This window comes from Pavona decussata, unplaced genomic scaffold (genome assembly GCF_977016875.1).
Source record: "Pavona decussata unplaced genomic scaffold, jaPavDecu1.1 SCAFFOLD_21, whole genome shotgun sequence".
Classification (NCBI taxonomy): domain Eukaryota; kingdom Metazoa; phylum Cnidaria; class Anthozoa; order Scleractinia; family Agariciidae; genus Pavona; species Pavona decussata.
Window position 1 is genome coordinate 6,057,188 of NW_028145444.1, and position 122,316 is coordinate 6,179,503.

Here is a 122,316-nt window from a genome sequence, read left to right on the forward strand (position 1 = left end):
ACTTTTTGGAAACATATGGAACACCTTTTTCCCACATCTGAAATTATTCAGTTAAATTTATGTATGGATTTAGCCGGCAGTTTTTTAAACAATCGCACAATCATTTGAAGGAGATAATTAAAAAAGAATTTCATGGGACAAATTTGTTTTACACCGCGTTCTGCGCTCAGACTATGACAACAATAATTTGAAAAATCTCCCGCACGTGACTTGCTAAAAAGGTTTAAAGTAAGCGCAAAAATATGCCGGAACCCACTGCTGCGTCCGAGTTTTTATTAACATTTTATTTACTTTTTCACCCTACAAAAGGCATCAGGAGGTTACCGAAAATTTTGTCAAACAGTTTTGCGTCTTTTAAGAACTGTTTTTTATTAGGTCAGATTTACAAGTTTTTCCCACAGATTCTTAACAAATGTTTTGTTTGATGCTATTTGTTCTTCATACAAAAACCAAATAAATAAGGTGGTTTAAAATCAAGCCGGTGCACCTAGTGGTTCGTTTAGGTTAATATCTGTTCAGATGGCCTCAAGCACTCAACTGAATTGGAAACTAGTGTTTTGGTTTTGTTGAAATGCGACCTAAAGATTCTTTTCCTTTAGTTTTAGAAGTTAAAGAAATGGCGTTAAAGGTGCGAGTAAAGGCGAGCTAAGAGGAGCACGCAAATTCGGAAGACAAGATTTTGTTCCCTTAAACTTTCCACGGCTTCACTATATCCGAACAGATCAAACTGTGTTAACTGGTCCACGTTAAATCAAGACATCAAAACAATCTAGGAGACCAGAAAACGACTTTTTAGGTGTATTGCTTAAATTTCTCGGTTGGATGCTTCTGAAAAATGATGCAGCCGTCATTGTAATGGTACCAATGTTTGGTTTATTAGTTTTTATAGCAAGATGTATTTGGGCTGATAAATTAAATACGTTTTCTTTTAACTTGCTCACGAAGCTCATGTCCAGTTTCATCTTTTCTTGATTCATAAGTATTGTGACTCCATCTTGACAGTGTGAAGCAGCGCTGACATGTTTCATAAGGTGGTACTTTACAGTGAGAGAAAAAGAGAGAGAGAACTTAACAGCTAGCTTGAATTGCAGTTACTTATTCTCATTTATTCTTAATTTTCTGTTACACTTCCCCGTTAATAAGCTTACGGTATTTACGATATTTTAATCATGCTTTGTTCCGATCGTGTTTGGTTCCGAAAAGACCGTCATTCATCCATAAGTTCCCTGTCGCAGTCCAAAGTACGGGCAAATTCACAAATGTTCCTTCGCATCTCCTCTCGCTTCTGTTAAAGATAAATTAATAAATATACAACATTACTCACTGCATTGCAACTAATTTCAGTTTTCAGTGAGAATAGCTTGGAAGGATACCTTAAAGTTCTCGGTTTTCTTTTGGAAAGAAATAATGAATCCTGATATATAATCACGCGATATCATTTGCAATGCATTACACAAATTCAGTTTAGAGAGAAAGAGTTTTTACGACCATTTGCATTTTTTCCATTGTTATGAGAAGAATTTTGATTACTTCATCATTCTGTAAGTGTGAGATGGAGCCAAATTGAATAGCTGAAACCACAAAATGAAATGAAAGGCTTTTAAATTCACTGGGAAGATTAGGTAATGGCAAATATTGAACTATCGTTTGTGGTATATTTACGTTTTGTAGACACCTCGAAAATGATTGCTCACGGACTTAGAGCAACGCCTACCTCCATTATTTCTTTGGTGCTCTCGTCCTCAAAGTATCCATCGTTGACACGCTTCCGGCGACCCTGGAAACAAACAAACAAGCAAACAAACAGAAAAAGTCTGAAGTTTTTCTTTCGTATTAATACCTTTGATGGCCGTTGCATGGGAAATTATAAAAAAAATAACAAATACAAAAAATGTTTCAGGCAAACAACCAAAATTGTAATACAAGATATCGCTTGTAGATGTTAAGGATGGTGGCGCCTAATACAGAAATATTTTTGGGTATTGTATTCTCCTTTTCTGCCGTAGTGATAAACCGCGCAAAAGTACCGTTTGTATTTTGAGGCATCCTCCTTAAGTAACTCGAGTTTTTCGGACGAATTGGGGATGAACAGAACGTAAGTAAAATAAGTAAAGGATGCACATTTATTTGCCTGCTTCAGCCTTGACAGACTAAACTTAAACACACCATGGAATAAACACTTCACAAAAAAAAAATCCGAAAGTGTGGTTGAGATTTATACGTGGTGATCGAGTTAGATGGATTTAGGGATTATTGTATGAAACAAAAAGAAATAGTGATCAGACTTTTGAAGACACAGCTATAGCCCGCTATCGCACACAGCTATAGCAGCTAAAAGAGATTTTAAAGGTGATTCCGCTGAAAAAGAAGGAGTATTTAAAATGGTCTAAAACTTGGTCCAGTTCATGACTATGTTATGAGCATTACAAAAATGCAATAAAAAGTGGGGGTCACCGTGCTCGTTTTTGTGCAACCTGGGTGGCTATTATAGTAAATACATGACCCACGAGGTTTCTATTAGGAACGCTAGTAATCAGAAAAGGGAACTATCATTTCTGGAAAAATAAATTTCTTGCATTAAAATATCGAAGCAGTTCAACAAAATTTACTTTAATCTTATACAACAAACTATTCTAATTGAACTGGAATAAAGATTATGAAAGAAAGTGAAGATTTTGCTGCGTGTGCACGTAAGCAGCACTACCTAAATACGTGCTTTTTAAAGCATTCAAATAAAAATATCTCAAAGCAGAGTATTAAACTTTTCTTTAAATCGCGATATATAGTGGTCAACCGTATGACATTTAAATTGATGCAATAAAAAATGGGGGTCACCGTGCTCGTTTAGAAGAAAAGGACCATTTATTAAACCTGCCGAGCTTAACCTCAAGGAAATCCCGTAATGTTGTGTGCGCGCGCGCTCGTACGCGCGCTAAATGACACGAAAAATTATGCGCAGCAAGGATGCGCAATGCAATTCGATGGAATCACCTTAAGTAGACACCTATTTACTTACTGGGTGTGAAATTGATCCTGGATGAGGCATAAGACCTTCAACGTTCATCAGCGTAGTTAGGAATAAGAGAATCATAACGCAACATACTGCTGTAGCTTTCTTCATTTTGACGCTTCCAAACGCTTTAAGGTATTTCTCGCGATCAAAATTTGGCATTCCCTCAAATTGCCACTGGACAAGATTTTATATTTCAGGTTTTGGCACCTTTTTCGCAAAGACGCTATAAACGACGCTGTTCTGACCAATAAAAATGGAAGAACTATTTGGTCCATCACTTAAAAGCAGTTGTCAGTTTATCGCCTCAAATCGTGAGCTCTGATTGGCTAGTTGAAAACCAAATAATTTTGGAAATATGGAACAAATAACAAACACCAATTAAGACCCGACTGTATAAACTCCAGCATTCATATTATTCAGTGTGGCTTATCCTAATCGATGAGACTAATTTAGTTTGTTTTTCTCTGCATCATGTTAAATTTTTCTTAACATTACTTGTAGCTTTATTTCCACTTTTAAATCGGTTACGCATTCATTGGTGTGGTATGCAATTGATCATTTCGCCACTAAATTAAAATTGCGCAATATGAAATAAATTATGAAGGACGTGTTAACGGTATTTAACACAGGGAAACTATGCAGATGGAATTGGAAGTCGGAAATGTTGGTTTCTTAGGTGTGGGAAAACCGGAGTAACCGGAGAAGAACCGCTCAGGGCAATGACAAGAACCAACAAAGAACTCAACCCAAATATGAGGACGAGTTAGGGGATCACACCTGGGCCACATTAGTGGGAGGGGAGTGCCTTCACAACTGCGCCATTCCTGCTCCAAGTTTGGTTTCATTAGTAGTAAACGTAGTTTAACTGAACTTCCATTGCACGCAGTTTATGAAATTGAACTATACATTTGAGAATTATCTGAAATAAAGACGTCTTGAGGAAAAAAATGCTTTTTGAATGACTGTATTTAAACTAAACTCTTTACTCCTTACAATACTATTTACTTGGCTCTTTCGCAAACATATAGGACGAAATGTGCTTCTTAGGAATAACATCAGTGTACCTTTTTTTTTTTCAAATCTTAAATTTAATTATAATACTTATTGCAATTTTTCAAAGCAAGGGGTTAACTTAGCTTTTTATTTTATGAATAAATTTTGTGCTATGTACAGATGCTCTGGCCCAGCCGGAAGAACCTGTTTCATCCTGATCCAGTTTGTGTGTAGGAAATTTATTTGTTTTTGCAAACAGATGGAACACTTTTTTTCAGCAGCTGACAGTTCAGTTCAGTTAAATTTATGTGTGGATTTAGCGGGCAGTTTCTTATGCTATTGCACAGTTTTGTGGCACAGTATTTGCTTTATACCGTTTCTGCGCTCGAAGGTCATGACAATATTTTCGGATAAATCTTCTTCATGTGACCTGCTAAAAGTTTTAAAGTAAGCGAAAAAATATGATTGAATTTCATTGACTTGTCGTAACTTTTCACCTTACAGAAGGCATAAGGATGTCAGTTACCGAAAATTCAGTCAAAGATTTAATTTGTGCGTTTTTCAAGAACTTTTTATATTAGGTCAGATTTAGATGTGTTTTCCAACAAATTTTTAATACATTTTTTCTTTGATGGTTCGTTTCGGTAGCCTCAAATACTCAGACCTGTTGAAAACTAGTGTTTTCTTTGGTGAAAAGCGATGTTAATATTTCCCTTCCTTCAGTTTTCCTAGTTAAAGGTGTAAAAAGTGCTAGTAAAGGCAAGCTAAGAGATGCACGGAAATTCGGAAGACAAGATTTGGCTTTCTTTAACTTTCTACGGTTTCAATACCCAGATAAAAAAGAACTAAGAGAAGTAAGCAGGACCTGTTTCGTAAGGTGATTGATTAGAGTGAGACAGAAAGAAACAAAGACAGAGAGGTTGATCGAGTTAGATGGCTTTAGGGATTTTGTTTGAAAGCCAAGAAAAAAATGATCAGACTTTTGATGACACAGCTATAACAGCTAAAAGGGATTAAGCAGACACTCATAGACTCACGTTTGAAATTGATCCCGCCATGGCTCCTAAGACTTCAACGTTCATCAACGTGGTTAGGAATAAGAGAATCAGAACGCAGCTGACTGCTGTTGCTTTCTTCATTGTAACGCTTCTAAACTTTGCGAGGTATTTCTTGCGTTCACAGTTTGGTATTCCCTTCCGTTGGCGCTCGACAAGATTTTATATTTCAGGTTTTGGCATCTTTTGCGTATATAAGCGACACTATACTGGTCAATAAAAATGCAAGAAACGTTTGGCACGGACTATCACTAAAAAGCAGTTGTCAGTTTATCGCCTCAAATCTTGAATTCTGATTAGCCAGTTGAAATTAAAGCCAGTGAATGTTACCGTTTGGTAGCAATAGAAAGTCGTCATAGCTGCCAACATCTTTTATAACAAGGGTCTGTTTTGTCCTTGGCAGATTATTGTTCAGAACAGTTGTTAATATCTGTTTGTAAAATTTAAATAAAATCATGATGAATAATGAAGTTTAATAGGAAAACAAAAAAGAGGAAATAATGGAAAATACTGATACTGCCGTCTTTATCTTGTTTAGTCTTTTTTAATCTGTTTAACACATATGGCTTTTATTTTCTGTATAGGCTTTCTGTATAAAATTGTAGGAACATGTTTCCAGCGTTGTCTAATTAGTTTTCGTTGGTAATTTCTCGCATGTAGTAGCCTGCGGCGATGCTCGTTTGGAAAGTTAATGCTGTATGGTAATTTTGGCATTTAACCTAAACCTATCTGTGTTTTGGGAGAAAAAAAGGGCATCAGAAAGAAAAATTCGAAATGAGGAATAAAATAACCGCATTCTTACTGGTGATATCTGTTCCTCGATAGAAAAACAAATTACTTTGGAAATATGGAACGAGTTGCCAGCACAAATAAGAAACGCTAAGAATCTCTAGTTAGGTTCATCCTAATCGGCAAAGCTATTTTAGTTTGCTTTTCTTTGCATCATGTTAAATCGATTATTTTATTTTATTTTAACAAATGTTGAAGCGCTATTTCTACTTTTTAATCGTTAGGGGCGGACCATTAGAAATCACGGGAAGGGGGGGGGGGGGGGAACAATTCCCCCCCAAAAAAATTCCTGCAAAGGAAAATTGCAAAAAAAAAAAAAAAAAAAAATTCCTGCAAGCAGTTCACCCTGCAAGTAAACTGAGCCAAAGTATGAAATCAAAACACAACGTCAAGTAGTTTTACTGTGCATATCAAGAATATAACCTGCTCTTCTATCATTTGAACCAATTTTGCATGTATTGATGTTTTTAGAAGTGACAATGCAACAGATTACATCTTATCTCCGGCTCATTTATGGAGAACCATATTTCAAACGTAGAAGAAATACTATAACAAACCTTCAACAATATTTCTTTTGAAACCATGACAATATCAAACAAGTTAGGAACCAAAGTCACTCACAAACCATTTATATCTTGTTTGAATGTTGCTCAAAAAAATCACTAGATTATCCCAACAACCATTTCAAATATTAAAATTCAAGTAATATGTTAACTATATATTCAATAATAATTAATCAAATCAAATAATCTTACTATATGTATTCAGCTGTACTTTAAACTTTCAACAATTTGGGTAATATAAAAGTATTGAAGGACTGGACAATACTTGCTGTGGTTCAAATTCTAAAAAATTGACTTTTCATTGGCCAGATTTGTTCAGATTTGCTGTGTTTTGTAAGAAAATCTCTCTCTTTAATGGCACAATGCATCCCTTAAAAATGTGCTGGAAATCAGACAACCAAATCAGACAAAAAAAGGAGCATTGCTTCAATAACAACCAAATCCAAGGCTACATACCAGAAAAGGAAAAAAGCCTGTCCAATCTGAGAACCTGTCCCACTGTGTATACTTTGCTGTTTGATGTGGCCTTGCAAGTTGGGATTTAGGATTTATAGTTAATGTTGCTTTGTCTATGTCATTTCAAGTGCCGGTGGACAACGGCTCTTTCAAGAGCCCCCACCCTGTATTGCACACCGCGGGGAAAAATCCTGGGCCCACGCCCTGCATTCAAAGACCAACACAACCTGTGCTTTTTGGAAGTAAATCTGGCAGTGACCTCTTTGAAGCGCGATCTATTTGTCGATTGGACAGGACGTATTTATCTTCGACCGAGAAAACAACACCGAGTATACGTACTATATTGCCTTCGAATTTCTCACGCTTTTCGCCTTTGCGTTCAACTGTAAAGAATAGTATCGACCAACACGACGAAGCCGAGTTTCCTTGACAAGTGAAAAAACATCCCTCGAGGCATGAGGTGCGATACCTTTTATAGCAGCTCATTTCTTTCTCGATAATCGCGATACTCGAATTTCGCCATAATCAAGACTCCAAAGAGACTGTCACCTTGAGCGGTACTGTAATTAAACTGTGTGGAGCTTTGTATGCCTTTAATATTAAAAGAAGTTCTGTCGAAAAAAAAAAAAACGTGCAGAGCTTTCACGTCGAAAAAAAATACATGCAGACAAACTGGACTAATTGCGCAATATAAAATTATAAATTATGAAGTGTTAACGGTATTTAGCACACAGAGCGCACATAACTGAGGACACAGATGGCATTGGAAGTTGAAAATATGGTTTCCTAGGTGTGGGGAAAACCGTTGTTACCGAAGAAGGACCGCACAGGGCAGCGAACCAATAAAAAACTCAACCCAATTATGACGGCGAGTTAGGGGATCGCACCTGGGCCATATTTGTGGGAGGGGGGTAACTTCACAACTGCGCCAATCCTGCTCCAAATTTAGTTGCACTGGTAGTAAACGTAGTTTAACTGAGCTTCCGTTGCACGCAATTTATTGAATTATATCTTCGAGAATCACCTGACATAAAGACGTGATGACGAACAATTTCTTTTTGAATAACTGTGTTGAAACTAAACTCTTTCATATTGTGCCCCCTTCAATATTATTCACTTGGCCCTACCGCAAATATATGGGACGAAATGTGTTTCTTATAAGAACTCTTTGTGCTAACAATAGTCAGTGTTTCTTATCTTTTTCAAATCTTAAATTTAATTATAATGTTTATTGCAAAGAGTTGAGCGTTTTTCAATAACTTGTTATATTGGCTAAGATTTACAAGTGTTTTCCCACAGACTTTTATTACATGTGATTCCTTGATGTTTCCTTTCGGTGGCCTCAAGTACTCAAACGTGTTGGCTATTGCTTTCTTTGGTAAAATGCGACGTTTATATTTCTTTTCCATTAGTTTTCGGAGTTCTAAAAGGCGTTAACAGTGCGAGTAAAGGCGATCTAAGAGGAGGACGGAAAATTTGGAAGACAAGATTAGGCTCCCTAAAAATTTCTACGACTTCAATACCCAGCTAAAAAATCCGAACAGATCAAAACTGTGTTAATTCAACCAATTATCCAGCTTCTACGACGACGGTAACAAGAACATAACAAAACAATAAGATTTAATGAGAAACACAAAGGCCCTGCACGTACGATATAAATTTTGGCAAAAATGGTCGGCAAAACAACAACCGGTGTTTCAAGGTTTTGTCGAGGGAGAGTAAATTTTTCATTCTCTGTCTCAACTTGAAGTTCATTCAAACCTGTTCTGTTGCTGGATTGTTCGGCCACATTCTACTAGTCGAACGAATTCGAAAAATCGTGAAGTAGTGCAAGTAACGCGAACTTTTAATTTATTTTCAAGTGACGTTTTCGTTGCCGTTGCCGTTGCCGTCGTGGTTTCTTGAAGTCCCTACTATCTAGGAAACCAGAGAACAACTTTTTAGGTGTTTTGCTTAAATTTGTCGGTTGGATGCTCCTGAAAAATGACGCAGCAGTTAGTATAATGGTATCGATTGCTCGTTTGTTTGTTTTTGGCTGATAAATTAAATACGATTTTTTTTATAACTCGCTTACGAAACTCATGTCCAGTTTCATCTGTTCCCTTGATTCGTCAGTCTTGTGACTCCATCTTGATAGTATTCTAACTGTGGCTACTACTCTTTGAGAGTAGCCACTATGTCATGGAGTGTGTAAGAGTGAATGTAAGTAGTCCTAATCTTCGGATAGTGTTAGGAATTGCACGATCGGGGTTTGATCGACACCGACGCTTGATGTTTGTCAGTTTTCGTGAGTTTCGTTTGTGACTTATAGTCGACTATCGTGCTTATTGGCGGCAAATGGCGACAAGTTCTTAAATTCCGTCATTTCTCGTCTTATTTTCCATAAATTGCATATTGCAACGTTCATAGCCGTATTTTTACTTCCATGGGCTTCACGTTGGTTGCAATTGATGAGCTTCGCATTGGTTGACAAGTTGATCCCCATATTTTATACAGGTTGCTTGAAATCTAGTAACGCGGGAAGACCAATTCTTTCCAATTGTCATTTACAGTAGTAGCCATATATAGTCCTCGACTTCCTAGCTTTTTTTAAAGTGAGAAGTAGCGCGAACATATTTCATAAGGTGATTCATTCGAGTGAGACAGAAAGAGAGGAAGACAGAGAGAACTAAACAGCTTGAATTGCAGTAGTTTATTCTCGTTTATTCGTAATTTTCTGTTACTTAAGTTAATAAGCCAATAACATTTGTTATGTTTTAATCATCTACTGTTCCGATCGGTTCTGGCTTCGAAACGATCATCATTTATCCTTAAGTTCCCTGTGGCAGTCCAAAGTACGGGCAAATCCGCAAATATTCCTTCGCATCTCTCGCTTCTGTTTAAAATAAAGACAAATATAGAATATGACTCATTGCATTGCATTGAATGCAGTTTCGAGTGAGAATAGATATGATGGATACCTTTTTTCCCAGTTTTTTAAACGAATTATGGATTCTGATATATAATCATTCAAATTCATTACGCACATTTATTTTAGACAGGGAGAGTTTTACGACCGTTTGCATTTTTCCCATGTTATGAAATAAATTGTGAGTACTTCATCATTCTGCAAGTGTGCGAGATGGAGCCAAATTGAATAGCTGAAACCACAAAATGAAATAATAGGCCTTTAAACTTGCAGGAAAAATTAGGTATAAATGGCAAATATTGCAGTCTTTCGTTTGTCGTATGTTTGCGTTTTGTAAACACCTCGAAGTTGATCGCTCACGCACTTAGAGCAAGTGCAACATTCTCTTTGCCGTGGCCGGTCATGCATGCCTTAAGGCCAAAGTAGATAAACCTGAAACAGCCGAGAGCTTCCCTAAGCCTACCTCCGTTATCCTTTGCTGCTCTCGAAACGCTTCCTTCCATACTGAAAACAAACAAACAAACAGAAAGAGTTTGAAGTCTTCTTTGGTATTAATTCCTTTAACGGGTCTTTGATGGCCGTAGAAAAATGACAAAACAAAATAATAAAAAATAATAACAAAGGATTGAGAGTGACAAAGCTCATCTAAATTGTATAGCAAGACATCGTTGAAGATGTTGAGAACGGTGATCGTGGAAAAGGCTGTAATAGAAAAAAGGGGGTTGCAGCAAAAATTCTAAAAAGCTCTAAGATATAGAACAATGTATGAAATTTTCTGTTCAAACTGAAGCTCAATTATCCCTGAAAACTGGGCGGTTACCCCCAGTGTTCGTTTTTGATTTCAAGAGACCCTGCTAAGATCTGCTTTACTCCCGTATTTATAAACCGCACAAAAATACCTTTGTATTAGTAGGCATCGTCTTTAAGAAACTCGAGTTTCTCATACCAATTCGAGATGGACAGAACTTAAGCGCAGTAAGAAAAGCAGGCACCGTCCTTAAGAGGGTTCGTTTATTGGCCTTCAGTCTTCACAGACCATACGTTCATGCATACACACATGATGGAAAATACAGTTCATAACATGAAGAAGCCCGTTTAGTTATTTTTGTATCTTCTTTAAGCCATAAAGTTGTGGTTTAGATACGTGGTAATTCAGATAGATAGATTTAGGGCTTACTGTTTGAATAGCACAGAAAAAATGATCAGAATTTTGAAGAGACAGCTATAGCAGCTTAAAGGGAAATTGACCACCCATCAACGCTCGTCAGCGTGGCTAGGAATAAGAAAATCATAACGCAACACAACGCTGTAGGTTTTTTCATTTTGTCGCTTCTAAACATTTTAAGGTATTTCTCACGATCACTATTTGGTATTCCCTCCCGTTGCCGCTCGACAAGACTTTCTAGTTCAGGTTTTGGCCTCTTTTCCGCAAAGTTATGATAAATGACATTTTAACTGGCCAATAAAATGCAAGAACTGTTTGGCGCTGTCAATCGCCGAAAAGCAAACTTTGAAGTTGTCAGTTTATCGCCCAAATGTTGACCTGATTGGTCAGTTAAAATTAAAGCCAGCGAATGGTACCGTTTGGTAACAATAAATCTAGAAAGTCAACATGTTTTTATAAGAAAAGTCTGTTTCGTCATAGGAAGGTTATTGTTTAGGGCAGTCGTTAATATCTGTTTGTAAAGTTGAGATAACATTAATTTCATTTTCTGAACTCAAATCTTTATGCTGTGGCCGCGATGAATAGGAAACTAAAAAAGAAAAGATAATTGACGATACCGCTGTTGCCGTCTTTATCTTGTTTATTCCAAGGACAATATCCGTTTAAGACATATCTTTGTGCATAAAATTGTAGGGACACGTTTCCAGCTTTGCCTTAATTAGTTTTCGTTCATTATCTGCTTCTCGTATGTAATAGCAGCCGGCAATGGCTGTTTGTGAAGTTAATGTTGTATGCTCCTTTTGGCATTCAATCTAAAGCATATAGGTGTTTTGGGAGAAAGAACGACATGTTGCAAATAACTTAATGACTGTGTAGTTAATGCGTGAAGAATAAGTTGCTAACTAAGATGGCTAAGTTGTTTCAAGATGTCGTTAGTCTGTTAGAAGGTGATAAGGAGAGCTCATAAAAAAAATCTCTCCTCTCGAAAGAGATTGGAATGACTCGAACGTTTTTCGGGAAACTTCGGATGATACTCGACTCTGTTCGGCTAATGAGAGGGACACCATTGATACGATAAAAAACCGCAAAAAACTTTGGCAGAATCAATTTCCATCCCCCTTATGCGTGGAAAATTCTTAATATCCACGGAAAACTAATTTACAAACAATGACACTTTTCGACATGATAAAAACTTGAAGCTATTGTAGATTATACTTGTTCTTGTTTTATTCCAGCTTTAAAGGTTGCTTTAAAATATTTGCTGCACTTTCACTAAATAGACTCTATACGAGATGGCACGTCAGTTTTTATTCGAGATCGCAAAAACACAAACAGGAAATTAACTTTAAAAAGCGAGCATTTTCCACTGCCTTTTATCACGATTTACAACCCAATTATTATCGAAAAGGCACTAAAAAAAAAAGGTAAACTAAAAAACAAAAAAACAAAAAAAAATTATATATTAAACCTAATAACACAAAGTCCGAAAAATTTTGTTGTGAACGTTGTAAAACTGAAAGGGCGTAGGTTTTATTTTAGGCCAAATGTTTTTCGTTTGCTTTATTCGTCACTGTCCATTAGCACGAAAATGATTTTTAAAATTTTTGTGACAACGGAAAACAAAATTGCAACCGTTGATAACGTTCAATTGCCGACTCTACAAAATAGTGCGCTGTATGGAACAGTAACACTCAAGCATTATTTCATGTCAATTAAAAACGAAGCTTATCTCGCCGAACTACACATGTACGGTTTAATACAAGTGCATATCAGGGAGTTCATAATATTACTCTCATTTGGTTCTCTTTACAGGAGAAGCGAAAGCTGTTTTTGTGCACTGGACTGCGACTATCTATTGTAACCGATGAGAAGGTCCCGAGAGGAAAACAAGTTAATGCCTAAAATATTTGTATTTCCTAAAACTGAACAAAAATGCAAATAAGAGAAAATGTCTCTCTAAGCGTCACGTGTGAACTGGTAGAACCAACAACACTGTGAATATGAACAACATCAGATAACATTGGTCGTTACTTTTCACGTAAATTGAATCAAATAAAATAAACTAGACCAATTGGATTTTTATGTAACAATCATTAGATTTCAGCAGAGAATTCGTCATTCCTTCGCCACCGTGAAATCGATACTATTTGAACTTCAGTGGCATGTTAAGGAAAATTGTAAAAATGAATGTTTGATGTTAGATGTCGCTTCCAGAGAATTTTTTTAGTCCGTTTTAGAATTTGTGAGAGATTATGATAAACGCAATGATAATCGTCAAACCCTTGACACTACAATTTTAGAGTACTAGAAAGCACTTTTTTGGCCGTGACATTTGGACCATTTTCACCCACTTAAAAGAAATATTTAAAAAGAGCCAGTTTTATCGCCGCATTAAGATATTACGTTGCAAATTGTCTTATTTTTCCCTGCGGTTTGCTTTTGCTGAACCTCAAATTGCCATTCAGCTTCGAGCCTTTTGCAACTGCCATTCAAGCAAAAACGACATTGCACCTTTTATGCAAACATTTGGTATTTTAAGGAGCTTCTAAAATTATGAGGTGTTGTTTATGGAGGTAGGAGATTGAAGAAAATAGAGTAGTTGATATTTTAAAATAGAGGGTGCAAAGGCCGAGAAAACCTGGGAGATGAACTCGAGCTAAAGAACCGGAAGGCATGTGAAAACGTTTTTTAGCCAAGAGCCTTCCTAGAAGAAGGCGTGTCCAAAGTATCTTTTGAATACAAAAGCCTATTTTTCCTTACAAACAATGACTTAGGATTTATGTCATTCCGAAGAACTTCATTAGTCCAATCATGAATCAACAGTACAATTATTGACGACAGTTATCAGGCCTGCAACTCATTTCAGACTGGATACACATTCCATATTCTCAACAAGGTACTTTTATTCGCATTTAATAACGAAGAGTTTACAGAAATTACAATTCCTGAGCAGCTGGCTATCTAATAGCCAGCATTACTTGACCTTTTCTTCAAGGCCAAAATTACAACACTAAACATGGTCAGAGCTGTCATGGCGGCCATAGCCGCAACAAGTGGGACGTTCACTTCAACTGAAAAAAAAAAAAAAAAAAAGAAACGATGTAAGAAGTAAAATAGTGTGATAAACTATCGTATACAATATGATTTAATATGTGCTATGATGTGTATTTTTGTGGTACCTCTATTTGGTAACAGTAATCAAAAGGGGAACCTGGAAACACAAGCCTAACCAATTTTAAATGATTGCCAAGGTGAAATCTGAACGTTGATTAATATTTCTTACAGATTTGAGTGATACAATATAACCTCGGGTGACTGCATAATGGAAGATTGGATTTTGAAATAAAAAATATGTATATATAATATAACGCCAAAAAAGAAAAAAAATTATGGGAAGTCAATGCAACACGACTCTAATTCACTAAGAGGTTTGTACAGTTACAAATTCAAAAATACACCTGATTTTGGAATTTATTTCCAACTTGGAGATACGGTTCAAACTAGAGCCTCTAGTTTTCCTATCGGAAAAGCGAACGGACATAAAAGGAAAAGTTGAAACGAATGGACAGGCCTTAGGATTAAACTCGCTCACCTTCGGTGTCAGTTTTCTTAGCATCAGGATATTCATGTCCCTCCTGGTAGTCTACAGCATAATCCAGAGTGATTGGTCCTTGCGCCAGGGCATACATGCTGTGATCTTCGACATCACGTCTAACTCGAGCATTCTTTTGACATCCCTGAGCGCACCTGGATTGAGCATCGGATACATTGCAAATGACTATGCGGCAGTGAATGAAGACGAACGGCTGATCAACAAACTCGAAGGCTTCCAAACCAAATCGATAGTAGCCCTTGGGGGAGGGGTAGATTACTACTGTGTCATCAACGGCGCAGCTGGTGAACAAATGAAAAAAAGGTATCTTGGAATAACCAGAATTAGTTGCTGAGAGAATGTAAATGAATATAGTACAGTTTATACAAAAATATGATTTCCAGAGTTTCTAAATACAGTGGTTCGAAAAAAAACACCCGCGAATTGACCCAAAAATATACGGAATTAAGGGATATTTGCTTTATTCACGTTAAACGCGCTTTCAAAAGAATTTTTGAACCACGAATAAAATTGATTGACCCTTTAAATTGCCTAGAAAGTGCTTTGGACAAAGACACGATTCTGTCTAAAGAAAAGAGTAGAAAGCTTATATAATTATGTATGTCAACAAAGAATATTGGTAGAGTGAGCTAGCAATCAAGTCGTTACGGCCTTAAAAGAGAATTTCCACATTGACTACACGCACGTGAATATGCCTACAGAATGAACATATTTATAACTGGGCTGCGCGGGCACAAATTTGTACTTGTATCGTTTAAATTTCCTGCTTGCTGTCATTTTCGTTTCTTTGGCGTTATGCGATCGCTATTGCTTGAATCAATAAAAACATTTTCACTTCTGCGATGTAGTTTGACAACCGCATGGGGTAGTATAATCTAAGTGTAATCTTATTTAGGCCGTTTGACTGGGCGGTAAGATGGCAATTTTAGTCGTAATTTGTTTCACGTTAAGAGTAGATGATCCGTTTAAAAATAATCAACAATATCTTGAACATAGCAATTACTATTACTATCTTCAACAACCCAAAAAACTACACTTTTGGTTTCACACCTACGAAAGGTTCAATCGTAGGGTTTGCTGCGAATTTCAACAGTAAGATGGAAAATCTTACAGCATCTTACCCATTTTTCAATATTACCAGCCTTTTAGGATCATTCTCGTTGGGGGTTGGCGTGGCAAAGCATCTTTCAGCTATTGTTGTCAGCCTTTTATCTTTGCTCTCAACTTTTGCCTGTAAGTAAACTTGTTGACGAAGCTTTAATGCCAGGGGAAAGTCAGCTTGCCCATATGCCTTGATATACCTAAGAAAAAAAAAAAAGTAATGCAGATAAGCTACAGCTATCAATTCTCAGTTTCCTGAAGTTTTAAAAATGGATTGGTCACAAAACTACTTAGTTTTAACCTCTTTGAGATTTCGAGTCTGGTTAAAAGAATAGTTGAAGTTTCCTCATTGAATCCCGAATATTTTCAAGTTACTTATGACAGACTGTACACAATGAAATTACAGAACTATATTAAATATTGCCATTTAAATATATCTGGCTTTATGGTCCGTTTGTTAAAGATGGTCAGTGTATGAATCAATGCAAATTTATTTCGCGTTTACGACGATGAAATATAGTAGATTGTCGTAGTTATGCTTACAATCAAGACGCACATTCACAGCAGGCAACTTTAAATCCATACCTTTTGCTGTGGAATAATTCGAGGACGACAGTAAAGTTTCCTTTTCCTTTTTCAGAGAAGACAAGTTTTCTATTTTCTGGTTTCACCCCAACCGCTGTTGCCTTCCTGGAGTTGGAATAAAAGCAACTGAATGGGATTTCGATCTCCCTGACGCGTGTTACGATGTCAGATTTATTCAGTGGAATCTCCAGAACTTTGTTGCTGTATACGATGGCGGATTTGGTTTGCCTTCGTTTGCTGTTGCATCCAGTCAGTGGTGTTTTGAGATTAAAGTGCGTGGCAGTTTCAGTTGCTCCACATTTCGGGTCCTTGAGTCGAAGGTGTTCGCGGTCCATTCCTTTGAGGATGGGCTTAGGGATTGTGATAGACATCTCATTTTGAAGGCAGTTGACGATGACCCCTTTTGCTGGATAATTAAAAGGAAGTTCATTAATTAATTAATATAGATGAATTGAAACAGGAGTGTGCTGCACCCATACGTTTTGTCATTGATGGTTTATTTAAACACAGCGGGGTTATCCTTAACTAAAGTTTGTGGGTTATATTAGGGAACGATCATTTTATGCCACGGCTATTGTGCCACTGATTTTGTTCCTATCGTCTGTGACCCATGTCTGAATGAACTACCAAATAGAATCTAGTTGCTAAATATTACTGGCGTTTCGTTCTTTTTTAATTCTGTTTCAACTGAAGATTCTTCTTTTTATGTGTTGGTAAGCTCAGTTGTATTCTAATGAACTGTATGAATTCTCCATGGTTTTTTTTTTTTAAATAACTTTCGACCGCTTACAGCTAATGTTGAAAACTCTTGAAACAAAGTCTTAAGAACACTAACAATGACAAGTCTTTTCCCCGCCTTTTTCTTGTGCGAGCAGAGGGTTGAGGTATTTATTGCTTGAACAGGCTACCTTTTCAAATTGTTTATTGCCACATGCCCATAAAACAACCAATGAAAACGTGCATTTTATTTACGCAAATTACACAGCTAAGTAATAAACTATTAGAGGATAGGAAACCGCCATTGTCTACTCCGCATCGCACCAAGGATTTGGAACGATTTACCAAGCACCATTAAACAATGTTCCACTGTGGACTGTTTTAAATCAATATTAAAATCTATTCTTTTTAAGAGAGCGTTCTTAGACTAGGGCTTTTATATAAAAGGACTGTAAAAGCATTGAGACTTCGTTTTGATGTAAAGGGCTTTTTTAAGAACCTATTTATTACAATTATTAAAGTTATATTCAGTAAATTTACTGGGTTCATCTTACCTTCACAAGTATGTTTGTCGTCAGCCAATGACAGTTCTGCGTCTGGACATTCGCACATATAACTTCCAATTGTGTTACTACAGTCGTGAGAACATCCGCCATTGTCTACCGCGCATTCGTCGATATCTATAAAAGAAAGTGTTTTCGTCGGTTATGATTTCCACTAAAATTATTTCACAGTTTTTCAAAAGCCAACATAAAGGTTTTCAACGGTATAAATCTGTGAAAATTACTCACACAGAAGTTTATACTATTCTCTTTTCGTTAATTATTTGTTTGTTTGTCATAAACTACTTTAACGTGGGTATCAGCGTGGTTCTTTGATAAGATTAGAAGAATATTTTAAAACCGATTGTTCAAGAGAAATACCCATTTGGTATCTATTTACCTTGTTCGCAAGTCTGTCCTTTAAATCCTCTTGCACACTGGCAATTGTAGATATTGCCTGCAGTTACTGAACAATTCCCTCCGTTCTTACATGGGTCGCTGGCACATGGATTAACTGCGAAACGAAACAGAAGAAGAAAAGCGTTACTTTGTGTTGATTTATGTGGTGGTTGGCGTCCGATAGTCAAATCTCGGGCCGGTGTTTTTTTTTTATGATAATAAGTGCTGGTCATTAGTTCAAAATAGACAGCAGCCACGACTACAGCTTGATCCCGCTCAAATATGCTGATTAAAATATTGAGCAGTTCGGAAATATTGCCAAAATGTAAACAAGCTAGTGTTTCAATGAATCACTTCTACAAATCTTAACATCTTTTGTAGGCTGTTAGCAAAATGAAACGTAAAAAGAATCTCTGTTGACAGGCATACGTTTTGGGTCAGAATCCTTTTGACGTGCACATTAAAATTTTTTTTGCTGTTGTTGCAAAAATCGTGTAAATAAGTCTTACTAAACCCATGAAATAAAAGCAAAATAGCTATGGCCAAATAATGCAGTAAATAAACAAACGAAAACAATGGAGTGTGTTCAATGGTGCTAACTGTCCAATTTCTGTTTAACAGTTGTGAAAAACCACTCAGTTTTTACATTTTTGTCCTTATCTTAATTGTTACAATAGGGAGCTAACTGTTTCGAAAACATTGAATTGTCATACCATGTAACTTCAGACTCGTTTTAGCCGCCCGAAACAAATAGATCTGGTACACAACCGACGCCAGGAAAGCGTCAGGAAGGATTCTAGAAAGCACGTATTTTACAAATTGCCGTCAGTAAGGATGGCGCCTTCTTTTGCTATGGCCCATGCGTTCTGCGGTGAACGGTGTCTTCCAAAACAAAGATCTTTTTGTGCGTCTTATGACTATGCTGTAAAGGCAGATCTAAGCAACCGCTGCTAGAATCCAAAACGAAAATTAGGGAGTAACCACGCATAAAGGTTCAATTTGGGAAAAAATACCATACATTAAACCTGGATTTCAGAGCGCAAAAATCCTTGCTCAATTTATACGAAGAGTTCTGTTGTTTTGAATGTATTTCAGACCCATGAAAAACTAGGAATACTGTTGAAAATCGGCCCAATAACGAGACAAGCACGAGTAGTAAAGTTTACTTTGAAATGCGACTGTGTAAATAATGTCTGAATCATATCAGTATTTGCACAAAAATAACTGAGTTAGTCAGAGTTTCAAACCTAATCGGAGACGGCTTTGTTATTCAGCGACGAATTTACACCTTAATCTTCTTCAAATACTTGTACTTATCTTGGTAAATTATAGATTTATTTTGAAACTACGAAAAGGACTGAATTAAAGAGTGCAACGCATTTTAACGAAAGCAATGCCGACAGCTAACCTTGCATGGGCGTAGCAACTGAATTTGATTTCAATATTCCAAAGGCTAAAATTATTATAACAGTTTTGATAATCTTACCACCGGAAGAATCCTCAATGAACTTTCCATCAGGCAAAATTTCGTCAAGTTGGTTTGTAAGCTTCTTAGAAACTGGCTTCATTTTAGAAATTCCTCCCTTTCCGTTTGCAGTAAGGCTGCAACAAAGCACCAACATTGTCACTACAACAGCGAGACTCATGGCGATAGCAGACGTCGTCAGTTCCTTCTTCCTTCACAAAAATGGCAACTAATGTGACTTCAGCAAAATAAATCGGTGCTTTTATAAGCCTCAGCAAGTTACGTTTTGATCACAATTAACGGCTGCCTTCCTTGAAAGGGACCGTCCTTTTGTGTTTTGATAACAACTTATGAATAACATTGATAACAACTTATGTGATGCAATTTTCACGATTACTTCAGATTTCTGAAACTATTTTTAAGAATTTAGCGCGCTCAGAAGGTAATTAGTATATAGATATTGTTTTCGTTTCTCAACTTGCAGTTCAAAAACAGCTTTCTTTCATGTGTTTTTCAAAACCGATGATGTAATTTGTCGTCCATATTCATGATAGTCAAGAAGTTTTTTTTATTCTTGAAAGGTCCAGGGTGTTCAGCTTACATAACTAATTGCGGACACCGGAATTCTTTAAACGTGTACTTCGCTGACAGTTCATCCTTTAAACTGGTTTTCATACTGATCTCGGTTCGATATCTTTATTATTATATTTCAAATTACCCCTAAAAAATGTGATTTATATTCTGCTCTCACGTTGTTTACTAAAAGATTGTGCAGACGAATGGCGTAACAGCGTCCCACTTTTCAATGGTTTTGGGGACAGTGCTAATTGCATTCATGTGGTATATATTCAGTTTTTCATCAATCTGTAACTTGTAACAACTAGCTGGAATTTTTAACAGCTGACAATTTTCAACTTATGTTGTTGAATTGAGTTACAAAATTCCCAAAGCTCTGCTCCGAAGCTTTAAAGGCGATCAAAATATTTTTAAAAGTCCTTGACAGTCGTTCTCTCAGTTTTTCTCGGTTAGCGCTGCTTTGTTTGGAATTCCGTACAGTTATGTCGGTTTTAGCAGGTGCTTTTCTAATGCTTTACACTTTAGCCGGGTCGGGATCAACTACGGCATCTGAAGGGAAAGGTAAGTAATGTAATTATTTAGTTAAAACTAGCAATTCCGAACACACCTTAACCTTAAGCTTTTTCAGCATGGATTTACTAATGTTGTACTGGTGTCTGGCGTTTATCTTAGCTTGATAAAGAGCAAACTACTGTTACATTCAAACAGGTGTGTTTCTCTAATGAAGAAATATTGGCTGTGGCTTCGTCGATCGTTAGTCTGATACGAATTCCAGCTCCGCACATGAATAAGAAAACAACAAAGACGAAGACAGTCAATTTTTACAGACTTTAAAGTTGAAACTGTAGTGTTCATCTTAATGAAAAAGACTCCAGAACCTTCCTAGGAGGTTCATTTGAATCGTCTCTTCTTAAACTTTTATCCACAGACTCACAAGTTAAAACACCTTCCTGCTAGATAGAGATAATAAACAGTATCACATAAAATAACTAATCGTGAGATTTTGAAAGAATCTCTCACTTAGTATGATTCATGACAGAATTGGCTATGCAAACCACTTTGTACAGAATAATTAACACTAAGACAGAAAAAAGGCTTTAATTTGAACGCTGCGATTCTTGAGATTTTATGTTATTGAGTAAAATTTGTATTGTCGCATGATTCCGATCCTTGACTACATAGCGTGCTTTGGAAAGGACATCGCCTAAACTTTTCCCAAGGGCACCCAACGACAGTTTTCTCTCAAATCCTTTGAAACGCTATTTTAGGCTATCTGGAGTGTCTTTAAAGCTCTATAGGTTCATTTCAGGCCGTGCTATAATATTTTTATCTTTTCGGTCGTTCTAGGGGAACTTGAGTATTTTCGAAATTACTAGGTCATTTTTGTCCATTTCCCGAAAACCTTAGGTCTTATTTCCTTTCCGAAAATCTTAGCTGACCTTTTTTCGGCCCTCGAAACGATATTTTTGTCAATCCTAAAACACTAGGCCTAAAGTTTTCCATATCACGAAAGTTCGAAGTGAAAATTCCGTTCAGAAAATTGTAGGGGATTTAGGGCCTTCCGAACAGATAATTTACCGAAACGATCCGTTGGGTGCCCTTGTTTTCTTAATCTGAATAAAGGACTTAGTCTCACAAACACACCGGCAAGATGTCCGCACAGCCCCATACATTAATTTTGTATAATACCTTTTGCAACTCACACTCTATTCACAGGCGCCGTTTTCGGCAGAAGGTTAGTATAAAAGTGGTGAATGTATATTTAATGTATGGGTCTGTGCGTAAATCTTTCCAACGCACATTTTTAGTTGAAGACGAGTGGATGGACTTTTCTCCATTCTGGTGCACAAAACATGGTCGAGTGAAATTGACACAAGAGCAAGTGCCAAAGTCCAAGGAGTGCAAAGAGCTGTGTATCAAGTTAAATCCCAAGTGCAAAGCCGTGGAGTGGTGGACAAAAGCGGGCGGATTGTGCTTTGAATGCAACAAGCCTTCTTTGAAAAGACCATACCGAGATCCCTCCGACCTGGCGCATCCTCCTCACGTGTTCATCAAGCAACAATCGCGCGGTAAGATGAAAATAAAAAATTTGACTGTAGACACGGAATAAGATGGTCGACCTGAAAACCAAATGCCCAATGTAAAAAGTTGTTTCACTATTACGTAATTCTACCATCTAAGTTGAATAAAATATGCAAAATTCAAAAATGTCATGTATTAAACGCTGGTTGAACCACGTATTGTACTTTATTATACCACTCCACCAAGTTATGTTTCGAGAAATAAATGAAACAAGAGCGAATATCCTGCGAAATTCGTACGGTAAGTTATGAAAATTTGTGCGTGAAGAATAGGCAGGTATGTGGGGGTAGTAATCATTTCATTTTGAATCGACATGATGACTTACACATCGCAATATTTAAAATACTCATTTAAGATTCTCTTCAAATCGTAAGTGTTAATTTAACGGTCTAATGTAATCGAAGATCAGATGCTATTCAATTTTGAGAGCGTCGAACTTCCGCCCATCCCAAAGCCATAAAAGCCACCTCCAAATGCTACTTAATTCAAACTCTGGTTAACACATGGTTGTGAAGACTTAGATCAAAGGTTTCACATTTAAATATGGATAAGTGTACTTACGAATTAAAATGCACTCCCCGTTGGGTTGTAGGAATGTATCTTGTGGTCATCGGGTAAAACAAATAACAGTTACATTTGCAAGTAAACTCGGTTATCAATCGCGTCCATAAAACGACTAATTGTTGAAAAAATTCTTAAAATTTGGCATGCTTTAATCTCTTACATTATAATCTTATTCGTGGATCGTTTTACTCCTAACACGTGTTCGTTTAAGAAGTTTTCATTTTATTTGACTCGAAATGTCAACGTTTCATTCTTGCGTGGCCAGCCCTTGAATGATGACTGCTCACCTTGTATAGAAAGGAGGTGCAAACTTAAATCCTGCACAAAGGAAACAAGTTGCAATAAAATAAAAAGTTACCGATTGTAGAGCAGTGTATCAACTGTGTCCGGAAACTAAATTATTAGATGAATGCGGATATTCACCACTGTCTTGCGGTGGTGCGTATTTTCAGCGGAAAATTCCTGAACCGCGTTCAAATAACTCCACCATTTGGCCAGTTTATTTGAACTTGAACTGTTGGGGAGTAAAGCTGTTGTAAATTTATAAATCTGAATTAATTAAGTGTTAGTTATTTAACTGCTATTAAAGAAAATTATATCTTGTTAGGAATTTCTATTCACTGTTTTTTTGTAACACAGGTTAACAAAATGTCTTATCTTTTGTAGATCTGAACGAGTGCTTAAAGCAAAATGGCGGATGCTCACACGAATGCAAGAACACAGTCGGTAGCTATATCTGCTCTTGTCCAGATCCTGAACTGAATTTGGCACCAGATGGTCATACTTGTGTTGGTGAGAATAACTGCGGTTTCAAGGAGATTTATTGAAATAAACAGACTCTGCTTCTCTATTTAACCTTTCCTTCGCAACATCGCACCCATGTGACAGTAAATACTGCTTCCTTGTCTATAACCCTCGTATCGGGTTGTTTTTTTTTTGGGCCCTTAAGCCCTGAAACAAGGCTGCCCAGTTTTCTCTATCAATGAAACGCCTGGCAAATAATTTTACATCGGCTTAGAACGATTTACACCTTTTGCTGTTCATTACGAGAAAATACGCATCCATTTGCGTAAAATGGCGACCAATTGCGCGAAGACACATTCATTAGCGCCAAACAACGAACATTTGCGCTTAACTCAGATTCAATAACGATTTTTGCATTTTTATCAACATTCAAAAACACTTTTGGGCATTCTTATGCGTCATTCGACATACAAAAGAGAAAAATATACTTTCATTTGCGCCAATATTCAAGTCATTAACACCATCTTGAAAGTCAATAGAGGTAATAGACAAACATTAACGTGTATAAACCATTTATTAACATTTTTATCACACTGTTTGAAATTCAATAGCATTCCTGGACGGCATTAGTGTGGATAAGACAAATATTAATGCGCTTGTACAAATAATTGAGCGTTCTTTAGATTCAATATACAAAAATCGATTTTCAATTGAACAATACCTAATTTACAAGACTTTTGCATTGACAGTGGGATGTACACGAAATTTTCTGATGCTTTTATCCCATTCTGCACTTGACGAAGGTTACGTAACCTGTTTGTCAAGTGCAGAATGGGATAAAAGCATCAGAAAATTTTGTACAGTTCATTCACTTCTTAAGGGTTTCCTGACCTCTGGCAAAATGCCACGAAGCTAAAAGTGCGCAATGGTACCGCTTCGTGCAGACCTATCTGCCAAGATGTTTGAATAGAGAGCTTATTAAAGGGTAAACTAAAATTGAGAACAAAATAATGTTTTGAAATTGTACTGTTCAATTGAAAATCGATTTTTGTATATTGAATCTAAAGAACGCTCAATTGTTTGTACAAGCGCATTAATATTTGTCTTATCCACACTAATGCCGTCCAGGAATGCTATTGAATTTCAAACAGTGTGATAAAAATGTTAATAAATGGTTTATACACGTTAATGTTTGTCTATTACCTCTATTGACTTTCAAGATGGTGTTAATGACTTGAATATTGGCGCAAATGAAAGTATATTTTTCTCTTTTGTATGTCGAATGACGCATAAGAATGCCCAAAAGTGTTTTTGAATGTTGATAAAAATGCAAAAATCGTTATTGAATCTGAGTTAAGCGCAAATGTTCGTTGTTTGGCGCTAATGAATGTGTCTTCGCGCAATTGGTCGCCATTTTACGCAAATGGATGCGTATTTTCTCGTAATGAACAGCAAAAGGTGTAGTATCGCTTGAAAGTAAAGATTATTGGGCATGATTTTACTTCACAAAGAGCTGATTTGCAATGCGAAGGTTTTCCTCTTTAAAAGAGGGCGCACACATTCCCGAAAACCGTCCGGCCCGATGGGTATGGTAACGATGAAAACGTGTTATTGTTACGATTTGCATGGAACAAAGTTCACCTTTTGGTGGATAAATGATAAGTAGGTGGATTAATTTGTTTTCTCTTGAACTCGTATAGCTTCGGGTGTTTCTGTGGAATGCCGCCAAAACGACATGTCAATCACTCTGCCCAAATCTCTCCTCCTTGGTTTGAACCGTGAATACGTCACTCTTCGAGATGTCAACTGCGTTGCCACGGAAACAGAAACCCATTACACTCTGACGACTGCATTGACTGGCTGTGGTACGACCGCCAGACACAAGAAAGGCGCTGTAGTCTATAGTAACACAGTCTTAGAAATCCCAGTGGCAGATGATGCTATTATTACGAGAGTTCGTGAGATCAAGATACCCTTCAAATGTTACTACAAGAACTCGGGTGAAGCGACTGCTGTTGGAATCAAACCTGATACCAGGAAACTAGTATTTGATGAAGATGGAAAAGGGAACTTTACAGTTGCTTTAGACATGTTCCCCGACGACAAGTAAGCACAACCAAAATTTATTTTCTAGCATTATTGTTCGATTTAGTAATTTCCGTTTGAACTTGCAATTTTTACCGACTTTCTCTCCTTCAATAGATTGTTAGATTTGGTACTCCCACATGTTGCTAATAGGATGCAACATCAAAAGGAGAAACCAAACAATTAGAACGCCTAAGGGAATCAAAGTAAGATTACAGAGGTGACTCTTTATTTTCTTTTTAATTTTAAGTCAACTGAAATAAAACGGAATAATTCCTCATGTACCGCATTTGTAATAATTATGCTATAGAAATGAGGAAACCGCTGTTAAAAGTACAACATTGACTCGACAATCTTGTGCTTTGTCCTTTTGCGAATAATTTCCTACTTCTGTTTACAAATCTTTCCGAAAACTTTGAAATTGAACGTATCCATTCTTACAAGTAGCTATGCCCATAAAGAGTCAGTCTAAGCCTCATGACTAGCCAACTGAGGTTCGTTAGGTGGCCTTCAACAGATTTGCATAGTGGCCACTTACGCGGTAACGTATCGTGTGAACATCAAATCACGTTGTGAAAAGTTGGGGTTGAGAGATAAACTTATTCATTCTGCAAATTTGACATAATCATTGAGTTATTTTGTGTTGTCAGGTTTACTTTACCTTATACGTCAAGTGACTACCCTGTGGAAGTCAAATTAAGGCAGTACCTGAATTTCCAAGCGTCCGTGAAATCCAAGGACAAGACTCTGTCCGTGTTAGCAGAGAATTGTTACGCTACACCCACCCAAGACAGAAAGGATGCTACTAAATATCACCTCATCGCGGACGGGTAGGTCACTGTTTCTAAAATTTTGGTAGAAGATGTTGGCGCACAAATTTAAAGATTAAGAAGTCTGACATCTTTAAAAGAAATTAATTCCCACAGTAAGGTGATTTTACGCATTGTTGACTTTGTCATTCAAGAGGTTTTGCGATTTCATCAAACAGTGTCTTCAACCATTTAACGGTGGATTAATGACACGCTTTATACCTATTAAATTAAATTGCATTCAAGTATAAAGGTTGAAAGGTTTCTTTCTGCTTCAATAACCCATTCCTCTACGTCCGTCCTTCTATTGCATTCACGTGCACTGAAATTTGAATTTTTGTAATTTTGAGTTTATGTTCCACTAAATTTTTCTATTTTTCTGTAGTCCCTTGTTAGTGAAAAAGTCAACTCGGTTTCCTTACTGCACGCCCGAGCTTAAACATTATCCTTTCTCTTTATAAAATAAATTTAAGTAGAATACAGGCAAGGTTGCTACTTGCGAGACAAGTTACCACTTTTTGTCATGAGCAAGTAACAACCTTTAATTAGCGGGGCCTCATATCAGGGCTATCATTAATAAAACCCAAGTCATAAATACTCAGTACAAACATAGTACCGTTAGATATCGTAAAAAACTGTGATATAAAGAGAGCTTAATGGCCTTATAATTATAGCTCCCACGAGTCCCGGGTAGCTTAGTTGTAGAGCATCTAAACTAGTAACCGGAGGTTTGACCCCTGTTGGGAGAACTCGGATTTTTTTCTGAGTATGCCTGTGTCACGTTACTAAATAATGCACCACTCATTTTCTTTTTGGTCAGTAAGAGCTCTTTTGAGGTGCTTACAAAATATTATCTTTTGAAGGATGACAAACCACAACATTATGTTTTCTCTCGTGTAGATGCTCCGTGGATGAAACCACTATCATCCTCAAATCTCCAAAAGTGGGCGCGTCCCAATTCAAGACAGAAGGCTTCAAGTTCATCGCCGATCACCCATTCGTGTTTGTACACTGCCAAATAAGGATTTGTGACGCAGAAAACCCAAAATCAAGATGCACACATGGCTGTGTTAAGGGGCTCAGAAAGAAACGTGACGTCAGCATTGACGATTCATTGTACCCACTGGCACAGGGACCTCTCACACTTGTTAGTGACGGAACGGAAATGGCCGCACCTCGAAAATCAACTTTAAGCGGTAAATAAAACCTCCACTTTTGACTAGTTTACACACTCAGCTGAAACACCCTGCAAAATTGACGGTGAATCCATTTGCCATGACCATTAGCAAATTTCTGTTGAGGCCACCATACACAGTTGCGGAACAATTATGAACTGACGTACATTTATCAAAATTCGCGAAAACAAGTCTTGTCAAAAAAATATTTAGTGTGCATACTGACGTTCGTCAACAGAAATTCATATATTTTGAAAGATTTCATTGTAATTATAATAGTATAATAGAAGACACACCAAAAATCGATAAAGATTGAAAACGGATTTGAAAAAATCTGTCTCTGGCAGCATGAGAAACTGAGACCTGGGGTGCTTACCATTTACGCAAACCACCCGAATGGAAATTTTCGGCATAAATACGAAATGGTTTAGCTTGTCTTAACAAAAAATGGAAAACATACAAAGTGTATGAACATCAGCTGTAAATCCCGAAAGGAGTCTGAATAAAAATGTATCACTTTGACCAGAAGCCCATAATTTTAGAAATACTCCAAATGGAATGATGCGTACCATTTGATTGTCCAACTGGAATTTGCGGGTTTTTGCATGCAAATAGTAAGCACCCCTAGAGATGACTTGGCTTAAGGTGGCCGAACACAGTTTTTCCAGTACACCGGTGTTAGTAAACATTATTTGAAAACTACGTACTTCTGAGTACCCAAAATTAGCATGGTGCAAGATTAACTAAGAAGGAATAAATTTTGATACTTCTTGTGGAACAAGGTGCCGTTGCCATGGCAACGCAGCAAGCTATTAACCGTCCACAAATAATGGTTTTTCTTAATTTTTAGAAAATGCACTCGTTAGATTTTTTCCATATTTTGTATCCAGAAAAACCCACAAAATACTGACATAGTGACGCTGCTTTCATGTAATTTTAACAGACAGATCTCCTGTAAATGTTGGTTTTGCACTTTAATGTTTTTTGAAGATACCCTCTGTTAGATTTTGTTTTTGGTTTGTAGGCAAGTTACGCTTTTAGAAAACTACTGTTTTGTCAAATTTCACGCAATTCTAACGAGCGGTTCCTTAGAAAACAGTTTATTTCCATTAAAATAACCAGTCACAATTTTTTGCTCAAATGCGCATGCGTGGCTTTTAATTAGGGTTTCTCGGAAAGATGAAAAGCGTACAAAAAGGCTTAGCTCATTGTGAACTCAATTTCTTTGTTCGGCGATAAATGAAGAAGGATTCACAAACGAGAAACTAAGTTATTTTAAGAGCAAAACTTACCTTTTGGTATAAAATCGAGTGGTCGATAGTATTTGCTTACCACAACCCTAGCGCGCGCTTAATAGCATCACTAACAGAATCTGTTAAGCGCGCGCAAACTGTGTTCGGCCACCTTAAAACATTGATTTTCTGTAAAACGTGATTTGAACTCCTCACTACAACCTTCTAAAAAATCTCACAGAAGGGTGTCAATGAACTTGACACGGAGTTGAATCGGAATCGAATTGAGAAACTTGTTCTTAAACTCGTGTTTCTTGTTTAAAAGGGATGTTTTAACATGTACATCTTTTTCCCTTTTCAAGGAGCTACTCTACCCGCCGTTCTTGCCATGTCAGTAGTATCCGCACTTTGCTTTTTGGGAATAGTCTGGATTTCACGCAAGAAAAGCAGCCGCTTAACTGACTATACTCCGTTGATGTGAGTGGGCTGATAATGAACCCGGTGTAAGATAAAAAAAGACGAAAATAAAAGCAGAGGAAAATGAGCTTTTCCTAATAAAATACAACAAAATGTAAAGACTTGATGATTATAAGTCAATAGCTGCGAAATAAAGTATAAGCTGTACATTCTTGTTTGTGGTCTGAATTCTTAGTGAGTTCGCCTTTTAATAGCCGCTCGAGCTCGAAGAAAAAATCAGAGTGGATGAAAAACCCATCTAGGTTGTTACAAAATCAATAATTGCTAAAACTAGAAATAGTTTTCACTACAAATGCACCCGCTGTGTAAGACATATCTGTTCTAAATCACTCATCTGCGAACAGCCCGCGAACAATTCTTCTCGATATGGAGTTGTTTTGAGGAATATTAATTTACCCAAATTGTGCAGGTTTTACAAAACTTTCGCTGTTACGGTGAAAAGCAGTTAGAAACTGAGTTGTTGGGAGAAATTTTATGAAAACGAAGAACCATTCACTGTTGCTAAACGTTCGTGACCGAGCGAAAGACTGTCTGCTCGCTAGGTCACGTGACGCTTGTCAGACTGCAAGGCAAGGTGAGTTGAAAATCAAAGATGGTGTTAGTTAATGTTTGTAAAGCACATAACTGCTACTTCGTGCTTCGTTATAAAAAGACAGCAAATAATCTAATTTGACAAACAGTATGTAAAATGAGCAGTGCCAAGGATTTTGTAAAAATATGACAGGCAAGTGGACGTTCCAAGAAAAGTTTGAAAACAGAACACACACCCTGTAGAATATCGGGCGCTTTTAAATGTTGTCATGGATATAACATGCTGGATCAGTTTTGTTTTCCTTATCAATGACGCCAAAATAAAAACCGGTGAGGGTAAAAGGAGGAATGAGTTTGCGGAAGGGCATGTGGCATGACGTGCGGAATGGCATAATTATGCGAAATACGAGAGATGCGGAATGACTTAAAGGGACAGTATCACGCTATTTTTAGTAACACATCGAAAATCGGAAAGACGCTATTCGGTTGATAGCAGCCAAGATATAATGACGAAATTCCATTAAAAGACTATCAGAATACAAAGAAACTATCCAAGGATATTTTCGCCGGCAGATGACCAAGATAGAGAGGGCTTCAAATTTGAAAACGTCTGGCGGACGTTTTCAAATTTCGCTGTAGTAACGCACTAAAAATCGCCGGTTGCACTATATTTGGGTTCAACCTTTCGTCTTAGAATCCCTATTAATATTTCTTTAAAGTAGCGATTGAGAAATTAATTAACACAGTGTTCAAAGTTTAAATTTATTGAATTTTGGCCAAAAATCATGATATCTCCCATGATACTGCCCCTTTAAAGAAATAAATTAACTGAAGAGCGCGCCCTGTTGTCGTGCCAATTTTATAAGAGCAGAAGTTTTTTTTCCATGTTGCAGACTCTAACCGAATATTAAACAACTAAACAACAGATCGTAGATTAGAAAATAAAGGCGTTATCGAACTAAACGTGTCCGTCTTTAAGGTTTTTCAGTGCCAGACTTCCCACACTAACTTCAGATTTATTAGCGAAAAAGCCTTAGAACAATAAAGCAGATGACAATTATTGTGTCTATTTATCGACAGGGTGTGTGAAAGGCCGTGAAACTATTTTTATCGCTAATGCATTTTGGTCAAATTATTGTTCAGACTCTTCAGATTTCAATCACTTTAGTCAGTGTCAATTTTCCTGCTCATGATAAATGAATCATCGAGTATACAGGGTAAGAGAATTGATCCTTCACTGAGGGTTTTAAAGAAGATAAAAGAAGACAAATGTTTACTATTTGCGCACGGTAAAAGATCAATCTTTTTTCCTGATAAGACTACACGCTGCCACGTTTTTTTTTTCAACCAAAGTCGCATGGACCACAAGGGGAAAAGTGAAAGTTTACTACTGATTTACTCATGGTTCCTTGAATGCGAAAACTATAAACAGTTTCCATCGATTTCTTCACCGTCACTGCTTCCTATAACCAGCAATCAGACGATCTTATGTTCGATTTGTTGGCTAGATGTTTTATATTCGGCTACAGTCCGCAGCATAAAAAAGCTGCTACTTTTACAAAATTGGCGCGGAAACATGACACGCTCTTCAATTAATTTATTCCCAGCATGAATCGTATTCTCATAATTTTGCAATTCCGCACGTGATGCCACATGCCATCCCGCAAACTCATTCCACCTTGTACCCTCATCGAATAAAAGCAGGAGATTGTATGCTACGGATGCTAAAAAAGTCCCAATCGCTAATTTCAAACTTATAAAATGTGTTCACAACTTGCCGTCGCTAATGTACCTGACTTGGCCATGTTCAGTTTACAAATGGACGTAGTGGAACCGCTCTAGTGACTTGGGGATGACGATGAGTGTGCGTTTTAGGATCAAACAATTGGTCACAGGCAGGTCATCACGACAGTTCTATGAACTGAGCATGGAGATAAGCATGGCAATAAAATGTTGGGCTACTAGAATGACCACCGCAGGATGGAAAGCGATACTTCTAAGCGATACCACGACAGTAACTAAAATAATCGAGATGGAAACATGAAGCAAAGCGCCCTATATAATAAGCCATTTCTGAGTTGCTTTGAACTTCCTTATGAAAGCGATGCAAAGTTTTTGCTATGAAAATGAGCTTTCATTCAAATGCAAACAAAACCAATTTTCATATGAAAAGTTTTGCACTTAGCCTCGCCTTTATAGTGAGGTTCACAGCAACACGGAGATGGCCTATTTCACTCGTATTCCAAAATCAAAATGAAAAAGTTTTGGCATTGTCATAGGTGGATTGCATAATTACAATGTTGATGGACAAAACAAAAGAAAATTTGCTCAAGTAGTTTGCCGCAATGACGGCACATGTAATCAACCTACGGAGATGAAATTCTGCTTGCGAATGCAATACATCCTCGTTCCCAGAGCCTACGAACTTTTGGTCAGCGGTTGGATCGTAGGCCCTGGTAACAGCCGTTACCGGATGTCGTGAATTTCACAACATCCGGTAGCGCACGCTCAGTGTGATAAATTACCATCGCGCTTTCTCAGTATTATTATTGCTCAGTACTGTTCAGTATTAGGAAGTAAAGACAAATGCGCAGAAGCGTAGCATTTTTAACCTTATAGCGCATCAGGTTTTCGACAGCCAATGAAAAAAAAGATATTTTTGGATGGACCCAGAGCCACTCGTTCATTAATTAAAAAAAAAAAACGTTGGGGCTCTGGGGACGAGAATGAATGCAATACGGCCAAAAAAAAAAAATTTTGTTATAACATAGTGCGCGTGCTTCCCTATCTAATTCTTATTGGCGTCATCATGGTACATTGTGGCGTGTTTGTAAAACGAAAATAAAACCAGACGATTACATACAAGCGTTTATTTTTATTTATTTATTTATTTTTTTAATGACACTTATTTTTATTTGCCTTACATGACAGCACATTTACAATACTGAACGCTACTAACATTTCTTACAATGCTCACAATACTAAACACAATAACTATATCTACATCGTTAGCAATACTTACTATACTTACAATACTAAAATAACTTACATCCTGTCCATCAAAAAAAAAAAGGAAAGAAAAATACACTTATTTGAGTCTCGGCAGGAAATAGATTGTAAATAGGTAGAGACTAGACTCAAATGTTTTGACGGGCCGGAAAGCAATTTCAATGTAGGGCTTCGGGTATTAATTCATTACTTACATTGTTTACCCTTTAGTGAATTAATTTGGCTGAACGCCGTTATTACCTTGAATAATTGCTTATGGTATATTTTATGCACTGACAGCAATTTGACTTCAAATAAAATGTTGAACACTAATTGAGAAAACTAAAAGAAATAATGTTTTTAAAGTTTCTAAAACAGCACACAATGTCATGCTACCAAACTAACAATTAATAATTAAGTATGTGCACGCTTGAAATGAAATTGGTTTTACGTTGTCATAATTTTTAAGTGAAATGAACTCAAAGGAACCCCGTGGTTGAATAATAAAGTAAACGATTACCATTTACAAAAGAGCGGAACAGGATAAACAACGCCTGTTTGATAAAACTACCAAGTTAAAGGAAAAAATAGTTATCGCGACAATATTTAATTAAAAAAGAAACACCTGCTTATACAAAGTGTACTGAGTAATTGACTGCTGCCGACTTAACGAGTGGCAGATCCCAGGTACACAATTAAAGAAGCGCGTCTTGTGTGGCTACGGAAATTTTCACACGCAAGACAAACTTATGAGGGGTTGTTCTCATATTGGCTACGTTTGAACACACACAATGCCTTTCAGAGCAAGAGTATTTGATGGTGAGTGTGAACCCAGACAAGATGTTGAGAGGAACACAAATGAATTGAGCGATGTTAACAGAGCGGCGCCGAATGTTGACGATGGGACACCCGAAACATTAGAATCCTTTCTGAGCAACACAACTTTGCATGGCGCCCAATACCTCTTTGCTAGGAGCACCGTGAGGCGCCTTATTTGGAGCTTGGCACTTTTCGTATCACTTGCATTTTGTTCTTATCAAGTATATCAATCTTTGAGTGAGTATTTTCAGAGGCCATTTAACACGAAGATTTCCTCCAAAAGTGCCCATGAAGAATTCGTGATTTTCCCTGCTGTCTCCTTGTGTAATTTCAACCCATCTAACATGAATAAGATCAGAAATTTACTTTCACTTTCGAACCCAGATTTAAGCGAGGAGGAAGTTCAGGAACTTGTTGACGAGTTTTCCAAGATACTAATTCAATCAAATGATGTAATAACTGACGACTTTCAAGAGAGATTTCGCATCTTCTTCAACCGAGACAATTTCGAAGCTATCTTCAAAGCCATCAGCAACCAAATAGAAGAGATGCTTCTTCCCAATGTTTCACCAACGTTTATTTCTTGTTCGTACGCTGGCTTGTTCTGTGGAGCTCAGAACTTCAGCTCGTTCATGAGCACCATTTACGGCCAGTGTTTCACTTTTAATTCTAAAAGGAATGGTAACGCACTCTTGAAAGCTACTATGGCTGGTAAAAGTCACGGTTTAAAACTTCGCCTGAATATACAACGAGACAGTTACATAAAAAACGGTGTAGGTCCACTCGCGGGAATTACAGTTCTGGTCCACGATCAAGAGAATTATCCATTTATGGCTGATTACGGCTTCAGTGTTCAGCCTGGAAGTCACACCTTTTGCTCCATTAAAATGAAAAAGGTATGAATCAATATTTTTTTCTGAATATTATTAACTGTTCTAGTGACTCCCAAAATCCAATACGGTTATTCAAAGGTTTGGGCTTAATGAATAGAGAGCTATTAAACGGTTACCAGAAAACATGACACAATACAACACGGTACAAGACAGCAACTTAATAGCCCCTCTAAAGAAAATGCTCAAGCTTAACCACACTCTGAAAGAGGAAATCATGAAACTATCGGTATATATACTTAAAGCAATTTGAGACCTGAAATAATCATAGATTAGTTAACCTTTTCTCTATCTTTCATCAATTTTCAAAATACGATATCTTCCAGCCTCTCCGAAATTTCAAGCTAATAGCGCTAAAAACGCTGTAGAGCTCGCCTGGTTAAACAGGATGGCGACGAAATCACAGGAACCGGACTAGAGTAGAAACTGCACTCCTTCGTCGAGCACCAGTATTTTCCCAAAACTAAAAGGAAAAGAAAAAAAAACAATAAAGGACCCGACATTTAGTTGATTGTTCCAAATATTGACCTAGAAGGATTGCTGAAGTGGAAGATGATCTTGACCAAAAATATCTTATAACAATGAACAAAGGATAAAAATTATTTCTATCACTTCAAAGTATTGCAACAGTGTTTCTCTCTATTTTTGTATTGAAGCTAACCGTGAGCCTCTTCTCAGACCTTTGAGTTTAAATCCGCTGTTTCCCTTTATATGGTATCTATTTATCATGTCTGTTTTGAGTTTCTTTTAAACTGAACTGTGGGCGTGTGAATAGAACTGAAATTTGCCTCTATTTCATCTTCATCTTCTGGGCTACTTTGTATGTATCCCAAACATATTAATTCTAGATGTTAGGTTTTGGTTAGGGAATATAGCCTACAAATATGTGTGCTGTGTCCGAAGAATTTCTTATAGACAGGTGTTATAGCAAAACCAGGTTGAATATTTAACACACAATACTTCCATGACTTCAAACTCTCAGAGTCAAGTTGTTTGTAACAAAATCCAACATGAGTGTTTTGAGACAATTATACTATTGCCTTTTTCAGATAACCAATTTACCGGAGCCATATGAAACCAACTGCACTGAAAGGAGATTAAGCATGTTTAACGGAGAAGCTTCCTATGCTTACTCTCAGCCCGGCTGTATCATGCAGTGCATGAACGAGGTAGTTATCAACAAATGCGGATGTCGCCTCTTGGAATTTAGAGGTAAGAACTTTAATTAGCCTACACACACAGCCACTTCCACTCCCCCCAAAATTGTATGCGTCAACGAGAAGTTGTGGCTTTTATTCTGATCAACTGATAATGCACGCAACCACCTTTCCATTCAGAGATTTCTTCCCATAGCTGGGATAAAACTAAGACAAGAGAAACAACCGTGATTTACTTTACCTTTTTTCTGTTGAATTACAACTTTTATAAAGAATCTTATCATTGCATGTAAAAGCAATGACTCTCAGACCTCCTTCATTTTCACTAATGACTCTCAGACCTCCTTCATTTTCACTAAGCCTTAAATTCACTAAAATAATTCCTTCTGTTATACTTAATTTCGTCTGATAGTTTATGTTCGAAAACAGTCGCGATCCAAAGTTCAATTTTTAGGTAATGAACAACGACCAAAAAACTGAAGCATACCAACATTTAAATGCCCAACCTTCTCCCATGAACCGACAACGACGCAAGACCATCATTTTTTTAGTCTTTCTGTAATAGAATGCTTGAAGGCCTGACATTTAGAGAGGGTCTGAAATAATGAATTTTTCAGGTTCTAAATCACGATAAAGGAATTCAGAAGGTCGCGCTCTGCCGTTTCAAAAGCACAAACCTCACACCTTACTTTAGTTTTTACATATAGTGACTAGAATATTATTAAAGTCAATAATTCTTACACTTTAATTTTGTTCTATTGACTGACTGATCCCATGACTTATATAGGTATATGAACTTCAGAGTTTGCCGAGAAAGCAACAGATATTTTTTTTATCCGAAGTTTAATGTCTGAACGTGATTTGAAGTTAAATAGAGTGTCAGTGAAGCCATAGATTGTTTTAGTTATCACATTATTATTCTACTTTAATTTTTAAAATGGATCTGTAACCAGGTGAATTCATAATTACAAATAATAAGTTAGTGTGGTTAAAAATATAAAATATATTATATTAAGTTGTTAAATACTCCAACCTTTTTGGCTAAAACTTCAACCTTCATAAAGGGAAGTGATAAGAATTTTTAGGAAGAGCACGATGTATAATTATAAAGAAAAATGCAAATTTTTAGCTTAGTAAGTCTTGTCCTTAAGCACTAGATTACTTTAGAGTCATTGGAGATTAATATTTGCAAGAATCCGCACAATTATTTGCCGCATGATTATTTGAATTTCTAGCTCTAAAAATTTTCCTTTTTCTTTATATACATTGTGCTCTCTGTAAACATTTTTTAACGTCTCATTCGTACCAATTTTCTCCTTTTTAGCTAAAGCTCAGGTTTGTACTCCAAACGATACACTGCTTTGTGCGCTACCTATTCTCAGTAAGTGCAGCTTTTAGCTTTTTATGCTCATCTCAGATAATATACATGTAAGACTTTCAGCATGCTCATTGGATGAGAACACGTCAATTAATCCCAAACAGTGCTGAACGTTGAAATGGAGTGCAAAAATTTGAAATTCAGTGCAGAAAGTTGAAATTAAAATGATTGACAGGAAAGTCGCGAGAGCGCAACAAAACAAAATGGCGGACAGGTTTTAATTCAGAGTTTGAAGGAGAATGCTAAGAACAAAAACACCCAACAAAGCATAAATAATTGGCTCAAAGTCTGGAAGTCTTGAAAAGTACGAACCGGAGTTTCTGAACAAAATTCTGGAGGCGTTTTACGTAACATTTGGTAAGAAAGATGGGGAAGATTACGAGCCTGATAGCGTTCGTGTAATGGTCACTGCAATCGACCGATATCTAACAGAGAAAGATAGCAAACACTCAATTATTCGCGACAGAGAATTTAAAAGCTCGAAGAATGTTCTTGAAGGAAAATCCCGCCTACTGCGGCAACAAGGCAAAAACAAGCCGAAATAGGCGAGAAGTCTGGCAACGACTGAGGAAAATGAGCTGTGGGAAAAAAAGCTTGTTCATGTTTAGAAAAGCTACAATTTTTGAAAATGGTGATCGATTTCGCCTCAATTAGAACTTGACAACAAACATCAACAAGTTCCCTTTTTTAAATAAACGAATTTTTACGTCTTTTCACACATCTTTTCTTCTTAATAAATGCTTCCAGAACTTGATCTCTGTCAATAGAGAGGAAACGTTTGGTCTGTAAGTTTCCACAAGTGCTTTCCACAAGTGTTTCCACAAGTGCTAGCAATCAAGGCTGTCATTTTTCAACCAATAACGTTAATGTAGGTGGGACCAGTGAGCCATGACACGAAATAAACACAGATTTTTGCATGTATATTATTAACAAGTAATCACATGATTTGTCTCGTGCAATTTAGGATAAATCAGCACTCGTAAATTTTTCAAAGACTACAAATTGCAATTTGGTAAGCCTTTGAAAATTTACACGTGCTGATTTATCCAAAATTGCACTCGAAATCATGTGATTACCTATACAAATCATCAAATACAAATAAGTAGTAAGCCCAATTTTGAAGCCCCTCCCCCACCAAAAACCTCGACAAAATCGCAGTAAATAAACCCAATCACCACAAAAAACAAAAAAAAAAAAACAAAAACAAAACAAAACAAAAAAACCCCCCAAAAAACCAAAAAACAAACAAAAAAAAAGTAATTCCATTTACTTTTATGGGTGAATGGTGTAAAAGTGAAACATGGCGCGGATAAGAGTCTTAAAAGAAACTTGAATTGCGTTTGAAATGAGTTTCAATTATCTTCACCCCCTTTGCAGAGTTATTAAGTTTATCCAAAGAAGGGCGCAGATGCAAAGAAGATTGTCCCAAGGCATGCCATCATGTGGAGTACCAGACAGCTTTGTCATATGCAAAGCTCCAAAGAGATGTATTTGTGGAACATTTCTTATCATTCCTGAATACAACTCTGGAGTCATCAGCTTCTCTGTCATTGTACAATGAATATCAACCATTTTTTAATATGACCAAACCAGAGAGGCATGAGTACATAGAGTAAGTACATATTGTAAATTGCTTGGAGGAGGCCGAGCTTTATCTGTCCTCTTGTGTTAGTCCCTATAATCCATATTCTTATTATTTATCGCTACGGTTTTTGTTCTCTTTATTCTAAAATTTGAGGGCGGTAGATTTATTAGCCGAGCTTTGCGCCGGACATAAAAAGGGTGCTTGCAACAACTCAGTGATCATTAAGTACGTTTTCAATATTTTGCTGGCAAAACATCTTGCTTATAGTGGTTTTGAAGTAGAATTCCATGTAATGGATCAGTCAATTCCAGCAATGCTCATCTCCCCGACATTAGTGGGAAATTTTTCCACTTTGTCTGTCCCGGTGGTGAGACATAAGTCTACCCCCACAGCACTGCCGATTTCTTTCAATGACAAGTTTATTTATCGGCAAAGACGACGAATTGATAATTAATTCTGTCTAACGAGTACAAAAATGAGATGGTAGATCCAGAGAACGAAAGGTCACTAGAGTAATACTGAGAAATTACTTATCTTTGATTTAGCTTGACCTAAATTAGCTTTGATTTGAAAGAAGGTAAGGCTAGTGGCCACATTCATGAATCCCTCCTAGGTATTGTTCCTTAGCAGAAGTCTATCGTTAAGAAACAATATTTATGATACATCTTAGGAGGGCCTCGTGAATCTGACCCCAGGTCTTCTTAACACGAATCCCTCCTAAGTTAAGATGTATCCTAAGTACTGTTTCTTAACAATAGCCTATTGTCATTATAACAACAGATTATTGCTTAGAAACATTAATAAGGATACATCTTAACCGGGAGGGCTTCGTGAAACTAGTCCCTGATTGAGAAATCAGATAATTCAATTTGCAGTGTAAATGGGATTGCTGGGATGGAACCATTTAATTTCCTAGCGAGCATTGCCCTGGAGAGGAAAGGAAATTCATACGATGTATATAAAAAAAAATATTTCTCGACATCTGTGTTGCGTTCTGTTGGTTACAAATTGTTGAGTCCCTCACAATTGAGAGAGCTTATGTTGAGAGCTCGAGAAGGCTCAAGTTTGTGGTATACATTATTTAAACCATTATTTAAACATCTCTCTGTATATTCGAAGTTGATTCAGTGGTAATGTTAAATTTCCTTGGGTGGTTCTGCCACTATGTCTTTAAGTTGAAAACAGGAATGCTCTTTGTTCGCCATAATCATTGGGATTTTATGGAGGCCTATTGTGCGGTCATTAATTATGTTTTTGCATATTCTTTTTTTCTTCACTTAGCGAGAATGTTGTTTCTCTCGACATTTATTTTAATGATTTGCACTATGATGAAATTGAACAAATTCCAAGCTTCGAGTTATGGAGTTTATTTGGTAAGTGCTGTATTAGAAATCCAAAACTTTTAAAATCGTGCTAGTCCAGTTTAGATCCGTAAGGAACTTGTATAATTGTACCGTACAGGCCGGGCCTTACACTTTCCCTGAAATCCAGCAAGGTATTGACAACGAATAGGTGTGTGTAAGAGCAGTATCAGCTGGCAGTATAGATCGTACCCTGCATCTGGTTCTTAAGCACGTAAAAGACTCAAATGGATAAGTGTCCTGATGGAGCCTACAGTAAACCTAACACAAACAGACAGGCAACATGTAGAGCCCAATTCAACAGTCTCTCTTCGGTCGTCACTCCGCTGTCATTGCCCTACTGTGTCAGAGAATTCCCAGACATAATTGGCTTCATTAGTCACATCCACGCTCATGTTACTGACGAATATTGTCGTCTCTATTCATGAAATGGGACGAACTCCACATAGTGTGAAAAAGGGCTATCTATTGAAATTTGCATCGTTTATGTTTTGAAATGGGTGCTGTACAATGTGCTTCACATCGCACCAGTATGATGTGATTACTTTTTTACTGGTCACTTTTTGGCTCGCTTATATATTTATGTAACTTATTTATTCTGCATTTTTTGTAGCGATCCTTGGCGGAAATTTTGGTCTTTTTGTGGGCATGAGCTATCTGACTGTATGCGAATTCCTGGACTATGGTGTCAGAAAAGTATACCACAAGATGTTTTCTAGCAAGAAGAACAAAAAATAAGGAAACTTATTTTCATAAGGAAACTTATTTTCAATTTCTTCAGGGATAAAGTCATCCTGTTGAAGGAATAAATATTATGACTATGACATTATTATCGTTGGACCCAATTTACCATATAATGACGTCACCTTACTTGATGGAGTGTTGTGTTTTGGTTACAAATTAGTTCAAAGGACCTTTGTTCGCTTAATATTGAAGATGTTTTCGACTTTTTTTTCGAAAGACTGAGTCTTTCGAAAGTTCTTGCGAAGAAGAACAAACAAAGAAGTAGGTCGTTGTGGGTCGAATCAAACCTGAAAAGGCTAGACTAAATGACGAACACTTGCCGCATCTCATTTTTGTCAACTATTGAGTTAAATTTTGTTAATACAGTGTTCAAAGGGGTCTTTGATTCTTATCATCTATTGGCAGTAACGGTAATAATTGCCATCTAATAATCAACATTGATTTGCAACTTTACTGCAACTGGTCAGATTTATTTTCGCTTTTCTTTGACCAAGCTACTTAACTTCAACTTCTAAATTATAAAAATAATGCATTTTTAATGTTCATGCTGTTGGAGAAGCAAATCACATATATTAGGTTATGCACCAACTAGAGCAGGGCTTAGGAGGGAAAGTACATGCATTGTATTTTTAAGACATCTGACTTTGCTTTTTAGTGACTGGAAATAGGAGTAAACACTTGAGTGACAAAAGAGGATTTCACATTTATATGCAGTTGTGTTTATTGTACCAATTTGAAACCTGGCAAGTATCAACCAGAAAGTTTATTAATGCTAAGTTGTTAATGTATAAAGTTGGAGTGGTGGTGAACATAAGGAAGATATAGTCATTTGACTTTGTATTGGAAATAACGTAATTCAAAATTTGCTTTCTAGTGCCGAAAATGGGTTAAATAATAAGGCCACACGTCACTCTGGATGAACTTTTCCTGTGGTTATTCAGTAGATACTAAATCCATACTGGTTATATGCGGAACAGTCAAAGGTGTAAGGGTGTGGGTAGGAAATTAGTTCAATGCCCCACATCTGCTTGGCGTCTCGTTCCATACTAATACAGGCTCAATACTAATAGGCACATGAAGTGTTTAAAAATTATACTGAGTAACCACGATTTTTTTTATTTGTTAAAAAAAAAAAAAAATAAATAAATAAATAAATAAATAAATAAATAAATAAATAAATAAATAAATAAATAAATATAAATATTTGAGTGTAAATTACCATAATAATAAAAAACAACTTAAAAAGCACAACAGTTCAGTGCAAAAGTTGAGGTCTTCTTACAGCTAAGGAAGAACGAAAGTATTCACAAAATTACCATTTTTGCTTTCCAATTCATAGAGTGGCTCTGGTCACCAACTGTTTCCACTCAAATTGATCGGGAGTAGCCCTTGTCAGTTAAATACAGAGGCAATACAAATGGATCGGATACCATTTAGTCACTCAATTTTCATATTGAAATCCGTATGATAATTAAAAAAGTAGGACCTACTAAATAATTGTTCCATTTACTCTTATTACTTTAATCTGTGAACTGGTGTAAAATACTTTAAATCTGTTACTACGTTAAGTTTTTGCATGTCTGTATTTGTAAGTTCTTGTTACTTTTCCTAGTGTTCATGTATTCGTCTTGTCGCGCCTCGGTTAGCTTTGTGACTATTTGCCGGACAAGCCGTTCATTCTGTTATTTTTCAAATAAATTGTTGTTGTTGTTGTTGTTGTAATACCTTTTTAACAAAACCACAAACTTCATTTCAAACAAGTAACTGATGACACCATTGACAGATAGCTAAAGGTATTCCATACTGCTTACTAACGCCACCCATCTTGTCGGAAAGTCAGCATTACTGATTTGCCAAAACAATTTTATGACTGATTTTTAAACTGATTTCAAAAAAAGTACCATAAGTGAAGAGATTTGCCTTTGATACTATCCCAATAAAATGATCACGCATATGGTAGGGTGATGTCAAAGAAAAATTGTACACGACCGCATAAAGTTGAAACATAAATTTCCAGGAAATATTCTGCTGGAGTAAAACTACTAAAATCTTAAAAATCTGTAAATTAGCGACAAAAGGCAGCGTATAGGGTACAAACAATCCACAAAAAGGATTGAGCAATAATCACAAGATTATCTGGTCACTTCAATAACAATAGATAGTTCACTGGGTAATATTCACGAGTTGGTCGAAAAACTACTTAGTCTCGATTTCATTTGGGAGTACAAGAAGTGGCATGTTCCTCGTGTTTGTCCCATTTGCCTCCAGTCCTTTCCAAAACAAACCACTCGGAAATATCACGTTCGATACCACAACAAGTCCACACAAATGAATAATGGGGTCCCAAGGCTTTTTGGGAAAATTTTCTGCCTTGGAAGAAACTTGCTCATGCATCAGTGATTCAAAGCGAGTAGAATGGTCAGTTGAAAGCTCCTTAATTTGGTTGTAACCTTTTCTTTCCTAGAAATATTTAGAGCGGTATTAAAGGGGAAGTATCATGGAGTTTTTTTTATATCTTTCGTTAAAAATGACGAAATAAGGCCTTCAATCACCTGCCAAATAATTCTAGAACGACGAGAAGAACGAAATCAACTCAATTCTTGAAAGAAACAACTCTTGATCTGTTCTAGCGCATTTTGGAAACAAAAATGCGAGAACTTGAAAAAAATTAGCCTAATATTTTTCAAGTTTCAATCCAAACCGGCCTACTCTGTCTCTGGCCAGAGGCACTAATCGACATTTTTATTGCACTGGGGTGATAAGTTTTGAACAGACTTGACAATTATTTCGTTGTTTCTGCTGACAGTCAAACATTTTTGGGTTTTGAAATGACAGCAAATTGTCGTGATACTTCCCCTTTAAGGATGAGAGTAGCGCCCTTTTCAAGAAGTTTCGTATATGTGCGTTTTAAATTAGATCCAAAGATGAAAGCATCATCTGGATTCGAAAAATGGCGGTCTCCCCAGAATCTTGTCTCAAGGTTGTGAACTTGTATCTTAGCAGTTGCTGTTTGGCGATAGGTAGTTTCAAAGCGTGTCCAGAACTTATTGAGCAGGTACTTCTTCTCCTTAGCACTCAGACCAGGACCACGTGGAAACCAATTCGATGCCATACTTTCTATGTCGCCGATTTATCTTTCAATGGGCCAGTCAACTGGTAAAGTATATATCGAGTTTTACACTTCTTGAATACTCGTGAAGCGTTCGGTCAATGCTAGCCATTGGTTGGCATAGATAAACCCACGAGTTCCGCCACCTTATATCGCATTGTTATATAGATGGAATGCCGCATGTGAATATTTAACAATTATTCGCCGAAGTGGAGGTGAATAGTGGTGGATATTAAGGACTTTGAGACTATGTTTACACGGGACCGGTTCCAAATGGTTCCGATCTAAAAATCATGACGGATAGGCCTTTTGTTGACACGGGACCTACTCACCGTACCTTCAATCCGTTCCCGGTCAGGGGGCCGTTTCTCGAAAGTTCCGGTAACTTACCAGGCGCGATAAGTGTCTTTGGTGATAAATGTTTCTTAACGGAAGTCAATTTTTGTTAGCTTTGAAGACTAAATTTTAAAATCTTACACTTCTATGAAAACATTGGCCAAGTACCATGTCTGTAATCACTGTGTAAGCGGCGAAAAAACAATACAAATATACTTATAGGGGCCCGTTAAGTTACCGGGACTTTCGAGAAACGGGCCCCATGTCCGATAACTGGAACTCCAAAAAAGCAGGTCCAGGTTTGGAACCGTTTCGGTCCCAAATGGATGTGTCACCGTGTAAAAACCTGGACCGGTTCCTTTTGGTTCTAGTAGCGCAATTAAGCTTGGGTACTAGTTGAATTTATCGTACTTCGATCTAGAAGAACATTAGCAGGCAAATAGTTGTTTGTTTTACGGTCGGTATACTTCTTGGTTTAACTGCCTTAAGGCACCTGACCGTCCTCTAAATGGCTGTTTATACAATTGCCCATCGGAAGGAATCGCGGAAGGATATGTTCCTTTTAGCAGTTTCCCAATCTTTTCCGTTTAAATCGGCCTGGTAGGCTTTGTAATCTATTGTTATTAAATAACTTTTCAAGGAAGGGATAATTCATCATCCGTCGATTTAGCCTTCTTCGGCGCCATTTTGAATACTTCGACGTGTGCTCTGCGCATGCTTAACTGGTAGAAACAGCTGCTTTTCCTATTTCGATTCAATATCGAACCATAACAGACCGGTCCCGTGTGGCCAGACGTTGATAAGCGGAACGGTGCCGTGTGAACAGAAATGGTCCGTTCCAGGATAGGGCCGGCGTCATTTGGGACTGGTCCTGTGTGAACATTGCCTAAGACAGGACGACTACGGACTACGGCTACGGTTTGACTTGGAGTCAGACTGCGCATGATCATTAGCATGCGAGTTTCCCGCGTTGTACGTAGTCCTTCTGCTACGGGGAGTAGTCGTTGTGTTTCACGTAGTGGCGATTACGTAAGTATTTTCTTGCTGTTTCTTGCTAGTTTTTTTTTCCCATGTTACAATGTTAGGTGAAAGAAAGCGAAGCCTTCTTCTTTTGAGTTAAAGTAGTGGAACAGATGTGTTTTTGTTCATTTATCGCCGCGAATTAACTGACACAATGTGACGACCATGTAAACAGAGAACACTAAGCTGTCATAAGCTAACTGTCATTTCTTGTTTTTCCTTTTTTAACTCAGAATTCTTAATGTCTAAGAAAGGAGATACTACCACGTAAGTTATGTTTAGAGGTGAAATTCACACTTTTAAACTCGATATTGCTACCATAAGCGTAGTGGAAATCTTATTGTCAAAATGCACTTCGATTTTCGTGCCCTTTCAGCATGCTCGCACCAGTCCACAATTTGTATGGCCTGGCGCGTTCCACCGTAGTCAATAGTCCGTAGTCGGCCTATCTTAAGTTATTATTTACCGAGGCGCGAAGCGGCGAGGTAAATATCCACCACTTTCACCGACATTGAGGTAAATAATTGTTTTAGCATATACCACACAAGCTTAATAACGAGCGGGCCAAAAAATTCCTTTATTTTTGACAGTATACCGACAAATAGTGGGAGATTTTAAAATCTCGCGCGCCGCATGGTAAGCTATTTCTTGTAATAGAAAGTTCGTTCTCGCTTTCGTGCGAACAATGAAATCTTATTGAGGCACTTCTTTAGTTGCTAAGGTGTCATTTCTTCAATTGTTGTGTGAAATTCGTCTTGGTTTTGCAACCATGCTGCAAAACATTAGATGTTTCATTGTCTAAATTGTAATTATAGTGCTCGGCAGTTTTCTTAAACAAAGCATTGTAATATGGTTTTTTTGAGGAATATTAATTTACCCAAATTGTGCAGGTTTTACAAACATTTTGCTGTTACGGTGAAAAGCTGTTAGGAACTGAGTTGTTGCGAGAAGTTTTAGGAAAACGAAGAACCATTTACTGTTAACAGCGAAGCTGTTATTTGTTAAACATTCCGCGTGACCCAGCGAAGGACTGTCTGTTTGCTAGGTCACGTGACGCTTGTCTGAATGTAAATCAAGGTGAGATCAAAATCAAAGGTGGTGTCAGTTAATGTTTGTAAAGCACATAACTGCTACTTCGTGCTTCAAAACCGTTATAAAAAGACAGCAACTGATCTAATTTGACAAATAATATGTAAAATGAACAGTGCCAAGGATTTTGTAAATATATGACAGGCAAGTGGACGTTCCGAGAAACTCGAAAGACGCAACTTAAACGATCGAGTTTGAAAACAGAACACACGCCCTATAGAATATCGCTGCCACATAAAAATTGCTCTTGTAGACGGGGTGTTAAAGAATAAATTAACTGAGTGCGCCCTGTTGTCGTGTCAATTTTATAAGAGCAGAAGTTTTTTTTCAAGTTGCAGGCTCTAACCGAATATTAAACAACTAAACTTCCAATACACTCGACCTGAGTCGGGTTGTCTTCACTCGCAGGCGGATTGAGTCCGATCGCGACCGGAACCGGAAATGGGTGCAAGGCGCTTGATCATTGGTACGGAAGTAAGGGGTTAACAGGAGCGAGGGGGGTTGAAAAGTTGGCAAACAGACTCGATCGGATCCGATGGAGGCAGTTCGTCCTGGCAAGAGTCAATGGGACTCCCCGGAAGTCAGTTCGCGCGAGACATAGAAAATATCTCTGAGCTATGAGGCCAAACAAGCGCGCTACACATGAAATACAGCTGTTTCGACAATGGTTGTCAAAATAAACCGTAAAAGCGTACGCGACAATGCCAAAAGGTAGTTTGAGAAATACCCAATAAATTTCAATCAAAGCTCAGAATCCATGATACCTCGATCGTACAGCGAAGACCTGAATGGCGGGCAATATAGATTATTGGGTATTTCTCAGACTACCTTTCGGCATTGTCGCCTACGCTTTTACGCTTTGTTGGACAACCATTGTCTAAACAGCTGTATACGTCGTTCTTAAAGCCATGAGGCGAAACAAGCGCGCTATACATGTAACATTAGTCGTTCTTTAAGCCATGAGGCGCGAAACAAGCGCGTTTCACATGTAACATTAATCGTTCTTTAAGCCATGAGGCGCGAAACAAGCGCGCTACACATGTAACATTAGTCGTTTTTCAAGCCATGAGGCGCGAAACAAGCGCGCTACACATGTAACATTAATCGTTCTTTAAGCCATGAGGCGAGATTATTGGGTATTTCTCAGACTACCTTTCGGCATTGCCGCCTACGCTTTTACGCTTTGTTGGACAACCATTGTCTAAACAGCTGTATACGTCGTTCTTAAAGCCATGAGGCGAAACAAGCGCGCTACACATGTAACATTAGTCGTTCTTTAAGCCATGAGGCGCGAAACAAGCGCGCTACACATGTAACATTAATCGTTCTTTAAGCCATGAGGCGCGAAACAAGCGCGCTAGACATGTAACATTAGTCGTTCTTTAAGCCATGAGGCGCGAAACAAGCGCGCTACACATGTAACATCAGTCGTTCTTTAAGAGGCGAAACACCACGCATCTCGCTCATGCCGAGTGCGACCAATTTTCCTTCGTTTTATCGCTTGACAAATTCAAATCAAGTTGTCACAAAAAATTTCACAAATGGCTCTCTTCTCGTTTGATCAGTTGCAATATCATCAATTATCACGCTAGATTAGCGTCACATCTTTATCGGTTTTAAGAATAGACGGCACTTTTATCAGAATATAACTTTGCCCAAGAGAAAATGAAAACAAAAGAATATCATGTCCTTGTTATCCATAAATGCCCGAAACGCACATTATACTTCTAGTGCCATTGTTTATACCCGCCGGCAAATCTAGCAGTTAGTTGCTTTTTAATTCATTCCTTTCCAAAGTTCGCGGAACACGCACCAGCCATGCCTACAAATCAACTCACACGATTAGACAAGAACGTGAGGGACTGCATAAAGTCCATAAAACACGATCTAGACTGGACTTTACTGCCGAAAAATATAAAAGAAGTAAGTATTCTCTTTAACGCCCCTTAATGGTCATAGTTTCCTTGCCAGCGTAGTACTGATTTTGCGAATGGAAAATTCTGCAACATTTTCCTCTTAAGAAGGGTTTGTAGCCTGCTGTAAAAAATAAGCTTACTTTCATCCAAACAATTCTCTATCGGAAGTTGTCCAGTTCCCATAATTAAATGAACATAACAGATTTAAAAACCTTAAAATGAAAAGGAACAGGTGTCAGTCAGTATATCTGAAGTTTTCAAAGAACAATTGTGGTTACGGCTATCATGACAACTTTGTATTTTAACTTAAATGTTCCTGTTATCAAATTAAACTTACTCTTTTAACAACACGTACCATGTCGTTCTTATTCATATTGACCATGATACAAGGAAACAAATGACAAACCCAAACAATAACATCAGCAGTTGCTATAAATTAAAGAGATCCTAATTTCACAGCAAATATTACTGACAAACACAAAACAAACTCGCACATTCAGCAAAAAAAAAAAAAAAAAAAAAAAAAAAAAAAGCAGGAAATCAAAACCTCAATGAAATTTTAATGGTCAAGTACTCTGGAGGTCAAAGTCAGCCTTAAAAACAAAACCATTTTTTTAATTTCTTACACCATGAGTGACAACACTGTAGGAACAGGCCTAAAGTAAATATTATACGTCGTTACGTGTCCCTGTTCAACCATACAAAGCTTACTTTAATCATATCAATAATTTCGTAATAAAATCTGTCTCCTGCTATTTGGAAACATAAGAATTCCTCACCTACAAGAAGTGGCAGTAACTTATAAATCCATGCATCCTAAAAGTGTCCGCGTTGAACTGAAACCACTTTTCACGCCTCATATTCAAATGCCGGACGCCACTTTGTTTTGGAACCCAACTCCCAAGCTCCCTCCATATCAGAGTCCAAACCGCGGCACGAAAGTGAGCGGACACGCTCTTATTCCATTCGCGTTCGTCTCGCGACTGGCGTCAACCTTGGTTGATAAAAGCGTCTCTTGTGCCGCTTATTAACTCCGTTCCATTTTGCTGTCTCTCGTGACCTATATATTATCACACTATCACGAACTGATAAAGTCCGATTAACTCTTGTCACGGCAACCCGTCTCCGTCAGTGTCTTGCAAACTGACACGCGGCAGTCCGATGGACTTTTGTCACAACAATCCGTCTCCATCGGATCCGATGGAGCCCGTTTGCCGACATTTTCTACCCCCTCCTCAACTATACTTTGCTGTATATTTGTTAAGTCTCTTGCAAACTGACTTCCGGTGAGTCTGGTTGTTCATGGCCTTCGTCCATCGGACTCAGTTTGGGTGTATTGGACAACCCTCCAAGGGGAAAAGTGAACATGAAATTTAATTTACTACTGATTTACTCATGGTTCCCTGAATGCGGAAACTACAAACAGTTTTCATCGATTTCTTCACCCTCACTGCTTCCTATAACCAGCGATCAGACGATCTTATGTTCGATTTGTTTGCTAGATGTTTAATATTCGGCTAGAGTCCGCAGCATAAAAAAAGCTGCCACTTTTACAAAATTGGCGCGGAAACATGACACACTCTTCACTTAATTTATTCCTGGCATAAATCGTATTCTCATAATTTTGCCATTCCGCACGTCATGCCACATGCATCCCACAAACTCATTCCGCCTTTTACCCTCACCGAATAAAAGCAGGAGATTGTATGCTAAGGATGCTACAAAAGTCCCAATCGCTGATTTCAAACTTATAAAATGTGTTTGCAACTTGCCGTCGCTAATGTACCTGACTTGGCCATGTTCAGTTTACAAATGGACGTAGTGGAACCGCTCTAGTGACTTGGGGATGACGATGAGTGTGCGTTTTAGGATCAAACAATTGGTCACAGTCAGGTCATCACGATAGTTCTATCAACTGAGCATGGACATAGCCATGGCAATAAAATGTTGGAGTACTAGAATGACCACCTCAGGATGGAAACGAAAACTAAAGACTATTCTCTAAGGGATACCACGACTGTAACTAAAATAATCGAGATCGAAACATGAAGCAAAGCGCCCTACATAAAAGACCATTTCCGAGTTGCTTTAAGCCTCATTATTAAAGCGAGGCTAAGTGCAAAGTTTTTGCTAAGAAAATGAGCTTTCATTCAAATGCAAACAAAACTAATTTTCATGTGAAAAGTTTTGCACTTAGCCTCGCCTTCATAGTGAGGTCCACAGCAACTAGGAAATGGCTTATTTCACTCGTATTCCAAAATTAATATGTAAAAGTTCTGGCATTGTTAAAGGTGGATTGCATTGTCACCATGTTGGTGGAAGAAACAAAAGAAAATTTGCTCACGTAGTTTGCCGCAATGACGTCACATGTAATCAACCTATAGAGATGAAATAGGCCTTATCACGGTTTTCGACGCCATTTTGACGAGTAGGGAAACAGGCTTGAAATAACAGTGTTTGTATGGAAATTTGATGTCAAATAATTTTCATAAAACATCGCTTCTGAAAAATTCATGAATTGGAAACTTTTGGCACTAGGAAAATGAGTTTAAGAAAAAAAATTGGAGGGATATAGCTGTGCCAGAAAGCATCCAGTCGTGTTTTGAACTTTCCATACATTTCCCTGTGTTTTTTTCCCGCGAACTATTTTTAGTAGCAGTCACAGACAAATGTATGGAAAGTTCAAAACACGACTGGACGCTTTCTGGCACAGCTACATCCCTCCAATTTTTTTCTTAAACTCCTTTTTCTAGTGCCAAAAGTTTCCAATTCATGAATTTTTCAGAAGTGATGTTTTATGAGAATTAGTTGACATCGGAATTTCCATACAAACACTGTTATTTCAAGCCTGTTTGCCTACTCGTCAATATGGCATCGAAAATCGTGATAAGGCCTATTCTGCTTGCGAATACAATACGGCCAAAAAAAATATTTTGTTATAACATAGTGCGCGTGCTTCTGTATCTAATTCCTATTTGCGTCATCATGGTACATTGTGGCGTGTTTGTAAACAGCCGATAAGAACCTTTGTTTTTCGGTACGGCGCATTGAGAAAATTTTGTAATCAATCACAAATAAAACCTATTTTCTACGTACTACTTTTCGATACTTTGTTGTCACTATGTTAAAAAAAGATTTGGTTCATGCTTTTACCCGTGCGTATATCGAGTTATGGACGCACTTGGAAAGTTTGGAGAGCACCCAAGACGCTAAAGTTACTCTCGGCTACGCCTCGAGAAACTCTTGCTCTTGGCTACGCCTGAAGCAACCCTTACGCTTCTCTCGTGCTCGCCAAACTTCCCGCGTGCATCCATTTGTTAATTGTTAGTGCGAAAGTTAAACCACACGATTACATACAAGCGTTTATGTTGACTAGACTCAAATGTTTTGACGGGCCGGAAAGCAATTTCAATGTAGGGTTTCGGGTATTAATTCATTACTTACATTGTTTACCCTTTTGTGAATTAATTTGGCTGAACGCTGTTATTGCCTTGAATAATTGTTATGGTATATTTTATGCACTGACAGCAATTTGACTTGAAATAAAATGTTGAACACTTTTTGAGAAAACTAAAAGAAATAATGTTTTTAAAGTTTCTAAAACAGCACACAATGTCATGCTGCCAAACTAACAATTAATAATTAAGTATGTCCACGCTTGAAATGAAATTGGTTTTACTTTGTCATAATTTTTAAGTGAAATGAACTCAAAGGAACCCCGTGGTTGTGTAATCTATTTTCTTTTTTAATCTAAACGATTACCATTTACCAAAGGCCAGAACACGATAAACAACGCCTGGTTGATAAAACTACCAAGTAAAGGAAAAAAAGTTATCGTGACAACATTTTATTAACAAAGAAACACCTGCTTATACACAATGGAGTAATTGACTGCTGCCGACTTAACGAGCGGCAGGTCCCAGGTACACAATTAAGGAAGCGCGTCTTGTGTGACTACGGAAATTTTTCACACCCAAGACACAGTTATGAGGGGTTTTTCTCACTTTGGTTACGTTTGAACACACACAATGCCTTTCAGAGTAAGAGTATTTGATGGTGAGTGTGAACCCAGACAAGATGTTGAGAGGAACGCAAATGAATTGAGCGATGTTAACAGAGCGGCGCCCAATGTTGACGATGGGACACCCGAAACATTAGAATCCTTTCTGAGCAACACAACTTTGCATGGCGCCCAATACCTCTTTGCTAGGAGCACCGTGAGGCGCCTTCTTTGGAGCTTGGCACTTCTCGCATCACTTGCATTTTGTAATTATCAAGCATATCAAACTGTGAGGGAGTATCTCCAGAGGCCATTTAACACGAAGATTTCCTCCAAAAGTGCCCATGAAGGATTCTTGATTTTCCCTGCTGTCTCCTTGTGTAATTTTAACCCATCTAACATGAATAAGATCAGAAATTTACTTTCAGTTTCGAACCCAGATTTAAGCGAGGAGGAAGTACAGGAACTTGTTGACGAGTTTTCCAAGATACTAATACAATCAAATGATGTAATAACTGAAGACTTTCAAGAGAGATATCGCATCTTGTTCAACCGAGACAATTTCGAAGCTATCTTCAAAGCCATCAGCAACCAAATAGAAGAGATGCTTCTTCCCAATGTTCCACCAACGTTTATTTCTTGTTCGTACGCTGGCTTGTTCTGTGGAGCTCAGAACTTCAGCTCGTTCATGAGCACCATTTACGGCCAGTGTTTCACTTTTAATTCTAGAAGGAATGGTAACGCACTCTTGAAAGCTACTTTGGCTGGTAAAAATCACGGTTTAAAACTTCGCCTGAATATACAACGTGACAGTTACATAAAAAATGGCAAGAATCCGCTCGCTGGAATTACAGTTCTGGTGCACGATCAAGACAATTATCCATTTATGCCTGATTACGGCTTCAGTGTTCAGCCTGGAAGTCACACCTTTTGCTCCATTAAAATGAAAAAGGTATGAATCAATATTTTTTCTGGATATTAGTAATTGTTCCAGTGACTCCCAAAATCCAATACGGTTATTCGAATGTTTTGAGCTTTATGAATAAATCCCTCAGACGTCAGACAGCTGAAAGCTATTAAACGTTTACCAGAAAATATGACACAATACAACACGATACAACAAAGCAACTACAGAAAATGCTCAAGCTTAAGCACTCTTTGAAAGAGGAAATTGTGAGGCTATCGCTATATATACTAACAGTAATTTTAGACCTGAAATAATCATAGATTAGTTAACCTTTTCTCTATCTTTCATCAATTTCTTCCAGCCTCTCCGAAATTTCAAGCTACTGAATAGCGCTGAAAACGCTGTAGAGCTCGCCTGGGCGACGAAATCACACGAACCGGATCAGAGTAGAAACTGTACTCCTTCGTCGAGGACCAGCACTTTCCCAAAAATAAAAGGAAAAGAAAAAAACTATAAAGGACCCGGCTTTTAGTTGATTGTTCCAAATATTGAACTACAAAGATTGCTGAAGCGGAAGATGACCTTGACCAAAAAAATCTTATAACAATGAACAAAGGACAAAAATTATTTCTATCACTTCAAAGTACTACAACAGTGTCTCTCTCTATTTCCGTATTGAAGCTAGCCGTGAGCCTCTTCCCAGACCTTTGAGTTAAAATCCGCTGTTTCCCTTTATATGGTATCTATTTATCATGTCTGTTTTGAGTTTGATTTAAACTGAACTGTGGGCGTGTGAATAGAACTGAAATTTCCCTCTATTTCATCTTCATCTACTGGGCTACTTTGTATGTCTCCCAAAGTTATTAAATAGGGTTTATTCCAATTGTAGATGTTAGCTTTTGTTCAGGGAATATAGCCTACAAATATGTGAGCTGTGTCCAAAGAATTTCTTATAGACAGGTGTTATAGCAAAACCAGGTTGAATATTTAACACACAATTTATACATCTGCTACTTCTATAACTTCAAATTCTCAGAGCCAAGTTGTTTGTAACAAAACCCAACGTGAGTGTTTTGAGACAATTATACTATTGCCTTTTGCAGATAACCAATTTACCGGAGCCATATGAAACCAACTGCACTGAAGGAAGATTAAGCATGTTTAATGGAGATACTTCCTATGCTTACTCTCTGCCCGGCTGTATGATTCAGTGCATGAACGAGCTTGTTATCGACAAATGCGGATGTCGCCTCTTGGAATTTAGAGGTAAGAACCTTAATTAGCTTACACACAGCCACTTTCACTCCTCCAAAAATTGTATGCGTCAACGAGAACTTGTGGCCTTTATTCTGATCAACTGATAATGCATTAAATTTTTTAAATTTTTTAAATTTTTAAATTTTAATACTTATATAGCGCCCTTTAACATCTAAATGATCAAAGGCGCTTTACTATCCAAGAAAGCTAATATTCACAAATCAAATAATTACAAATCAAATGTTGGTTTTTGAGGAGAGGGGAAAACCGGAGTACCCGGAGAAAAACCTCTCGGAGCAGAGTAGAGAACCAACAAACTCAGCCCACTTATGACGCCAAGTCCGGGAATCGAACCCGGGCCACATTGGTGGAAGGCGAGTGCTCAACCACTGCGCCAACCCTGCTCCCCCTATGCTCCCCCCTATGCAACCACCTCTCCATTCAGAGTTTTCTTCCCATAGCTGGGATAAAACTAAGACAAGAGGAACAACCGTGATCTACTTTACCTTTTTTCTGTTGAATTACAACTTTTATAAAGAATCTTATCGCTGCACATATAAGCAATGGCTCTCAGACCTTCTTCATTTTCACTAAGCCTGTAATTCACTAAAATAATTCCTTTTGTTATATCTAATTTTGTCTGATAGTTTATGTTTGAAAAAAGTCGCGATCCTAAGCTCTATTTTTAGGTAACAAAACAACGACCGAACAAATGAAGCATACCAACATTTAAGAGCGGCTGCCTGTAAGGATCGAGAATTCACCGTCAACGACCAATTTGGCGAATTTCGCTCATATTCGGTCCAAAAATACCCTTTGGTGAACTATTTTCAAAAATCATATTTAAAAGTTCCAGCGACTTTTTAATTTTGAGAGATTCGCAAAAATTTGAAAATGCGGTCAAAGTGCGGTTTTTCGGCCCACTGAAGGTTCAAAATAAGGTGCGCGAACGAAGCACTGCCAAATGCTTAAAATAACTTCAGTTGAAGTCAAACTTTACACAAACTATGAACAACTATTCTTGTTTATTTTCCACTACTAAATATTTTCAAATCTATTCATTTTGTGGTTCTAGCAGGCACTTGGTTTACGGCAAGAGACAGAAATGACCGCGTGACTATATCTATCAAAGGCCAAAATTATTTTGCACCATGTACTCTATGTACTCATCTTTTTTTTTCGAGAAACCATAAACGCGGAATCTCACGCTTTGTCGTTTGCCGCAAACGCGATTCTAAGCTCGAGCAACTATTTTCAACCCGAAGATTAGGAAGCAGGTGATACTGGCTATGAAGAAAAATGATGTGGATTCAATTGGCATCTGATGCTTATAATAGTTGTATGGTTTCAGTGGATTCATGGTTTTGGGTATGTGCTTTAATTTTTTTGTCAGGACTTCAAACGATAACCTTTATTTAAGCGATAAATCTGCTACCGTTGTCGCCGAACGGACAAGTTCACCTCTCGTTTCTTACTTATTTAATGGAATTTGTGTTTGCAATTGCTACTACAATGTAACTCTGTCATTTTGATTATTTGAAAAAGCATTAGCAAATCTTTTTACATCTTTTTACATCTCTCAACTGAGAAGCAACGAATCCCATGTTTACATTGCCACTCAACGTAAGAAAATGGTTCATGGTTGCGAGCGATTACATGTCGATCTTACAGTTTTTAAAATGTTTATTCTAATAGAGTATTCCATTTTTCCGCTTACCTAAAGAATTCAGCAAGTTTTTTTTTTAGAAAACCAAGCAGCTGAGGATTCATGACATCTCTTAGATTTGATCTGTCAAAGGTGCTTGTGCATGGACAACTGTTTCACGTACAAGTCAACAAAAGGCAATTGCCGCCGCAGTAAAAGAGCACAGATTTTCATTTCAAATTTAGACTTTCGAGAGGCCAAAACACCTCTGTGACCGTTGTTTGCATGACAGTGGACATATCTTCAGGGTCAAAGTACAAATTAACAAGACTTGAGTTCATTTTTTGGATTTTGGCCTTATTGGAGTTAATTAGCTTCAATTTTGTCGATAAATCTTGTGTTATTTGAGCCGAACACATTGCAAAAGTTCTCCGATTTTCTCAGAGGGAAGCGTTGCGAGTCCGAGCTTGAAACTTGGCATTGTGAATGTTTAATAACTATATGTCAAGGCTGTAAAGTAAAATTATCGAAAACTGAGGTACCAGGAACACTTTTGTGCCGCTAAATATTACCTATATTTCGCCGCCATTTTTAGCGCTCTACAAAGGTGGTTTTAAAGTGCCCGCTAGAATCACAAAATGAATAGATTTGAAAATGTTTAGTAGTGGAAAATAAACAAGAATAGTTGTTCATAGTTTGTGTAAAGTTTGACTTCAACTGAAGTTATTTTAAGCATTTGGCAGTGCTTCGTCTGCGCACCTTATTTTGAACCTTCAGTGGGCCGAAAAACCGCACTTTGACCGCATTTTCAAATTTTTGCGAATCTCTCAAAATTAAAAAGTCGCTGGAACTTTTAAATATGAATTTTTGAAAATAGTTCACCAAAGGGTATTTTTGGACCGAATATGAGCGATTCGCCAAATTGGTCGTTGACGGCGAATTCTCGATCCTTACAGGCAGCCACTCTTAAATGCTCAACCTTTTGCCATGAAACGACAACGACGCAAGACCATCATTTTTTTAGTCTCTCTGAAATAGCATGCATCGAAGGCCTGACATTTAGAGAGGATTTGAGAATAATGAATTTCTCAGTTTCTAAATCACGATAAAGGAATTCAGAAGGTCGTACTCTGCCAATTCAGAAGCACAAACTTCACACCTTACTTTAGTTTTTACACATAGTGACTAGAATATTATTACAATCAATAAATCTTATACTTTAATTTTGTTCTATTGACTGACTGATCCCATGACTCATCAAGGTATAATAACTTCAGAGTTTGCCGAGAAAGCAACAGATATTTTTTCTGTCCGAAGTTAAATGCTTGAACGTGTTTTGAAGTTAAAGAGAGTGTCAATGAAGTCATAGATTGTCTTAGTTATCACATTATTATTCTACTTTTTTAAAATGGATCTGTAACCAGGTGAATTCATGATCACAAATAATAAACTACTCTGGTTAAAATATAAAATATATAAAATTAAGTTGTTAAATACTCCAACCTTTTTGGCTGAAACTTCAACCTTCATAAGGGGAAGTGATAAGAATTTTTACGAAGAGCACGATGTATAATTATAAAGAAAAATGTAAATTTTTAGCTAATTAAGTCCTGTCCTTTAGCACTAGATTGCTTTAGAGTCATAGGAGATTAATATTTGCAAGAATTTGCACAATTATTTGCCGCATGATTATTTGAATTTCTAGCTCTAAAAATTTTCCTTTTTCTTTATATACATCGTGCTCTTTGTAAACATTTTCTAACGTTTTATTCGTATCAATTTTCTCCTTTTTAGCTAAAGCTCAGGTTTGTGCTCCAAACGATACACTGCTTTGTGCGCTACCTATTCTCAGTAAGTGCAGCTTTTAGCTTTTTATGCCCATCTAACAATATACATGTAAAACTTTCAGCATGCTCATTGGCTGAGAACACGTCAGTTAATCCCAAACAGTGCAGAAAGTTGAAATTAAGTGCAGAAATTTGAAATTCAGTGCAGAAAGTTGAAATTAAATTGATTGACAGGAAAGTAGCGAAAGCGCAAGAAAACAAAATGGCGGACAGGTTACGAGAAAGTAACAACGTTTTAATTCAGAGTTTGAAGGAGAATGCTAAGAACAAAAACACCCAACAAAACACAAATAATTGGCTCAAGGTCTGGAAGTCTTAGGCTTCTCAAAAGGGCTATGACGAAAGTCTTGAAAAGTATGAACCGGAGTTCCTAAACAAAATTCTGGAAGCGTTTTACGTAACATTTGGTAAGAAAGACGGGGAAGATCACGAGCCCGATAGCCTTTGTGTAATGGCCACTGCAATTGACCGATATCTAACAGAGAAAGAGTACAAACATTGAATTATTCGCGACAGAGAGTTTAAAAGTTCGAAGCATGTTCTTGAGGGAAATGCCCGCCTACTGAAGCAACAAGGCAACGGAAAGCCGAACAAGGCAAGAAGTCTGGCAACAACTGAGGAAAATGAGCTGTGGGAAAAAAAGCTTGTTCTTGTTTAGAAAAGCTACAATTTTTGAAAATGTTGATCGATTTCGCGTCAATTAGAATCGACAACAAACATCAACAACTTCCCCTGTTTAAATAAACGAATTTTTACGTCTTTTCACACCTCTGTTCTTCTTGAGGTCCATAAAATGTAAACGCTTTAGAATGATAAATGCTTCCAGAACTTGATCTTTGTCGATTGAGTGGAAACTTTTGGTCTGTAAGTTTCCACAAGTGCTAGCAATCAAGAATGTCATTTTTCAACCAATAACGTTAATGTAGGTGGGACCAGTGAGCCATGACACGAAATAAACACAACTTTTTGCATGTATATCATTAACAAGTAATCACATGCTTCGTCTCGTGCAATTTATGATAAATCAGCTCTCGTAAGTTTTTTAAAGACTACAAATTGCAATTTGGTTAGTCTTTGAAAAATTTACTCGTGCTGATTTATCCCAAATTGCACTCCAAATCATGTGATTCCTATACAAATCATCAAATACAAATAAGTAGTAAGCCCAATTTTGAAGCCCCTCCCCCACCAAAAACCTCGACAAAATCGCAGTAAATGAACCCAATCACCACAAAAAAACCCCCAAGTAATTCTATTTACCTTTATGGGTGAATGGTGTAAAAGTGAAACATGGTGCAGATCAGATTCTTATAAGAAATTTGAATTGCTTTTGAAACGAGTATCAATTATGTTCACCCCCTTTGCAGGGTTATTAAGTTTATCCAAAGAAGGGCGCAGATGCGAAGAAGATTGTCCCAAGGCATGCCATCATGTGGAGTACCAGACAGCTTTGTCATATGCAAAGCTCCAAAGAGACGTGTTTGTGGAACATTTCTTATCATTCCTGAATACAACTCTGGAGTCATCAGCTTCTCTGCCATTGTACAACGAATATCAACCATTTTATAACATGACCAAACCAGAGAGGCATGAGTACATAGAGTAAGTACATATTGTAAATTGCTTGAAGGAGGCCGAGCTTTATCTGTCCTCTTGTGTCAGTCCCTATAATCCATATTCTTATTATTTATCGCTACGGTTTTTGTTCTCTTTATTATAAAATTTGAGGGCGGAAGATTTATTAGCTTTGTTAATGATTATTTCCCTATTCAATTATGAGAAATACTGAGTCGCGTCACCGAGCTTTGCGCTGGACATAAAAAGGGTGCTTGCAACGGCTCAGTGATCATTAAGTACGTTGTCAATTTTTTGCTGGCAAAACATCTTGCTTATAGTGGTTTTGAAGTAGAATCCCATCTAATGGATCAGTCAATTCCAGCAATGCTTATCTCCCTGACATTAGTAGGACATTTTCCCGCTTTGTCTGTCCCGGAGGTGAGGCATAAGTCTATCACCACAGCACCGCCACTTTCTTTCAACGACAAGTTTAGTTATATGCAAAGACGACAAATTGGTAATTAATTCTGTTTAACGAGTACAAAAATGAGATGGTAGATCCACAGAACGAAAGGTCACTAGAGTGATACTGAGAAATGAGTTATCTTTGGTTTCGCTTGGCCTAAATTAGCTTTGATTTGAATGAAGGTAAGCCTAGGGGCCACATTCATGAATCCTACTAGGTATTGTTCCTTCAGAGAAGTCTATTGTTAAGAAACAATAGTTATGATACATCTTAGGAAGGCCTCGTGAATCAGACCCCAGGTCTTCTTAACACGAAGCCCTCCTATATTAAGATGTATCCTAAGTACTGTTTCTTAACAATAGCCAATTGTCATTATAACAACAGATTATTGTTTAGAGACAATAATAAGGATACATCTTAACTTGGATGGGCTTCGTGAAACTAGCCCCTGATTGAGAAATCAGATAATTCAATTTGCAGTGTAAATGGAATTGCTGGGATGGGACCATTTAATTTCCTAACGAGCATTGCTATGGAGACGAAATGAGATCCATACGATGTATAAAAAAAATATTTCTCGACATTTGGGTCGCGTTCTGTTAATTGTTCTGTTAGAGCCTATGTTGAGAGCTAGAGAAGGCTCAAGTTTGTGGTATCTATTATTTAGACCTCTCTCTGTATATTCGAAGTTGATTCAGTGGTAATGGTAAATTTGCGTGGGTGGTTCTGCTACTATGTCTTTAAGTTGAAAACAGGAATGCTCTTTGTTCGCCATAATCATTGGGATTTTATGGAGGCCTATTGTGCGATCATTAATTTTGTTTTTGTTTGTTCTTTTTTTACTTCACTCAGCGAGAATGTTGTTTCTCTCGACATTTATTTCAACGATTTGCAATATGATGAAATTGAACAAATTCCAAGCTTCGAGTTATGGAGTTTATTTGGTAAGTGCTGTATTAGAAATCCAAAAGTTTTAAAATCGTGCTAGTCCAGTTTAGATCTGTAAGGAGCTTGTATAATTGTACCGTACAGGCCGGGCCTTACACTTTCCCTGAAATCCAGAAGGTATTGACACCGAATGGGTTCGGATGTAAGAACAGTATCAGCTGACAGTATAGATCATAACCTGTATCTGGTTCTTAAGCACGTACAAGAATGGATAGGTGTCTTGATGGAACCTACAGTAAACCTAACAGAAACAGACAGGCAACATGTAGAGCCCAATTCAACAGTCTCTCTTCGCCCTTCACTCCGCTGTCATTGCCCCACTGTGTCAGAGAATTCCATGCTCATGTTACGGACGAAGATTGTCGTCTCTATTCATTAAATGGGACGAACTCCACATAGTGTGAAGAAAGCGCTATCTATTGGAGTTTGCATTGTTATTGTTTTGAAATGGGTGCTGGTCACTTCTTGGCTCGCTTATATATTTATATAACTTATTTATTTCTGCATTTTGTTGTAGCGAGCCTTGGCGGAAATTTTGGTCTTTTTGTGGGCATGAGCTATCTGACTGTATGCGAATTCCTGGACTATGGTGTCAGAAAAATATACCACAAGATGTTTTCTAACAAGAAGAACACAAAATAAGGAAGCTTATTTTCAATTTCTTCAGGGATAAAGTCATCCTGTTAAAGGAATAAATATTGCTACTATGAAATTATTATCATTGGACCCAATTTACCAGATAATGACGTCACCTTACTTGATGGAGTGTTGTGTTTTGGTTACAGATCACTTCAAAGGACCTTTGTTCGCTTAATATTGAAGATGTTTTCGAGTCTTTCGAGAGTTCTTGCGAACAAGAACAAACAGAGGAGTAGGTCGTTGTGGGTCGTATCAAACCTGAAATGGCTAGACTAAATGACGAACATTTGCCGCATCTCATTTTTGTGAACTATTGAATTAAATTTTGTTAATACAGTGTTCAAAGGGGTCTTTGATTCTTATCATCTGTTGGTAACAACGGTAATAATTGCCATCTAATAATCAACATTGATTTGCAACTTCACTGCAACTGATCAGATCTATTTTCGCTTGTTTTTGACCAAGCTACTTAACTTTAACTTCTAAATTAATTTCGGGAATATACTGACCTGTAATGGATCGTCAAAGCTACATCAGAATTTAAATAGACCAATAAACTGACTATAACTGCAGTCAGCTATACTATAAAAATAACGCATAAAATTAAGAATTTTTGTTCATGCTGTTGGAGAAGCAAATCATATATCAGGTTATGCACCAACTACAGCAGGGCTTAGGAGGGAAAGTACATGCATTGTATTTTTAAGTAAGATGTTGGCTTGGTAGAGACATCTGACTTTGCTTTTTAGTAACTGAAAATAGGGGTACACACTTGAGTGACAAAAGAGCATTTCACCTTTATATGCAGTTTTGTTTATTGTACCAATTTTAAACCTGGCAAGCATCAACCAGAAAGTTTGTTAATGCCAAGTTGTTAATGTATAAAGTTGGAGTGGTGGTGGACATAAGGAAGATATAGTCATTTGAATTTGTATTGAAAATAATTTAATTCACAATTTCCTTTTTGGAGCCGAAAATAGATTAAATAATAAAGCCACACGTCACTCTGGATGAACTTTTCCTGTGGTTATTCAGTATATACTGAATCCATACTGGTTATATGCGGGACAGTCAAAGGTGTAAGGGTGTGGGTAGTAAAATAGTTCAATGCCCCACATCTGCTTGGCGTCTCGTTCCATACTAATACAGGTTCAATACTAATAGGCACATGAAATGTTCAAATATTATATTGAGTAGCCACGATTTGTTAAAATAAATAAATATATATAAATATTTGTGTGTAAATTACCATAATAATAAAAAACGACTCAACAGCACAACAGATAAATAAAAAAACTTGCAAAAGTGCAAACGTATTCACAAAATTACCATTTTTGCTTTCCAATTCATAGAGTGGCTCTGGCCATGGCCACCAACTGTTTCCACTCAGATTGATCGGGAGTAGGCATTTTGATTTAATTAAACCTTGTCGGTTAAATGCAGAAGCAATCCAATCGATCGGATACCATTTAGTCACTCGATTTTTATATTCAAATCTCTATGATAGTTAAAAAAGTGGGACTAACTAAATAATTGTTTATTTACTATTATTACTTTAATTTATTCCGTGAACTAGTGTAAAATACTCTAAAACTGTTTCTATGTAAAGTTTTTGCATGTCTGTATTTGTAAGTTCTTGTTACTTTTCTTGTTATTCCTGTATTCGTCTTGTCGCGCCTCGATTAGTTTTGTAACTATTTGCGGGACAAGCTGTTCATTCTGTTATTTTTCAAATAAATTGTTGTTGTTGTAATACCTTTTCAACAAAACCACAAATTTCATTTCAAACAAGTAATGATGACACTACTGACAGATAGTCAAAGGTATTCCATTCTGCTCAATAAAGCTACCCATCTTGTCGGAATGTCAGCATTACTGATTTGCCAGAGCAATTTTATGACTGATTTTTAAACTGATTTAAAAAAAAAGTACCATCACAATCAAACAGATTTGCCTTTGATACTATTCCAATAAAATGAAAACGCATATGGTAGGGTGATGTGAAAGAAAAATTGTACACGACCGCATAAAATTGAAACAAATTTCCAGGAAATATTCTGCTGGAGCAAAACTACTAAAATTTTAAGGAGTTGTAACGTGCTTTCTCGGTGCTGATATAAAATCATTATGCGCGAAAAAGTAATTTATTTGCCTACAAATAAAATTTTTTATAACGCCTACAAACTCATTCGACTTAATTTGAACGTATTATTAAAATTAAATTAGGACTGTAATTTAGCGACAAAAGGCAGCAAGTAGGGTACAAACAATCCACAACAAGGATTGAGCAATAATCACAAGACTATCTGGTGACTTCAATAACAATAGATAGTTCACTGGGTAATATTCACGAGTTGGTTGAAAAAGTACTTAGTCTTGATTTCATTTGGGAGTATAAGAACTGGCATGTTCCTCCTGTTTGTCTTATTTGTCTCCAGACCTTTTCTAAAACAAACCACTCGGAAATATCATGTTCGATACCACAACAAGTCCACACAAATGAATAATGGGGTCCCAAGGCTTTTTGCGAAAATTTTCTGCCTTGGAAGAAACTTGCTCATGCATCAGTGATTCAAAGCGAGTAGAATGGTCATTTGAAAGCTCCTTAATTTGGTTGTAACCTTTTCTTTCCTACAAGTATTTAGAGCGGTATTAAGGATGAGAGTAGTGCCCTTTTCAAGAAGTTTCGTATATGTGCGTTTTAAATTAGATTTATAGATAAGAGCGTTGATGACGTGCTCATCTGGATTTGTAAAATGGTATTCTCCAACAAGAATTAGAATTTTCCGCTTCACGTAGGAATCAGCTGTCTCCCCAGAATCTTGTCTCAAGGTTGTGAACTCGTATCTTGCCAGTTGTTGTTTGGCGTTAGGTAGTCCAGTACTTATTGAGCAGGTACTTCTTCTCCTTAGCACTCAGACCAGGACCACGTGCAAACCAATTCGATGCCATACTTTCTCTGTCGCCGATTTTATCTTTCAATGGGCCAGTCATCTGGTAAAGTTTTTATCGAGTTTTACACTTCTTGAATACTCGTGAAGCGTCCGGTCAATGCTAGCCCTTGGTTGGTATAGATAAACCCACGAGTTCCGCCACCTTAGATCGCATTGTTATATAGATGAAATGCCGCATGTGAATATTTAACAATTATTCGCCGAAGTGGAGGTGAATAGTGGTGGATATTAAGGACTTTAAGATAGGACGACTACGGACTACGGCTACGGTTGGACGTGAGTTGGCACCTGGATCGAGTGAGACTGCGCATGATCATTAGCACGCGAGTTCGTAGTCCTTCTGCTACGGGGAGTAGTCGGAGTGTTTCCAGCGACTACGTAAGTATTTTTTTGTCGTTCCTTGCCAGTTTTTCTTTCCTATGTTACAATGTTAGGTGAAACAAACCGAAGGCTTCTTCTTCTTCGCGTTTACGCGCGTGCAACTTGGCCGCTCGGATAAAAATAAAATTTTTGTTTCTAATTTATTACTCTGTAAATATTCCTCACACAGAAATATTTATAGTCTCATAATAAACGTTACAAGAAAAGAAATAAAGGAAAAATAACGTTTGGTTATGGTTCGAGATATTTGAACGTTTACTTTAAAATTAGGGCGTACTGTTTACAAATATACGCTGGGAATGAATTACACAAGTCGAGCACAAAATGTTCAAAACAGTTAGTAATGACTCTAGGAATATTTCTCCTAAAGAAATAATATTAGTCTCTAACTAAAATTTAAGAAAAAAAAACAACAAAAAAACAGGCAAAAATAATGTTTGGTTGTGGCCTCGAGCTTGTTTACAAAACTTATGCGCTGTGAATTGCGAACGAATTACATAAGTCCAGCACAAAATGTTCAAAATTATCGTGATCCTGGGGGATTTTCCCATTGCGTTAACACGACGTTATTTTGCGATAGTGTCGTCTCAAAATGATGGGTTTTGATCGCCTCAAAACTGTCATGTAAGCATGACAGTACGGCACTTAAATGGGTTCGGCGCGCACAGATCAAAATTTTATGCAATGTTGGATGGTGTTGTTTATTTCTTTTCATTTGAGTTAACAAAGCCTCTGACACTGTTCAATGACCACTTATAATATTTTTTTTTTGTGGTGAACATGTTCCATGGTACAGCGGATACAACTTTTTTCTTGAAGGTACGCGAAAAAGATTCGATGAAGAGAAATTTATCTAAAAGACTTTCTTAAGTATGAAAGCGGCCAAGGTAATTAACAATGAGCTTAAATTCCAATAACTTATGGCATTTTCAGAGCAAAAGGATCTGTTTCTTTTCTGATGTCTCTTATCTCTAGAAAAAAATTGGTCCAAGAGCGCTGCTGCGTTCTCTTTCATGGCTCAAATTTGTCAATTTGATCTTCTTGTCGTAGCGCCGAACGGCAGACTCGATAATTTTTACAGTATTCTTCGCCGCTTGGTTTCTTTTAAATTTCTAAATCTCCATGGCATCTATGCTTTGATAACAATGCTCTGTTTTCGTTTTTGGGTATGGTTGCCCTTTTTATTCTTGCTACTGGTTGCGAGGTTTATTCATCACTGTTTTCAGATTGTTGTTTTTGTCTCGGCGGTAACAAATTTTCAATAAAATTTGCTGGTAAAATGTTTAAACCTACTAGCTCGTCTATTTCTCTTACAGAAATAATTCTAGTCTCTAACAAAGTAAACTTTAACAAACGGAGAATAAGTCCAGCACAAAATGTTCAACACAATTCATAACTCTGTGAACATTTCTTCTACAGAAATAATTCTAGTCTCTAAGTAAACGTTATTAAACGGAGAATACAGAAAAAAAAAATTATGATGTTTGGTTGTGGCCCGAAATACTTCAATGAGCGCTTTAAATTAGAGCGTGTTTACAAAACTTATGCGCTGTGAATAGGCCATTTTACAGTTGTGTGCTTATTGACCTGGTCTTGAATTGGAAGCGAGGCTGGGGTTGACCTTGTTTTGATACAGACCTCACTGCTTTTCATATGTAAATGCAAATAGTTAGCATAAGAACAGTTTGATCTGCATATGAAAAGCAGTGAGGTTTGTATCAAAACAAGGTCACCCCAAGCCTCGCTTAGAATCAAAGACCAGGTCACATGGCACACAACTGTAAAATGGGCTATTGCGAATGAAATACACAAGTCCAATACAAAATGTTCAAAACAATTCATAACTCTGTGAATATTTCTTCTATAGAAATAATTCCAATCTCTTAGTAAACGTTAACAAAAGAAGAACACAGGAAAAATATGGTTTGGTTGTGGCCCGAAATATTTCAGTGAGCGCTTAAAATTAGGGCGTGTTTACAAAACTTATGCGCTGAAAATGGCGAAGAAGTCCAGACAATTCATAACTCTGTGAATATTCTCTCACGGAAATAACTCTAGTCTAAGTAAACATTAACAAACGGAGAATACAGGAATAATAATGTTTGGTTGTGGCCCGAAATATTTCAGTGAGTGCTTAAAATTAGAGCGTGTTTACAAAACTTATGCGATGCGAATAGCGAATGAATTAGAAAAGTCCAACTCAAAATGTTCAAAACAACACATAACTCTGTAAATATTTCTCCTACTCAAATAATTCAAGTCTTTAAGTAAACGTTAACAAAAGGAGAATACAGGAAAAGTAATGTTTAAACGGTTACTACGTGTTTACAAATAAGCCCTGCAAATGAATTACACAAGTCCAACACAAAATATAACTCTGTGAATAGCTCTGTGAATGTTAAGGGTTAATCTATCCACGAATATTTGTCGTATGGCAACAATTGAAGTATTTGTGTATAATTTGAAGTGTGTTAAATATGTAAAATTACCGACAGTTGCCTGCAAAAATGCATTTAATTTCTATGCGACTTGCGCGTTGCTTACTCACCCAGCTCACCACATGTTTGTTTCAACTGGCATTTCGCCTATTTTTTCGTCGCTGTCAGGTTTCAAATTTGCTTATTAGTCGCCTGCTTTCTCTACATATGTAGTTTGACAACATATTCAGCGAAAACAGGAAATTAATGCTCTTCAAAATTCTCGTTTGTTTTTCTTGAAGAAGTAAGCCATTCCACTTCCCACTGAAATAAAACGCGGGTTGCCGCACAGGTTGAGTGAACAACAGATCGAGGATTAGAAACTAAACAACAGATCGAGGATTAGAAAATAAAGGCTTTATCGAACTAAACGTGTCAGTCTTTAAAGATTTTCAGTGCCAGACTTCCCAGACTAACTTCAGATTTATTAGCGAAAAAGCCTCAGAACAAAAAAGCAGATGACGAGTATTGTGTCTAATTATCGACAGGTTGTTTGAAAGGTCGTGAAACAATTTTTTATCACAAATGCATTTTGGTCAAATTGTTGTTCAGACCCTTCAGATCTCAATATTAGTCAGCGCCAATTTTCCCACTCATGATAAATGAATAATTGAGTGTACAGGGTATGAGAATTGATCCTTTACCGAGGGTTTTAAAGACTGATAAAAGAAGACAAATTTTTACTAGTTGCGCACGGTAAAAGATCAATCTTTTTTCCTGATAAGACTACACGCTGCCACGTTCTTTTTTTTTCAACCAAAGTCGCAAGGAGAAAAGTGAACATGAAATTTAATTTACTACGGATTTACTCATAGTTCCTTGAATGCAAAAACTATAAACAGTTTTCATCGATTTCTTCACCCTCGCTTCTTCCTAACCAGCGATCAAACAATTTGTTGGCTAGTTGTTTAATATTTGGCTAGAGTCCGCAGCATCAAAAAAAGCTGCTGCTTTTGCAAAATTGTCGCGAAAACATGACACGCTCTTCAATTAATTCATTCCCGGCATAAATCGTATTCGCTTGATTATGCCATTCCGCACGTCATGCCACATGTCATCCCGCAATTTCATTCCGCCTTTTACCGAATAAAAACAGGAGATTGTATGGTACGGATGCTAAAAAGTCCCAATCGCTATGAGGTCACACTAGAGACTTTACCATGGTAAAAATTGCTTTACCAAGGTAAATTGCGCAACCACCTAGTTACCGTAGTAAAGCTGTCAAAGTCATAAAATAAAAATTTGACGCTTTCCATGTGCACTTTTTCGCATGATCAGTGAACTTATACGTGACGAGTACACTAAATGTTGACATGTCGCGTGAGTTTATATTAGCTGTAAGTTACTGAACTGTGACTTGGCGCGTAATAAAATTATGGATCAACAAGAGAGAGTTGTATTTTCAATTGTTTCCTTTTTGCTTTTAATTCTGCTGCTTAGACGAGCACGTAGAATTCGCTTCCTTCTTACATACAACTCAGTGACTTGGCGCGTAATAAAATTATGGATCAACAAGAGAGAGTTGTATTTTCAATTGTTTCCTTTTTGCTTTTAATTCTGCTGCTTAGACGAGCACGTAGAATTCGCTTCCTTCTTACATACAACTCAGTTTAGATCTGGACCAAAGAAAGTGCAGCGGCTTCGTTAATTAACCGTAGACGGCAAAGACACAGACAAAGAAGAGCGCGCAGGCAAGCCTGGGTTTACCCTCGACCACAGGGATGGTTTGAGGAAATGCATAATAACCGGCTCCTTCGAGCCCTTTGGAAAGACCATTTCAGGGTAACACGGGAAACATTCGACTTCATTTGCCAGCTCGTTGAAAGGGACTCAAACACACGCGCGAATGAGCGGGAAAATAAATTTCATGTTTATAAAATATGAATCCACAAATGCTTTGTAATTACTGCGTTTGTCCAAAAAGATGACAAACTGTCAAAAAAATAAGCATGGTTTAGATAGACAAGAGATGTACCCACCTCTTTTTTTTGGTAACTAGATTCTTATCTGGGGTCAAGTCAACTTTGTTCTTGCCGCTGTTGTCAGGGCAACTTACCAGAGTTAGGTTTACCATGGTTAGCTGAAAATTGGGGGTCACCCTTACGGTGCCGTTAACCATGGTAAACCATGGTTAACTTTCTCCAGTGTGACCTCAACCAATGATTTAGTTAAACATATACAGGAAAAAAACTATACGATAAAAAATTCCTACGTTTCAGCGACACCTTGGCGGCATTGTCAAGGGAAAACTACAGACTATTCTCTAAACGATACCACGACAGTAACTAAAATAATCGAGATCGAAACATGAAACAAAGCGCCCTATATATTACACTCTTAGTTCCAAAATCAATATGTAAAAGGTTTTAGCATTATTATAAGTGGATTGCATTGTCACCGTGTTGGTGCACAAAACAAAAGAAAAATGCTCACATAATTTGCCGCCATGACGTCACATGCAATCAACTATAGAGATGAAATTCTGCTTGCGAATACAATACGGTAACCAAAAGAAATATTTTGTTATAACATAGTGCGAGTACCTCCCTATCTAATTCCCATTGGCGTCATCATGATAAATTGTGGCGTGTTTGTAAACAGCTGATAAGAACCTTTGTTTTTCGGTACAGTGCATTGAGAGAATTTTGTAATCAATCACAAATAAAACCTGTATTTCGCGTACTACTTTTCGATACTTTGTTGTTATAAAAGAATTGGTTCATGCTTTTACCTGTGCGTATATCGAGTTATGGATGCACTTGGGAAGTTTGGAGAGCACTCAAGAAGCTAAAGTTGCTCTAGGCTACGCCTCGAGCAACTCTCATCCTTCTCTCGTGCTCTCCAAACTTTCCGCGTGCATCCATAACTCGATATACGCACGCTAAACATGAACCAATTCTTAACTGGTCATGCGAAAGTAAAACCAAACGATTATATACAAGCGTTCATGTTAAAACCTCGTCCTTATTAGTATGCGGTGTTTAATGTTTTTCTAGTATGCTAATTTCTAACGTTCACATAAGCATCATTATATTGTTGTGAACTCTCTTGACACACGCTTTTCCAGGAATGCTTTTGAAGCCGTTAAAAAACTCGCAGCACGTGTTTCATCAGGTCTACAACCACTCGGCTGCGCCCTAGTGGTTGTAAATCCCGATAAAACAATGCTGCTCGTGTTTTTAACATTACTTGAAACATTGTTTATGGTATATTTTATGCACTGTCAGCAATTTTACTTCAAATAAAATGTTGCTGAGAATGAAATTGGAATTTCATTTGACTTTCCTAAACACTTATTTGGAAAACTAAAAGAAATGTCTTTAAAATTTCCAAAACAGAACACAATGTCATGCTGCCAAACTAACAATTAATAATTAATTATGTCCATGCTTGCAATAAAATTGGTTTTACGGTGTCATAATTTCTGAACTTAAAGGAACCCCGTGGTTGTATGATCTCTTTTCTCTTTTGATCTAAACGATTACCATTTACCAAAGGCCGTAGCACGATAAACAACGTGTGGCTGATAAAACTACCAAGTAAAAGGAAAAAAGAGTTATCGTGACAACATTTAATTAAGAAAGAAACACCTGCTTATACACAGTGGAGTAATTGACTGCTGCCAACTTATCGAGTGGCAAGTCCCAGGTACACAATTAAAGAAGCGCGTCTTGTGTGGCTACGGAAATTTTTCACACGCAAGACACACTTATCAGGGGTTGTTCTTACTTTGATAACATTTAAACATACACAATGTCTTTCAGAGCAAGAGTATCTGATATCGAGTGTAAACCCAGACAAGATGATGAGAAGAACGCAAATGAATTGAGCGGTGTTAACAGAGCGGCGCCGAATGTTGACGATGGGACACCCGAAACATTAGAATCCTTTCTGAGCAACACAACTTTGCATGGCGCCCAATACCTCTTTGCTAGGAGCACCGTGAGGCGCCTTCTTTGGAGCTTGGCCCTTCTCGCATCACTTGCATTTTGTAATTATCAAGCATATCAAACTGTGAGGGAGTATCTCCAGAGGCCATTTAACACGAAGATTTCCTCCAAAAGTGCCCATGAAGGATTCTTGATTTTCCCTGCTGTCTCCTTGTGTAATTTTAACCCATCAAACATGAATAAGATCAAAAATTTACTGTCAGTTTCAAACCCAGATTTAAGCGGGGAGGAAGTACAGGAACTAGTTGACGAGTTTTCCAAGATACTAATACAATCAAATGATGTAATAACTGAAGACTTTCAAGAGAGATTTCGCATCTTGTTCAACCAAGACAATTTGGAAGCTATCACAGAAGCCATAAGCCACCAAATAGAAGAGATGCTTCTTCCCAATGTTCCACCAACGTTTATTTCTTGTTCGTACGCTGGCTTGTTCTGTGGAGCTCAGAACTTCAGCTCGTTCATGAGCACCGTTTTTGGCCAGTGTTTCACTTTTAATTCTAGAAGGAATGGTAACGCACTCTTGAAAGCTACTATGGCTGGTAAAAATCACGGTTTAAAACTTCGCCTGAATATACAACGAGACAGTTACATAAAAAATGGCAAGAATCCGCTCGCTGGAATAACAGTTCTGGTCCACGATCAAGACAATTATCCATTTATGCTCGAGTACGGCTTCAGTGTTCAGCCTGGGAGTCACACCTTTTGCTCCATTAAAATGAAAAAGGTATTGAATCCCAAAATCGAATCCGGTTATTCGAATGCTTTGAGCTTTATATTTATAAATTAAACCGTCAGACAGCTGAGAGCTTTTAAATGGTTACCAGAAAAAATGACACAAAACAACCCGATACAACACAGCAACTTAATAGGCCCACTGAAGAAAACGCTCAAGCTAAGGCACTCCCTGAAAGAGGAAATCGTGAGGTTATCGCTATATATGTATATATATATACTAAAGTAATTGTAGACCAGAAATAGGCATAGATTACTTAACCTTTTCCCTATGCTTCATCAATTTTCAAAATACGATATCTTCCAGCTCTCCGAAATTTAAAGCTAATGGCGCTGAAAACAAAAAAACAAAACATAAGAACAAAAACAACAACAACAACAACAACAAAAAACAATTGCCTTAGAGCTCGCTTGGTTAGACAGGATGGCGACAAAATCACAGGAACCGGACCAGAGTACAAAATGTACTCCTTCGTCGAGCGCCAGTATTTTCCTAAAACTAAAAGAAAAAGAAAAAACAATAAAGGACCCGGCTTTTAGTTGATTATTCCAAATATTGAACTAAAAGGATTCCTGAAGTTGAAGATGAACTTGACCAAAAATATCTTGTAATAATGAACAAAGGATAAAAATTATTTCTATCATTTCAAAGTACTAAAACAGTGTTTCTCTCTATTTTCGTATCGAAGCTAGCCGTGGGACTCTTCCCAGACCTTTGACTTTAAAGCTGCTGTTTCCCTTTATTTGGTATCTATTTATCATGTCTGTTTTGAGTTTCATTCAAACTGAACTGTGGGCGTGTGAATAGAGCTGAAATTTCCCTCTATTTCATCTCCTCCCAAACTTATTAAATGGGTTTATTCCTATTCTAGATGTTAGGTTTTGTTCAGGGAATATAGCCTACAAATATGTGAGCTGTGTCCAAAGGATTTCTTATAGACAGGTGTTATAGCAAAACCAAGTTGAATATCTGACGCACAATTAATCCATCTGCTACTTCTATAACTTCAAATGCTCAGAGCCAATTTGTTTTTAACAAAACCCAACGTGAGTGTTTTGAGATGAAAACTCATTTTGAGACAATTATACTATTGCCTTTTGCAGATAACCAATTTACCGGAGCCATATGAAACAAACTGCACTCAAAGGAGATTAAGCATGTTTAACGGTGAAGCTTCCTATGCTTACTCTCAGCCCGGCTGTATCATGCAGTGCATGAACGAGCTTGTTATCAGTAAATGCGGATGCCGCCTCTTGGAATTTAGAGGTAAAAACCTTTTAAGGATTAAAATAAGTTTGCACACAGCCACTTTCACTCCTTCAAACAGTGGCGATCCTAAGTTCAATTTTTTAGGTAACAAAACAACGCCCGAACAAATGAAGCATAGCAACATTCAAATTCCTAGCCTTTTCCCATGAACCGACAACACTGCAAATGTATACATCTTGCAGACCATCATTTTAGTCTCTATAAAATAGCATACAGGGAAGGCCTGGCATTTAGAGATAAATAAATTCAGAAGTTCGCTTTCTGCCATGTTAAGAGACATGAACAACTTCAAACCTTATCTTAGTTTTTACATATAGTGACTAGAATATTATTAAAATCAATAAATCTTGAACGTTAATTTTGTTCTGATCCCATGACTCGCCAAAGTATAATAAGTTGATAGTTTACCGAGAACGCAACAGAAATTTTTTTTGTTCGAAGTTTTATGTCTCAACAAAAAAGGTTTGAACGTTTTTTGAAGTTGAAGACAGTGTCAGCGAAGTCATAGATTTTTAATGCCTTTTCTCCCTTACAAATAATTAGCATAACCCTAAGATGCTGCTTTGCCTGAGCTATGTTTACTGGGCAAAATACCACATTCAAAGACTGGAGTAAATACCTATGGGTAAAATCCCATTGCCGCATTTATTTTAAAATATTTTTCAATCAAATCCTTGATACAAAGTTTGGCCTAGTAAAGGTGAGGGCACTGAAAACGCCATAACTATAATACAAACCGACAATAAATAAAAGGAGAGTGGCTGGTACAAGGGAAGGAGGAGAGATGAAAAAGCGTGTCTTTAACCACCGTCAAGATGAACTGAAGTAACACTCACGTGGATGCCTGGTCACATGGCCAGCATACGACTCCTAAAGGGTATCGGCTGAAATTTAAATACCTGCCACTTCAAGTCCCAGGCCCACACGGAACTGAAAAATACTATCTTGGAAGAAGAGTCATAAAAATCCTATTTGCAAGCAAATATTTCCTTTTAGTTATCACATTAATATTCTCCTTTCTTAAACATAGACCTTTAACCAGGAGAATTCATGACAACAAATATAACGCTCTAGTTAAAAATATTCAGTAAATATATACAACGTTTCGGCTAAAACTTAAACCTTCAGGGGAAGGTAAGAATTCTGATAAGAATTTTTACAAAGAGCAAGATGTATCAAAGAAAAATGCAAACTTTGAGCTCATTAGAGTCATAGGAGATTAATATTTGCAAGAATGGGCCCAATCGGGATGACGGCATTTATTTTCCCGCATGATTATTTGAATTTTGCCCTAAAGGGCAAGGGCAAAACTTGCCTCTTTCTATACATCGCGTTCCTTGTAAAAACTTTTTAACGTTTTATTCGTATCAATCTCTTCATTTTAGCTAAAGCTCAGGTTTGTGATCCAAGCAATACACTGCTTTGTGCGCTGCCTATTCTTGGTAAGTGTAGCTTTAAGCGTTTTATGCTCATCAAATCACCAAGTTATCGAATGGATTTTGAAAATAGCTTGTTTGGTCAAGTAGGGGCAGAGATTGAATATCAGCTGAGTTACGATAGTGGTATATTTAATTCAAATAACAGTTTTTCGTTATTTTCAGCGTTGTACGCAATTCATTTTGACATGCAGTATCGGCGTGTATAGATGTTGTATATGACTTCCAAAGCAAAATAAAGAAATAGTAAGCCCAATTTTGAAGCCCCTTCCCCACCAAAAACCTCGACAAAATCGCAGTAAATGAACCCAATCACCACAAGAAAAACAAGTAATTCTATTTATTTTTATAGGTGAATGGTATTAAAGTGAAACTCGGTGCAGATTGGATTCTTATCAGAAACTTTTAAAACGCTATCATTTATGTTCACCCACTTTGCAGAGTTATTAAGTTTATCCAAAGAAGGGCGCAGATGCAAAGAAGATTGTCCCAAGGCATGCCATCATGTGGAGTACCAGACAGCTTTGTCATATGCAAAGCTCCAAAGAGATGTGTTTGTGGAACATTTCTTATCATTCCTGAATACAACTCTGGAGTCATCAGCTTCTCTGTCATTGTACAACGAATATCAACCATTTTTTAACATGACCAAACCAGAGAGGCATGAGTACATAGAGTAAGTACATATTGTAAATTGCTTGAAGAGGCCGAGCTTTATCTGTCCTCTTGTGTTAGTCCCTATAATCCATATTCTTATTATGTGTCGCTACGGTTTTTGTTCTTTTATTCTAAAATTTGAGGGCGGTAGATTTATTAGCTTTATTAATGATTAATGCCCTATTTAATTTGGAGAAATACTGAGTCGCGTCACCGAGCTTTGCGCCGGTCATGACAGGGGTTCTTGCAACGACTCTGTGATCATTAAGTACGTTGTCAATATTTTGCTGGTAAAATATCTTGCTTATAGTGATTTTGAAGTAGAATCCCATCTAATGGATCAGTCAATTCCTGCAATGCTCATCTCCCCGACATTAGTGGGACGTTTTTCTACTATGTCTGTCCCGGAGGTGAGTTCGTTAGTCTACCTCCACAGCTCGGCCACTTTCTTTCAATGACAAGTTGATCGGCAAAGACGATAAATTGGTTATTAATTCTTTTTAACGAGTACAAAAATGAGATGGTAGATCCAGAGAACGAAAGGTCACTAGAGTAATACTGAGAAATGACTTATCTTTGATTTAGCGCGGCCTAAATTAGCTTTTGTTTGAAAGAAGGTAAGCCTAGGGGCCACATTCATGAATCCCTCCTAGGAATTGTTCCTTAACAGTAGTTAAGAAACAATACTTATTTCACAAATACTGAGATTTACAGATAGAATTAATCTGTTGAAAACCTAGCTCGGAAATTCTGGCAGCCAATGACAATAGCGAAACAACTTTCTCACACGTGTCGTCCAATCAGAAAGCGGCTGTCAAAACGCATGAACATTTTCAATAAACGTGGTAGCTTTGGCGTAGCTTTGTCGATGGCGCTATCTTTTTTACGGCTCTAAATTCCTCGCTCGCCGGTGTTTCCAGACGAGTTTAAAACATTCTGATAAACAACTACTGATGGCTGAATGTTCTGGCAGTAGGTTCAAACCTTTGGATAAACCCATCAAAGAATATATTACCGACCAAGAAAACAAAAACACTCGAGCAAAAACGCAGCGGGATGTGAAGCTACTTACTGCATTTCTGCTGGGGAAAAACGACCAAAGAAAAATTGAAGAAATTCAACCAGAAGAGTTCAACCGCTACGTTAGTGAACTCATTGTTAGTGTGAAAAGAAAAGATGGCCAAGACTATGAGTCATCAAGCCTTCAGGGTTCTTTTCAAGTTTCAACCGGTATTTAAAAGAACGCAAGGACTCAGCGAGTATTATCGAAGACGTTGTGTTTGATGAAACAAGAAAATGCCTGGAAGCTCGCAGCAAACAACTGAAAAAAGAAGGAAAAGGGAACAGTCCCGACGCAGCTGAAGTTTTGACTGATGTGGAGGAAAACATTCTTTACGAAAAGAATTTACTCGGAATCTCAAATGCCGAAGGTTTGTTAAACACAGTGTGGCTTTCAATTCGGTGCATTTTGGCTTGAGAGGCTGTGAAGAACATCAGCAGATGACTTGGGGCGACGTGCAACTTCACATGGAAGCTGACGGAACTGAATACTTAGAGTATCCTGAGCGGCAAACGAAAACTAGAACGGGAGCTGAATCACGTAATGTCAGAGCTGTTAAACCGAAGGCTTTCGCAGCACCAAACGGTCCAGCTGAGAGAGATCCAGTTGCCGTTTACAAGATTTATTTCGAAAAGCGACCTGACACGGTGAATAAACCTGATGCGCCATACTAACTCGGAATAAATTACACAAAAAGTCCTTCGCCAAATAAACTGTGGTTTAAATCAAGTGCAATGGGTCAGAACAAATTGAACAGTTTGATGAAAACCATGGCGGAAAAAGGAGGCCTTTCAAGTAAACGATTGACAAACCACAGTGCTCGAAAACGCATGATACACAAACTAAACGACAGCGACATACCTCAGCTCCTAGTCACATAATGCAGCTCTCAGGCCACAGAAATGTCCAAAGCATAAGAATTATAGCCACATATCTCAGCAACAGCAAAAAAAAAAACAAAAAAAAACAAAAAAAAAAAACATGTCACGAATACTGAGTGCGACCTGAGCTGAACGTGCTGCAAACTTCATCGAGCATTGGCCTACAGAGAGTGAAGCTGAAACTCTGTCTTGTAGTTTTCAGTCATCAAGCGCAAGCAGTCCTACAATGCATAGAGCAAGTGTATTTAGCGGAGAAGTCTCATGGACGACACTTTAACATCTCCATAAACACAGTAAATCAGTCACCTAATGCAAACTCAGCAACAGAAAGCACACCTTCAAGCATTTTAAACGTATTTTAGATTCTTCGGAAGAAGATAGCCCTCCCTGGCAATAGAAGTTTTTAGTGTGGTTACATATCCTCAGTTCTTATTCGTAAACTTTTTTTTTGTACTAGTTGTGTGAAAATTCTTGATATTCGATTTCTAAACCGATTAGAATGAGTTTAAGACACTAAAATTATCTTATGAATTATCTTTTCCCAAACATTTTGCTGTTGTTGTTTTCATTTCTGAAAAAACCTGATATTTTCGTGTAGTTCCATTTTGTGTACTTTCATTATGACAATAGAACACTTGAGAGCTATGTGTACGTATTTACCAAACCTGTTCAGCGCCGAAAAATCTCAGTATTTACAGCATGGAAAGTGCTTTGTACGGTGTTTACGCACTCGTTGTTTAGTGAGCGTAGCGAACGAGTGAGATTTCTGATACGTAAACACCGTCCGCGCGCACTTTGCATGAAGTAATCTTTTTTTACGATACATCTTAGGAGGGTCTCGTGAATCTGGCCCAGCTCTTCTTAACACGAATCCGTCCTAACCTAAGATGTATCCTAAGTGCTGTTTCTTAACAATAGCCTATTGTCATTATAACAACAGATTATTGTTTAGAGACAATAATTAGGATACATCTTAACTTGGAAGGGCTTCGTGAAACTAGCCCCTGATTGAGAAATCAGATAATTCAATTTGCATTTGCAGTGTAAATGGAATTGCTGGGAGGGAAAAAATTTAATTTCCTAACGAGCATTACCCTGGAGACGAAATGAGATCCATACGATGTATAAAAAAATATTTCTCGACATTTGTGTCGCGTTCTGTTGGTTACAAATTGTTGAGTCCCTCACAATTGAGAGAGAGCTTCTGTTTAGAGCTAGAGAAGGCTCAAGTTTGTGGTATCTATTATTTGAACCATTTTTTAAACATCTCTCTGTATATTTGAAGTTGATTCAGTGGTAATGGTAAATTTCCCTGGGTAGTTCTGACACTATGTCTTTAAGTTGAAAACAGGAATGCTATTTGTTCGCCATAATCATTGGGATTTTATGTAGGCCTATTGTGCGATCATTAATTATGTTTTTGTTTATTCTTTTTTACTTCACTCAGCGAGAATGTTGTTTCTCTCGACATTTATTTCAACGATTTGCAATATGATGAAATTGAACAAATTCCAAGCTTCGAGTTATGGAGTTTATTTGGTAAGTTGCTGTATTAGAAATCCAAAAGTTTTAAAATCGTGCTAGTCCAGTTTAGATCCGTAAGGAGCTTGTACAATTGTACCGTACAAGCCGGGCCTTAACTCTTTCCCTGAAATCCAGCGAGGTATTGACACAGAATAGGTTCGGATGTAAGAGCAGTATCAGCTGGTAGTATAGATCGAAACCTGTACCTGGTTCTTAAGAGTGCCTGACTGTAACTTTCGAGAATCGCTGGCCAAGCTTGAAAAATCGAAACTCCTGATAATTTGCCTGAAGTTTACTTTTGTGGAACTATCTTCGAAAATATTATTTGAATGTTCTGGAAATTTTTAGTTTTCGAGAATTTTGGAGAAAACGAAATAACGGGTTTTGCCTCATTAATTATGCAAAAATCTCACTCAAAATTAGCCAAGTTCAATACGCTTGTGTTGAAACAGCACGCAACGCTAGAAAGCGTGGTCGGTTTTGAATAAGAGCATAACTCACCTACTTTCTATCAATGGGACCTATGTAAACTTTTGTAGAACTTTGGAGGGTTTTATGGCTCTTTGAAAAAGTGACATTTTGAGGACTTCGCGATGAGGCGAAAATTGAGTAAGTTTGAAGGTTTAAAATGCATCTTGGTATGTCAGGTATCGACTCGAGAGGAACATTGTGATAAAGCTTGGGTCTTCGTCTTTAATAATACGAAATAAAAAATCTGGGCAATCAATGCACGCGCTGACGAAAACCAAAGTTAGCGAGGCTTCGTTAACAAATTTGCATAATTCGCAGCTGTTGAGAAAATGCTATGTTGTGGCGACTCGGTGAAAACATTGACCCAGGCTATCTTCAAATGGTTATTTTACCCCACATTGCATTTGTCTGTTTCTCTTTCTTGTTTTAATAAGGTGTTAGAAAAGGTCTGGAAAAAAATGCGTGATCGGAAAAGAAAATATTCGTCAAATTCTGGTGGGAAATTTGCATAATGCAAATCTTCCAATAAATCTTTCTGCAAAGGAATCTGATTGGGAAGGTTTCGTTAAGAGACCATTTGACCGAAACTCCCCACATAAAAGGAGTCAAAACAACGTTTAATAATTCGATTTTAACCAATTATTGTCGAATCTTAACCTTTAAATTAGTAGTGCCAAAGTGATACTCGCTATTGCGTTATCTGCGTCACGTCAGTAGCTGTCGATAAGTCTTAGAATATAATGCCCACAAACCAACTTGTGCTGCGAAATTGCCAATTACAACAACTAGAAAAAAAGACCTTTATTTACTGGCATATGAGTGGTTTTGATAATAGTAAAACGTTCACATGACACTTGAATCACGTTTAAAAGATACATGCTTGTCAAATGAGATGCGAAAGTTGGACACAGGGTCGGTCAAAGTGAATATTTTTAATTAAATCAAGTTTGTTTACTGGAATGCATGCTTTTTCAAATAGCTAGTCCAACCTTCTTCAGTGGCCTTCCAAATAATGATCACCCAGAATTGGGTCAGTCAAAAAAGCTCTCAATTCGTGTTGTTTGATACTGTACCTTCGCAAGTGACTGAAAAACAATGTCAGCTGGCACGCCATATTTTAACGTAATTACTGGTATGAAATATCACACATGCACGGATACACGCTTCAAAAAACCTGTGTGCCAATTTCCGTTTGACAAAATAATAACCTACCTACAGTCCACATTGGCTGTAGGGCATGCATTTATCTTTGTCGAATGTCAACAACAGAAACACGGGTATCTCAATGACACTGTATACACGCAATGTCTAGTGCATACATCACAGGTAGCCGAAGCTCTATGACCTTTGTTTGACCTTTATATTTTGATGTCATTATGAGTGTTACGCAATGGCGTAAATCGTTACGGTTTGTATGGGAATTTACGAACGTGTTTTGGAGTCGAAAATAAAGGACATAAATTGAACAAGAATTGCTTACCTTGTCTCCTTGATCTCTTGCCAGTGTTTGTGCGCCATATTTTGGCCATTTTAGTACGATTCCAGTCGGTATTTAAAGGTTTGTTGAACATTTTCCTTGCTCTATATCCTGCTATATATGTCCCCAAAAGGTTGGTCACTTCAGTAGCAATAGTTTTCGTTGCAACGTCAACAATGAGGTCAGTACAAAGTCTGAGTCGCAGACAAAGGACTGCGGACCACGGACTACGGACTGGGTATAAAAGAGAAACTAAAGTAAGCTTTGGACTTCGGACTACGGACTACGGACTACGGACTACGGACTGGGTTTAAAGGAGAACTGAAGTCTGAAAATCATATTTTTCTTGTATTCATTCTCAGTAAGTTTAATATGTATCAAATCAAGTTTCGGTAGTTGTTTTTGTCCCTTTATTGTTTTTTTTTTTTTTTTAGAAACAAAACAAGGACTTGGAATAAAATAGTGAGGATCGACAGTGCAAACATAAAATCTTGCTTTATCTCAGCGAAACAGCTGGATTTTAAATACGCGCTGAAGAGAGCCGTCATTTTAGTTTTAAGCATTCATCTCAGGGTTCGATATGGTGAAAACTGGCGTAATTAAATTCGCAAAAGGATGTTTGATGATCATGATCGTGATCAGCCAATGAGCCCACGTGCGCAATCATCTAGATGTCGTACAAAGACATGTATGCAGTAGACATTTCGTGTATACAGTGTCACTGAGATACCCGTGTTTCTGTTGTTGACATTCGACAAAGATAAATGCATGCCCTACAGCCAATGTAAACTGTAGGGCGTGGAGTCAGTCCATAGTTCGTAGTCCAAAGTCCTCCTATCCTAATACGAACTTTATGCGCACCCCGTGGTCCGCAGTTCTTCGTCTGCGACTCGTGTTTTAAAATGACCCTGTTGTTAACGTTGCAATTTATTTCAAAGAATACTATTGCTACCAAAGTGACCACGATTTTGGGGATATATATCTATAGTGGGATATCGTATAGAGAGAGGAAAATTTTCAGCAAACCTTTTAATTTTTTTATTTTATTTTACTTATTTCCTCATCCTTTGGTACCACCTTGTAAACGTCATTTCCGCTGCTCCCATGTATTGCAACATCCTCCATGATATATATTGTAATTTCATTTATAAAATTTAGTAACATCTAAACCTGAAGAAGGCTGGTTTGGCCAGCCGAAATATTGTTTTAAAATATATTACGTTGTGTCAGCTTTGCAGTAGTCTTTGGACTTCTCATCGTCTACTTTTAAAACCCACTGGAATCGTACTAAAATGGCCAAAATATGGCGCACAAACACTGGCAAGAGATCAAGGAGACAAGGTAAGCAATTTTTGTTCAATTCATGCCCTTTACTTTCGACTCCAAAACACATTCGTAAATTCCCATACAAACCCTTATAATTTACGCCATTGCGTAACACTCATAATGACATCAAAATATAAAGGTCAAACAAAGGTCATAGAGCTTCGGCTAACTGTGATGTATGCACTAGACATTGCGTGTATACAGTGTCACTGAGATACCCGTGTTTCTGTTGTTGACATTCGACAAAGATAAATGCATGCCCTACAGCCAATGTGGACTGTAGGTAGGTTATTATTTTGTCAAACGGAAATTGGCACACAGGTTTTTTGAAGCGTGTATCCGTGCATGTGTGATATTTCATACCAGTAATTACGTTAAAATATGGCGTGCCAGCTGACATTGTTTTTCAGTCACTTGCGAAGGTACAGTATCAAACAACACGAATTGAGAGCTTTTTTGACTGACCCAATTCTGGGTGATCATTATTTGGAAGGCCACTGAAGAAGGTTGGACTAGCTATTTGAAAAAGCATGCATTCCAGTAAACAAACTTGATTTAATTAAAAATATTCACTTTGACCGACCCTGTGTCCAACTTTCGCATCTCATTTGACAAGCATGTATCTTTTAAACGTGATTCAAGTGTCATGTGAACGTTTTACTTTTATCAAAACCACTCATATGCCAGTAAATAAAGGTCTTTTTTCTAGTTGTTGTAATTGGCAATTTCGCAGCACAAATTGGTTTGTGGGCATTATATTCTAAGACTTATCGACAGCTACTGACGTGACGCAGATAACGCAATAGCGAGTATCACTTTGGCACTATTAATTTAAAGGTTAAGATTCGACAATAATTGGTTAAAATCGAATTATTAAACGTTGTTTTGACTCCTTTTATGTGGGGAGTTTCGGTCAAATGGTCTCTTAACGAAACCTTCCCAATCAGATTCCTTTGCAGAAAGATTTATTGGAAGATTTGCATTATGCAAATTTCCCACCAGAATTTGACGAATATTTTCTTTTCCGATCACGCATTTTTTTCCAGACCTTTTCTAACACCTTATTAAAACAAGAAAGAGAAACAGACAAATGCAATGTGGGGTAAAATAACCATTTGAAGATAGCCTGGGTCAATGTTTTCACCGAGTCGCCACAACATAGCATTTTCTCAACAGCTGCGAATTATGCAAATTTGTTAACGAAGCCTCGCTAACTTTGGTTTTCGTCAGCGCGTGCATTGATTGCCCAGATTTTTTATTTCGTATTATTAAAGACGAAGACCCAAGCTTTATCACAATGTTCCTCTCGAGTCGATACCTGACATACCAAGATGCATTTTAAACCTTCAAACTTACTCAATTTTCGCCTCATCGCGAAGTCCTCAAAATGTCACTTTTTCAAAGAGCCATAAAACCCTCCAAAGTTCTACAAAAGTTTACATAGGTCCCATTGATAGAAAGTAGGTGAGTTATGCTCTTATTCAAAACCGACCACGCTTTCTAGCGTTGCGTGCTGTTTCAACACAAGCGTATTGAACTTGGCTAATTTTGAGTGAGATTTTTGCATAATTAATGAGGCAAAACCCGTTATTTCGTTTTCTCCAAAATTCTCGAAAACTAAAAATTTCCAGAACATTCAAATAATATTTTCGAAGATAGTTCCCCAAAAGTAAACTTCAGGCAAATTATCAGGAGTTTCGATTTTTCAAGCTTGGCCAGCGATTCTCGAAAGTTACAGTCAGGCACTCTTAAGCACGTACAAGACTTGAATGGATAGGTGTCCCGATGGAATCTACAGTAAACCTAACACAAACAGACAGGCAACATGTGGAGCCTAATTCAACAGTCTCTCTTCGGTCTTCACTCCGCTGTCATTGCCCAACTGTGTCAGAGAATTTGCAGACATAATTGGCTTCATAAGTCACATCCACGCTCATGTTACTGATGAAGATTGTCGTCTCTATTCATGAAATGCGACGAACTCCATATAGTGTGAAAATAGGCCTATCTATTGAAGTTTGCATTGTTAACATAAACTAAATTCGATTTTGAGACGACATTTCGGCGTTATAATGACGGCTAGTTGGGATAAAATATATTCCGTATTGGGCAGAGTCGCGAAGCGAGGGAGCCGTAATGTCGTCTGAAAATCAAATTTAGTTTTTTATCGCGATACAAACATTTTATTGGAGAGAGTAAACGGATAAAGTACAAATCGTGCGCTGATTCTTACTTCAGTCAAACTGTAGCCATGGTAATATCCGTACGCGAACTTTTTTCTCGAGGCGGGTTATTAGAATTTTTGGCTTTAATTTTTACGTCAAAGCAAAGAAAATGCAAAAATGTACAGTCCTTAAAGTACCTATCATTGATAAAAATAGGCGAGCTGGCAGGTTTAAACATTTTGCCAGCGAATTTTATCGAAAATTTGTTACCGCCGCGGGATAAACAACAACATGAAAACAGTGATGAATAAACCTCACAACCAGAAGCAAGAAACAAAAAAGCAACGATAAAATGAAAAAAGAGCATTGTTATCCTAACTTAGATGACGTGGAGATTTAAGAATTTGAAGTAAATCAAGCGGCGAAGAATGCTGTAAAAATTACCGAGACTGCCGTTCGTCGCTTGCGCTAGCTACGAGAAGAAGATCAAATTGACAGACCTGAACCATGAAAGACAACACAGCAGAGCTCTTGAAGCACTCTTGAAGCACATTTCGACACATATTGGCGATGGTACTAATTGGAACAAAAACTTTGAGCAAGCGAAAGCATCTCAAAGCCTCTGATAAGGAGAGCAGTCCAAATAAATCAGATCCTATTGCTTTGTAAATGCCATAATTTATTGGAATTTAAGCTCATTGTTATTTACCGTGGTCATCTTCACACTCAGGAAAAAAGTCTTTTAAGTAAATTTCTCTTCATCGAATTTATAATAACTCTTTTTCGCTTACCTTAAAAAAAAAAAAAAGCTGTATCCGCGCTGTGTATGGTGCATGTTCAACACAAGACAAATATTATTAGTGTTCCTTGAACAGTGTCAGAAGATCTGTAAACTCAAATGAAAAGAAATAAAGGACACCATCCAAAGTCGCATGTTCATTCACAGAAGTAAATTTTTAATCTCTGCGCGCCGAACCCATTTAAGTGCTGTTCTGCCAAAGTGCTGCCTTGCGTACATGACTCTTTTTGAGCCAATCAGAAACCGTCATTTTGAGACGACATTATCGCAAAAATAATGTCGCCTCAGCCCAATAAGAAGATCCCCCAGGATCGCGATTATGTGCAATGTGCCTCACATCCGCACCATTACATATAACTTATATATTTATTTCTGCTTTTTTTATGCAGCGAGCCTTGGCGGGAATTTTGGTCTTTTTGTGGGCATGAGCTGTCTGACTGTATGCGAAATCCTGGACTATGGTGTGAGAAGAATATACCACAAGATTTTTTCTAGATTGAAGAACAGAAAATAAGGAAACGTATTTTCAATTGCTTCAGAAGTAAAGCCATCCTGTTGTAGGAATAAATATCACTACTATGATATTTTTGTCACTGGACCCTAATTAAGTAACCACATAATGACGTTACGTTACTCGATATTGTTCCCTGGCGTGTTGTGTTTTGGTTACAAATCTCTTCAAATATGTTCGCATTGATCACCTTTATTTGATTAATATTGAAGATGTTTTCGAGTCTTTCGAAAGTTCTGGCGAACAACAACAGGCACAGGAGAAAAGTACGTCGTTCAGTTGTGAGTGGTATTAAACCAGAAAAGGCTAGACGAAATGGCGAACATTTGGGACGGCTGATTTTTTTCGAACTATTAAATTACATTTGGTAAATCCAGTGTTCAAAGGGGTCTTTGATTCTCATCATTTGTTGGCAATAGCGATAATAATTTCCTTCTAAGAATCAACATTGATTTGCAACTTCTTTGCAACTTATCAGCTACCTCTAATTTATTTCTGGTACATACTGACCTGTAACGGATCGTCAAACAAAGCTACATCAGAATTTAAATAGACCAGTAAACGAACTACAACTGTAGTCAGTTTTCGAGAAGTACTATCAAAATAATGCATAAATTAAGAATTTTTGTTCATGCTGTTGGAGAAGCAAGTAATATATCAGGGTAAAGCACTAAGCTAAAGGATATCCACTCACTAGCACCAGGGCGCAGGAAGGAAAGTGTATGCATTGTATTTGTAAGCAAGATGTTGGCTTGCTACAGGCATTTCATTTTGCTTTTTAGTAACTGGAAATAGTGGTACGCGCTTGAGTGACTGCAATTAGGGCCATGAATGAAATGAAAACCAACTGCAATGCAAAATACAATTCTTTCTCTGTTCTAAATCCTACTTATCCTCATACTATACCCTATAGTGTACCTTTACGTTAACTATTGTAATATTGTATGGGCTTCAACTTGTCCTTCAGTAACTTAAACAGACTCTTTCTTCTGCAGAAACGCATAGTTAGAATCATATGTGGAGCAAATCATCTTGCTCATTCCGCGCCCTTGTTCCACAGACTGAATATCCTTGACATTTTCAACATAAATGCCTTTCTTATTGCTTGTTTTATGCATTTTAGCCTGCATTCCCGTCTGCCCATTTTCCTCACGGCTTCGCCGCTCGCTTCTAGCGGCTCCGCCGCCAAAACTTTATTTCGCGCGCGCCTACAATACCGCCAGCAACGCAGACTATATGCATTCCTACCACAGCCATCTCTTCCCTAATACGTTTTACAATCTCTTCACTCCGAACCAACAAACGTCCACATCATTGTAGAACCAACATTAAACAATTTACAATCCTCCAAGGACCTTAGGTTTGGAATTCCCTACCTCGAGACTTGACTTCGTCCCCCAGCTGTTCTAGTTTTAAGATTTCGATAAACAAATTTCTCATTTATCGAGCACTAAATTAAACTCACCCATCCTCTGATTTTCTATGTCTTTTCCATCTAGTGTATCGTATGAGGAAGTCGGATACTTGTAGTCTCCTTCTGTCTCGAAAGACAATGCCCTGCGCCAGAAATGTTCACTGTTTTGGGGCAGCGTTGGCTATGACTGCAGAATACCTGTGCCATTACGTTACAACTGGTCACAACTGGTGCAAAAGAGCTTTTTACCTTTAAATGCAGTTTTGTTTATTGTACCAATTTTAAACCTGGAAAATATCAACCAGAAAGTTTATTAACGCTAAGTTGTTAATGTATAAAGTTGGAGTAGTGGTAGAAATCAGGAAAATATAATCATTTTATTACTGAGTAACCACGATTTGCTAAAATAAATAAATAAATAAATAAATAAATAAATAAATAAATAAATAAATAAATAAATAAATAATTATCTAAGTATTTGAGTGTAAATTACCATAACAATAAAAAAACAACTCAACAAAGCACAACAGAAAAAAAACTTCAGTGCAAAAGCTGACCTCTTCCTACAGCTAATGAGCAACGAAAGTATTCACAAAATTACCATTTCGGCTTTCACATTCATAGAGTGGATCTGGTCACCAACTGTTTCCACTCAAATTGATCGAGAGTAGCCATTCTGATTTAATTAAACGTTGTCGGTTAAATACAGAGGCAATACAAATGGATCGGACACTATTTAGTCACTCAATTTTTACATTGAAATCAGTATGATAATTAAAAAAAGTAAGACTAACTAAATAATTGTTCCATATTACTTTTATTCAATTAACTAGCGTAAAATACTTTGAATCTGTTACTATGTTAAATTTTTGCTTGTCTATATTTGTAAGTTCTTGTTACTTTTTTCAAGTGTTCCTGCATTCGTCTTGTCCCGCCTCGGTTAGTTTTGTAACTATTTGCAGGACAAGCCGTTCGTTGTTATTTTTCAAATAAATTGCTGTTGTTGTAATACCTTTTCAATAAAACTACAAATTTCATTTCCATCAAGTAATGTTGAACTACTGACAGATAGCTTAAGGTATTCCATTCTGCTTAACTGACGGTACCCATCTTGTCGGAATGTCAACATTACTGATTTGCCAAAGCAATTTTATGACCAGAATTGAACAGTATTTGCCTTTGATACTATCTCAATAAAATGATCACTCATATGGTAGGGAGATGTCAGAGAAAAATTGTACACGACCGCATAAAATTGAAACATAAATTTCCAGGAAATATTCTGCTGGAGCAAAACTGCTAAAATCTTAAGGAGTTCTAACGTGCTCTCTCGGTCCTGATATAAAATCATTATGCGCTAAAAGTAATTTATTTGCTCGACTTAATTTGAACATATTATTAAAATTAAATTAGGATTGTAAATTAGCGACAAAAGGAAGCAAGTAGGGTATAAACGATCCACAATAAGGATTGAGCAATAATCACAAGAATATCTGGTGACTTCAATAACAATAGATAGTTCACTGGGTAACATTCACGAGTTGGTTGAAAAAGTATTAGCTTAGCTTCGATTTCAAATGTTCGTCCCATTTGTCTCCGGACCTTTCAAAATCAAACCACTCGGAAATATCACGTTCGATACCACAACGAGTCCAGACAAATGAATAATGGGGTCACAAGCAAGGCTTTTTCGGAAAATTTTCTGTCTTGGAAGAAACTTGCTCATGTATCAGTGCTTCAAAGCGAGTTGAATGGTCAGTTGAAAGCTCCTTAATTTAGTTGTGACCTCTTCTTTGCTACAAATATCTAGAACGGTATCAATGGTGAGAGAGGCGCCCTTTTCCGGCAAGACGTTCGTCTACGTGCGTTTTAAATTAGATCCGAAGATGAGAGCATCGATGATGTGCTCATCTGGATTCGTAAAATGGCATTCTCCAACAAGAATTCGATTTTCCGCTTCACGAAGGAATCAGCTGTCTCCCCAGAACCTTGTCTCAAGGTTGTGAACTCGCATCTTGCCAGTTGCTGTTTGACGAAAGGTAGTTTCAAAGCGTGTCCAGTACTTATTGAGCAGGTACTTCTTCCCCTTAGCACTCAGACCAGGACCACGTGGAAGCCAATTCGATGCCATACTTTCTCTGTCGCCGATTTTATCTTTCAATGGGCCAGTCAACTGGTAAAGTTTATATCAAGCTTTAAACGTCTTGAACTGCTAGCCCTTGGTTGGTATAGACAAACTTACGAGTTCCGCCATCTTGGATCCGGCGAGCACGAAATTTATATACATTTTTAACAATTTTTTCTTTCATTTATTTTCAGCTGTATACATCATTCCCAATCTGAGTAAAGTATATGTAATAATGTACCTCTCCCTCACACACACACACACACACCCACAAAAGACAAACAGCATACTAACAATAATAGAGTGCAAATAATTCTATATTAAAGAACAAAGTTTGTGATGGTAGTTTACATTTAGTTTCACATAACTCTGGTTTAAGTAAGAGATAAATACGGAGAACTTATATGGATTAATACCGACGTTCGAGGTATTTATCTGACTTATTTCATGAAATTATTCCTTTGTTCAAGGGGACAAACGCCGGCTAATTAGTACCGTCACACTTAGGTGAGAAACGGAGAACAATAGAAGCAACCTGATGTGTGCGTTTCTCGCAGTACTGCTAATGTAAATGAGGGATTTATCTGTATAAATCCCTCGTTTCAGTTAGTTTAATATTCATGAAGTATGTAAGTTAAATAAAGGAGGTTGAATAACAAAAGAAAATGTGTGATTCATGAAATAATTTAATTTATTTAAGCACGAAATATGCTGTTTTACTAGACTGTTGCGCTTGGAATACGATCAAGACATCGGATTCAGCAATCGTTAGCCGCTCCTGGTATTCTGATCAGAACTAGAAGTGTAGATTGAGCGCAAATAGATTTATAAGGGCCAGGGAAGGTGGAAAGAATATGCGATGAGCTCTTATAATGCTGAGGCCTGAGTACTAGAATGCCAACCGCAGGCAGGAACTGGAAACTACAAAGAGCATCCCTTTAGCAATATCGCGATGGTAACTTAACGTAGAACAAAGCGCCGAATATAATTTCGCATACATATCAGAATTAACCAAAGTTGTCGCATTGTCATATATGAAATGCCGCATGTGAATATGGTACGATAACTATAGGAAAATAATTGTTGGTGATGCCGAAATAAAGTCAGACGGTTGCACCAGTTAATATAGGAGAATGGTTATAAAGCCAAACAAGTTTCTTTGTTGTATGTTTTTGTTAACATTTTTGGACTTGACCGTGCGCAAACCACAATAGATTTTGAAATGTGTTAGAGCAACTGGCCAATAGAAACGTTCCTGTGAAAATATTCAGCTGTAGTTTTAACGTTAAAGCAAAGGATTGTGCACGGTCGAGGCCCTTCCAACCTAAATTGCAGCACCATTGTTATTTTGTTACTTTGAACATGGCAAGGTTTCATAACCAGTCCCTCAATTATCTATGGTTGCATGTATGTTAACTAAACTCAAAAGTTTCGACAAGATGATGGAAAGCTGATTTATGAGGTATTTAGGTGTTAATACATTATTTAAATTGTTTACTATTTTACAAATTAACTTAGTTTCACGCTGTTATAACGTTCAAATATTGCTAATGGTAGATTTCTTGCACTGACAGAAATTTGGATCGGATACAATGTAGATGCTAAGAAGCAAAAGTGGCGAATTTTATTAGACTTCATTAAACACTTTTTTAGGAAAACTGAAAGTAAGAATCTGTGTTTACTACACCTAAAACAAAAACAAATGTCACAGGTCCGAAATAGCAATCAATAATTAATTATGTACATGTCGAAACAAAATTAGTTTCACTGTCCAAAGGGATATGAGCTCAAAGGGACCCCGGCCGTGGTTGTGAGTTATTTTTAATTTTTTTTTGTTTTTCCCTTAAACAATTGTCATTTATTAAAGTCCGGGCAACGCATGAGTGATAAAACGTGCCAACAATAAACGAAACACGTACACCTGCTCATATGTAGTGGAATAATCGACAAGGACGCATTATAAGCGGCAGGTCCGAAGGACCCGATTCAAATTCTTATGTATGCTTAATTTTGTACTCGCAAGACACGCTTACGAGGGGTTAAGTAAAGTTGCCATTTTGCTTGTTTTTAAACACAACGATGCCATTCAGAGCAAAAGCATTTGATTATGATTTTGAGACCAGAACTGATGCCGAGAGGAACGCAAGGGAATTTAACGGTATTAAGAAAGAGGCGTCGAATGCTGACGATGGGACACCTGAAACATTAGAATCCTTTCTGAGCAACACGACTTTGCATGGCGCCCGATACCTCTTTGCTAGGAGCACCGTGAGGCGCCTTCTTTGGAGCTTAGCACTTCTCGCGTCTCTTGGATTTTGTCATTATCAAGCTTATGAATCTTTGAGAGAGTATTTTCAGAGGCCATTTAACACGAAGATTACCTCCAAAAGTTCTCAAGATGGAGGCTTGATTTTTCCTACTGTTACCTTGTGTAATTTCAACCCAGTGAACGTGAACAAGTTAAGAAATGTTCTCTCTAGCACTGATCTAAGTAGGGAGGAATTCCAAAAACGAGTTGACGACATTTCCAAAATACTAATGCAATCAAACGATGCAATAACCGACGAGCTTAAGGAGAGATATCCCAGCTTGTATAACCGTGACCAACTAGAGGATATCATGAAAAGAAACGGTCATCAAATCGAAGAGATGCTTCTCCCAAATGTCCCGCCCATGTTTATTTCTTGTTCGTTCGCTGGCTTGTTGTGTGGAGCCCAGAACTTTAGCTCGTTCGTTAGCACGCATTTTGGCCAGTGTTTCAATTTTAACACGGAACAGAATGGTAACCTCCCCTTGAAAGCTACTATGCCTGGTAAGAACTACGGTCTAAAACTTCGTCTGAATATACAACGAAATGGTTATATAAACAATTCCAAGAATCCGTTTGCTGGCATGGCAGTTCTGGTACACGATCGAGACAATTACCCCTTTATGAATGAGCATGGCCTCAGTGTTCAGCCTGGAACGCACACCTCTTTTTCAATTAAAATGAAGAAGGTATGAACAAATAATTCTACTTGACGTTCATTCATCCTTTCACTCCACAACACAGCACACGACAAAGCGCAACGCAGCACAGTGCAGTACAGCATGGCATTCAGCACTACTACCCGACAGGTTAATCTTTCAAACACTTTCACCACATTAAAAAAGAGTGAAATTTCATCTCATAATATTTGCTAATATGAAATGACGTTCAGTGATCACAAGAAAAACAACCTCTAAATGTAAGTTTAGTATATAACATATACTGGGAATTAATTTTGCTTCCTAAAACAGTTGCGGACTCGGCATGTACGATATATTTTGGTAGATTTTTTCCACTGATTAAAAGTTTGTATCCACCATGCACTCTTTTTTAGTCTTAAGGTAGAAGAAGACAATGTTTCAACAATCTTAAAGGCTGCTATGCCATGTCAAAAGGAGAAAAAAATGATTTATTGATTCGTGATGTTTGCTATTTAATTTCAACACTGAAACTACAATGTTGATAGCTGAATTTTTTAGTCAGTGACACAGGTATACTAGGAAAAAGAAATCAGGGTTCTACCAGGAGGAGTCAAACCTGAACAAATAATTCTACTTGGCGTTCATTGATTCTCCCCGGTCTAGTCTTAAAGCAAGGCGATTGGCTCTTGTTGATTCGTGATGTTTGCTATTTCAACACTGAAACTACTTTAGGTTGATAGCTAAACCTTTTAGTCAGTGACACAGGCATGCTCGGAAAAAGAAATCAGGGTTCTACCAGGAGGAGTCAAACCTTCCGATTACTAGTTCGGATGCTCTACTACAGGAGACTCGGGGGGGGGGGGGGGGGGGGGGGGCTAAGGCCAAATTATCACCACTCATCGACATTCAAATCCTAGTAGTATCCCGGCAAGATGTTTGTGACATGAACCCAGTTTAGCGGCCTAGAGCATCCGATGAAATCAGTAATCTTCTATTATTCACCCGGCTTAAAAACATAACATCACATTTTTCAATTCACAAACTACAACGGTGTTAGTAAGCCAACATTTCTCCCCGGTCTAGTCTTAAAGCAAGACGATTGGCTCTTCCTTAAACTTTTTTTTCCAAAATGTCCCTTCATATAGTGTTTAACATTTTGTTAAATTAAATCGAAATTTTTAACGATCCTTCCAGTTTGAAACTTAATTTCATCAATTGAAATGGTTAACTATCATTTCTTTGACTTTACTTCAGGGAAAATGTAAGAATTAGTTTCTTTTTATGCGACACAATCAAGCGTGTTGAGAATAGCTCAAATGAAGGGAACCTACAATCGTTTGTAGGTTATTGGCTTTGCTTTCCTGAGACCCTCTGTAGTTCAATGGTAAAGTATCCAAAGTTGTAATCGGAAGGTCATAGGTTCGACTCCTGTTGGGAAAACGGACATTCTCAAGATGAATGTACTTAATTAATGATTAGTTCAGTTAAATTGAAGTTTTTCGGCTTTATTATGTTTTAACTAGTAAAGAAAACTGTGAATGGAAGTTGTGTCCAAACAATTCCCGTGAAAAAAAGTAATAGACAATAAAGGGTTAAAGAAAAAGAGGTTGAGTTATTTCAGATTGTCATTGCTAAGTCAATGTTATTCTAAAAAACTTTTTAGAAAGTGTTTCGAAACTATTGCAAACTTATTGTCTTTTGCAGATAATCAATTTGCCTGAACCTTATGAAACCAACTGCACTCAAAGAAGACTAAATAATTTTAACGGTAAAGCTTCCTACGCTTACTCTAAGTCCGCCTGTACCATGCAGTGCATAAACCAGCTTGTTGTCAATAAATGCGGATGTCGCCTCGTAGAATTTAAAGGTAAGTTATATACCTTAATAAGTCAGTGCACAGCCGTACGCTCTTCTTAAAGGCCCACATTCACCCACGATGTATTGCGCGCCGAGGAACAGTTTTCATATATGAAAACCCCCCCTATTTTATTTGAGCGGGAGTCGAGGGAGAAAGCAATAAGCGATCACGAATATTCTTTCCCTCCAGCACGAGTCGTAGAGGAAACCCGCATGAACCGCTTGAGTTCGTACAGCCAATAAGATCACGCGATTGGACAATACAGCATTTCAAAACAAAAACAAACGACGGCAATGACTCTTGGGTGAAGGTGGGCCTTTAAAATTTTCCAATTTTTTTCAATTTGAGTGGAGTGGGTGGCCATGCACAGAATAAACGTAAAGTGTACTAACTACAAAGAAAATTATTTTAATTGGCGTCAATGATTACATAACAACTGAAATACCGCTCTTATTCTGACTTGTCGAAAGGTTACTTTTGTATATGATCATGTGACCCGTGAATTGCCGGTCGTTATGTAAGAAGATCAATTTAATGGATTTTCCCAAGAAACAGTGATTTTTCAGTAAAGTGTTTCTGGTTCCTGCTTTTTTTTTTAAATAAAGCAAATAAATAAACCAGTTGGCCTGTTAACCAAAACACTGAGTACTGAGATCTGATTCTTATTGTCATGTATGACTTCACTGTAAACAAGGCTTAAACTTACCGAGATTAAAGACTAAATTAAAATTTTCTTGCCGTAAGAGCGAAGAAAAGTGAATTAGTCAAGCGTAAATTAAATTCTGCCAACAGAAAGTTTTCGATTTTAACCGGTACTAGTATCAGTAACAATGCTTTTCTGTTAAATTGAGAGATTTACACAAATCTTAGCACTTCATTGGTAAACCAAAAAGAATTTTTTTCTTGCAGAAGATAGTTTTAATTGACCCTTTAATTTTCCAAAAAATGGTTCTGAAATAAATTTAGCTGATTTCATGGACTGTTGTAATAATTTGCATGATTTGTCCCCCCTAGCGGGAGCTCAAGTTTGTGCCACCAACGATTCACTGCTTTGTGTCCAACCCGCTCTCGGTAAGTATAACTTACAGCTTCTCTTGTTTGATGAATCTGAATCCTAATCCATGGATCTGATTCGCCGTGATTGCAATTACAAAGGAATTTGCTGTTGTGTGTATAAAAGGATATTTATTACTATGCTGTCAAGGATGTTCAAAGTCCAATCAAGTCATACTGTGGAAGGTGGCTGCAATTAAGTTTCCAATTTGTATACATAATTCTAAAATGTGACCAGCCAAATGAATGTTACTCAGCAATACTTTACTCGCAGTTAATTGCCCCAACATAAATAACAACACACACAACATGTGATACGGGTCAACGACTAGATTCTTTCCCGTTACATTTATCGTATGCGGCGCAATGTTAACGGTATACATCCATTCCACAGAGGTGTTAAGTTTATCCAAGGAAGGGCGCAAATGCGAAGAAGATTGTCCCAAGGCATGCATTCATGTGGAGTACGAGGCATCTTTGTCATATGCAAAGCTCCAAAGAGATGTCTTTGTGGAACATTTCTTGTCATTCCTGAATACAACTTTGGAGTCATCAGCTTCTCTGTCATTGTACAACGAATATCAACCATTTCTGAACATGACGAAATCAGAGAGACATGAGTACATAGAGTAAGTACATCTTCTGCACTGCTGTAGATTATTTATTTGTAAGACTTGTTCATGTATGGAAAAAGGCAGGAAACTGTGAACTGTGTGAGCCACGTAACACCATGTAATGCGATAGAAATATAATAAAATTGTTTTTTTTCACGAAGTTCCATGAGGACTACAGTCCTTTTAGTTCCCCGGGCTAGCTAGCCCTGTGAACTAGTAGGAGAATAGTCCTCATGGCCCTCAAAAAAAACACTATTTCGTTTCATTTCTGTAGAAACTGTGAGAAGTAGATACAATAACAAATTAAAAAAATGATTCCTCGCGAAGCGAGGTTAATAAATTTGTCGGGCCGAGTTGGTCCGAGCGCAGCTAAGCCGCGCGAATTCGAGCGAAAAATGTATTTATATATTTCGTTGAAGGTGTCCGCACTGTTGCCTGGCAACAGTGAAAAACAAAGTATGAATGACGTCAGACTGTCTGGCGTCGTCTGGAGCAAAATTTGCATACATCGGGAAAGCTTGCGTGCCGGGTCAAATTTCGACTGCAATGTCCAGAATCTTTTCCCTTTCTTCCAGAAATCTTTTTTTGTGAAAGATTACATTGAAGAAATAACACGTTTTGTGGCCGCGGTAAAATAATCAGTTTTCCGTGGGAAATAAATTCATCGAACACGACAGCGCTTCACGCACGTTGTTCATTTCGTTGCGTCAGAAATAGATTTTCAACCACAAACTAGCCTGTGGAACCTCGAAAAGACCATACTCATAAAAATAGTTGCTATGTTCAGAAACCTTTTATAAATCTTCTCATTTGATACTACAATACGAGTAAAGAGGGCTTTCCACCCAGCCCCAGTTTTGCGAGGTTTTGCGAGTCACGTATTTCTAGTATACAATTGAAACAATTACAAACGAGTAAACGGAGAACGATCAATAGAAGGTGAAAAAATTGCATGTAAGGTTTAAAAATGATAACAGATTTAGTAGTTGCTTTAGATATATCTTTAGGCTAGATTTAAAAGAGGAAAGAGATATCAGTTACAAAAAGCTTTATCTAAAGAATTAAAGTAGCTAGGTTTTTGATAGCATATAGAAAATTGCCTGGCGTTAGTCTACAAAACGGCAAGTTGATTATTTAGAGCAAATCTGTTTTGAAACTTTCTAGGTAAAATAGAGTACAGAGTCTTGCATATTTTTAAGTGATAATAATTGTTTCATTTACTTCACTCAGCGACAACATTGTTTCTCTGGACATCTATTTTAATGACTTAAACTATGACGAAATTGAACAAGTTCCAGCCTACGAGTTATGGATTCTTTTAGGTAAGTATTGTGTTGGAATTTCTCCTGATTTACTCCCCTAGAAGAGTATCCTGCACTTAACATTTCCACGGATGCGCATTTTGCTCATTATAACCGCTCCTATCCAGACCACCCATTTGTCCAAGAAATGTACACTGCCCGCAGTTAGCAAGAGCTAGGCGAGGCGAGCAGTGGTTACAAGCAATATTTAAGTTTGCAGACAATATAATGGACAGAGCGCCCTTGTTAAGAGGCATGGCTCTTATTGCTGTTTTCATCTAAGCATCTGAAATTGATAAAATAAAATACAATGCATTACAATACAATAAAATATTTATTTTGACATACTTGAAATACTTCAATGAAATGCAATTAATGCGGGAAATGACGTGAACAGAATCTCAAAATGGCACGCCTATTCCTCGCCTAAGCTTTGTTGTCATTGTTGGGAATTACAAATCTTTCAGTACAGGGAGGCTCACAGATATAATGACATATCCATGCGCAATGTAGAAAACCTCACGCTCACTGGAATAGTGGCACTCGTTAACAATAGCACCTTCACAGAGAGACAGTTGAATCGAATCATTAAGGTAATTTTCTTTGCCGGCTCTTAGAATGCGAGGGAAACGCTCTCAACTATTTGTACTTGATCTCGTAGGTACTTTTCCCCTTTACTAAAACTTCAACTAGTAACACGTTTAGATCCATCGCCCACAATGCGACGACATATCACAGAATTTTTCACGCTCTCTGGCACTGAACTTGAAATCTCGTAAGGTAATGCGCACAAAGCAATAATGAAAATCGGCCAAGAATAGGAAGTAGCGCTTGTAAATTCCTTTTCTTTTTACGGGGTCAGTGTTTACTTTATCAGTTTCTTTTCATACGGCTTTTGTGAAGAGGACTTAATAAAGCAAATGTGGACGTCTTCATATTTATAGCTGAGACTTTTAAAAGTATTATCTTCTGGGGCCTTAAATGTAGCTATTTCGGCACTCTGTTTGTATGGGACCAACACGACGAAAAAGTTAAAGAAATAAGGGGTAAGCACGTTACTGTTCATATGATTAATTTTGTTTGACTTCGCTGACATTTAAAGGGGCACGGTCACGACGATTTTGCTGTTTTTTGGTCAAAACGGCGGAAATATCTGATTAAAAACCTTTTTGCTAACAGGAAATCACTCTTAGAACATCAGGAAGAAAATATAGGACGGATTTCTCCAAGGAACTATCAGTTTTTAGGAAAAACTTCTCTAAAGTACACAAGAAGAACTTGAAACAATCGGCCAATTTTTTCAAGTTGCAATCCATTTCCATCCGCAGACACACATAATTAATGCTAGTTTCCGTGGACAAGAAATGTAATTGTTAACAAAACTGGACCATTATTTTAACGTTTCCAGTGATAAACATATTTTTTGGCCATTCAAAGATGCTCCAAAAAATGATAATACTGCCCCTTTAAGCTCTTCTCATCTTACCGGCTATAAATACCTTCGCTCTTAGGCGCACATTGTACAGCTTCCACATCTGCCAGTTTCATGTGATTAGCTAACCTTTGCTGTTAACCAGTACAGTTTACTAAGTAATCCTAAGGCTCCCTTCCCTCTAATGCTTTTTAGTATAAATCTACTAGTGTTCTATCACGAATGCCGTTCTCTGATTGGCTACGCTACTCGCTGTCTATTCTGTGATAGATCGTGAGTAGAGGTTTTCAACAAAATGGCGGCCACTTCGCCGCGTTTTCGAAGTGTCTGCGATGAGGATATAGATAATTTACTCTTTTAGTCCTGAACGACTAATAGATTTATGCTAAAACAATTAGATTGTTCGCTGTCGATTTCTCATTATGTGTGATAGCTGATTCGGGCTGCACCCTCATCAGCTATCACGCGATAGAAATCTCGAGCTCATAATCTAATTGTTAATTAGAAACGCTCCATTTTAAAGCGCTGTACCGAAAGCATACCGAAAGCTTCGTTTCCGTATTATAGTTTTCGCGGCGTCTTCCTTCCTCCACGGCAAAACACTTGAATATCCGCTGATACTCTACGAGGAAACGTCGCAAAAGCCACCAACATATGCGACAAATAAACGCGACTGAGATGTTTCAATTAAAACTGTTTTTGTATTTGACCTAAAAAAGTAAAAAATTGACCTTAAAAAAACTAAGTTTTCGGCAATCTTCTGTTGCCTTCGTCAGAGTTTGAAACACTTTGCATAATTTGCGGTTCTTATTTTCCTCCCGTCCCCAGATGTTTGTGCCATTTCTCGCTTCAACCTTTTCGAAAGCCTCCATTTACGCTATTTACACTAATACAACAGGGTTCCGATTTCTAGTGTCTCTACTGTAGAAGGCGTTTTCGAATGTATACGTTTTCAATGAAGAGGACAGCATTTTTTGATCGCATGAACGTGGAGGCGAAGCCAAATTCATTGCATTGCGTGTATTTTCAAAAGGAAATGCATTAGTGTGGATAGGGCCTAAGTGACCAGGTTACAGTGCCGTGATTGGCTTTCGTTTTTCCCACTAAATTCACACTGACCACCTTCACTGTTGGGTAATTAGTTACTTAATTGCACAATCATAGGACCTCTTGCATTCATTAGGTAATTAAGATTTTGGCAATAGGACATTTTCACTATGGCGTCATTTGACCACAATTACCAGAATCCTTCAGTTTTTTGTTTTCTCATGCTAATTAGAGCTATTGTGCTTTGCTCTCCACTGGGATTACAAAATTTGAATTTGAAAAGGAAAAAAAAAAAATGAATTCTGGTAGTTGTAGCAAATGACACCATCATGAAAATGGCCTATTGTCTGTAATTCATACATTTCTGTTTCCTTGCAGCTAGCCTCGGAGGGAACCTTGGTCTTTTTGTGGGTTTGAGCTTCCTCACCGTTTGCGAATTCTTGGACTTTGGTGTCAGGAAAATGTACTACAAGATGTTTTCTACCAAGAAGAGCAAAAACTGACCACGCACGCGTCACTCCATCGTTTTGATGGAACCATTTTAATATCGAGTTATAGGGGCCCTTTATTGCTCCAATACCACGCACGATTTACGTAGACAGCCAATATCCGTTTTCTCTGAAAATACTTATTTATTCTTGTAAACTTTTGAAACTAGGCCTACTCTGGGACTTTAAGTCGCCTAAAAAAGTTGCCTAAAGCCGCCTTAAATACCCCCGGTATGGGGGGGGGGGGGGGGGGGAGGGATCTCATATAAAATTGAAAGAGGTGATCGCCGTACCTTTTAAAAGTTAATATTTGTGGTTTGATACCCTTGGGTTGTTAAAATCTCAAATTACTCCCATCAGATACATTGTGGTACTTATTAGGATAATGAGCCAAACAATATGACAGGAAGCAAATGTCAATCAACTGACTTCGTACCTCTTAAATAACATGATTAAAAGAATTGTTCAGATCATGCCTACAAAACAGAATTCTGATACCTTATTTCCAATATTTTCGAGTTAATATCCGTCACTTTTATACAGGAGCCCCCCCTCACCCCCTGCCGGTCTTTTAAAAATCGCTTAGATTAGAAAAAGCTCAAATTTCCCACGGAGGATAAACTTCCCCATTTCAATAAAGACAAATATATATGAATTTTTTTCCTATAATAGTGTATTCATTGGGTTACTGATCTCTGTCACTGACTCAACTAATAGTCGTAATATCATACGGAGTCATCAACCATCCCCCATACAAATGTGAGAACTTAAAAGCTGGGGGTTGGAGGATCCTTTTTAAAAGTAAACGACCTGGTTCTTACACATTTTAACACAAACCCTAAATTAATGGTACAAGAATATTCTTTCGCTGGCATAATTCAAGTTCTCTTGCATTCCAAGAAGCCCTCTTGGCAGTTTACCGTATTTATGCGATTAGCCGCCCACTTTCGAATAAGCACTCACTTCGAATAAGCGCCGACCCTGAAAGCCCAAAAAGTGAATGAGCGTCTGCCCTCAAATAAGAGCGCACCCTGCCCCCTCCCAAGAAAATACACTTCTGTACTAGCCCAGCGTGAAGTTAGAGGAGTGAAAGAAATTTTATATTGTTTATGTTGGATTTTGCACTTATTTGCGCTTGTTGAAGCGAAATAAACTTGTTATCCCTTGTCTTGTTATTCTCTAAAAATGTCCTGGCTTGCTGAAAATGTTGGGAGAATAATAAGCGCCCACCCTCATGGTCCCAAAATTAAATAAGTGCCCAGGGCGGTTAATCGAATAAATACGGTATTAACACATGTGTTTTAAGGTAGGTATGAATTAAGCAGTGGATTCAAACCGTGCCGAGGCTTAATTAAGTCATGTGCAATTACTGATGCATGGAAAGGAAAACATGAACAGATTTGTGGAAACCTTTTCCTTCATGACCTTTTTATTGGAATATTTTGGATAACACAAATAAATAAAATGAGCGCTTCTTCTCTAATAGGAAGATAATAATTTTTTCTAACCAGGTCCTGAATAAAAATCAAGAGTCATTGTCCCTTATCAAGAATCCATGAACTTTATAAGCTTATAACCTTTCTCGGTAATCTTAACAGCTATATGCCTTTTAAGGCTTAGATCTCTGATTAGTGGATTACAGTAAATCATTCAAAAATCGACAGTGGTCGGTAAAATTAAGCACGGGGGACTTAATATGCCTGACTTCGAAATTATAAACAAATCTTTAAAAGCGGGCTCGGTGAAACGGTTTTTAACACCTGAGACACAATCCTGGGAGACAACAGCCTTTTAAAGGTGGTCAGTTTTTTTTTTGTTATTTAAATGTAATTTCCCGCTAAATGCCTTACCTGATCTTCCGCTCCTACCACAATCCTACAAAGACGTATTAGGTGACTAGGAAGAAATTGTTATCCATACTCTCAAGACGACAAAAGAGATAAAAGACGAGATCCTGTGGAAAAATCACCTTATTACAATCGGCGGAAAATCTGTTCTTAAAAAGAATGGTATAACGCTGGTGTAAAGAACTTGTCAGACATATTAAATAAAGAAAGGAAATTCATGTCTTTTTCTGAGTTTACGAGGAAGTACATGATTAAAACAAATTTCCTGCGCTATTTCGGGTTGTGTAATGCGATCCTAGCAAGTTGGAAGGAAACCTTAATCTGTGGTGTGGACAATTGACAGAAGAACTCGTTCCCTTCCTCAAGTGATCCAGGAAATTGGACATGTCAGTATGCGTGTTCTTTCTACATTTCGAAAATCTTTCAAAAGCCTACATCAGAAACACGCCTTATGAGGTTGGCTTCACGGTCAGATCTCGGCGTTTTACAGCCTTCCTTTAAAAAAAAAAAACTAAAAATATAAAGCTGTCCATGTTTCAGTTCAAAATAAACCACAACATCATTTACACACGTGACAAACTCTTCAGGGCTAAAATTGTCGAAAATGATAAGTGCCAAGCTTATTTGCATTTATTTGTATAATGTCAGTACACCGCTTTCAAGGAAAATGAATCTCTCAGCTTCCTAGCGTTTAAAATTCTACTAAAAAGTAAACTATCCACAGAGCCGTCTTACGTCCAAGATTCCGTGAGCCTTTTGTTTTCCTTTTTCTATATTGTGTTGGTTGATTATCGTTAATCACTTCTTGTAATGCATAGCGTTTGTTAGCCGGTATTATCAAAACCTTATCATTGTACTAATTAGTCTTCGTGCAAGCTAATTAGGCAACAAGAACATTGTGAGTATTGTAAGTATTGTAAATATTGTTTGTAGGGTCAGCAGTATACGTATGATAAGTATTGTATGTCTTAAAGTATACTGGGCTTATACCGTATTATAGGAAATTAACAAAGCACGTTGACAACGCGAAGAAAATTTACGTTGCACTAAATTAACACGAATTTTTCAAAAGTTAGGTTTACATGCATTAAATTAACGCGAATTTTTCGATAAGCATCTTGCTCTATTTACTGCGATGTTTGAAAGGAAATACTACTTTTAAGAACTATTTCGCTTATTAATTATCAAGTTCTTTTTCAGAGAAACGTAATTTTGAAGACGATTTCTCAGCTAAAATAGAAGTGAGCGAATGAATGAATTGAAAACAAACATGGCAGCCGGCTATTTGTTGCTGGAACTTTTTTGCCAGTCGGATTACTTTGTAGTTAAACTACGATAAACAAAGTAAAATAAAAGCAGATTTCTAATGATATGTGAATGCATACTAGAAATAAGAATCGAGATCTTCATCACTCGAAGACGAGCCTTCAGAACTGCTATCATCCAGCTGCATAACGTCCAGCAGATCTTTGTAGTCTTGTCTGATTTAAAGAGGGTCAATGATTTAGTGTTCTGCTCTCATTAATCAATGAAATCCAAAAAACACATCAAAATTCACATCTCACCTTCGAGCAGCAGCCATTTTGGTTTTGTACTAATTTCGCTTAATTCACCAATGCTGTCACCCGTGGATCTTAAGTCCCAAATATGAGCAGACGGCTAACGTGAAACCACTAACCTCAAACCGCGGTTTGGCGTTTGCGGTAAAATGGCCAAACCTCGATCTTAAGGTCCCCATTGACCTCGCCGCTTCGCGGCTCGTTAAATATACATCAAATATTCACCTCCACTTCGGTGATTATTATTGTCAATTATAAATGGACAACAGTCTAGCTTACTCACTGCATCTTGTATAAAATTCTCCTTAAAGTCAACCAAAATCGCCTTAAGTCGCTTCTGTAAAATCGCTTCAATTTTACAGTGTGTTTTGCTTGAGTCGCCTTAAATCGCTTTAAGTCGCCCAAAAGTCGCCAAGACAGCCAGTCAGTTAATCAATCAATCAATCAATCAATCAATCAATCAATCAATCAATCAATCAATCAATCAATCAATCAATCAATCAATCAATCAATCAATAACCAATTTTATTATTTAGGCACTATACCTTAACTTTAATAAGCAGCACATGAAATTCTACCTCTTTCAGCAAAACTAGAGTAAACTGTTTCTCTGGCAGCTATACAATTGACAAAGATTATTACCAAATAAACTTTTCAAACAACTATTTCTGTTAGCTACATCAACTTTTGTCAGTAATCTAAATTAAACATTATTTTGGGAATCAAAGGACTATGAGGGCGTTTGTCCATTTTTTTGTCATGAACTTATACACAAACAGTTGCCAAAAAAATTTACAAATATTTTTACTTTAAACATCCGGACAGGTCTTCTGCTTATCTTATAGGAGCTGTTTTAAAGCAACCTGCAACTGTCTTTAGCTGAAGTACAAACTTCTTCACATCATGAAACACCGCGTATTTCCTCCGCGCCCAGGACGATTGTAAGTTGTGTCACTGTGTGACCATTTATATTAAAGCTTTTTAACAATACTTTATCTAGTGTCAGTTTTCGGTTAAAAATATTCGTTAAAAACAGAAACAGTGAAACGCTGTTAAGAGTGAAAGGACTAAGGTATCTCTATTTCAAGACAGCATTTTATTTAGCAACTTCACATATATACAAAATCATTTTGTGCTCCCTGTTTCTGATAGTGGAGCAAGACGTACTGTCTTTTTAAAAAGTTCAGCGAAATTAAACCATGTATTGCAAAGTCTATGGTACTCTGTCTCTTTTATGAGATGAAACCTGCAATATTTCATATTTGACCAAAAAACTCATGGTAAAAGATATTATACAGAACGTACAAATCTACGAACAACGAACCGATATATCGGTCCGAGGCAACTCTACTGTAAAGATGATTGAACTAACGTCAGAATTCCAAAGGAGCAACAAAATCAAAGATCAAATCAAACTTAGTATGTATACAAATAATTTTTGTGCTTCCTAATTTTTTTGTGGTAAGTGACATCTTGTCGACTTTTCAGGAAAAATAAGGCGGCTAAAAATAACGCATCGACTACATTGAAAATCTACACTAATTTGTCCTGTTTGTAAAATGAAAACACCTTACTGCTATTCTCGATATTTAAAAACTAAATCGCGATCTAAATTTCAAGTAAAAGTACAAATGAAATCAAGACGAACTGTCGTAAATTTAAAAACGGAGCAATGAAACTCAAAGGGACGAACATCTCCTTTTGTATTTGCATGATTTTTCGAATATCAAATACTTTCACTAGTGTTAGTTTGAAAATGCATTGTCCCTACCTTATTTATACCTGAATTTCCTTGCTTCATCATTATCGAACAGTATAGCGTGCAGAACCATACCCTTCTACATGTCTGAGAAGGCAGCACATTCATATACCGCATACCTTCCTAACACATTTCAAGTTCAGTTTAGAGAATGTAGTGACAAACGAGCAAATGCTCTGTGGCTGAAATACCGGGCCGACGTCAAAAGCTTGTTAGTTCCCAGTCTCTCAACTTCTCCTTTTTGTATTCAACATGGCGGAAAACGGCCTATTTTGGGCGATTTTTTCGTCTAATAAAAACAAAACGAAACATGGATTACGATTTATTTCTTCGCAAAGCGTCTAAGACAGGCATAAATTTTCGAAATTCATGAAAACTGTGTAAGGGTGATAGGCACTTTAATACAAACAGCCGGCTCAAACTTATGCGACGAACGACCAGAAGATCGTGCTAAAATGGCATTTGGACCTGTCTTTAAGCATATTATAAGGTTAGAACATTTCGAAATGTTTTTCTATGTGCTTATTTTAACCTAATATGGGTCAAGACAGGAACACGGACTAAAAATTATGTCTGACCCGCGACTTCAAAGTTTACCGCGGGGGGGTCAAATATTTGCATTTTGTACGGACTTTGAAAAGCTGTCACGTCGCTCTTCATCATTTGCCCAAAGAAATTTTTACAGGAATCCATAAACCATCCTTCTAACATTCAACCACCAGAAGCTTAATCGATTTGAAGGTTTCGCACATGGTGAAAATAAATTTTATTCACGAAGTACTTTTACTGCAGTGAGTTGTATGCCTTCGAAATTAAGTTATTTCGCATACACAGAACGACGCAATATTTCCCAAAATCATTCCAAAAGATATTTAAAGATTGTAAAAAAAAGATTTTAGTGTTTTAAAAGCGGTAAAATGATTTGTTCTCGCACGCAAGGCTCTCAAACCCGTGTAATAATTTAGCGCCTCAAATGACGATTTTAACGGATTTTCGTTATTTGCATTTTTCTTTGAAATAAAAGGATATTTCACCGAAAAAACTGTACAGTGATTTTAGTTATATCCTAGCCTATCTGACATTAAAATATGAAAGAAATCGAATTTTCCACCCTTGCCACGAAATTTTACAGATTTACAGATTCTTTAGCTTAGAAATTGTAGATCCTGGAGCTTGCGACTGGCCAAAGAGCTTTCGCCTTCCGTGGAGCAAAAGTCTACAATAATTTATCGAAACACTTCAGACACACGGAAAGTCTTAGCGTTTTGAAAGAGAGACTTTTTTTAAGAATCTTTTCAATTCATATATTTTTATCGTATTTTTTTTCTCTATTTTGTCATCTTAATGTAAATAGTTTTCATTATTTTTATTTTTATTTTTACGTATGGCGGAAGGGCCTTCAAAGAGGAGCTATACAATAAAGTATTTATGTATGTACTATATGATGTCATGTATCCAAAAATAACTTTAAAAACCTGTCAAACCGGTGATACCGACCATGACTGCCATAAGTTAAAAATAGAGCATGACATCATTGATAAACTTGTCAAACCAGTTCATAACCTGTTGGTAAGACTAAACTAAAATCTGACGTCATCCTATAATGAGTGATCAAGACAATAGGCGATGACGTCATCGGCGTTAATTCATTTCCCCGCAAATTAATGAGACTCCCCCGCAAAAATCCGGAAACCGCAGTCTCTCCCTCACTACTTATATGCTCTGGTTGTATGCGGTTGTGTTAGAAAATTTTATGTCACACGTTACTTGCCTGAGGAGCCGAATTATGCGAAAAGAAACAAGGAACAATGTTGACCACCTTACGGGGATTCAGTGCAAACTTTATACAAATTATCAACTTGCCGCTGCAGAAGTCGAGCAGCCAAGCTTAGAGCCAGATGAAGAGCCAACCAAGAATGCAATTTGAGGAGTTTCCTTGTACCCGAGATTCTCTCTCCGGAACCACACTTTCACTTAAAGTGACCTTGTACAATGTAGACCTTGTGGATACATATTTGCGCATTCAGAGTTCCTCTGTGGATTTCTTCTAGCTAGTATATTTCAGCCACTTCAAAAGGGAGCGAATTCTGGAGCTAATCCACACGAAAAACAGGATGGAGCCCCAAACGGTCCTTACTGACTTATGTCAGGTCTCAAAGGAAAGGGATGGGTGCTAGAAACATTACGAATTGAAGAACAACTCGCTTTTTGAAAAGGTGAAGACGCATCTGAAAAGGATATTTCTGGAAGGCGAGTAGACACGGAAAAAGGTAAGTGGCGTGGATGTGTTTAGCAAGATGAGACTTCTGTACGATGCCTTTTTACTGGAGAAAGAAAACCTTCAGCAGAGAAGAGTGGCTTGTCCGGTACGTCAGCAAACTGTCTGCACAGGAGTGCATTTTGAGTCCCTCACCCCACACCACTCTAAAGACGAGGATGAAGACTTTGTTGCCGAGGCAGACCAAATGTACAAAAGCTTGAATGCAAGATCGCTCGAACATTAATTTTGTTAGTGACCGAAGCATCATGTTAGTGTATGCACCGTCTGAAGATAAGGCTCTCATTGCACACTGATCAGTTCAGTTAATAAAAAATTCGAGATCGTGCGAAAGTGAGGAATAGTCGTAACAAATAGTGAGGAATACCTCATAATAATGTCCTTTTCCTGCCAAAACTAGCGATTAACTTTCCTGCTGCAAATGATTTTCCGTCCAGTGGAGGAAGCCAATAAATCCGGTGGTAATAGCTAAAAAATAGATGTATTTTTAAGTCAGTGACACAAGCATACTTGGAAAAGTGAAAATTTAACTTAGTACGTACTTAACAGAAACGTCAGTTTAAACCGTGTATGTCATGTTTCTTAGTAGTTTTAGTGGTCTAGAGGTATGACAGTCTCATGGCTGTCACGAAGCTTTTTAATTCTCTAATGAACTGGATCTGTATTGTAAAGGAAATGGGATGTTATGTGAATAAATGATCGATATATTATTTTAGTCAGTAACACATACTCGGAAAAAGAAATCCGAGTTCTCCCAACAGGAGACGAAGAATGAAATAAACATATTCGAATTCCTCTTTGTAATGTCCGGCATTTGAATGGAATCTTGAACTGTTCTCTGGATATCTTTCCGAATAAGACGCATTAACTGAAAAAACAAAATTCAAAATATGCTAAAAAAAAAATCATAGCTTTATGCCATCAATAAACTAGGGAAATTTTTGCGGGAACTCTGAAAACTTGCTGGCGAGGTTTGGCTGCGCCTAAAGCAACTCTTAGCGCTTCTCTCGTGCTCTCCAAACTTCCCGCGTGCGTCCCTGTCATACACGCAAGCTATAAGCATGAACCAATTCTTAACCGTACAGCACAATGGGAGTATTCTGTAATCGATCACAAATAAGACCTGTTTGCCGCGCGCTACTTTCTTGTAACTATGTTTTAAATAAGTGGTTCATGCTTTTAGCTGTGCGTATATCGAGTTATGGATGCACTTGGGAAGTCTGGAGAGCACTCAAGAAGCTAGAGTTGCTCTCGGCTACGCCTCGAGCAACTCTTACGCTTCTCTTGTGCTCGTCAAACTTCCCGCGTGTATCCATAACTCGCGATACACGCACGCTAAGGATGTACCAATTCTTAACTGTACAAATGTAGCACAGTCTTATAACATACTACAATTCTTGCAAAGACAAGCACTACATGTAGCTTCAGCTTGAGCAGTAACAATATTACATGATTGTATTCTTTATCATTCAACTTCACTCATTTCAATTAACTGAATGAAAGAACGCACTAATTTTTGTACCTGTTATTTTACTAATTTTTTCAAATTTAAAATTCAGTAATATATCAAAAAAAATAAAAAAAATATAATAATAATTATAATAATAATAATAATAATAATAATAATGATAATAATAATAATAATAATAATAATAATAATAATAATAATAATAATAATAAATAAACGACTAACTGCCTTCTGCCTGAATAAGAGTTGCAGTCTCACACAAAGTTTACGCAAAGTTTCTTTCATTTTGCCACCATATGTAACAGACATTCTGACAACTATTAGATGTACGTTGAATTGTCAGGTCATGCAATAAATAATTATATATAACTTTTATATGTAAAATTATCGGTGGTGCCTTTGAAGATCAACCCGTTTTGAATAAACCAGCCGCGACAAACCATCCGCATTTGTAAGGCGTTGATGATAACACAAAATTTGTCTGAATAAACAACAGATTTTTCGCTAGCGCGGATAGGCCCATAGTTATAAAAGAGGTGGTTCATGCTTTTACCTGTTCGCATATTGAGTTATGGATGCACTTGGGAAGTTTGGAGAACACTGAAGAAGCTAGAGTTGCTCTGGGCTACGCCTCGAGAAACTCTTACTCTTCTCTCGTGCTCTCCAAACTTCCTGCGTGCATCCATGCATCTATGGATTTAATCAAAATTTATTTATTTATCTATTTATTTATTTATTTACCATTTAACCAATACATTGATTCTTCGCGTTATAAAAAGTAAATTATATATCGCTTTTAGTCGGTTCACAATAATTTTGCTTTTTTTGTTGTAGAGAAAAGAAGAAGTGTTTTTTTTGTAAACGCTTTGTAATGGTTCTTTAATAAGCACCTCCTACGAGAAACGGAACAAGCTTTCAAAGCAATAAGTCGATCAATTTTGAATTTCAACACACGTCATTGAATTTAGTCAAGACTTAAGTTAGTGCTCGTCAAAAATATTATGAAAATCATACATGACTGGCTTCTAGAAACGAAAATATCATTACACTGAAGAAAAACTAATTTAAACAAGTGGCTACCAGTTTTTGTACTTTTATACCCAGAAACATATCCCGCTAGAAATTCTTTCCTGCATTTGTTCGTCTGTTGTAACATAAAATGCCTCACACTTTGTCGCCGGCTTGTACTAGTGCCTTAATGAAATACGGCACTTGAAACAGGCTTCCGTGTTTGTGGCGAAAGTGAAGCCAAAACCTAATTACTTAGTGGACAGATGCAAACAGCTGCTTTCTAGGGTAGAGGCTTGTTAACAAAATCGTAAAACATTTGCAGTACCTTACAGTTCGTTTAAAGCGACGAAACGACACAGAGCACAGTTCATCTTCGCGACAGCAAAATGACGAAAACTGCAACGCTGTGCTGTATTATTCTTGTGGTATGCTCGTTGTTGACTGTAGAAGGTTTCTTCCCAAACAATCGGCCAAAACCAACCAAGGGAAGGAGAGACAGATTCGAGGAGTTTGAGGTGAATCAAGAAATTCATGCAGCTATATTATAATATCTTAGGGCTGTAACAACTAAGCTTTTTTCACGCTCGTCATAACAAAATGAAATTAAAAGTAAGACGCCAGATGGAAATTAATTAAGCGCTGTTTCTTGCAAATAGGTTCTAATAAAATCAAATCGTGCGCAAATTGTTCTAAAGCATGAAATAGGTCAAACGATGTTATTGTTACCGTTTTTTACGACTGCAATGGCTTTTTTTAAATATGAGAAATGCGTAATGTGTAAGGGGGTTAGTTTCTAAAGAAGGTGACGTGCTTCGTCGGTGGGGATTCAGAGCGAAAGACGAAGGCCTAGGGCTCGAAACGTGAACACTCGAATCTTTTTACGGTGGCCAAATTACCGTGTCAACTCTAGTGATAAAACCAAACATTTAAGAAATGCGTAGTCTACGTACTTAATTTCACCCGTAAGTATAAAAATTCTGTTTATTTCAGTTTTTCAATGATTCATACGACAGTGTAAAATTAGACGTATTTTCAATTACACCGCAGATTCCAGTGATGTTGAACGCAATTCCCGTTTTAGATAAATTCGAATCTGTATTGTGTTATACTTTCACGCTCTGCCATATTTTCAGTGGTCTGAAAGCAACAGAAGTTTGAAGTATAACATGAGGCTTGCCTTAGTTTTCATTAACTTGAGCGTTCTGCTTTGACACGGCGCCTTTGTCCTCTCAGATCGAAGTAATCCTTGCTTATTGTTTGTAAGGCTGATGTTAATTCATCAACTGTCAACAAAAAATTCCGGACAAAGCTTAACTTGATGGACGTTGGAGAGTTTGCATGTCCACTTGACAAAATTCTCTTTCGTTATTAAGCTTATCTACCCTTGCTAGTTGTTTACCGTAAGTGAATTTCAGAAATTTTACTACTTTGTGCTTTTTCTATTATTCAGGGGAAACAAAAGCAGTTGCGAAGAAACATTTGCTTATCTGCCCGTGTGATGGACTGCAATACGGAACTTCAAGATCATAAATAAATTAGTGACTTGCTGTAAAAGGTGCATACTCGGCTACAGAGAAATAGTTAATGCATAAAATAACATTAATTTCATGGACTCGTTAAATGCTTGTTAAACTGAAAGTCAAATAAAAAATACTGTCGGGAAAAGAGTGTTGCCATCCATGTTCGGAACTATTCGCTTCTTTTCTCCTGTCTGCTCTTGAGAAAAGCGTTTCACTGAATTTCTTAACTTTGAGAATGGTGGGAGAGATGACAAGAAATGACATATCGTAAACATGACATGTCGTTACACGTTACGATCATGAACGACCGTATTTATTCGATTAACCCCCACCTTCGAATAAGCGCCCACATCGAATAAGAGCCCAGCCTGAAAGCCCAAATAGTTAATAAGCGCCCACCCCACCTCCTCCCAACAAAAAAAATTTCTGTACTAGCCCAGCGTGAAGTAAGAGGAACGGCAGTTATGTTGCAAAATTGGTTTTAGATACGGTAGTCAATGAACGTTTATATTGTTTTGGCAAAAACAGTTAAAAGTCTTGACAAAGACATTTTGATGCTTATAATATCATCTCTTGTATTCTCGTCAGTTTGGTCTAATGCATCCAAAAACAACATAAAAAAGCTGCAACTTATCCAGTACTTTGCCTGTAGAATCATTACTGGTTCACAGAAATATGACTACGTGACACCACTACTCCAACAACTTAACTGGCTGTCAATAAATGAGATGCTCCAATTTAGAGATTCTGTCATGGCATACAAATGCGCAAACAATTTAGCACCTGACTACTTATGGATAAAATTTAAAAAAAGATCAGCTGTTCATGATCGCACCACTTGTAATAACATTGTAATAACATAAGCGCCCACATCGAATAAGTGCCCAGCCTGAAAGCCCAAATAGTTAATAAGCGCCCACCCCACCTCCTCCCAACAAAAAAAATTTCTGTACTAGCCCAGCGTGAAGTAAGAGGAGCGGCAGTTATGTTGCAAAATTGGTTTTAGATACGGTAGTCAATGGACGTTTATATTGTTTTGGCAAAAACAGTTAAAAGTCTTGACAAAGACATTTTGATGCTTATAATATCATCTCTTGTATTCTCGTCAGTTTGGTCTAATGCATCCAAAAACAACATAAAAAAGCTGCAACTTATCCAGTACTTTGCCTGCAGAATCATTACTGGTTCACAGAAATATGACTACGTGACACCACTACTCCAACAACTTAACTGGCTGTCAATAAATGAGATGCTCCAATTTAGAGATTCTGTCATGGTATACAAATGCGCAAACAATTTAGCACCTGACTACTTATGGATAAAATTTAAAAAAAGATCAGCTGTTCATGATCGCACCACTTGTAATAACATTAAGCTTCATATCCCTTTTTAGTATAAATCTACTAGTGTTCTATCACGAATGCTGTTCTCTGATTGGCTACGCTACTCGCTATCTATTCTGTGATAGATAGTGAGTAGCGATTTTCAACAAAATGGCGCTCGCTTCGAAGTGTCTGCGATGAGGAAATAGATAATTTACTTGTTTAGTTTTGAACGACTAGTAGATTTATACTAAAACAATTAGATTATTCGCTCTCGATTTCTATGCGTGATAGTTGATTCGGGCTTCGCCCTCATCAATTATCACGCGATAGAAATCTCGAGCTCATAATCTAATTGTTAAATATAAGACTTGTAGCGGTCAACGCACATTTGCCTATAGAGCAGTTTCTCTACGGAACTCTTTAGACGAAGGTTTACAATCCTCCACCTCAGTCAAGGCCTTCAAATGTTCTCTGAAAACCAACATGCTGAATGAAAGAGACAATTTGTCAGATGGTTAGTAGTCAATAAGTAGATATGCAGATATTAGTATAAATTATTGTTTTTGTAATGATATTAGTATTAGTGATCCATATTGTAAATAGTTACTGAAAAGCCTTGCGAGGAGTGATTATTAAAGTTTTGATTGGCTGTTTATGGCTTGTTCGTGTTAGCTGTTGCACTTTGTTTTGTCTTGTTGAAGCGAAATAAACTTGTTATCGCTTGTATTGTTATTCTCCAAAAAATTTCCTCGCTTGCTGAAAATGTTGGGAAAATAATAAGCGCCCACCCTCGAATAAGTGCCCACCTCGAACAAGCGCCCATCCTCATGGGTCCAAAATTAAATAAGCGCCCAGGGCGGTTAATCAAATAAATACGGTAAAGAGTCAAGCTATCACGTTCTATATTAATTGTTCAAGGAAGGCGATTATGTAATGGACATTTTAGAATGCAACAGTAGCACTTCTACTTTCTCATCAGCTTGAGTTTCTATACGGAGATAGATGACAAACATGCGCATAGGTAAGTCGGTTCTTAAATGATTGATTACACTGTTCACGCATGGGTAGACATTTTTAATCAACGATTTGAAAAAAAAAATCTTTTTTGATATTGCGTAAGATTCGAATTCGTTTCTTGAAGAATTTTTCAGTGGGCTGATATTGGTTATATTTTTGGAAGCATACCTCGACCCCCTCCCCCGATAATAATAATAACTAGTAATAGTTCTCACTAAAGCTGCCCCGCTTTTTTTTTATGGTGTGATGCTTTGTACAGGGTATGTTGTTTTTTTCGTAAAATGCAGACTGAACACTGCAGACCAGGGGTAAAATGCAGACTAAATAAACTGAATTAAATTTTGTTCGGTTGGGCAGGTTGTATCCCGTAAAGTATTCATTCATTTTAAACCGTGAGAACTGTTTTCATTTTCTACGATTTTTTCGCAAGCGCTAAATTCCTTCCTCGTTATCTGCACAATAGAAATCTTTTCATATTTGAATTCTACATTTACTCAGCTTTCTATAGAGACAAAAATGAGCTCGATAGGACATATATTTACCGAGATACGAATTTTTGAGTTTTCTGTACTCGGTTTGTTTACAACGTAATTAATTCACGGCGGACGGTACATCCATCCGCGCACTTTAAAATTCACCGATATATTTCGAAAGCACATCGTCAAATGCATTTTTTTTTCAAAACTAAAACATTTAAATATCTTGTTGAGCGGTTTTTCTCTTTATTTCGAAGCGAATTCTTGGAGAAATAATTTTTGAAAGTATTGGAACAAGTAGGGCGCCGTCCCCAAAAGTCACGCAATGAAATCCTAAGTTCTTTTCGCAAGCCTCAAATTCCTTTTTCGCTAACAACGCTACATATATCTTTTTGGAATTCTACACTTACTTATTAGCTTTCTATACAGACCAAAATCACTTCGAGTGTTTTACAGTCAACCCAGGTCACGCGTAAACGATATTTTTGAAATTTGAACGGAGTTTTGAAATTTACATGTCAGTTTTCAAAATTTCAGAGTTCCCGTATAAATTTCCTTAGCTTATTGACAGTATAAAGCTATGAATTTTTCTTTACATTGCAAAATTGAATATTTCAAGCATAACAATTGCTTCCCAAGTATTTTGAATCTTTTTTTTTCAGTTAATGCGTCTTTTTCGGAACGATTTCCAGAGAGATGTCCATCATTTCAGTCACACGTCGGACATTACAAAGAGAAATTCGAATGTTCATTTCATTCTTGGAATTACTGTTCACGCGTGACCTGGATTGACTGTAACTTTAAAAAGATAGTCTTTATAATTTAGTCTGCATTTTACCCCGAGTCTGCATTTTACCCCCAGTTTGCAGTCTGCAGTCTGCATTTTACACTGACAGGTGTGACCGTGTCTTACGGTCAAAGATCGATGAACAATATCTAAATTTGTGCGAGTCTATTCTTCAAAGACCTCGATGAGCGATGCTTGTTTCCACAATTTTGACTTTAACCGAATGATCTATAAAGCTATAAGCACTTATGACTTACCTTCAGCACTGGCAAACCTCAAGACTCCGTTCCCAGCATTCTTCGCTTGTTTATTCAAATCTTCATTCACCCCCAGCGAAGATTCGGCAATCCTTTGCGAACTTTAAGGGCAAGCCTTTGCGAACCGTTTTCTCCAAAATCGAGATTTTTTTCTCGACACACCGAAATTCTATACCCTATACGCGGGGAGTCCTAATGTGCCTCCTCGGGTTTTGGCCGTCTGGGCCAAAACCCTGCGGGGGCAATAATAATAATAATAATAATAATAATAATAATAATAATAATAATAATAATAATAATAATAATAGTAATAATAATTATAATAATAATAATAATAATAATAATAATAATAATAATAATAATAATAATAATAATAATCAAACCGCAGCCTGTCTACGAAACAGCGGAGGCACAGGTGCACTGGGATGTTCCGGTCTATGGGGACTTCCAAGAACTGAGAGCTAATAGAGTAGACACCAGGATCGTCAACAACCAACACAAGCAAGTCATAGCGCTGGAAATGAGCTGCCCCTGGGTGAGCAACCGTGACAAGAAGACGTCAGAGAAGACCACGCCTCTCAGATGGGAGATGAAGCAGTGGTACCCGGGGTATGAGATCGCCCAGTACAAATGTCATCATAGACGTGTTGGGGGGATGGTCCAAGGACTTTTAAAACGATACGCTACAGAAGTTGGTGGGCAACAGAGCTAAAGATGTACTCAGGAAGATGCAAAAGGCGTGTCTCTCAGGAACTCTAAACATTGCTCGCACGTTTAAAGTCGCAACATGAGCACTAGCGAAGACGCAGTCGCCAATTAGGCTTTTTTACTTGAGAAAGGCATCTTTTAAGTTTTACTCGATCTCTTCTTTGTAAATAGTTTTTATTAGTTTTTATTCACTTTATAGCCCAAGGGTAACGCTGCGTTAGCGCCTCGTGATGCTTCTTAAATGTATATAGCATACAGACGTTTTGACTGCTACAATAATAATAACCCTCCCTCTCACGATCATTATTCGGGATCGAAAGATTTTTGCGTGTAAGATTCTCGGCGGCACGTTTTGGTATTGAGCATTGAAAGTTGAAATAACTGGAAATTATGAAACTCTCCTGTCAAGCATAAAACAAAAAGGGTGGAATGGTTCGGCCATGTCACACGGCACTACAACCCTCTTATTTGTGTAACATCTTTATACACGGGCGAGTCCTTAGCAAACGATGAAGGGGAAGTCTATGGCTTGCAAATATTTTAGAGTGGACGGGAAGAATGGCTGATCGATGAAAGGATTGGAAAGTCATTCTTGGGTGTTAAAAAGTGCACATACGGCCCCATAGGCTATGAAGAGTGATAATAATGATGACGTTTTAGAAGCATCTTTTGGAGGGGTCTTATATTAGGAATTTTATGATATTTCAATTTTCTTCCAACTGATTTCTATTTTGATTGCTTTGCTTAGTTAAAATAAGAGAGGCAAATTAGTGCATTTTTCATGAGAAGCATAATTATGAATTTGATTGTCCAATCAGAAATGAAATGAGCCTCTCTTACTGAGACCCTGGGAAAGGAAAAGGCCTCACACATTCCTTGGTACAGTTAACTCCCTTCTTTATTTGCATCATGTCTTGTGGTTTTTACTAGTTATTAGGTATAACTGTTTGTTCTATTTTGGTGCATCACGTATTATTTTATCTTCTTTTAAAATTTGTTTAAGTCCTCTTTCGCAGTCCTGCGCACAGGCAGCTAAGGAAATGTTCCTTCTGAACCGCTCTCGCTTCTCCGGTAAAGACAAAAGAAAGAAACGCAACAAAATATCAATAATTATAACTCACAGTAAAGGATCGGCGGTGTGACATTTGGTACCCATTGTCACAACTCTTAAGAGCGACTTTTCCCTAGAACCTCATATTCAATTTTTACCTAAAAAAATAGATTTCGCTGATAACTCTTCCATCAACTTCTTTTGGCAAGTAGGTAACATAAATGGAATACGAACGGACAAATATAATTTTCTTGAAATTTTGACGCGAACTTTTCGAATCCCGGGCTGTGCTCGAAACCCACTGGTGAGATCGTAAATTTTGCAGGCTATTAGTTCTGAAGAATAGAGAACATTCAAAACCCCTTAATTCGCTGGTTATAAACGATGACCTTTCACGTTCATAGTATGATGAATTGCAATGATAAGCTTTAATTACTTTAATAAACCTGAGGGTACAAAGTTTGTCTTCTTTGAGCACTCATCACAACATGCAATTTAGCTCAAGTTGAGAGGAGTAAATTGCAAAAGTGGCTTGACCTGACAGGCCTTTCTACATATCAGTGGAAAGTTCCATCAATTATCTGTGAAAATCTGTTAAAACATTTGGCCGCAATCCAATTTCTGTTCCACAAGTGAGAGGTGAAAGTTGTGACATTGATATATATGACAAAATCAAGAGAGGTATCTTCATCCTCTCTTGGTAAAATACAAAACTTCGAGCAATCCAAAGCTATTTGGTATTTTCCTCATGTACAACGATTATTAAAGCAGCGTTAGAGCTAGCTGCACCACTCCGCTCATGAAAGTGGTGAACTTAAAAGTTCCTCTGCCAGTCCGAACAAAATATTAACAGGAAGCGTATCCGGTATATGTAAAGAAATGTTTGCCCCTTTGTTCTGTTTCTGTTTACAATATACCAGGTAAATTCCTGGATTGATATAAGAATCTATCCAGCATAACTCAAACATAGCCTAATTGTTTTCTCTTATTTTGTAATTGATTGCTGCTAATGTTATCCTGACATCTTTGATCCACAATAAGCGTGCCACAAGTGCCTCAACGGCACACCCCCGCCTATGCTGGCGCCTAGCACCACCCCCTTAGGTCCTGGGGTTGGGTTGACTCTCGCAGATTGCTGTCGTTCGAAAGTTCAGCAAAAGAACTGCAACGATCGCTGACGTTTTCAATTGCTTTATTTAGTTTTCGTAGCTTATCGTTTGCATACGTTCAGTTCGTTTAACTGTCCTATCTTTCTTTATTTATTTTAAGTTACCCTCTTTCTACATTAATATTAATTCTTTGAAACCCACCAGCGCGATTAAAATCCCGTTATGACATCCGGACTTAAGTGTGAACACTTAAAATTAATTCTTCTATTTTCATGGGGTGCGACAGTTCAACCAGAATTCCGGGATACCCGCCAATAAAATAATTCAGAGCCTCATGCGAGCATCCGAAGCTCTACGGCTCTGAGGGGAGGTGGTGCGCAATATTCTCTTGTTTATAAGAATGTACTGCTCCAAAAAGCATGGTAAATGTCGTTTTCCGTCTAAAATTGCAAATGATTTTTGCCACTAGCTAAAACCTCAAATAGCCAACTATTTCTAAAATTTTGGCTTGAAAGGAAGAGGTGCAAAATTTAAGCTCGGGTTTCGAATTAAGTAGAGAAAATCGCATATTTTTGCCTGAAATACTGGTAGCAAGCTGCGTCAACCATCACCACCAAAAAGTCTGAAGAGCAACCCCACGAGTTTGTAAATGTATGCTAACCAAGAATTTTGATTGGACGGTTGACTTCTAAGAAAATAGGCGTAATTATTAACAGTGTTCACACGTACTATCGCAGCTTTGCGCATGCGCTCTGAGTCATATAGAGGGTAACATAATGAGTTAAGGAAGTTTTCTTTCTTGCCTCAATTCGGGGGAAGCGTTATTTTATTAAGCAGCTTTCCGTATTCCCCACGGTTCTTCTCCAGGTGTCCGCGATAAGCTTTCATCACAGCAAAAAGTGCTTGAAGATAGGAGCATCACAGGTAGCACCTTCCTTTTCATAGCAACCGATGTAATCTGTAATCGCTGCCAAGAAATCCTGGGAAATACCGTGTTTTATCGTCTTCTCTACTCCCATCATGCATTTGCGCATGGCATCTCCGGCGCACTGTGCATACTTATCCTCTTCTGCGGAGAGACAAATGAGGAAATGAGCAAAAATAATAATGACGTTCAAGATGTGTCTTTCTGCCACTGGAAGTTCCGCATTTTCCAATTTTACAACAACGTCCCTTTTAAACGCTTGTAATCGACACCCGCAGCTTCACCAGATTTCGTCATGCGTCAAAAGAGAAACCCAAGACATCCTGTTGTAAGCGTGGCCTCCGGTTCATAAACATTCTGGTCCCTAATGTCGGGATAATAGGGACTAGAAATAGACATCATTAACATCATCATCATCATCATCATCATCATCATCATCATCATCATCATCATCATCATCATCATCATCGTAGTAATAGTAATAAGACTTAGCAGATATGGGTACTTTGTAGATATCTGAATCATAAGAGCACTTACCTTCCCTTCGTTTTAGTCGCTCTTTCTTTTGACTTGTACACTGAGCCTCTTAGCGCTTCTCCAAATTTCAGTTGCACTCTATACACAGGCCTGTTTGCACATTATGGTCTAAATTTATATCTATAATCTTGTTACATTTTGTATATGTATTAATTGCGGCTTATCATATCTTCAACTTTTAAGTGAATACAGCCAGGCCAAAATGTTTACCGAGGAAGAAGAAAAATTCCCGTAATAACCAAAACCTATCCGTAATACGCGTTTCCTAACTTGGATTTAGCCTTACCCCGAGGCTTTTTCAAATTCTCACACATTAAGACGTTATATTTAAGCCTTATCTGTAATATGATCTATTAGATAAATTCCCTATTAGTTTAAAACAAGTTTAGAAAGAGGAAATAATTATTTTGTAATTATTTTATAATTATGATTTTAGGAAATATCATAAAACCTAGCTTAATAACATTAACAATTCTTGCTACAGTTTCCTTCTAAGATGAAGAAAAATTCCATTTAAAGTAGTTTAAAGGTGGGAAACAAGGTGTCTCATAACGAAATTCTACTTAGAACCATGGTTTAATAGTAAAAGGGACGTAACATGTTTGCCTTTAAGGTTCTGGGCAAAAAATGTATTTGCTAGTATGAAAAAAATTATTTTTTGGCAAAGAAATTGAGTTTAGTCCTCTGAAGCAGATATTGCCACACATTTAGCTGCGTTATCCGATGAAAATAAAGTTGTTAAGTTTAATAATAAAATTATTTCCTGTTGAATAAAATATATATATTTTATATACTTGCTAATAGGAATAGGCGGAAATTATCACGGAAGGTTTTGTCAGTTGGTTGCCTAGTTTTGCAAAAGCCTCAAAAAGAGTCGTTATCTACAATCACCCAAATAGAGAATACCACTACACCCCTGACATTAAGTAATGTTGAAAAAAATATATTTTACTTTTCGAAAAGGTTTCTTCGCTTTATCCACGTAATTAAACAAAGAAATAGAAGATATTATCCGGCGGCGCGAATATATGAATTTTATTTTCGAGTGCATGGTTAGACAATATTTTACAAACGAGCGCAACGAGTGAAATATTGTTTTTAACACAAGAAAATAAAATTCATATCTTCAGAGCCACCGTGTAGTTTTCTTTTTATTATGTACACAAATCTATTGCTCACCATATTTTCACCCGGTTAGTGTAAAATGAGGAATGAGTTTGTGGAAGAGCATGTGGCATGTCGCGCGGAATGGCATAATTATGCGAAATATGAGATATGCGGAATGGCTTAAAGCAACAAATTAACTGAAGAGCGCCAACTGTTTTCGCGGCAATTTTATAAGAGCAGCAATTTTTGCGATGTTGCAGATTCTGACCGAATATTAAACAACTAAACAACAGATCGAGGATAAGAAAATAAAGGCCTGGGATAGAACATGTCTGATCGCTGGTTAAGAAGAAGGGAGGGTGAAGAAATCGATGAATACTGTTTGCACATTCAAGGAACTGTGAGTAAATCCGTAGTAAAAATGATCTGATTTATAATGTCGCAACGGTGTATCTTAAGTGTTCCCGTGAATTTGGGGTACTGCATATAACAACTGAAGGGATGTACTTAAGTGTTTTCTCTTGTCTCTCTGTTTTTGTCATATCCTAAACTACGGGAATCCTGGACCTTGTAAATTCAGGCTTCCCCGCCACCTAACCTATTTTTTGTGTAGTGTTTAATATTTATGTGTGACAAAGCAAATGTCCCGGACTTTAACTGAGTATGTAAATGAACAAAATTGAGGTTAGAGTGCTGATTGGGATCGAAAACGAAGTCTTTTCTCACAGCAAATCAGTGATCAAATCGCGAATTAAATAAACAGAAATATGCATTAATAAGAAGAGTGTATTATTTTGTATTTTCGTGCGTGTGAGTGATGAAGGATAATGCCGTTCCTACAAGAATTATGTATAAACTTAGGTGAAAAAATTTGAATTTATAGAGCAAAAAACGTACTTTCTGGAAATAGTTGTATTGTAGATAAATTACTCCGATTCAAGTTGTCGAACTAATTATCAACTTCCTCTTCGATTAATTAAAGCCTTTTACAGATCGCATGAAACTGCACCAAATACTTGAAATTTTCTTGCTTTCCCGTCCCCTTGAAATTTCTGTTCAGCTCTTAGGAATAAACTAATAGATCGAGTCTACCCCGACTGGAGAGAGGTTTGTCGTGGGCTGTCACGTGACCAGCCTTAAGGTTACCGTATACCTTTAGAGGTGTCTCGCGTCCAAGCGATGTAGCGCGTCCGGTTTAAACTGCAGATACCCAAACCCCTATATCAAATTAAAGCTTACAGAGCTGGCTATCAAACTGTACCAAGAATTTTGAAATACAACGAATCGTCGAATTTCTTGAATCATTTTTTCACTTGAAGGGGACACTTTAAACAGCTAAAACTCAAAGGGAATTTGTTCGTTTGCCTTCAAATGTGAACAGTAGTTTAATAGTTTAACATACAAACAACAAAAACGTATCTGCGAATTTTTTCTTTCGAAATATTTTTTCTTCGAGGGCAATTTTTGTACGATCACTCCACTTTTTTAAAATCCTATTTCGTAAATGTTCTGTAACTTTTCACTGCAATTGAATATGGAAAACGCAGACACGTTTTTTTTTAGCCCTTTGGGTCCGAAAACTGAGGAGCAAATTAAATTAGCGAAAAGCAATATTCGCTTTGACTTGTAGCTTTCAAAAGGTTGGTATAGTTTGATAGACAGCTCTATAGGCTTTAATTTGATAAATGGTTTAAGGTATCTACAGTTTAAACCGGATGCGCTACATTGCTTGGACGCGAGCCACCTCTAAAGGTATCCGGTAACCTTAACGAGGGTCCTTTCTCGAAGGAGGAAGAGAGAGTACCCTGGGAAGAGGGTCTCAATGGGAGGGTAGTTTTGACGGTTGACGGTTAAATTTTGTGCTGCTTGACGGCTGACAGTTAACCCCATTGAAATCCTCTGGGAACGGAGTTGGGTTTTGTC

General features: G+C 37.4%; 6 protein-coding genes, 2 long non-coding RNA genes and 1 pseudogene across 9 annotated transcripts; 7 read left to right on the forward strand and 2 right to left on the reverse strand.

Annotated features, from left to right (window-relative positions):
• Nucleotides 1-1,078: 1,078 nt before the first annotated feature.
• Nucleotides 1,079-5,217, reverse strand: LOC146486461 (uncharacterized). Of its 2 annotated transcripts, none has more exons than XR_014860485.1 (3): nucleotides 5,044-5,217; nucleotides 1,715-1,777; nucleotides 1,079-1,285 (listed from the first exon to the last, which is right to left on the reverse strand). It is a non-coding gene; the product is annotated as an uncharacterized LOC146486461 (long non-coding RNA). The 2 variants fall into 2 exon arrangements; XR_014860484.1 differs by lacking the exon at nucleotides 5,044-5,217 and adding an exon at nucleotides 3,017-3,226.
• Nucleotides 5,218-13,827: 8,610 nt separating this feature from the next.
• Nucleotides 13,828-19,564, reverse strand: LOC146486462 (ZP domain-containing protein-like). Its single transcript, XM_085100913.1, has 7 exons — nucleotides 19,386-19,564; nucleotides 17,901-18,014; nucleotides 17,513-17,638; nucleotides 16,242-16,647; nucleotides 15,677-15,856; nucleotides 14,535-14,836; nucleotides 13,828-14,013 (listed from the first exon to the last, which is right to left on the reverse strand). Exons 1-7 carry the CDS (start codon nucleotides 19,543-19,545, stop codon nucleotides 13,904-13,906), a joined length of 1,398 nt encoding a protein of 465 aa, XP_084957039.1. The 5' UTR covers nucleotides 19,546-19,564; the 3' UTR covers nucleotides 13,828-13,903.
• An 858-nt stretch (nucleotides 19,565-20,422) lies between these two features.
• Nucleotides 20,423-29,247, forward strand: LOC146486463 (ZP domain-containing protein-like). The gene is made up of 7 exons (XM_085100904.1): nucleotides 20,423-20,501; nucleotides 21,749-22,009; nucleotides 23,253-23,378; nucleotides 25,031-25,436; nucleotides 26,066-26,245; nucleotides 27,125-27,420; nucleotides 28,994-29,247. Exons 1-7 carry the CDS (start codon nucleotides 20,423-20,425, stop codon nucleotides 29,110-29,112), a joined length of 1,467 nt encoding a protein of 488 aa, XP_084957030.1. The 3' UTR covers nucleotides 29,113-29,247.
• Nucleotides 29,248-33,317: 4,070 nt separating this feature from the next.
• LOC146486464 (acid-sensing ion channel 1C-like) lies at nucleotides 33,318-40,555 on the forward strand. Its single transcript, XM_085100889.1, has 6 exons — nucleotides 33,318-34,342; nucleotides 35,386-35,548; nucleotides 36,818-36,874; nucleotides 38,249-38,483; nucleotides 39,738-39,829; nucleotides 40,431-40,555. The coding sequence occupies exons 1-6, from the start codon at nucleotides 33,419-33,421 to the stop codon at nucleotides 40,553-40,555; spliced, it is 1,596 nt and encodes a 531-aa protein (XP_084957015.1). The 5' UTR covers nucleotides 33,318-33,418.
• An 11,188-nt stretch (nucleotides 40,556-51,743) lies between these two features.
• Nucleotides 51,744-62,889, forward strand: LOC146486465 (acid-sensing ion channel 1C-like). Its single transcript, XM_085100880.1, has 6 exons — nucleotides 51,744-52,983; nucleotides 54,042-54,204; nucleotides 57,635-57,691; nucleotides 59,055-59,289; nucleotides 60,563-60,654; nucleotides 61,176-62,889. The coding sequence occupies exons 1-6, from the start codon at nucleotides 52,060-52,062 to the stop codon at nucleotides 61,298-61,300; spliced, it is 1,596 nt and encodes a 531-aa protein (XP_084957006.1). The 5' UTR covers nucleotides 51,744-52,059; the 3' UTR covers nucleotides 61,301-62,889.
• A 7,889-nt stretch (nucleotides 62,890-70,778) lies between these two features.
• Nucleotides 70,779-85,374, forward strand: LOC146486466 (acid-sensing ion channel 1C-like). The gene is made up of 6 exons (XM_085097437.1): nucleotides 70,779-71,786; nucleotides 72,899-73,061; nucleotides 74,450-74,506; nucleotides 74,942-75,176; nucleotides 78,546-78,637; nucleotides 85,250-85,374. Exons 1-6 carry the CDS (start codon nucleotides 70,863-70,865, stop codon nucleotides 85,372-85,374), a joined length of 1,596 nt encoding a protein of 531 aa, XP_084953563.1. The 5' UTR covers nucleotides 70,779-70,862.
• On the forward strand, nucleotides 76,111-77,225 carry LOC146486467 (uncharacterized protein KIAA1958-like; annotated as a pseudogene).
• A 5,504-nt stretch (nucleotides 85,375-90,878) lies between the features above and the next one.
• LOC146486468 (acid-sensing ion channel 1C-like) lies at nucleotides 90,879-99,667 on the forward strand. Its single transcript, XM_085097446.1, has 6 exons — nucleotides 90,879-91,907; nucleotides 93,564-93,726; nucleotides 94,732-94,788; nucleotides 95,165-95,399; nucleotides 96,615-96,706; nucleotides 99,543-99,667. Exons 1-6 carry the CDS (start codon nucleotides 90,990-90,992, stop codon nucleotides 99,665-99,667), a joined length of 1,590 nt encoding a protein of 529 aa, XP_084953572.1. The 5' UTR covers nucleotides 90,879-90,989.
• Nucleotides 99,668-109,869: 10,202 nt separating this feature from the next.
• LOC146486469 (uncharacterized) lies at nucleotides 109,870-111,239 on the forward strand. Its single transcript, XR_014860545.1, has 2 exons — nucleotides 109,870-110,089; nucleotides 111,025-111,239. It is a non-coding gene; the product is annotated as an uncharacterized LOC146486469 (long non-coding RNA).
• The last annotated feature ends 11,077 nt before the right edge of the window (nucleotides 111,240-122,316 follow it).

What these genes read in the sequence shown, in the direction of transcription:
- LOC146486462 (XM_085100913.1), bottom strand. Translation starts at nt 19,545, where the DNA reads ATGAGTCTCGCTGTTGTAGTGACAATGTTGGTGCTTTGTTGCAGCCTT. An exon ending in CATTGAGGATTCTTCCGGTG is followed by an intron (nt 18,015 to 19,385) that starts GTAAGATTATCA and finishes TTCGTTTCGCAG; the next exon opens with TTAATCCATGTGCCAGCGAC. An exon ending in AGGACAGACTTGCGAACAAG is followed by an intron (nt 17,639 to 17,900) that starts GTAAATAGATAC and finishes TTTCTTTTATAG; the next exon opens with ATATCGACGAATGCGCGGTA.
- LOC146486463 (XM_085100904.1), top strand. Translation starts at nt 20,423, where the DNA reads ATGTCGGTTTTAGCAGGTGCTTTTCTAATGCTTTACACTTTAGCCGGG. An exon ending in TACGGCATCTGAAGGGAAAG is followed by an intron (nt 20,502 to 21,748) that starts GTAAGTAATGTA and finishes GCACATTTTTAG; the next exon opens with TTGAAGACGAGTGGATGGAC. An exon ending in TATCACCTCATCGCGGACGG is followed by an intron (nt 26,246 to 27,124) that starts GTAGGTCACTGT and finishes TCTCTCGTGTAG; the next exon opens with ATGCTCCGTGGATGAAACCA.
- LOC146486464 (XM_085100889.1), top strand. Translation starts at nt 33,419, where the DNA reads ATGCCTTTCAGAGCAAGAGTATTTGATGGTGAGTGTGAACCCAGACAA. An exon ending in GCTCCATTAAAATGAAAAAG is followed by an intron (nt 34,343 to 35,385) that starts GTATGAATCAAT and finishes TGCCTTTTTCAG; the next exon opens with ATAACCAATTTACCGGAGCC. An exon ending in CGAGTTATGGAGTTTATTTG is followed by an intron (nt 39,830 to 40,430) that starts GTAAGTGCTGTA and finishes CATTTTTTGTAG; the next exon opens with CGATCCTTGGCGGAAATTTT.
- LOC146486465 (XM_085100880.1), top strand. Translation starts at nt 52,060, where the DNA reads ATGCCTTTCAGAGTAAGAGTATTTGATGGTGAGTGTGAACCCAGACAA. An exon ending in GCTCCATTAAAATGAAAAAG is followed by an intron (nt 52,984 to 54,041) that starts GTATGAATCAAT and finishes TGCCTTTTGCAG; the next exon opens with ATAACCAATTTACCGGAGCC. An exon ending in TCGCCTCTTGGAATTTAGAG is followed by an intron (nt 54,205 to 57,634) that starts GTAAGAACCTTA and finishes TCTCCTTTTTAG; the next exon opens with CTAAAGCTCAGGTTTGTGCT.
- LOC146486466 (XM_085097437.1), top strand. Translation starts at nt 70,863, where the DNA reads ATGTCTTTCAGAGCAAGAGTATCTGATATCGAGTGTAAACCCAGACAA. An exon ending in GCTCCATTAAAATGAAAAAG is followed by an intron (nt 71,787 to 72,898) that starts GTATTGAATCCC and finishes TGCCTTTTGCAG; the next exon opens with ATAACCAATTTACCGGAGCC. An exon ending in CGAGTTATGGAGTTTATTTG is followed by an intron (nt 78,638 to 85,249) that starts GTAAGTTGCTGT and finishes TTTTTTATGCAG; the next exon opens with CGAGCCTTGGCGGGAATTTT.
- LOC146486468 (XM_085097446.1), top strand. Translation starts at nt 90,990, where the DNA reads ATGCCATTCAGAGCAAAAGCATTTGATTATGATTTTGAGACCAGAACT. An exon ending in GAGAGACATGAGTACATAGA is followed by an intron (nt 95,400 to 96,614) that starts GTAAGTACATCT and finishes TACTTCACTCAG; the next exon opens with CGACAACATTGTTTCTCTGG. An exon ending in CGAGTTATGGATTCTTTTAG is followed by an intron (nt 96,707 to 99,542) that starts GTAAGTATTGTG and finishes GTTTCCTTGCAG; the next exon opens with CTAGCCTCGGAGGGAACCTT.